Genomic DNA, 144,179 nt, shown 5'->3' with positions numbered 1-144,179 from the left:
CTTGCAATTCTCGACCTTTTATTCTTCCATATGAATTTTGTTGTTATTTTTTCGAGGTCATTAAAATAGTTTCTTGGCAGTCTGATTGGTATAGCACTAAATAAATAGATTAGTTTGGGGAGTATTGTCATCTTTATTATATTCACTCGGCCTATCCAAGAGCACTGAATGTCTTTCCAATTATTTAAATCTGACTTTATTTTTGTGGCAAGTGTTTTGTAATTTTTCTCATATAATTCCTGACTATTCTTTGGTAGATGGATTCCCAAATACTTTATACTCTCAACATTTGTTTGGAATGGAATTTCTCTTTGTAGCTCTTGCTGTTGCATTTTGTTGGTGATATATAAGAATGCTGAGGATTTATGTGGATTTATTTTGTATCCTGCCACTTTGCTAAAATTCTGAATTATTTCTAATAGCTTTTTAGCAGAGTCTTTGGGGTTCTCTAAGTATACCATCATGTCATCTGCAAAGAGTGATAGTTTGATTTCCTCATTTCCTACTCTAATTCCTTGAATCTCTTTCTCGGCTCTTATTGCCGAGGCTAGCATTTCTAGTACTATATTGAATAGTAATGGTGATAGTGGGCAACCTTGTTTCACTCCTGATCTTACTGGGAAAGGTTGCAGTTTATTTCTATTGCATATTATGCTTACAGAACAAAGATTCTTAAACTGACAAGAATTAACCTTTCTTCTCTCTCTACCTTTCCACCAAAAATGTCACAGGATAGATATTACAGGATATGAGAATGGTTGATGTTTTACCAAGACCAGTTTCTGACAAACATTCCCTTTACCACTGGAAAGTTCTTCTGAAATTACACATCCTCATTTGCAATCATTATTTGAGAACTCATCTCAATGTAGAAGCCAGATTAATATATGCAGTTACTAAATATTCATTCCAGTTTTCATCATCTGGGATATGCTTTTATTTGATTGAAGGATAGCCAGATAGAAGTAGTAGTGGCCACTAGGTGGCCCTATGCATAGTGTTTTTAAAGTTCAAGTATGTCCTCACATTTACTATCTGTTTGATTGTAGGTGGGTCATTTAGCTTCTGTCTGCCATGGTCTCATCACCTGTAGAATGGGAGAAGAAACACCTACCTAACAGGGTTGTTTTGAATATCAAATGGGGTATGCTTCATAAATAGGTAAAAATTTCTAAACCTTAAAGTACTTCATAAATGTTAGCTATTTTAGCTATTATTAGTAATCACTTCAGACCAGCATTTTCACTTAGCTAACTGGGAATAAAACAACAACTTTAGTCAGCTTTGTATTGCAAATGGAAACCTGAATATGAAGGTTTGAATTCAATTTCCATTGCTCAAACTGAGTAGATCTGTGCAATCTGGGTTAAATCCCCAGCCCTGATTTTCTGTTTTTATCCTTCTATGAAAACAGAAATTTTAATCTCTGCTCTCTGCACTACCTTGTGAATAGTAAATAATAGATTTGAGTTGAACTAAACCCTAGATTTAAAAGAGAATAAAAGGAGAAAAAGAATAGAAAAATGGGAGGAAATACAGTTAACAATAGTAATTAATTACTCATCCAAATATTTTTCCCCTGAGGCAATTGGGGTTAAATGACTTGAAGTGTTAAGTGTCTAAGGTCAAATTTGAACTCAGGTTTTCCTGACTTCAGGGGTGATGTACTACCCACTGGACTACCTAGCTGCCCCCTGTCAAAATAATTTTGAAGCAAGTTTTTCTGATAAGGCCCATTTTTAAAACATATAGAGAGCTGAGTAAAATTTATACGAAAAAATTATTCATGTTCCAATCGATAAATGACCAAAAGATATATGAAAGGCATCTTCAGGATTGAGAGGATTATGAGTCTTCATAAAATGTCTTACACCTTTTTCATATTGAGCTTTCCATAACATTGCTTGTCTAGTAGCCAAGCATACATTTGCAAGCGCTTTCCAATCAGTTGGAGTAAAAGCTGTACAATTGGCAAAAGTAACGCAAAAGATGAATTGGGACCATAATCATTACAAGCTTGCTTAATATCCTTCAATAATTTATACGGATAGGTGTGTATGCCTGTCCTTGATCATTCAAATCCACTGGGAAGAGCTCTTTTTCCCACTCTAGGATATCTTCCCATTGTGATGAGGCTCTAAGAATAGCCTCTGCCATTTTCGTATTTCCTCCACTAGATGACACTGCAACATAGGAAGACACGCTTGGTTGACAAAGTTTCTGCAATTCATCTGAAATGTCTTTTAATTGTGTTTGGAGGTATTCAGAATCAATACCAAAACCACAGAACCCCTCCCACTTGGATTTAACTCTGGGTTGGCAAGTATGTTGTTTTTCTTCTATACCTACTGAAGTATTTTGTTTTTCTTCTATACCTGGTGACATAGCTGTGTTTTTCCTCAAGCTCACTTGGAAGAGCTTGGGCCCCCTCCTCCTTTCTTTCCCTTCCCCCTTCTGTGCTGTTTTTTTTTCTTGCCTGTTATTTTCCATTCCCTCCTTGCAGTCACCGCCTTTGTCCCTCCATTTACTTAAAGACAGATACAAAGGCTGTATTAAGGAGAACATTCTTTTTTCTAAAGGATCTGAAAACTTTTCTTCCTCACTAGAATCTTCTACTATTGAATCATCTGTCTGTGTAATTTCTGTAATTAATTTTTTGGGATGCCCTGAACCACCACAGATGGCTGCTTTTACAATCCCATATAATTGTGAAATCTAAGTCAATTAACACCCCAGGAGACTCCTCTGCATATGCAGTCATTTGATACCCCACTATGGCCCATTGAGCACCATCCAATCCTGTATATTCTAGCCAGGGGGAAGTCTTCCAAATCCTATCCACAAAGGTTCTGCAGTCTTTTAAATGCATACGAACCCCTTGCCTTTTAACTAATTTATACACCTGCCTAGCATAGTTTTCATTTTCAGCCGGCTTGACAATGGGAAGTGAAATGGACTGTCCCATGCCTATTCCACTCTGGCATTTCACTTCTATGTGAGGCTGTGGAGCTTCCTAACAAGGCTTTCAGCCCCTGTTTTGATGCTAGTCATTAACTCGTGATCCTAACCTCAGCAGGGGTCAACTGAATCTTACCTTCACCAGGTCTTCGACTTTGAAGATTAGCTGAATTGGAGATCAACTTCAAGGGGCCCCCCACAGAACACTGGACTCACAATGAATATGCAGCAACAAGTCTTTATTCTATTACTTCACTACATAGAGTTCTCTCAATCCTAATGCTCCCCTCCCCTTTCTGCAACCCCTTTTTCTATTGTCCCCAGGTCCCTTGTCAGAGAATGCCAGAGCAAGGTGCATAATCAATCAAGAATGAGGAGGGCTTCCACCTCATAACTCGTTACATAATCAATGCCATCAACACCCTATTTTGGATTCAGACAGAATAAGCATCCCAGTGCCTCATAGTCTGCTCTTGAGATTTGCCCTTTACTCTAACAGACATCTACCTTGGATATCCTCTGGGGCCTATAAGCATGTGAAATCCAGCATGTGAATGTCTTAAACTAGAGCAGCACACAACACCAAAGTGAGTAGGGGCTGGGGCTTAAGTTTTCCCCACTCACTTCCCCACCCTCATAATCTGTATGTACTGGGATACAGCAATTGTAAAATATGAGGGACTTTGTTCCCACCCCTCCAAAACAAACAAACAAACAAAAAACTTTTGTAATAATTTGTTATCCTGTTATTTCCCATTTCCCTTAGGCAGACATTCAATCTGTGTTTACTTATTAATCAATTACTTATTCAATGATTATTAAGCTTTAAGTTTTTTCAAAGTCTTGAGTGATTCAGAACAATACAAAATCATGATCCCACTCTTCAAAGAGTTCACTACTAGGAAAGAGAACAAACACACTTTACCAAATACTTGAGGGATAGCCATAATTGTGAAAATGGGTTGAAGGAGCAACTGCTAATGATATCAGGCAGAGGTTCATTTGAGCTGAAAGTTTTATTTTCAGGGAAAAAAAGAAGAAATTGACTGACCTGGAAAATTATCCCCTTAGCACCCAAGAGTAATTTTTAAATTAAAGAGAATTATTTTCTTTTAGTCAAGAGTTATTGCATGTGCACCAGTCATGACAGAGATCCTACTATCTGTATAAGTCAACTAAACTACACATTTTGGAAAATCAATGCATTGTGTGAATGAGAGATCAGGAAATAGCAGTCCATGGTGGCTCCAGTGGGCCCCAACAAAAGAATCTAAAGTTTTGGACTTGCCAAGTTACTCTCTCATCCAGATGAATGGGATTCTTTGTTGTTCAATCATTTTTAATGATATCTAACTCTTTTTTGACCCCATTTGGAGTTTCCTTGGCAAAAGTACTGGAGTGGTTCAGCCATTTCCTTCTCCAGCTTATTTTATAGGAGATGAAATAACAGGTTTTAGTGACTTGCCCGGGATTATAAAGCTAGTAAGATTCTAGGGCCACATTTGAACTCAAGATGAGAACTTTTCTGGACTCCAAACCAGGCAGTCTATCCACTGTACCACCTCCCTCACATTCCCCTTCATCACTTCCTCAGCAATAGTCCCTCTGATCCACTCCAGTACTCAGCTTCTTCAGGTAGTTGGTTCCACATCTCCATCTATCCAAAAATATATAGTATTTGGAGATTTTTGAGGCCTCTTGAAGTCTGTGAATCCTCTCAAGGATTCTTATAGCAATCACAGAATTATAGTACCAAGGTCTTTCTAATTCTGCACTACAAAGAAAAAATAATATGATGACTATTTGACTGAATTTGATGATACCCTGTCTTTGTACCCTTTCATCTATGACTAAGAATAACATTTCTTCATCTATGTCTATGGATTCTTGATACTTTAGATCCATTTGGGGGCATAATTATAAATGTCTACTTGGGTAACCTAACTAACATCTTCACCAGTAAGTAGTGTCTCAGTTCATCTGTCTTCTCCCAGATGTTTCAGCATTGTCTATTTTTTCTATCTCTTCTGATCTTTGCCAATTAATTGGGAATAAGGTTCTACCTTTGAGTTCATTTGAATATCATTGGATTGGAGAATACTTTATTTAAGGAATGGTTATTTCTTTCTTTTTCTTTTTTTTTTTTTTTAATTTTTTATTATATATATATTTTTATAATATTATCCCTTGTATTCATTTTTCCAAATTATCCCCCCCTCCCTCCATTCCCTCCCCCCGATGACAGGCAATCCCATACATTTTACATGTGTTACAATATAGTCTAGGTACAATACATGTGTGTGAATATCATTTTCTTGTTGCACAATAAACATTAGAATCCGAAGGTACATGTAACCTGGGCAGACAGATATTAGTGCTAACAATTTACATTCACTTCCCAGTGTTCCTTCTCTGGGTGTAGCTACCTCTGTCCATCATTGATCAACTGGAAGTGAGTTGGATCTTCTTTATGTTGAAGATTTCCACCTCCATCAGAATACATCCTCATACAGTATTGTTGTTGAAGTGTACAGTGATCTTCTGTTCTGCTCATTTCACTCAGCATCAGTTGATTTAAGTCTCTCCAAGCCTCTCTGTATTCCTCCTGCTGGTCATTTCTTACAGAGCAATAATATTCCATAACCTTCATATACCACAATTTACCCAACCATTCTCCAACTGATGGACATCCATTCATCTTCCAGTTTCTAGCTACAACAAAAAGAGCTGCCACAAACATTTTGGCACATATATGTCTCTTTCCGCTCTTTAGTAAGGAATGGTTATTTCTAAGGTATATTTGCCAAAATGATAATGGGAGAAATTAAGATAACTAAGTGGACAAGGGAAGATACTAATCCTTCCAGATTCCTATAACTCTTTTTATTTTAGCAAGCTGACTTTCTCCATTTGTTCTGACCTGTTGTTTCCTAACCCAGGAATATGATATCTTTCTCTCTTCTCCCTTTGCTGGGTTCAGAAGACTCATTCCCCAAATTTTATATTGTGGTGAATTACAACTCTCACCCTCAATGACTGCCATTTGTGATGGACATTTTTGCTTTCCTGTCTCAGAAATGAAGTTTTTAATGAAAAAACTTACCTTTCTTTTTTCTTCTGGGATCTTTTCTTCAACTTCCACTGCTCTGCCTTTCCTCTCTGTGTTCAGGAAAAGGAAACTCTTGAGTCTGTCTCCTCTAGGCCTTTCATATACTGCTAAGTACATTTCCAGAAGCCCCTCCTTCTTTCAAGGTGTGAATTCTCCTGACCTCCAAAGCCAAGAATAAACTCATATGTGACAGCCATTTTCCCAGAGGTATGAACTCCATGGTGCTCACTGTTAATGCAATCACAAGAATGTGAATTTCAGGAAGTAGCAGAACCATGCTTTTGGCAGAGAGGTAATCCGGGATAATCTAATAATGAATTGAATTCTCATCTTATGCTGGACCAGGTGAATTTCCACCTTGTGTTGGGAGGGGCTGAAATTCAAAGGAAGTATCCTGAGTGAATCATAAAAAAAGGTTTTTTATTTAGAAATCTTAATTTCCTTTTCTGAATTTCAGAGTTGGTTCTATTTGTGAGGAACCATGTGGGAAATGTTTCAGTGAGAATGAAATGCTGCAGCATGGTTTAATTCAACAGTAATGATGAAGTACATAGACAACTGGCCCCCTTTGGTTCTTTGAGGGCTATTAAGGAGGTGTTCCAACTTCAGCCTTAGGTTTCTTCAGAAATTTAGATATTCAGTGTGAATTTGAGATCTACTCAGTTAGAATGTAGTTTGAGTTACTGATCTAATTTTGCACATTGCAATTTTAAAAAATTTTTTATTCTGAACATAAGGGGAGAGAGGGAAGAAAGGATTTACATAAGAATCCTTTAAAATGTATAATACAATTATCTGGTAATTGTATTTTTTTCCACTTTTTCTTCTTTTCACTTTCCCACCATGGAGATGGCTACCAATTAGCACAAATATGTTTATGGTGTGTGTGTGTGTGTGTGTGTGTGTGTGTGTGTGTGTGTGTGTGTGTGTGTTTCCATGAATGTGTATACATACACCATTCTTATAATTCTATTTATCAGTTCTTTATCTGTATGCAGATGACATATTCCTTTGCAGGGAATTTATCGTAGTATAGAAGTCACTAACAGTTTTTCTTAAAACAATATTTTGTTACTGTATACAGTGTCCTTTTGGTTCTCATTTCATGAATCTTTATTTCTTTCTATGTTTTGCTAAGATCATTGAGCTTATCATTTGTTATATCATAGTAATATTGCATCACAAATCACACACTTCAACTTGTTCAGCTATTCCCCAAATGATGGACTTTTCTGCAATTTCCAGTCCTGCTCTGACAAAAAGAACTGCTAAAAGTACTTTAGAACATATAGATTATTTTCCTTTTTCTCTTACCATCTTTTCATTTAATCAACAGAAGCATTAGTGCAATTGCTGAGTGAAAGGGTATATATGGTTTTATAACTTTGAGCAAAATTTCAGGTTGTTCTTCACAATTGTTAGATTATTTCACAGTTCTACCAATAGTGAATTCTTGTCCCACATGCTCTCCAACATTTATTGCTTTCTCCTTCATTCATTTCATAAAATCTTATTAATGAAAAAAACAAAACAAAACAAAGAAGGGTTAGCAATAATAGACTTTAAATTTTATGATTAGGATGTAATTATCAGATTTGTTTACAAAAAAGTAGATCAGTGCAAGAGAGCAGACATACCCTTTACAGCAGCAGTTAAAGTCATCTTGTGTATTAAATCTGAAAACTTAAGATTTGGGAACTCACTCTTTGCCACATTGCAAATCATTATAAGTTATAAAATGATTGACTGGAGAAAGTGAGTTTTAAGCTACATTAAAAAGAGTTTGCTTTCAAACTCAGAAACTACTTGCTTGGGCCTTGTAGAAAAGTGAGGAGGATCAGCTGACAGAACTAAAGATGATAGTGGAGTCTTCTCAAATATAAGGGAGAGGACATTCTAAAAATGTAGCATTATCAACTGCTCCTATTGGAAGATGAAATTCAGAGAGGAGGGGACTCTGGAAAAGGAAAACACTTAGTATTCTGCTGATGAGCATTCATGGAGAGTTCAAGGAGAGATAAAGTGTGATGGCACATATGGAGAGATGGCTTTTGCATCAAGAACACCTAGATTCATGTCACATCTCAAACATTTCCTGATTGTGCTAGAGTCTTTTAACTTTCCTTTCATCTTATAATTATTTATTCCACCAAACATAACAAATGGTAAAAGAAGAAAGAACTTTCCCCTCTTGTACTTCAAGTGTCTAAGCTTCTTCTTGCATGAAGCCAGAAATGCCTATTTCAAAGGTTAAGTCTGTGCAAAGGTGGAAAATGTGTTTTTGTTTATGGGAAAGAAGAAGCAGGACAGAATCACTGGAGTGTAAGTTCATGGAAGGGAGTAATGTAAAATAAGTAAAAACACAAAAACTAAAAAGACAGAAAGAGACCAGGTTGTGAAGAACTTAAATACTAAGCAGAATACTTTGTATTTAAATATGAGCTTAATTTACAATAACCTAAAATTGGATACAAGAAAGAGTTGTAAAAAGATACTTCTTCCACCCTCTTTTCCAGAGTAGAGTAATAGAATGTAGAGCAATGTTTATAATATCTTGAAGACAATTAATACTGAGTTCTATCATTTGATAATTAATATTACTTTTTAATCCACCTTTCCCCCCCTATTTTGCCAAAACCCCATCTCTTAGCCAAGCTCAAAAGGATACTTCTCCTGTCTAGTTCCCCAGAGTATCTACTTATTAATCAGTTTAAAGTGGGTACCCTTGCTTTTGTTTCCTTGTTAATTAAAAAGACAAAAACTATCTTTTTCTGGTTTCTCACCAGGGGACAACTCTACTATCCTTGCTTCTCCCTTTGAAATTTGGTTGTGGCTTGATCTCCAAGGGAAAGACCAAACAGGGGTTTGGAGTGGTTATATTTTCCAGGGAAGATTTATTAGATGCAGTTGAAGCCCAGCTAGCAATGAGTATTCCATTACTGGCAGAGGGTGACTTGATCATCTGTACTTTAATGTCACACTACCTGCCAATCTATCAATCAGCATTGTCTTATCTTTGCTAAAATAGGTCCTAATACTGTACTGGCAGATCAATGAGAAGGGAAAACATACCAAAGTTTAGAAAGACCTGTTGGCCCTGAATGTTTCTATTCATTAAGAGAGAGAAGTCAAAGTCCCAGTGTTTTGGTTACTGACAGTCTAAGTAATAAACTGGTCATGCTCAGGGTTTTGCCTACCAGTTGTCACCCATCTTACAAATAGTTTACACATGGCTGTTATAAAATTGTAAAAATGTCTTGTCCTGCAGAAAAAAAATTGCCTTTGTTGTAATTTTATTCACCAAAAGATGACATCAGTATATTGCTTAACTTTATTGAAGAGACCACTCCCCTATTCCCACCTCTACCTATACTTCCCCTTTTAATTTTGCCTTATAAAGATGTGATTTCTAGGAGTCAGAGAAGCAAAGAAAGTACAGAAGATTCCAAAACAAAGTGATGTATATTTCTTATCTTATGCAGAAACCCAAATGGGAAGACTTCCCATTATTTGCTGAAACTCTTCTTTTCATAATTTTTTTTTTATGTTTCAAGTGTATTCTATTGCATCTTGAGACCATAATGTGCATAGTCATTATCTAAATGATATATATCCCCTTTGATTTCCGACTTCTTACCCCAAATAAAAAAATTACTCCCAACATTTTTTTGTGATTTCCTTATTCTTTGATGTTTTTTTTTGTTTGTTTCAGTCTTTATTTTGATCTATAATACCTATTCACCAACTGCCTGTCATTTTAGTTGGAATAAAATTTTAAATTCTAATTTTCAGATTCATAAGATATCCAGTCAAATGGACCAAGGTAGAAAACATTACTTTCCAGCATGACACCAGAACTTATGAATTGAAAAATGCTTCAACAATTTGTAATTTGTGAGCAAGATTTACTCGGATTGCTGACAGAAAAGAAGGAATTTTTTTTTTTTCTGGAATTACTGAAGTAATCCATATTAACACTGATTTCCTTCTCACATCAGTTTTCTGGAATCCATCAGACCCCAAAGTTCTTTAGGGTGGCAACAATAATATGACTTGAATTTTTATAATGTATGAGGCCAATTAAAAAGCAATTAGTGGAAGGGGCAGAGCCAAGAAGGGGCAGAGAGAAACCAGGATGCTGTTTCTTAGATTCCTTAAAATTCTTTAGATTCCTTGAAGAGATGAAGATAATTTTAGACAAGTTAAATTCATTGTAACAAATAGCTTTGCTAAGAGAAGCTCAAATGAGGAAACAAAGAGCTTGACACAGAGGAAAGAAATGAACAAGAAAGATACAAATAAGCACATCAAAAGCTAGAATTCATTTCACATTTTTAATAAATGGGGCAAAAGCAAAGTTAACAGTAATTCACATGGCATAGGAGTGTAATAGCTTGAAATCTATGGCTTTTGAAGAACTTTGACAAATTCTAGGAAGACTATAAAAGCCACAGTCCTCATGTGTTGTTAATTTTTTTTTAATTACTGAAAAAGAATTGATATATTGCGAAATTTCATAGACAGAATCCCCTGAAAATAAGAAGGCACAACAAACTTGTCAGCTAGGTTGCTTAGCAGTGTTTGAGAATTCTTCCTTGGAAAAATACTCAGAGATGAATAGCAGCAAGAACAAAGATGAGAATCCACTGCACAGAGAGTCATGGCACCAAGCTTTGTTCCTGGAAGTGGGGGGCCTGGAGAAAACATGGGTCTAACAGGTGCTACGAATGAAATGTCAGGTAACTGATAAATAAGAGAACTCTGAAGAACATTGTAAAAGGCCAGAATGCCAGGATAGTGTTCTAGGAAGAGGCCTACCCTGGGAATAGGGCTTTTCAGTTTGTGGTCCAGTGATCCAGGGTAGGATTGCAAAAAGTAATCCTCTTCCTTCCTGACACATCTCAGGAAGAACACAGAAGGACAATGGGTCTTGCTACCACCACTTCGTCTCTTCAAGCAGGGGGTGTGGATCCCCAGCATCCACTGAGGTAATCCTGTCACATATACCTCCCAGTATTGTCTGCCTGAGCTGAAGGCCTGCTCAGCAAGGACCATGTGAAGATGAGAGTCATCACCAGAGGGGGTGTCCACCTGCCAGCCTTTTCCAGCTCTTACACTCCTCAGATCCTCAGCCATAATCAAGCAAGGACTGGCTGATGCAGGATCCAACCTGTGGCAGCTCTCTTTGTAGGGACAAAAAACTGGAAACTGGGTGGATGCCCATCAGTTGGAGAATGGCTGAATAACATATGGTATATAAATGTTTATGGAATACTATCGTTCTATAAGAAATGATCTGCAGTATGATTTTAGAGAGGCCTGGAGATTGATGGTAAGTGAACTGAAGCTAAATAAAATGAGGAGAACCAGGAGATCATGGTATATGGCAACATCAGTATTATACCACAATCAATTCTGATTAACTCTTTCCAACAATGAGATGATTGATGCCGGTTCCAATGATCTTGGGATGAACAAAGCTATCTACACCTAGAGAGAGGATTGTGGGAACTGAGTGTGGATCACAACATAACATTTTTTGGGGTATTATTTTATGGTTGTTTAGAGGTGAACATGGAAGGGTTACAGCAACTCACTGTTTACTACACAGCCGTAGATTCCTGAACAGATAATTTTCAAGAAAGAATACAATTCAATCCAAATCCAAGCCATGTACAATCATATGAAATAAAGAAATTCTGTGTTACTGATAATTGGAGAAATTCTATATTAAAACAAAATTAGGTTCCTCCTCATACATATCAGAGGAAAAAATAGGTTAAGCTAGAATGTAATAAATGTGGAACAATTTTAGAGGGAAACAAGAAAACTAACACTTTTTTAAAAAAAATTATTTATTTATTTATTTGCCTTTATTTTATTTTATTATTATTATTTTTTATAATATTATCCCTTTTATTCATTTTTCCAAATTATCCCTTCCCTCCCTCCACTCCCTCCCCCCAATGACAGGTAATCCCATACATTTTACATGTGTTACAATATAACCTAGATACAACATATGTGTGTAAATACCATTTTCTTGTTGCACATTAAGTATTAGCTTCCGAAGGTATAAGTAACCTGGGTAGATAGACAGTAGTGCTAACAATTTACATTCACTTCCCAGTGTTCCATCTCTGGGTGTTAAACTAACACTTTTTTATTAGAGCTATGAAGATACTTAAACATCTTGTAAAACAATTTTGAACTATCCTGCCTTTAAAGATAACTAAATTGCTCAGAACCTAAGATCTAGCTCTTAATAAACATATATCACAGCCATATAAAGATAAAATTAATAGCCTCATCAAAATTTCAGTTTTCAAAATAGATCCTCCAAAGTCAATAACATTTCTACCTAGCAATAATAATAATAATAAAACATAAGCATTAATAGAAGTGGAAACCTCCTTCCATACAAATATAATACACAAAAAGATTTATATAAATTCAAAGTTCTTAAAGAAATAAAGAATAAATTAAAAGCTGGAGGAATAATAGCACTTCCTTCACATTGTTATTTTGAAGATCAAATAAACTATCCCAGAAAAATAACTTTGCAAATGTCAAAACATCAGATAAATACTATTTATTACTGAAAGACTTACATTCATAACATTTTGTATTAGAAGGTAATTATATCATCCCATACGAAGTTGATGAGCTCCTTACCAATTCTGTAAATATATAAAGTAAATATCAGAGCTTTTTCCAAGTACTAAGTATACACATTAGTAGGCAAAACAAATGACATGAATTCAGCCTTTAAGAAACTTATAATCTATCTGGAAAGATAAATTTTACAAAAATTAAACAACCAATAGCTTGAGACACAGTTTGCGACAGTATTCATAGATCAACTATTTAGAAATGAAAAGAAGCTTAGAGACTTGTATCATCTTACTAATTTCATAAATAAAGAAACTGAAGCCCAAGGAAGTTGTCTCTTAGACAAGATTACACAAATTTAGTGGCATCTGCTGGACTTAAACTCAGATTTTCTGATTCCAAGACCAGTGGCCTTTTTTATTGTAACAATTAATCTGAAAATAATATGGTCTGAGTTGTATGTCTTATTGAAATCAAAAGGGGATGACTCATTAACTAACACTAACACTAACACTATTCCAATATATTTCATATACAATCCAAGTTAAGTGGAAACTTTTCTACTTGCCTCTTCTTCTCATCCCCGGACCATCAGATCCAAAATGATGGAAAACCCTTTATTCCATGGAGTAGTTCTCCAAGAAAAGATAGAAATTCCTGCAGAGCTGCAATTCTGCTGGTTTTGTTCTGGATTACTAAAGTCCCAGATAAATCAGCTCTCTTTCTGAGGTTGTCTCTACCAATAGTATTAAACTGAAGTAGAAACAGCAGCCACTGTTTCTGTTTCACTATACAAAAAGATTCCTGTAAAAATGTTTTCCAGAGACTTTTCTTTCTCCTTTACGGTGTCTTATTTTTCTAATTCAGCAGTCTACTCCTTCTCCCTCAGAGTTCTTTTATAAATCCTACTTAATAATTGTTCCTGACGAGTTTCTCTGTATAGAACATTATACTACATTCCCCTGTGGATATCTTTCACACTCCCAGACCACCCTGATATTTATTTAATCCTAGATCTTTTAGGATGTCCACCATCACTGACAAAACAAATACTTAAGTCTAATTTTCTTTGCCTTACCTTATTTATAAATTAGTGGTCATTTTTTTTGTGCCATTTCCACTTTTCTGTTCACCCCTTCTTTTCAATCAGTCTCAAGTTCCTGAAATCAGACAGTGGGAGTACTCTCTCTCCCAATCGATGAGGCCATTGAAATTAATTGAGTTTATCTTCATGCCCTTTGGTGGTGACCACCTCTCTGTCTAGATGCTTGGATCCCAGACAAGCCTCCAAAATTTTTAGAAATAACCTCTTGCACTCAGAAAGGGGTAAAGTTAAAAGTTTATTTTATTACACATCTTCAGAAGCTCATGTGTATTATTATTGAAAAGGCATACACTAGGAGAAAAGAGGATCAAGCATTATATCCCTACTTCTAAGGCAACGTTCCTTCCCAGTTTCTACATTTACAGGATACTCCAGAAGATGATATAACTTCCTTATTTACCTCCTATATGCTTACTCTTAGATATGTTTCCCCTTCTACCACATACACCATATAAATATTAAAATGAGTCTAAGCTCCTCCTGAGAAGAAGCTAATATTCATAAAGCAATTAAGCATGCTTACTACAGCTAAGTACAAACTTTAACTTACTTTCCTGTTTTTGCAACTCTTGACTAATTTATTCTAATTTTAACTAGAAATTTAAGATATTATATCTACTATAGTATGCTCTTTTCCCAGGACATTTCTCTTATTTGCATATTTCTGTGGAAAGACAATGTCTTATACTTCACATATTCAAGTTTATATATTATTTGCATCACATGTTCTATACAAGTCAGGGAAAATTACTTTTCTTGTTCTGTTTCCTCTCTCTTTTTTTTTTTTCTTTTTGCCTATGTAGTATAAGAATTTGTATCACTCTCTTCATACATTTTTGGGACAATTTCATTGAATCAAATATGTACACTTATTAAGTACCTACTGTTCAAAGTACTGTGTTAGAAGGCAATGAAATACAAGGGTTGACTAAGACATTGTTCCTAATTTTAGGAAATTTATAGTCTGAGGGCAAGGGTATAAAGTTCAGAATATGACATGCATAGAAATTAAAACACACACACACACACACACACACACACACACACAATGTTAAATTGGGACTGAGTTGTCTGAATAGCAAAGACATTGTCATTTCCAGAATCACATAGTCAATAAGTATCTGTCAGTGAATCAGTCAAAAACATTTACTAATAGCTGTCTTTGTTTCAGATAGGGCAATCAGTGGCCAAGTGGATAGAGATCCAAACCTGGATTCAGAAAGACCTGAGTTTAAATCATAGTTCACACACTTATTAGTGACCCTTGGCAAGTAACTTAGCCTTTTTTTTTTTTTTTTTTGCCACACTTTCATCCATAAAATGAACTAGAGAAGGAAATAATAGCAAAACACTCCAGTATTTTTCTCAATAAAACTCCAAAGTGGTCTTTAAAAAGTGGACATGACTAAAAGGACAGAACAATAATGTCAGGCATTATGGTAAACATTATGGTTGCAAATAAAGGCAAAATACAACTTCTGGTCCTAAGAACTCACATAAAGAAGTAAATATTTTAAAAATGTTTTATATAAAAGATACATTGGAGATTATCAACAGAGGGTAAATATTAGCATTGAAGAGGATCAGAAAGGCTTCATTAAAAAAAATGTACTTTAGCTGGGACTGAAAAGAAACCAGAGGAGACTTAACTTTTAATCTTCCTAGCTTTGGGGCCAAATTCTATCCATTATATCACATTGTCTCCAGTCACAAAAATACAATATCACAAAATTTCAGAGATGGAAAAGACTGGAAAGATCTTTTTTTTATTATTTTCTTATTTTTTTATTTAACTTCTCTATAGCATCCATAAGTGATCAACGTTAAGCTGCTCACTTTAAAATCCCAAGTCTTGGAGAGAAGTAGGTTTTTTTTTTTAGTTTCTTTTGCTTTTGGCTCCTCTGAAAAATTATTGAGTCATATTGAGCCAAAAACCCCAGAATTGTTCCCACAAAATGTCATGTCACTATTTCCCACATATGAAATACATGTACACCTGGTTTTTGCACTAATGCAATGGATAGAAAGATAAAGAGAATAAAGTATCCTACTATATTAATTCTTTGTTTCCTATTAAAAAAATACCATTTAATTCCATAAGTCAAAGTATCAGCTTAAATGACTCCATGAACATATGGCTCCTAACATGTCAAAAGTATATCAGATTCTTTAAAAGATCCAATAAAATATAAACTTCTTAAGAGAGGAAACAATTTTCCCTTCATTTTTGCATCACTCAATATTTTGCATAGTGTCTGACAAATAGTAATAATTTAATAAAATTTTTTAATGTATGCATTTCACAGCAGATATAATTGTGTTAAACATCAATCAAATATGATGCTGATTAAATGGAATTTTCAACATGAGGAATGTGACCTTCCTGAAGGAGTTTGCCTTAATCATGAAATGTCTCCCATCCATATTTCAATTGGGTATGAATTGTCTTTCAGACAGAGAGCTCTTCTTATAGTTTATTTTTGTGTATGTCATTGTGCTAAATATATTAATACCTGAAACATTTTATTGCCTGCATCAGATCCATAATCAATCAAATGAGTCTTACTAAGATAACCTTGAGGAGAAAACAATCATTGCATGAAAAATGTTTTTTTCTATGATAATTTGTAATTTGAGAGATGAATTATAGAGATAACCTGTAAATATATGTCTATCATTGGTGTTTCATTTGGAGAATAAAATAAGGCTTAAATATTATATGGCTATATTTTAAATGTTATAGGCTATATTTTGTTTAGGAAACTGTTCTGTGATTTAATAATTCCAAGCTATTTCCTCATAGAGAGTTCAATTATTTATGATATTAATATTGTTAGAAAATTATGAGAAAATCCTATTGACATAGACAATAGAGAGCTGGCCTTGGAGTTAGGTAGAACTGGTTTTAAAGACTTATTGGGTCATCATGACAACTCATTTACCTGTCAGAATTTACTCAACAGGACTTTCTTATACTTATGAAATTATGTTTCCAATGAGCATCATAAGAATTAAATCTTCAAGTTATGTAACTGGAGTAAGAACTTGGTACACATGAACAAGATAAAATACATTACCAATAAACCACTGTGGAAGAGAAATGGTATGAAGGATATTTAAAAAGAAGAGAACAAGAAATGGCTGCAAGCTAGTCATGCAGCAACACTCATACACATCAGATAAATCTTTTATGGAAGATTTCTTTGAAGACAGAGACAAGAGTTAAATAAGATGAAGACTCATAAATGGATACTTACCTATCATATCAGTAAAATGACAGAAAACTTGGGATGTTAAAGTAATGGACCTTCGAGGTTTCACATATAGGCATTTTGTACAATTTTGAGTTTGTGTTTTGATCTTCCCTGTCAGCACAATAGCTTTCTATGGCCAAGATTCTATTTTTTTCTTGATTATTTGGTCTTCTTTTTTCCTATTTCATGCCTTTTAAAGTTGCTCCTGGGCACAAGAGATGCTGTCCCAAGGTATTGGTGCAGCTTTGACCTTCTGTCTACTTTGAGCTTTGTCTCTCAATGAAGGAGGCTCTTGTTTTCGGTAACTTGCTCACACCCAACCTAGTGCCACCTGTTACATGACTTCCCTGACTTACCATTTGCCTTCTGTGATGGGACTGGAGGCTGCTTCACTGGTCTTCTGTGCTACACTTCTATTGAGTCAGAATTGAGGTTTATGGATTGCTGATCTATGATGTGGTTAAGACCTTCCCTTTGGGTTGCCTGGACCCTTTCAGAATTGGGCTCATTCCCCTTTCACCTAAGGGAAAGAGATCTTTCCCAAAGTATTTTCAAGTTATCTTGAGTTGGAAATCTGTTCCATGTTGTCTCTTTGTAGGTTCCCTCTTTCCAGAATCTGTTCAGAGACTTGGTTTCATGTTGTTTTCATGTTGTTTCTGAGGGAACCTGTGAAGAGCTAAAACAAATTCCTGGCTTCTCTCTATCATCCTGGCTCTGTACTTTCATCTAATTGTGTTTTAATCAATCTTGTACATTATAAAAACTCAAGACATATTATTTTTACTACTCTAAAGAACACTGGAAACTGCTGGGCCCCAGAAGATTGATGTGTGAAGGAAATCAGAGCTAATATGTATTAATTTAATAATCTTGAAGGGAAAAATCCCTTCTTTACTGGTAGCAGTCTCAGTAAATTCTACCCACAATGTCAAATTGTTGAAGAATTTCTCAATCCTAATAATGTCTTAATATCCTGCTGAACAGTAATGAATACTTCCATTTTTGGTCCATTTAACTGAGCGTCTTATAGACCAGGAGACAAGATTAGAATTTAAATTTTAATCAGCCTGAAAGGACAGGCTGTTACCAATTAGAAGAATTGGCCAGAATAAAGAGAAAGACAAAAAACAACAAAGAAACAGGAAAGTAAATCACTTATACAAATATGTTGGGAACATTTTTTAATTTGGAGTGAGAGGGTGTATCAGTTGGGGAATGGCTGTTCACATGATATCAAGATGAAATAGAATATTCTTAAAACATAAGAAATAATAAAAAGAATAATTACAAAGCATCATGGGAAATTTTCACATTTGGGTATATGTATAAGACATGAACTACAGATACAATTTAGTCTGCCTCCATAAACTAGGAATTTAAAGTTTTGCTAACATATATGTGTACTTGAAAATAAAAATATATATTGCTGTTATTAAAGACTTTTCTGATGTTTATGCTATCTATAATAATTAAATTTTAATGTTTTCAAATATTTCTCACTATATATGCTCATTATTGTTATATACTGTACTGTCTGTACTACTTCTCTGTAGGATCTCTGTACCAGCCTGAGTCCCTGGTCTTAAAAGAGGAGTGATGAGGGAGGAACCCACTTGGATAGTCAAACATGGAGTCCCTTTATTTCAAATTTTTTCAGTCTTAAAAACCTTAGCATGAAAGGTGTATCACTAAAGCACACTGAGCATGTGCTAACTATAGTACAATTATATCACTGTACCACATTGAACATGTGCTAACTATAGTATGATTATATCACTACAATACACTGAGCATGTGCTAACTATATTATACTATTATTATGTAAATGTATCTTTACTGCAAGTATTTCTGCTTCAAGTAGAACACAAGTTGTCATCCCTCCCTGACTTCTCAGAAAGGCTGAGATGCCCCTAAGGGGAGATGAGAGGTGAACCATTGTCAGCAGGTTTCCTCTGGGGTGAAGGGTTTTATACTTCACCCAGAGTTCCTTCACTGTGTGTGGCTCTCTATAATATTCTATGCTTATTTTGAAAATAAACTTTGTTGATCACTCTGATTTTGAAAATAATTAAATAATTCATCAGATGCAACTTTTCTCCCTACTCTCAAAAATGTGAAGAAAAACCCTGTGATACTAATAAATGCCTTTGGGAATTGTAATATGTGAATGGCTGAGAAAGACTTTGGAGGAAAAACATCTGGAGCCCTGAACATGTGAGGGGGCATTCTGGAATAGTAGACAAAATGCTGGAATTGAAGCAAGAATGATTTTGATTTGAACCTACCAAGAGATAGGCAAGGGGTGTGATCCTGGGAAAAATCACTTCCTTTTCCAGAGCTTAGTTCCTAGACTGCAAAATCAGCTGACAATGCCACCTACATTCAAGATCTTCTTGTGATCAAATAAAATACTTCATAAACCTTTTAAACCCCACAAAAACAAGAATTACAATTGTTACTTGGATATATGGATTGTTGCATCTTTTTTTTGTTATAATTCCTAGTGCCTAATACAATGCCTAACACTCAGTAGTTGCTTAATAAGTGCTTGTTGGTTAAAATAGAAAAATAGGACGACCAGAAAAGTACATTTATAAATGAAAGGAAAATGAAATGTCTTAGCACTTATTGAATCTTTGCTGTATTTTAGTAATTGAAAGCTCGTCAAGGGCATAACTTAAGCTCTGTGAAGCAGGTATTAGGCAAATAGCAACAATTGTGCCAGTGAATACTAAAATTATCATTGATCAGTTCCATTCTTATGTTGTATTAGCCCAAACTGCTCACAAATGTGGCCATGGACAGTTACCAGTCTTCTATTCTTAGGGTGTCCTGAGGAGGGCTTACAGTCAAGTCCAAAAACAGGGTCCTCTTTTCCCATCATCTTTCTATATACTCCTTTCATCTTTTGACCCCTGATTGATCCCAGCTATAGTGATTCAGGAATTTTTACTATAGGTTGAAGAAAAGCTTCATTATTTGCTCAAAAAAAATTCTATGCATACTCAAGAGACAACTTGCCATGAATAACTTCTCTGCCTTCAGTCTTGGAAGCACTTAAGAATGCTTTTCAATCACTTTATATATTTTTGTGAACAATGTGTTCCCCAAGGTGAGAATTAAGTATGATTGATTAACCCTTAATGAGAAACTCTGAATCTTTCCAAGTCATTTGTTATTAATAATCATGTCTTTCAATATACTGCTTCCATACTACTTCAACCTCCCCTTTGTGGTTTTCAAGTATAAATCTCTCTTGGGCTACAAGTATCTTTGTACTTTGTACTGAGGGTTTTGGCACTGGTGTCTGATTTTCCTCCTAACACAATGTTTCTGCCTTCAATCCTGCTTAGACTTTTCTGTATTTTGAGGGGTGGGCTTCACCTGGTTGACAGTGTCTGAGCAAAATAGTTTTATATGTTTACATGCTCCTACTATAAGTACTTTAAAATATTCTTATACATGGGGAAATATGTTTAGAAGAAATGCACATATTTAACATCTATTAGATTACTTGCTGCTCAGAGGCAGGTGGAAGTGAAGAGGGAGTGAGAAAAATTTGGAACACAAGTACTGTACTGGTGAATGTTGAAAACTAGTTGTATGTATTTTGAAAAGTAAAAAGTTATTATTTTAAAAGATATGTAATCTTATATGATCATCACAACAACCCTGTAAGGTACATGCTATGATACCTACTTTATATTTGAGGAAACTGAGACAATCAGAGCTTAAGTGACTTGCCCAGGTTCACAGAGCTAGTAAGCATCTGAGGTTGGATTTGAACTCAAGTTTTCCTGACTCTAGAACCAGCAATCTATACATTGTGATACCTACTTGCCACTAGATACAAGAAATTCAAAGAACCACAAGAAACTTAAATGAACTGATGTTGAATATACAAATAGAACCAGAAAAACAATACACAAAGATAACCATTTAATTTAAAAAAAAACTCATAGAAGATAAATTGAAGGCTTTAGAACAGAAATGATCTGCTTAGACTCCAAAGAAAAAATGAGGATATGCTCCTCTCCTTCCTTCTTTGTAGGCATCATAGACAATTGACCCCAAATATTGACTATATCTGTAGGAATTTGGCAAGTTTTTTCTGAACCCTAGTCCTCTTTCTGTTCCTTCCCCTCTTCTTCCTCCTCTCCCTTTCTACTTTTTCTCCAATTCTTTCTTATTTCTGATTTTTTTAACTTTCCCCTCTCCTTCTCCTTTTTTCTCCACCTCCTCTTCCCCTCCCCTTTTTGTATTTGCTATTTAGAATAACTCAATTGCGAGGTTGGTCAGTTAGAGGAAAATATGAAATAGACTGGCAAATGACAGTGATACAAAAATAAAAGATGTCAATAAACCATATTCTTCCTTCCTTTCTTGCTTAGGCAATTAGGGATAAGTGACTTGCCCAAGATCACACAGGTAGGAAGTGGTAAAGTGTCTGATCCAGATTTGAACTCAGGTCCTCCTGACTTCAGAGTTGGTGCTTTATCTACTACACCACATAGTTGCCCCTTAAATCATCTTCTTTTAAAATAATTTCTTATGTACTTATGCCAAAATGTATGCAAAAATTTTCCAATTAATAGACACCACCTTAATGTTCATTATTATGTCACAAAAAAAGCTATTCCAAATATTTTAATAGAAATACTCATTTTATTATTTTTTGACTTTTTGGAGTAGGTATATGGCCTAGTGGTAACACTGGGTCAACAGATATGCATAAATTAAGAACTTTGGGGGCTTTGACTGAAATTAGGGGAAAGAAAGGAGCAAATATTTATTAAGTACCTATTATGACCTTGACCCTGTGCTAAATTCTTTTTTTTTTTTTACTATAAATATTTTTTTATTAAAGCTATTTATTAACAAAACATATGCATTGGTAAATATTTAACATTGATCCTTGCCAAATCTTGTGTTCTAAATTTTCCCCTTCTTCCCCCTCTTCTAGATGACAGCTAGTCCAATACATGTTAAATATGTTAAAAGTACATGTTAAATACAACATAAGGATACATATTTATACAGTTATCTTGCTGCACATGAAAAATCAAAACAAAAAATGATAAAGAACTGAGAAAGAAACTGAAATGCAAGCAAGTTTCCCCCATTAGGTCATCCCCATCCAGGTAACTCTCCCATTATGTCATCGTTCTTGTTACCCTATAAAAGAATCTTATATCCAACATTCACTGCTGGATTTTTGGAGATGATGGTCTCAGCCCTGGGTCCAAACCATGGATCCATTTGGTCCCAGTAAATCTCTCCCTTTCAAATAAATTATTAAATTGTTCTCTAATCTCCATCCTGCCTCAGTTTCTCCAGCATTACATTTTGGAGGTCCCACCACGATATTAGAAAATGAGGGCAGGATTAGAGAATAGAGACATTCGTATCTCTGCCTTGGGTTTCTGGGCAGTTGGAGATATGACTTCTTGGCCTGGAGAGCCTGGCCCCCTGGATTTTTTTCCAGAGCCTCCAGGAAAGAGCAGTTTCCAGCCACAACTATGCCTGTTTATATAGTTCTTGACTATCCCTTGGCAGATAAATTCCCAAATATTTTATACTATTGACAGTCATTTTAAGTGGATTTTCTCTTTGTATCTCTTGCTATTGGATTTTGTTAGTGATGTAGAAAAATGCTGATGATTTATGTGGATTTATTTTGTATCTTGCAACCTTGCTAAACTTGTGGATTATTTCTAATAGCTTTTTAGTAGAATCTCTGGGGTTCTCTAAATATACCATCACATCTTCAAAAAGTGATAATTTGGTTTCCTGATTATCTACTCTAATTCCTTTAATTTCTTTTTCATTGCTTATTGCTGAAGCTAGCATTTCTAACATAATATTGAATAGTAATGGTAATAGAGGGCAACCTTGTTTCGATCCTGATTTTATTGAGAATGGCTCCAGTTTATCATCATTACAGATGATGCTCACTGATGGTTTTAAATAGATGCTATTGACTATTTTAAGGAAAATTCCATTTATTCCTATACTCTAGTGTTTTTTTTTTTTTTTTAACAAGAATGGATGTATTTTATCAAATGCTTTTTCTGCAGCTATTGAGATGATGATATGGTTTTTGTTAATTTGGTTATTGATATAGTCAATTATATTAATAAATTTTCTAATATTGAATCAGCCCTGCATTCCTGGTATAAATCCTACTTGGTCATAGTGGATTATTTTGGTGATGATCTTCTGTAATATTTTTGCTAATATTTTATTATAGATTTTAGCATCAATAGTCATTAGGGAGATTGGTCTATAATTTTCTTTCTCTGTTTTCAATTTACCTGGTTTAGATATTAGTACCACGTTTGTGTCATAAAGGAATTTGTTAGGGCTCCTTCATTCTCTATTTTTTCGAATAATTTATATAGCATCAGAGTTAATTGTTCTTTAAATGTTTGGTAGAATTCACATAAAAATCCATCTGGTCCTGAGGATTTTTTTTTCTTAGGGAGTTGATTAATAGCTTGTTCTATTTCTTTTTCTAAAATGAGACTAGCCAATTTATTTCTTCCTCTGTTAATCTGGGCAAACTACATTTTTAAATAATATGTTCATCTATTTCATTTAAGTTATCAAATTTATTGGCATAAAGTTGAGCAAAGTAACTCCTAATTATTGCTCTAATTTCCTCTTCATTAGTGGCAAATTCTCCCTTTTCATTTTTAAGATTAACAATTTCATTTTCCTCTTTCCTTTTTCTATTAGAAAAAGGATAAACCAAGTGCATATTTTGCCAGTTTTTTCATAGAACCAACTCTTAGTTTTATTTATTAATTCAATAGTTTTTTACTATAAATTTTATTAATCTCTCCTTTTATTTTTAGAATTTCAAGTTTAGTGTTTGGGTTTTTTTTAATTTGCTCTTTATCTAGCTTTTTTTGTTGCAAGCCTAATTAATTGATTTTCTCTGTCTCTATTTTATGCAAGTATGTCTATAGAAATATAAAATTCCCCCTTATTACTGCTTTGGCTGCACCCCACACATTTTGGTATGTCATCTTATTATTATCATTCTCTTGGGTGAAATTGTTAATTATGTTTATGATTTGCTGTTTCAGCCATCCATTCTTTATGATGAGATTATTTAGTTTCCAATTACTTTTTGGTCTGTTTTCCCCTGGCTTTTTATTGAATTAAATTTTTATTGCATTGCGATCTGAAAAGGATGCATTTACTATTTCTGCCTTTCTGCATTTGAATTTGAGGTCTTTATGTCCTAATATATGGTCAATTTTTGTATAGGTTCCATAAACTGCCAAGAAGTGCAATGTTCTCTTCTCTAAATTATCGTCGTTTTCTGTGAGCAGATTCCTTGGGAAGCTTTTGGAGGCAGCCTTAGTTTCAGTTCAGTTCAATAATCCCAAAGGCAGCCAGGAGTTAAAGTCCAAATCCTTTATTGTCTCTTCCAAAATCTTATCTCCTTCACTTGGGGCTAGCTAGTTTTCTGGAGGCCTTCTTCTCAACTTGGTTCTCGAGAGCTCTTGCTGCTAGTCCTTTGTCTCTGCCAGCTTCAGCCTCTCTTCCCAATGTCTCCAGCCAGCACAAAGGTGGAAGTGGGAATGAATCTTGACTCTGAATCTCCCAAAGTCCTCTACTGAAGTTCTCCTTGGCCTTGAGAGCTTCCTGCTTATATGTTGCCCACTGAGTACACACCAATCATTTCATCACTAGGAAACCATTATTTGTTGTAGGATTAAATCAATACTAAATTAGATTAAACCAGTTTCTCCTCAATTCCACTCAGTACCTTTTTCAAGTTCTGGTCCATAACATCTCCTTGTAGGGTCAGATCAATCATACTAAACCATGCTAAATTAGATAATTATTGTCTCTATTCATTCCAGTGGCTTAGCACCATGTAAGAATCCTAACAAAGAAGAATGTGTATTCCTTTCTGTCTCCATTTAGTTTTATCCAAAGATCTATCATACCTAACTTTTCTAATGTCCTATTTACTTCTTTCTTATTTATTTTGTGGTTTGATTTATCTAGTTCTGAGAGTGCAAGGTTGAGATCTCCCACTATTATAGTTTTGCTGTCTATTTCTTCTTGCCGCTCTCTTAACTTCTTCTTGGTGTGTATATGTTTAGTATTGATTTTGCTTCATTATCTATGCTGCCCTTTAGCAAGTTATTGTGCCCTTCCTTGTCTCTTTTAATTAGATCAATTTTTGCTTTTGCTTGATCTGAGATCAGGATGGCTATCCCTGCTTTTTTACTTCACCTGAAGCATAGTATATTCTGCTCCAGCCTTTTATCTTTACTCTGTATGTGTTGCCCTCCTTCAAGTGTGTTTCCTGTAAACAACGTATTTTAGGATTCTGGCTTTTTATCCTGTCTGCTAACCACTTCCTCTTTATGGGGGAGTTTACCTCATTCACATTTATGGTTAAAACTACTAATTCTGTATTTCCTGCCATCTTGTAACTCCCAGATTATGTTTTTCACTTTCCTTTTCACCTTACCCCCCTCCTTAATATTAAACTGATGAGTACTACTTACCTCGTGCATTCCTTCCTGTATAGAATTCCTCCCTCTCTCTTAGAGTCCCTCTCCTTTTCTTAAACCTTTCCCTTACAATTTCTGAATTCCCTTCTATTTAGCCTACCCTTTCCTTTTTCCCCTCCCACTTTTCAATGAGGTAGAAGAAGTTTCTCTGTAAACCAAACATGTCTAATATTTTCTCTTTGAGCCAATTCTGAGGAGATTATGATTCACACTATATTCATCCCCCTCCCTTCTTTCCCTCAGATATTTTTCTTTGCCTCTTTATGAGATGTAGTACCTCTACTTTTCCCTTTTTCTGGTACAATTTCCTTTCCACTTCTAGAAACTTTTTTTTATATTATAACAGTAAAACCAAATTTTACATGTAATCTTTATGTATACCCATGACAGAAATACAGTTCTTAAGAGTTCTTTTTATCTTTTTGTGCTTCTCTTGAATCTTATATTTGGAGGTGAAACTTTTTTGTTTAGCTCTGGTTTTTTTCATCAGAAATAAATGGAATTCACCTATTGTATTGAATGTCCATCTTCTTTCCTGGAATAAAATATTCAGTTTGCCTGGGCAAGTTATTCTTGGCTGCATACCAATTTTCTTTGCCTTTCAGAATATCAGAATCCAGACACTTTGATCCTTTAATGTGGACAGTGCTAGATCCTGAGTAATCCTTATTGTGGCTCCTCAGTATTTAAATTATTTTTTTCTGGCTGCTTGTAGTACTTTTTCCTTGGTCTGATAGTTCTGTAATTTAGCCACAGTATTTCTTGGATTTTTAATTTTGGGATCGCTTTCAGTAGGTGATGAATGAATTCTTTCAATGTCTATTTTCTCTTCTGATTCTATGACATCTGGGCAGTTCTCTTTGATGATTTCCTGAAAAATAGTGTCTAGGCTCTTTTTAAATCATGATTTTCAGGGAGTTCAATAATCTTTAGATTTTCTCTCCTAGATCTCTTTTTCAGGTCTGTTGTTTTCCCAAGTAGGTATTTAACTTTTTTTTTTCTATTTTTTTCTTTTTTTTTTGGTTTTGCTTGACTAATTCTTGGTGTCCCCTTTAGTCATTCATTTCCATTTTTTTTCAATTCTGATTTTTAATGAATTATTTTCTTCATTTACTTTTAAATTTTCTTTTTGTATTTGTCCAATTGAGTTTCTAAATGAATTGTTTTGCTCTATAGATTTTTTTTTTCCATTTTGCCAATTTTATTTTTTAAGGAGTTATTTTCTTTTTCCAATTCACAAATTCTGTTTTTCAGGGAGTTGTTTTCTTTTTCCACTTCATCTTTTAATGTGTTATATACCTTATCCAGATCCTCTTGAAAAGCTTCCCTTCCCTTTCCCCATTTTTCTTCTAGCTCTCTTTTAAGATCCTTTAAAAATTTCTTCTGTGAGAGCCTTATGTGGTGGGGACCAGATCCTTTGAGTTTTCATCTAGAAACAAACTATTTTTAGTCTCCTCAGGGTTTGAAATCTGTTCTCTTTCAGTATAGAAGCTATCTATAGTTAGAGCCAGATTTGTCTTTTTACTCATAAAACACACACATACACATATACACACAACACCACCATCACCACCACCACCACCACCAACAACAACAACAACAATGACACCAAAAATAAAACAAAACACTGCAGTCTGCTTATGGAGTAGTGAAGTATTTCCAAGCTGCCTCTACAGACAACAGGAAGTGGCAGTGAAGCAGCAGTGGAACAGCAATGACTTTGCTGGGATTAGTGGTTGCACGCTGAGATCATGCTGAGTGCCTCCTGGTGCTGGGTGGGTGTAGCTGGGTCCCAAGAGACTCTAGTGTTTTAGAGTTATAGTCTTTACCCTCTGTGCTTATAGCTTCTCTACTGATCTCCTGGCTTTCTGCCACTGTGACATTGTGGTAGAGTTCTCCCCACAGGTTTTCCACTGGTGGAGACCCCTCCCCTCGGGTCTGTTCAGTGTGAGCTGTTCCCAGTGCTTTCATAGCTTATCTGCCTGGGTCTGCACCTGGCCTAGCTCCATTCTGTCCCTGCATGCAAGCAAAAACAGACCTTTTCTGGTGAATTTCGAGATTATCTTCTGTTGGTAATGTGTTATATTCCTAATATTCGTGGGTTTTCACACTCAAGCATTAATGCAAAGGCTGAGTTTTGTAAAAATAATTTGAGGGTAGAGGAGAGATCAGAAAGATGCGTGTGTCCTGTCCTCCATCTTGGCTCTGTCCTAGAGCACAGTTTCTTAAACTGTGGTTCATGACTACATAAGGGCTCTAGTAACAATATGTTGGGATTCCAAAATTATGATTATCAATAAATGTTTGATTTATATACTTATTTTATTTTATTTATTTTGAAGAGTCACATTAAAATTTCTCAGACAATAAGAGGTTCTGAGTAGAAAAATTTCTAAAAGTCTTCTTGTTTTAGAGTGAAGTAAGTGATATCAATGAGTTTCCAAACTTGAATATCTGACAGAAATTCTTGAGATGTTAAATGGAAACGTCAATTGTTATAAAACCCAGTTTTCATTTGATTGAAATATGTCCTCAATTTAAATCATAATGTAGTCTTAAGGGTGCCTCCCCATTAGGAAATCTTCCTCTGATGATACCATTAATTTAATTTAGATCTATATATAATTGATTCAATTCTAATTTCATTTTAAGTGAGATAATTATATCTTTATATGACTATTTGATATTAAAAAAGTGTTAGGAAAATTTGTGGATCAGAAATTTGTTAATTGGGTGGCTTTAAACCAGGTTGTCTCAGTTTACCAATTTTTTAGCTGTATGAAAATGGTGCCTAACATAATTGTGCTAACTCACTGCATCATAAATACTATTAAAAATGGACTCTTCTTTGATTCTCTTGGGTTATATATTTAATTGCTTAAAGGCTTATCTATATACATATAAAACTCTTTAGATATGCTATCTTGAGAAGGTAGTAATAATAATTGTGAAGTTGATATATAGCAAAGAACCGTTAAAATATCCTCATCTTTGACAATCTGAATACTGAAATCTTACCGACTCCACTAAAAGTTTGAATTCAAATTAGGAATCGATGCATTAATTCTACTTTTATGAAAGTTTCTCAAAGATTGCTTCCTGAATAAAAGTACCCACACCTTCTAAGTGCTTAATCTAAGTCTTCAGAGTTTTTCTGCCTGGTCAAAATTTGGCCACCCAGAATCTTAGAGTAAGAAATTTGAGTGTTTATTAAGTATTTTATTTTTCTCTAAAACAAATTTTAACATTCATTTTTTAAAACTTTGAGTTTCACTTGAAATACTAAAGCATCATTCATGGATTTATGAACTCCAACTATTCTGGAGAGCAATTTGGTATTATGCCAGAGGACTATAAAACTGTGCTGAATCTTTTGATCCAGCAATTCTACTTCTAGGTCTGTCTCCCAAAGAAATCATAAAAAGGAGAAATAATTCATCTATACAAAATTGTTCATATCAGCTCTCACTGTGATGGCAAAGAATTGAAAACTGAAGGGTGCTCTTTAATAAAGGAATGGCTGAACAAATTGCAGTATATGAATGTAATGGAATATTATTTTTTCTCTAAGAAATAATGAGCATGCAGTTTAAAAAAAAACCCATTACATGTTACATGAACAGATGCTGAGGTGAAGTGAGTAGAATCAGGAGAACATTGAACACAGTAACTGCAATATTGTACAATGATCAACTATGAATGATTTAGTCCTTCTCAACAGTATACTCATCTAAGATAATTCCAAATGACTCATGATGGAAAATACTCTCCTCATGCAGAGAAAGAATTATGGAGTCTGAATGCACACTGAAGAATATTTTCATATTATTTTTTTATTTTTTTCCCTGTGGTTTTTCCCTTTTGTACTCATTCTTCTTTCACAACTTGACTAATGTAGAAATATATTGAAAAAAGTAAGAATTTGAGACCAAAGAAAGTGTCAATAAAATTATTATGAGAAGTGAAAGGAACAGGGTACAAGCTAGATCAAAGAATGTGTACAATGTATTACATCCAATGAAATAATTAAATTTAATTTAAAATTAAAAAAAAAAAACTTTTAATTTCAAATGTTCTCCTTTTCTCTTTTCCCACCACATTCATTGAGAAACAAGAAATTTGATATAGATTATACATGGTAGTCATACAAAATATTTCCATAATAGACATGTTGTAAAAGAAAATATAGATTCCCTCAAAAAAAATCCCTGAAGGGAAAAAAAAAAAAGTATGCTTCAATTCAGATACTATCACTTCTGTCTCCGAGAAATGGATAACATTTCTCACTATAAGTACTTTAGAGTTGTCTTGGAATGTTGCATTGCTGAGAATAACCAAGCCATTTATATCTGATCATTTTAAAACTTTTTACACATTCACTTTTTATCAGTTCATCAAAATCTTTCCAGGTTTTTCTGAAACCATCTTGCTCATCATTTTTTATACCAAAATATATTCCATCATAATTACATAACACATTTTTTTTGGTTCAGCTATTTCCCAATGATGAGCTTTCTCTCAATTTTTTATTCTTTGCCATCATAGAAGAACTTCTTTTAATATTTTCATACATATAGGTCCCTTTTTAAAAAACCTCTTTTGGGATACAAATCAGTAGTGAGTTGTAATTGCTAGGTCAAAGGGTATGCATGGTTTTACAACCCATTGGACATAGTTCCATATTATTCTACAGAATGGCTTAATCAATTCACAACTCCAATAATACATTAATGTCTCATTTTTCCTACATTCCCCCCACTATTTGTCATTTTTCTTCTGTTTTCTTAAATAACCAATAGGTATGAATTTGAAAATTGATTTATTTTGCATTTCTCCAATCAATAGGAACAGAATTTTTCTATATGCCTATATATAGCTTTGACTACTTCATCCGAAACCATTTTTTTTAAATCATTTGTCACTGGGAATGCCCCTTATTTATATAAAAGTGACCCAGTTCTCTCTCTGTCTGAAAAATATGACCACTATTAGAGAAACTTGCTTTAATTTTTTTTCAGTTGCTAACTATATTCCATCTATCCTGTATTCCCTCCTGTTTATTCTGTTCTCTCTTTTTTTTTAATATATTTTCCCTTCTCAGAAGTGTTTTGCTTCTGACTATCCTCTACTCCAGTCTACTCCTTCCATACTCCTTCTAACTGATTTAATAATTATAAAGTTCTTAGAAGTTACACCTATGTGTTTCCATGCTTTCCCTTTCCTGTTTATGTTTTTATGTTTCTCTTGAGTTTTGTATTTGAAAGTTAGATTTGCTATTCAGCTCAGGTTTTTTATCAATAATTTTTGAAAGTGCATTATTTCATTCAATATCCATTTTTTCCTCTAAAGGATTATGCTTAGTTTTGCTGGTAAATGATTCTTGGTTGTAAATGCTAGCTATTTTGCCCTCCGGAATATCATATTCCAAGCCCTCAAATCCTTTAATGTAGAAGCTGCTAAATCCTGTTATACCCTCCATGATACTTGAACATAGAATCTTTTTGGTTGTTTATAATATTTTCTGCTTGACCTGGGAGCTCTGAAATTTGACTATAACATAATGAGCCTATGCCCTCTCCACTGGAGTTTAAGGTAACCCAGCTCTGAAAGAGAAAAGCAACCAGAGTCATCTGAATGGAGATGAATTCCCTTGTCTAGATTGCTGGAGGTGGCTGAATCTCATTATTAAGCCACATTCTTATGGGAGGAGTTGAAAATCATTAACCCATATCTTCATTATCTTCTTATCTTCATTAATAAGTCCCCTTTCTCAATTGTTCACTAATGAAAGTTGATTGGCTGGCTGGCCATTCCATCATTGGAATTATCATAGACATCACAACTGTTGACTCTCTTCAGTGTTGCTCTCTGTGATATCTCAAAATAGAACAAAACATGACAGATTAAAAGACATGAACCCATCTAAACCTGATATGGCTCATTTGTAGGTTTCCTGTCCTCTGGATATGTCTTCATCTTCCTAACATTACTAAAAACTTTCATGCTTTATGTTTATCTTTCCCATTTGGTAAGGGTCAGGGCATTTTGAATTAGCCAATAGCAAGCATCTTCTGGCCTGTATTATCAAATATGGGAGACCAATCGGACTTACCTAAAGAAAAATTTGCTCTCTTCCAGCAAAAATTAAGCTCTTTTACTGTCTCCAGTGGGCTTTCCAGTAGAAAAGTGGAGGTGGTTAAAACCCAGGCATTTTTCAGTTTACTAATAGGAATGAGAGGAACATGGAATTGGGGGGAAGACTCTTCCTTCTCTTTTTTACCAATTAATTAAATATCATACTCTTCCATCTTCTGGCAATATATCTTATATACTTCATTCTTTTCTTTTTCTTTCCAAGGCTCCTGCTACTGGGCATTTCATTTTAGCTTTTGAGCCTATATTTATGTGTGTTGCAAGGTTAAAAAAAAAGTCATTATTTTATGCATTGCTAAATTCTGATTCTTTCTTGACCTGCTTTCCCAAAATTAATGCTAAAGACTGGATCATTCCTTATTTCCTTCCTATTTTCTGACATCAGCAGGATATCCCTTCCCACTGGTTTAGGAGATAAGGTACTTTAACTGTTTCATAATTCTCCCTTTCTTTACACATTTTGATGAAGTTGTGCTAAACCTGTGGATTCTATCCTCCATGCACCCACCCACATACACATATACTTTCTCACACATTGGGAGCCCCAAATTCAGTCAAGAATGAAGAGGATTACCCTTATGTTATCCTTGTTTTCTCTCTATGTGGGATTGTTGGAAAATTACTTTGGATACAGATTTTCTGATATTATTTTCTTGAAGTGGCTTAACCCTTATATAGAACAGTACTTTTTGAATAAATTTTGAACCAGATTTTAATCTGATTTTATTATACAACATAACAAAAAATACAGAAATAATGGATCACATTTATTAATACTTTAGAACATTTCACATGTATTATCTCACTTCATTCTGACAACAATTCTATGATGAAGATGCTATAATTATCTCTATTGTTCAGGTGAGGAAACTGAAACACTGACAGGATAAGTGACTTGATTAGTATTACACCATTAATAAACATTGTGTTTTGAACTCAGGTCTTCCTAATTCCAAGTCTAGCATTATATGCATATTATCTATAGAGTGGTGGGACTTAAAAAGCATAAGAAATGCAGCAAGAAATCTAACCCAAGGTCCTTTTAGCACAGCATTTCAATGATAATACCAAAGGACTATCCTGAGTAAGAACCTATCACTGCATCTCAGTAGTGATCTATAAGGCTCAGTTGCAGTTCAGCCAATAGTTTCACAATTTAACCAAAGATGTTTACAGGAATCTTGAACAGATGTTTCTTGGTCCCAGTGACAACTGTGTGGATTTGATACCCAATAAAAAGCTATACTTGGATTGCTTCAGAACATTAAGATGAGAAGGGCATTGGAGAAAGATTAATGTTATTAGATATGGAGGATGAATTTAAATTGGGATGAATGGACCATAGGGGATTAGTAAGAAAGAATGTTGGGTTAAAACAACAATATCATTAGCTGTGGATATAGGAAGTATCATGGAGGGTATGTGAGATATGAACTGAAGATAAAATTATCTTCTAGGCAACATAACAACAAAAATGATGCAGATGATGATGATGATTGATCTTTATATAAGCACTTTAAAGTATGTAAAATGTTTTACATACATTATTAAATTTTAGCCTCAAGACAACCCTGTGGGGTAGACACTTCAAGTATCATGTCCATTCAAAGTTGAGGAAACTTGAGACTTAGCTCTGATTAAGTGATTTGCCACTTGTCACATAGCTAATAAATGACAGGGTTAGGAACTTTTCATAACTTCAAGTCCAGAGTTCTTAAAAATGCGCTGAACTGCCTCACTAAAATCATCCTTTGATATAAGTGACTGGGTTAGTTAGTAGCTGAAGACTTGCTTGTCCTACCATGCAGAACAGGAGTTCTGGACAAGTTGATTGATGAGATTATATGTGTCCTATGAGGACTAGCCTAGCTAGATAAATAAAGATTACAATTACATTATGGATGAAACATGGCCAAAAAATTCCAAAATAACAGGAGGCTTTAGTGGACTATAAGCTTATAGGGACTTTAAAGATCATTTTGTAGAATAGAAAAGGAGGCCTAAAGAGAATAAATCAGTTGTCCAAAATCATAGAGTTAGTTTTTGGCAGAATTTAAGACTAAGGCTTAGGTATCCTTGCTCCCAAATCCTTCTATGTTCTACCATAACAGCATAGTATTTGTACTATGTATATTTTGGGTAAAGGGGAGAAGAAGGGAATGGAGTCTGGACTTGTGATTTTAACACTGTATAGACCTCCTGGTATTTGTGGACAATTCTTTCCACAGATACAGATGAGCAACTTTCTATAATTTATAATCTGAGAAAATTGCCAAGAACATTAAGCAGTTAAGTATTTCAGAAAGTTTTCTAATTCCAAGGCTAGCCCTTCAGCCATTATGCCAAGCTTTTTACATGTATCTTTGTATTTTAATTATTATTTATTAATCAGAAAATGTGATTTACCAAAATATTCTGTGCTAGGTTAATCTTCTCTTTCTGGATGTTCCTCAAATTATATTTTAAAATTGAGATTAATTTCTAAATGTTCTTAAACAATAATGGAATAAGCATGAATTCCATACATGTTTTGAGGCCCTTAAAATGGCAAACTATCAATAAAGGATTCCATTGAGTTCTCACAGAAATGAGTTCACTCTAACCATATTAGGATAAACTAAAGCACCTTTTTCTTTAAAAAAGATGTTAATTTTATTGATACATTATATTGATATTTTTGCATGACCCCTCTCTTCTGCCAAACATTATTGAACCCCCGTATTTTAAAAAAAAATGTTAATATCTTTTGTTTTTTTACATAAACATCATTGCTGATATTAGCTCTCCTGCTCATTATTGAACCTTCCTCTTAAAGGAAATAGGTAAAAACAGTCAGTTTACATTTGGTAGAAAATTCAGTATTCTGGTGCTATATTTTCCTTTTCTATTCCTACCTGTCAGAAGAAAACTAGGTTTCATTACCTATTCTTTGGAACCAAGAGTACTCCGAATTTGATTTCCATTTAATATTCTTTTCATTTAGATTATTACAAGCATTGTGGGTACTGTTCTTCTGGTTTTTCTTGCTCCACTCTGCATCATTTCATACAAATCTTCTCATGGTTCACTGGATTCTTCATAATCATCATTTCTTATATCACAATAATATTGCACTACATTCCAAAATCATTTTGTAGAGGTCTTCCCCAAGGATGGGCATCTATTTTGCTGTTGGGTGTTTTCTAAAAGATGTTCAGTTTTTACAAGTGATCCCTTGCTCTAGCTTTTATGCGACTTCCTTCAGAGAACCTGCGGCAGCTTGCACTGTGAAGGCTGCAACAGAAATCTGCTTCTTGACTTCTGCCCAGGCCTTTGAAGGATTTTTTTTGTTTTCAATATCAAAGAGAGCATCATAAATTCCTGGGAATGCCTCCCCAGCATACTTGTTATGACTACTTGGAGCAAAGATGATGTGCCTGTTGGTAAAATACAATTTTATGAATATCTGTTCAATAAAAAATTTAAGCTCTTGTTTGAAAATGAACACTGACTATAGTATTCACTATTCTTTGGTTGTGGGAAGAGGGAGAGGGAAATCCCAGTCCTTTTAGAAGATGACTGTGTCAAATTATCATGCTAGAAGACCATGGGCTTTGAGCTGTACATTTGAGAGGGTTGAACTCTAGGATATTTATAAATTCCTTTCAAACTTTATAGTCTATGAAGTAATATTTAAGCTGTGTGTTATAGTGGATACAGAAGAGGGGAGACAGAGCTAGAAAGGAGCTCAGAAAATTGGACTCAATTCTCTTGATGAATTGATGAGGAAGTGAGGCTGATGGGTACTAATTAACTTGCCCAAGTGTCTAAATCAAGATTTGAATTTGTATTGCTGATTCAGCATCTCTCAGAACATAGGTTTGATTTCTGGTTCTATTTCTTGTTCCTTTTGTTCCTCTAAGTAACTCATTATATCAGTCTGTTCTATCATTGGAAAAATTAAAAAGTTGTATTAATTGAGCCCTAATATTCACTAGAGCTCTAAATACTATGATGCAGTAGTGGAGAGTGATTTGGCTAAACTACATATTCATAGTTCCTCAATAAAACCTGTTTGTGACCAACAGCTTGAATAGATGAAAAAGTTATATAACCTAAGGATTATAGTTTTGTGGCCTAGAGACAATTTTTCTCTTCTGCCAATTTATCTTTTTTGTGATTTTATAGATATATAGTCAGTATCTGTCTGTCTCTGTCTCTCCCTTCCTCCCCCCCTTTCTCTCTCCCTCTACGTTTATATTTCTATACCTTGATATCTATATTTGCATTTTATCTCCCACATTAGATTCTGAGTTTCTTGAGGATGGTATCTCTTGATTTTGTTGTGTTTTTTCTTTCTTTGTATTACACTTAAGAGCAACATGAGCAACAAGAGCAACATAAATACTTAGTAAATGTTAATTCACAGACTCATTAAATTTGCAACTTTGGCTTGGATTGATATGATAGTCTAATCAAATGAGTTTGGTAGATCCCCAAATTACTAGAAAGCAAATGATACATTAAAGAATCTTTCTATCTCAGAACTGAGAAGGGATCTAAGAGGCTATCTACTCCATTTTTCTTCCCCTCAACTCTACAATATACCTCTCAGTGGTTATCAGCTTCTGTTTAAAGGCCAAGTGATAGGAAACAATTTTTTTTATTCTTCTTTTGAATATTTCAACTCATTGTGCACAGTTCTGCCTCCAGTTAAAAAAGAAGCTTCATTTCTTTTTGGCACAGCAGATTTTACATTAGTTGAAGTCAGAATCATAGCAAATCCTCAATGAAGTCTTCCCTGATTTCTCCCACTTTGTAATAATCTTCCCCCTCAGACTTTATATGAGACTATGTTTGCCATTTCTTGAATTCCCTCATTGTGCATTAGATATTATATATATCTGTTTCTGTAATTTTGCCTTATCCAACTATTTAAAGTTTATGCTTCCTATGAAGCCTAGCACAAGGGTCTATATATATATAATAAACAGTTAATGTGTATTTATGTCATTTTATTTTGTTATTGTCATCTTAAGCTAAAAATCCCCAGTTCCTTTAGCCTATTCTTTCATGAGCATTAAAATAATGCTCCCAAACAAAAACAAAGAAAACAAATTTCCCACACTCCAAAATCAAAAGTTGTTATTCTTTTGTTCATTGATGAGTTTCTTAACAATTATGCATGTGGTATTCTATGTATTCCTCAGAAGGCACAAACATCTGAGTTCGAACAAAGAAATGAGAATTTCCTGATTGAATTCTAGAACTTCGACATTGGGAAAGCCACGTCTAACCCTTATTATAACTGTCTCTACGTTTACACTATTTTCAAAGCATTAAAAATGAAGCTGTAAATTCATATTACCTCTAAGGAATATTTTTTGCGAAAGAGTAATCACCAGAAAAAAATGTGTGAGTAATAATTTTAAAAAATACTTATTTCATTTCATTCTCAGATATTATCCTCTGAAACTTTTCCCAAAGGTTGACATTTGAAAAAAAAAAAAAAAAAATATATATATATATATATAAGAAGCTGTAGTAGACTTTTTTCCCCTTCTTACCTATAGAATGGGCTTCCAGGCAATCCAAGAGGATCAATAAAGGATCTTTCTAAAAACATTAGCTGATCATTGATAATTCTCACGGAAATTGGGCTAAAAAAGGTAAGGAAATATATTTCAACATATTTCAAAATAAACATTTTAAGCCAGGTAGCTTCATGCACAATAAAAGTAAAGCAAATGTGGCTTCTAAAATCTAGCTCTTCTTCCCTTGCCTTGTCATAGTACAAGGTAACTCTTAGTTCTAAAGGCCAAGGTCATCAGAACTTAGGTTCTAGAATATCTTAAAAAGGCAAAAGGAATCTAAGGACAAACAGAAAATCAGATATCTTGTCTCTCATCTGATGCTGTAGTTGTCTGAAAAGGTTTATTGATTAGGCCAATAGACTTTATATAAAGTCCCAAGAAATGGATATATCACAGACTAATGAATTTAAAGAACAGAATAATAGTGTTTAGAACATTCTGGATGTCATCAAGTCAAATCTCTTCATTTTATAGCGGATGAAATTGGGGCTGAGACTGGTTTAATGATTTAGATAAGGTTAGAGCTAGATTTTGAAGGAATATGTTTCACTCAAAGAGTGGGCCCAAATTTTCCCAGGGATGAAGGATATTAATGGGGAAAAACATGGCAGAGTGAGCAGGAACAGCAGCAGTGAAAGAGCATATTTGAAAATAGACAAATAGCCAGTCAAAGAACAGGCATATTAGAACCTGGAAAAGGAATAGCCTATTCCTCCAAGGAATGCCTATAGTTTCCAGTGGTTATAATTAAGAAAGTGTATTCCCAGAAAAGGGCTCTTTTATAAGGGGATGCTGGCATTGAGAAGATGTAAGAGAAGGCAGTGGAAGATGACAAAGTTCCAGGACAGCTATCTCTAACAAGTGCAAAGACAGTAGTGCCTCTATGTTACCATGGGGAGGAACTGTATTCCCTTGGGTATCAATAATATGGGCAAAGCCCAGTGGACCTGTTCTGGATTTTGTTCTTCCAAAAGTGGAATTCAAAGAGAGATCTTCTGACTCTAAATCCTATGTCCTTCAGCCATACACTTTGAAGTAAAGTCACCCCAAGCATCATGAAATTCTCATGAAATAGAGAAGTGTAAATATTTGGCTAATTTAAGTGAAAATTACATCTAAGCCATGTAAATGTACATGTTTAAATTCCACATCAGAAATTAAAACCTTATCTATAAATCTCTCTTGAAGGCTGAAAGTAGGAGATAGAGCATTAGGAAGAGTATTATGGTGTGAGTAACATAGCTGACAATTAATATATGAACCAAATATAGTGTAAAGTCTCAAAGAGGACCTATTAATGTCATAACTTTGGTATTTGAAAGGAATTTTCTTTGGACAAATTATTTTCACTATGAGCAAATGAAATGTCTTCAACACCAAGGTTTCTTAAACTTTTTCTATTCGTGATCCCATTTCACCTGGGAAATTTTTCATGACCCCTTCTAGAATCTGAGCTGTTGTTTCTATTCATACATGCATAGTGCAAAATGTGTGTTCAGAACCAAGGCTGCAGTGAAGTACTGTGATGCAACATAGTTATCACATGCTTCTGGAAACACTTCAGATTCATTGTGCATCTGATTTTGAATCAATATTTTGCCTTTGCATTCAGAAACCTTTTACCATTACCACATTTTTTATGATCCCTACATTCAGTTATATGACTCCATATGGGATCCATACTTCAGTAAGTTTTACTCTATGGTAGAGCAAAAAGTGCTGCATTTAGAGTCAAGGGGCCTAAATTCAAATTCTAGTTCTGTAATCCTTGCTCATATCATACAATTTCCACTGATGTCAGTTTCTGCATTTATAAAATAATGCAAACAGAAAGCAATGAGGAGGCAGTTGGCTGGGGGAGCAGGTAGTAAGCTTGGTGGTCATGGGCCAAGGAGAGCATAAAATTAGATCCATAAAGTCAGAATGAAGATACAAGAAGGGGCCTTAAAGGTCATGCAGGCCAAATATTCTCATTTCTCAAATGATAAAATTGAGGCCCAGAAAAGTCATACAAATATGTACCATGAGGAAAGACTAGGAAGTCAAACTTTTTTGTTAAGTGAGCTCTTTCAGGGCAGCATCTACTTTGCTTTGCTTTTTGTATTCTCACTATAGAGACTGGCACACAATAAATACTTAGTAAGTCTTATTATTTATTTGATAAATAGGCACTGATACCAAAAGACTATTTTAACATTGATAATACAAGTGGGTTAAATAGCTAATAGGGAAGGATGACAGGTAAACAGCCAGAGTACTCATCTGGCATCTTTTTGATGTTGGGAGAAAAGCAAGAAGTCATTAGCATGTCCGAGGGATCCACTGTTGAAAATTTTTGGAAGAACTAGGGCAAGAATCAGAAGGGATGGGATGGCAAAGGATTCAGGGATATGTTAGAACAAATTTGGATCAGCTTCTTAAATTTTCAGTGTGGGCATTTATGCCTTGGAAACTGGCAAATGCTTTAAAAAATACAGATTGAATTATTATTTTGTTGATTGTCTAGGCTTTAAGAAAGTGTTGTGGAAAATATTAACAATTCAGATTGTTTTAAATGTGATGCTTGGACTTCTTTTTCTATATATGTTAAACAAATTAACAGCACTACCCTTACATTATTAAAGGACTATCCTGAATTGATGAGGTCATGGAACTATTTGAATATCTGAATAATATGAGATTATTCCTACTTATTTCCTTTGTAATTTACTTAATGTTGAAAATTCCCAGCATTTCAACTCCCCCTAATATTCATTATATAATATAGAATCACAGTTTTCATTAACCTATACTTTTAATTGTTTGGAACAATGAGAGGCTAAATGATTTGTAACCCATGGCCTCCTTTACTTTACTAAGACAAGTGCATATTCAGTGTGTCAGACTGGATCTCTACTGTTTAACTATGCTTAGGATATGTTCATATGTCACTCATACAATTACCTATGCTTAGAATATTTTCATGTTCTACTCACTTGTTTGTGTCTAAATCTTGCACTCTCTTGCTGAAATTAGTACTTGTTTCTGTAAAATTCTTCACTGCTGAGAAAAGTGGGTCTGGAATAAAGAGCATCTAATCATTAAAAGTTTAATTATCCATGACATTTTGGCAAGAGCTGTACAGAAAGAATCATAAAAATCTAGTCTCTATCTTCTTGGAGTTTATAGGCTACAGTAAAAAAGTCGTGAATGAAGAGGATGATACATTTCTATTGATAAGTAAAAGGAATAAAAAGTAACTACTGTATACGAAATGCTACAATTATATACTATATGATTAGTACTTCCTGCTAAGTTTTTGCACAATAACCATGGTCATTAATGGTCTCCCTCTAGCTTTAGTTCTAAGATCCTAGGATAAGAAATTCCAGGAAAAAAGTGTTTTGATCATATCACATACCAAAAGATACGTTGTATTCTTGCAGTTCTTCTGGATATTTCTGAGCCAGTTCATAAATGCTGCTAACATATTTTTGTAAAACTTTGGCATAGTCTTGACAATCCAGAGGGAGAACGATGGAGTCGGCCAATTCAAAAAGGATGCCTCCTCGGACCTGAGCCACTACAAGGTGATTCTTAAAAGTGGGGTCATAAAAATTTTCCACTATTTCATAAGTTTCATAGACACTGTGATATACTGGATAGCTGCTGTATCTGTCTGTTTTCTATAAATGTAAGAAAAAAAAATTATCAGTTTTTGAAACACAACACCTAATAAAATAATATGGGGCTGAACAGCAAAAAGTATCTAATTAAATTTCTTGGCCAGTCGCCGAAAAAAAACTCTTCTCTGTCTTTCAATCCTTGATTTTCTTTATTTTTTTTATTTTTATTTTTTTCCGAGGCTGGGGTTAAGTGACTTGCCCAGGGTCACACAGCTAGGAAGTGTTAAGTGTCTAAGACCAGATTTGAACTCGGGTCCTCCTGAATTCAGGACTGGTACTCTATCCACTGCACCACCTAGCTGCCCCAATCTTTGGTTTTCTTAAGTTTCATCTCAAATCCTCCTCAAACATGTTATCTTTGTTTATCCCTTTTTCCCTCCACCCCCACCTCTTCTCAGTGTTTTCTCAACAAGCATCTAAAATTACTCTTAGCTTTTTGCAAGCTTGAAATGTTTCATTTTTCTCCTTGTATGTTCTTAAAAAATTCTTGTTGAATTGAAATTGAATTGAAAATAATAACATACTGAAAAAAAATGTGATAATGCTTACCTAATGCAACTTTTTCATTGATGTAAATATTAATAATATTAGACTGATTACAAACTAAAAGATCACAACACAAAATGGGATGTTGTTTCTGCAGAGATCAAACAGATCTAAAGTTTTAAGTACAAAAAATAATTTTTTAAATTTCATTAAGTTTTTATTAATGGAAAACAGGGCAAGCAGTTGGCAGAATTGGGTTTCAGAAGTTGTTTTTCCTTTGACTACCTGTGTAATTTTGAAGAAATGACAATATCTTCGGGCCTTAATTTCCCTGGTTTAAGTTAAATTGTCCCAGATACCTTCCTCCTTTAAGATTCTTATAGCTAGGGAAATTATTATATTGTTGCTAATGAATCACATTTGACATAACTATTAGTAATAATAATTATAGACAGTTTATATGGCATTTTAAATTTTATTTACTTCATTTGAATCTTATAACAAAGTTTATATTAGGAATTATTATTATCATTTACAGCCCAGACCAACTATAAATTCAATATATATATATAAAGAATCTATTCTATGGAAAATACTTTTCTAGGCTAAGGGGATATAAAGAAAAAATTGAAACAGTTTTTTTCCCTCAAAAAGCTTGTTACATATCACTATTTTCATTATGAGCTCTGATCTCAAGTGGAAGATAAGAAAATCTTCCAAGATGGGATATGGGAATTTTATTCTAAAATTAAAAAACATATATTCTAAATTAATATTTTGTGAGGTGTCAGATTAACAGAACAAATTTTAGCTAGGTTGTTTGGAATGATCATGCATGGTAGAAAATGCAGAGAGGGAATCAAAAGTCATTGTGGTGTTCAAGCTTACCCAATTTTTAGTATAACGAGCTCTGCCTGAAGGAATGCCAAGTCTATGGAAAAAGACTTCAAAGTCATTGCCAGATCCCAGTTTGTTAATCCTTGAAATGATAAAAAGAAAAGCATTTTAAAAATTGTTTTAACAGTTTGAAGAAGTATGAATGTGCTATTAGAACAATATCACTTTTTTTGGGATTCTGTGATGTCTGGGCTACCCTGGAGGCCTCAGGATCAGCTAGAGTCAGGATAAGCAAAACTTCTTGGACTTGAGGGGGAGAAGTGAAAGATACAGACTTCAGTTTTGCAAAGGATCTAGAGTTCAGAATCTCCACACTTTTTTTCTCTCTGTCCTGCGGCCAAGTGAAGTTCTCTAGCTTCTCTCACTCCAGGCCCTAATCCTTACCTACAATTCTCTTAACCTCAAGCATTGAGTCAGCATTAACTGAGAGAAGAGAAATTCCAAACATATGCTAATAGTTATTGTCCAATTGGTAACTAGCCTTAAGTGCTCGGTTGTCTGATTCAAGCACATCTTTTAATAGTTTCAGCCCTTTACAGGATTCTGATTAAAAATTGCTTTTCAGGCCTGGAGAGACTTACATGAACTGATACTAATTTGTTGTCAGTAGAACCAATATTGTACACAGCAACAATAAGATTATGTTATTATTACCTGTGATGACTTGACTCTTTTCAACAATGAGAGGATTTCTAGAGAACTATCAGGAAGCTAGAGACTTCAAGTAACTGGGATTTTCCCCTCTTCTCTCCCTTAAATGCACCCATTTAAGCTTGAAATTATGAGAAAACATAAGGTCCTGCCACATTTACTAGGGTATTATGAACTTTACATAAGATTAAGTCTCCAGAAAATAAGAATATTCTTCAGAAAATTAGATCATAGAAAATAGGAACTAGGGTTGGTCAAAGAACAATGCTTTTCATAATAACATATGGTTTTAAGATATATAAGTAGAATGATTATTATTAAATGGTTCTGTTGAATTATCAGCAACTCTGTCTCCTTAGTTTCAACCACCACTAACCCATTTTGTGTGGTGCTAGTCACAACAGGGATTCAGGTCAATTTCAATAGACTGGTGATGGAGAAAGCCAGCTGCATCCAGAAAGAAGACTCTAAGGACTGAATGTGGATCACAACATAGTATTTTCACCCTTTTTGTGGTTGTGATGGAGTATAACTTCTGGGGAAACAATAGTAAGGAGGTTCCCCTGTCCTTAGAGTGTTTCTGTTTTAACAATCTATCAATGATTCTAAAGTCTTGTGACTTTAGAATCAGTGATACTGACCTTAGAGAGTTATTATTCTAACAATCTGTTCATCAATAATTGTAAAAGTCTTCTGGCCTAGGAATATAATATTTCTTCCCTTAGACTTTGTGGAAGATATATTAATGATACTGAGACCTTCTGACCTTAGAATACTATTGTTCTGATAATCTGTCAATGATTCTAAAGCCTTTTGGCTGTAGAATAGTTTTATAAACATTGATAACTATCAGATATGTAATCTGATGTCAGTGATAACCAAATACCTGAGACCACTCCTCAGTTGGAGCATATCAATGACATGAAGAACTAGATAAATTTGTCTTCTATCTTTTGGTTCTTTACTAAATTATTTTGGAACTTAGCCCACTTCAACTAATGTTACAATTACAATAAACTTTGCCTCTTGAATTGGAGATGAGTTCAAGCCTGCAAATTCTTCTGAGACATTTTGTGAAAACAATCTGTAACCCCAACCTTTTGGGGTCTCCTTCTGAACCTCAATACTTGGTGGCCCAGTATAGGGAAAATCTGGCTTCCCCTGGCTTAATTTCTTCCTTGTCAAGGTAAGCCCCTCATTTTTTTTCTCCTTCAATCCTATGGCTGAGAGAGCCCAAACAAGGTTTATTTGAATCATTGTGAGCTCCATGCTCTGTTTCCTTGACTAGGGATGCCCAGAATTTGAAATTCTTGCAATTTTCAGCAAGGTTCTTATGGAATTTTTGCTACCTTTCCACCTTCTCTGGGATGTTAGAGGAGACAAGGCGCTAGAGCATTACTTTTGCCAAAGATGGGACAGTCTTCTTTCAAGTCATTTTTGTTTGTGTCTGTGTCTCTGTGCAGAATATGTTGTGTGTGTTCTGTGAGAGATTCTGTTACTTGAAAATATTTAAAACAGTCAGCAAGAAAAAAAATTATGCTGTAGTTAGAATACTGAGAAAGATTTAATAACATCCTTGTCTCCTACTTCAAAAAGGGAAAAGGCTGAAGAAGGCCAGTATTGAATAAGTCCATGAATGGCAAGAGTCAGGTCCAGGCATTACATGAGACCTGCTCTCTATTAAGGCAAGCAATTCAAAACATTGGCTCATCATCTCCCTAACAATGAATTATAAGATATATTTGAGATAAATTTAGGATAATTTTTTTATACAAGATATATACATGGGTAATAATTTAAGATAATCTTGATGGAGAATGCATGTGACAAGAACAAGGCAGTTTCAACAAGTACTTTGGTATCAATAAACATCACAATTATTTATAATTCTGTTAGTATTGATGAGCATCACAACTATGCTATTTCTAGTTCATTGTTTATAAATACTTTGGTATTGATAGTTAAGGTGGATACTGAAATGTCAAAGTATAGTTTATGCATTAATCCTGGAATATATATGGCATCATCTGGACTTAGGTAGTGTTAATCTAACACTAGTTTAAAAAGTATATAAACCTGGCTCTCAGATTAAAAAAACAGGGATTGCAAAGTATCTACCTGGCTTTCGATATTCATTTCAGATTCACACTCTGTTTTCACTGGAACTAGACTCTGCCAAAAAACCTAACTTTTTCCTGTGGACCTCAGCTCTGTCCAAGCTGGAGGGCTACAGAAATAAATTTAGCAAATTAACAGCAAAATAATGTCTTAGCAGATTCTCAAAAATTTGAGAACAATGGTTAAGAAGTTTGGCAATTAGCCATTTTAAGATGGCAAGAAAAATTCCTGAAACATTATGGATAATTCCAGGAATTTACTCCAGTCTTAAAGAAAAAAGAAAAAACAAACTAGGTAAATAGCAACTTTTTGCTAACCCTTCCTTGACTCCTATTTTGTCCAGAATACCTTTTTGGGAAAGCACCCCAGAAGGTATTAAGAGACCTTCTCCTTGCCACTCCCCAAAGTCCAGAATGTATCCCAGTTGCAAGGATTCCTAACAAGAGGAATATAGGCTAAATTCATCTGTTTCATCCCAGATTGGATTAAGAAAAGAGAATGCTAAGGAACTATAGGGAAACTCAAATTCTGCCTCATCTGTAGAAATACAGGAAGTATCAATAATTTGGCCCAAATATCTCCCCAAGTCAGTAGAATGGGGGTTAGGCTCTATGGTCAGCATTTCCTGAGCATTGGCACCTGAAACTGCCATGAACAGGAGATCCTCATACCAGTCATCCCAGCCTTTAGCAGGTTTTGTCTAGCAACTGCTTGGGAAGAATCTGGGTACCCCTGGCAGCATCCAGCCTGGCAGTGTGAGGTGAGAAAGCCAATCAGCCTCTGCATTTGATAAGCCCATAATTCTCTGTTTCAATTGTAGATATATATTAGCTATGTAATTTATGGAAAATTATTTTATTTCTGCCCAGTTTTCTGATTTGTAAAGAGAAGTAATAATTGCTATTGTGAAGATCACAAGATTGCAAAAGTGCTTAGCATAAAACAAATGCTAAATGAAACTGCTATATTGTATATAATTGCTTCATATTTGATAAACTTTGTATGAGTTTTTAGATGTGATCAACATACAATGCCAATAAAGGATTTATATGCGTGTGTAAAATAATTTGAAAGCAAATTCAACTAAATTAAGGCCTCTCCAGGAGCACAGGGCATAGAGGACTGTCTCTTTCTCTTTTGTAATGCCAGTGAAACTGAGGCAGGAGAGAGATTAGAGAACAATTTAATAATTTATTTGAAAGGGAGAGATTTACTGGGACCAAACGGATCCATGGTTTGGTCCCAGGGCTGAATGAGTCTATCTTTCAAAGAATCCAGCCATGAATGTCAGATACAAGATTCTTTTATAGGGTAACTAGAACAATGACATAATGGGAGAGGTATCTGGATGGGGATGACCTAATGGGGGGAGGCACCTAGGATGACATAATAGAGGGAGGTACCAGAGTGGCTCCTGATATTCTAATGTTGTCCAAAATGGATAAATACCTTTATCCCATCAAAACATTAAGAGGGAATGATTATAGCCTAAGGTCTAAGATATAAGACCTTTATCCCATCAAACATTAAGAGGGAATGGTTATGAGGCAGAGTAACTGAATAGGACAATTAGGGAAACTGGGTCAGGACATTAAAAGGGAACTGTGGCACAACACTTCCTTCTTCCTTCCTTCCTTTACTACAGCAGGGATACATGGATGAAGGGGTGAGAGGAAGAGAAAGAAAATATATTCAGTTCAGTGAAATGTGTTATTTGAGATATGATAGTAAAAGCACTTTTAAAGGAGCTTTATCAAAGCGTATTAAAGGGGATATGTAAATTGTAATCTAATTGCACTGATAATATTAACAGAAGATTTAAAAGTTTGGGAGATTTAGGAAAACAGAAAAGAAGTTTGCTAAAACTTTTAAAACTATGGCAACAAATATCCTTCTTTTGAGCTATCTAGAGTTAGACTTCTGAGGGCCCTGTCAGTAAAATTTGGCTCTTTAACCCTTTTCTTGACTCACCAAATAGAAATGATTTGTGTAGAACATTTAATTAGCACTTAGGAATTTTGTAAACTAAAGTAAATTTTAAAATCTGTTCTATCTTAATTTTGAGAATTGTTTTGTTTTCTCCCTAAAACAACAAAAGGGAAACTTATTTAAGAGAACAGGAATTACAGCTAAAACTATCTGACTATTAGGAAAATTCTAAAATTGTTAACTAAGTTATTTGGAGTTATTGACATCATGTTGAACCTAAAATGTGCAATTACTATGTGGAAACAAGAGGGTTGAGGTGAAAGCTTTAACAGTTAACCTCCATGTATAAGGTGTGCAACATCTTTTCCTCCTTCACAAAGTGGAGAGAGGAATTGAATAGCACAGGCCATGAAAACACTAAGAATAGTTGATGTGGGCAACAGTAAGCTCAGTCCCTTCTCTTCAGTCTAAGCCAACTTCTCTTAATTTGTAAGCTTGCCAATTTTCTTGAAACCATCAGGATAAGCAAGGTCATCAGCCCTGAGAAATGAGCCTATTTAGGATGTATAGTCCCTAAACAAGAAATATGTTTACTAAGAATCTATAAGCTTATTTAATGACTAATGCTTTGCACCAGGATAAGTTTAAACATATAAAAAACATATTAAACCAAATCTCCTATGAATAAGTTCTGGTAAGCTTTTAAAGTAATGTATCCAGCCCTAAGTTGCAATTAGTAGAATTTCTTCAGACTTTAACTAATATTCTCTTGATTTTGAATCCAATTGCCTGATCATTAAGTCAGTAACTCACAATTGGAGAGAAATGCCATAAGTTATTCATAGAGATGGCTTCTTGAACTGTCACAGGTGAATGTCTTATCTGGGCAAGAGTTGGGAGGACAACCTTAGCCTCTGTTTAAAGTGGGATCCTTCTGACTCAGTTTCCCAGTTCTATTTCTTTGTTTTCCACCTGATTATTCCTGAGCCTGGCTTTGAGGGGGAATTGTTGCTACAAGATTGGTTGTCAGAACTTAGCATGCTTTATCCTGTCATGTATGTGCTTTAAGGCTGAGGCCCTGAAGGACCTGTTTTGATGCTATTATAATCATGTCCCTGCTTTTTCCTCTTATAGAAAATTTCTATAGTTAGAGAAAATGGTCAATAGAAGCCATGAGCCCAATACAAGTATGGGCCCAAGGGACACAATGTTTTTCTACCTTAGATCTTAAAAGATATTTTCTTATGAATACTATTACATAGACTCACAATTTCTCTTTGCCTTTGAAGGGGCAAATCCAGGGAAATGTAACCCCCCCACACCACCACCAATTAACATGGACAGTAACATCCATAACATAGAGGGAGTTCAGGGGATCTGTGACAGCCCCCAGATATTTGTTCAGGCGCTGGCTATCTAGTATATAGATGGTATCTTGATCTGCAGCCCAACCCAAGAGACTTCTCTGGTTGCAGCCATAAAAACCCTTAACTTCTAGGCCCCTCAATGCTATAAAGCTTCTTTGTCTAAAGGCCCATGTTGCCTATCAGTCTGTTGAGTATTTGGGCCAAGAAATAAATCCCATATCCCTTTTGCTCACAGCAGAGGGGAGGCAAGTTTATCACTTTCTGAACCTTCCTCAAAGAAACAGCTGTGTACTTTCCTGGGCATGGCTGGATTTTATACCTAACTTTAGTTGTTGCCAAGCCCTCTGTGTTTCTATTTAATGCCTGAAACAATTCTCCTCTAGTGGGGCCCTGGGCAGGCCAAGGCTTTTAAGACCCTGAAAGCTAAAGCAATCTCTGTCCCAGTCTTAGCCCTACCTAAAGTCTTTTTTGCTGTATGTTGTAGGAGGAGAAGTCAAGTCCTCATTCCTCCACTGGGAACCTCTTCCAGACCCCTTGCCTACTTCTCAAAGAACCTTGCTATCTTTGGGATGACCCTCCTGCCTTAGAACAGTGGACGCCACGGTCCATCTAATTGAGGAAGCTTCTAAGCTCATTCTAGACCAGCACTGAAGGTTCTAATCCCTGCCAGGTACCGAGAATTTTTGCTTTCACCAGAGCTTTAGAATTGGAGAAAGAAATGAGAGTGATCATCTCTATTGATTACAAATATGCCTTTCATGTTTTGTATGCTTATGGGGATATTTGGAAAGGGGCTTTTTTACAGCAAAAATAAATAAATGTTTTGTAAAGGACAACAGAAGGGGGGGCACTTAAGGCCAAGGGAAACAGGCTTGCAGATTCTGCTGCCTGGGCTGCTGCCTGTCTCTGACCATGGTACCTTTAATTCCTCAACTCCTATACTCTTCTTATGTAGCTTCCAGGAACAAGCCCTTGCTAAAGAAAAGGGGTACATCCTTTTCCCTTTTTGGGGTTTCAAATACCTTCAGGCCAACCTTTAATCCTAGAAGCCAGTCAGTGGAAACTTCTCTTTGGCCTATATCAAGTAGCTTGACAAAAGATAGGAAAAAAATGCTCTCTAATCCCTTGGGAAACCTATTGTCACTAGTCAAGCTAGGAGAAACAATTAAATGAATCCATCAGGCCTGCCCAGTTTGTGCCCAAGTAAATCTTGAAAGGGCTGTTAACCCTCCCCCCTCCAATCCTAAAGCCATATGGAGGAGGGGTACATACCCAAGGAAGGACTGGCACATGGATTTTACACATATACCTCCTCTCAGGGGCTTCAAGCTGCTTTTGGTTTTTGTTGATACCTATACTTATTGAGTAAAAGATTTCCCTTGAAAGACTGAAAAGGCTCAGAGGTTTTTGCTAAAGAAGATCAAACCCTTTAAGATTAATTATTATCTCTACTATCCATGTCATCCTATCTGCCCAATGTTTAATGCCTTTTAAATAGCATGGTGCTTGCACCTGAACATTCCTTTTATTGAGTATGTCACATTATTCTACCCATTACCCCTACTCTTTTGAGGAGACAAAAGCAGGGATTTGGGGAAAATGTTCTTTGATAATTGCCCTTAAAAAAGCTGTCTGGATGAGACATTCAAGATAGCCTCATCTACCCCCCACAGTGTTCTGATGGGTGGGGTTTCTTGTTACTGTCTCTAGTAATCCCCATACTAACTCGAATTTTTATTTATCCTTTTTTTGTTCATATTTGACCTCTACATTTTTAGTCCACTTGTGGGATGCCTCCCCTACTCAGTCTGGATTCCACTAGGCAGGGAAAGCTCTACATCCCTTATCAGCATGAAGCTGCTCCAAAAGATGAGAACTCCATCCCTTTGTCCCAAATGAATTTGGGGGAATCAAACTGCTTGAGAGGGGAAAAATGATAGAGTATACCTTCTAGAGGAAATGGCAGTAAGGAAGTCCCCTCTGATTTAAGACTGCTTCTGTTCTAACAATGTCAATAATTCTAAAGTCTTCTGGCTTTAGAATCCGTGATCCGGAAATCCCCCCACCTTAGAGTGCTATTGTTCTAACAATCTGTCCATCAATGATTGTAAAAGTCTTCTGGCCTAAGAATATAATATTTCTTTCTTTATACTTTAGGGAAGATATACTAATGATCCTGAGTCCCTCTAATCTTACAGTGCTATTGTTCTGATAATCTGTCTATAAGTCTAAAGGGTTTTGGCTTTAGAGTATTCCTACAAACATTGTTGATTGGAGAATACATAATCTACAGGTCATTGATAACCAAATTCCTTAGATCACTCTCAGTTCTACCTGTAGGCCCTAAAATTAACATATCAATGTCATGGATAAATTTATCTCCTCTCTTTTGGTTCTTTGCTAAATTCTTTTGGGACTTAGCCCACTTCAATTGGTGTTAAAATTACAAGTAACTTTGCCCCTTAACTTGGATATGGGTTCAAGCCTGAAAATTCTTTTGAAACATCTCACAACACCAGTCTGTAGTCACAATCTTTGGGGTCTTCTTCTGAATCTCAATAATTGTTTGTTTGCTTTTTTTCCTCTCTCTTTTTTTTTTTTCCTTTTTGATCTGATTTTTTCTTGTGGAGTATGATAAATGTGGAAATATGTATAGAAGAATTGTACATGTTTAACATATTTTGGATACTTGCTGTTGGGGGGAAATAAAAGGAGAATAATTTGGAACACAAGGTTTTGTAAGGGTGAATGCTGAAACTATTTTTGCATACATTTTGAAAATAAAAAGCTATTATTTAACAAATAAAATTAAAATTGCTTTTATAGTATTTTAAAATCTTAAAAATATAACATACAACAAAAAATGGGTTGAATAGGAATAAGCAAAAGGATATCAGTTTTCATTCAGATGCTGCAAAATGTTTTGGTGTGACAAAAGACAAGATTCTTCATATAGACTTTTACATAGAGAGATTGTGTTTGGCAGTGGAAAGAATAGGGAACTTGAACTCAAGGAGTTGAACTTGAATACAGGCCTACGAAGCTGTGTGATTCTGGTTTAGTAAATTCAGCTTTCCAGTAAAATTATATCACTTATCCCCAAAAGAAAAATGAGAGGTTAAAATAGATGACTTAGATGGCCTCTTCCAGTTGAACTATATGATTTGGAATGGACTTTTAGACTTCCAGAATTAATACTTCTGTTTCTTCTATTTGTAGCAAATAAGATTCTATTAATATTGACAAAGTGTATATGATAAAAGAAAAGAGAGAATTCTCTACATAATTTAGGATGAAAATCTTTCTTTAAATTGTTTTGAATGTCCATGGTTAAAGACCTATGAAGTGTAAAATCTTGGATAGAATGCAATGCCATTTCTATGTCCTCTACAACAGGTCTTCTTAACTTTTTTCCCCCCCATTCATGACACCTTTTTTATCTGAGAAACTTTTCTGGGACCCTAGGTATGTAGGTATGTAAAACAGATACACAAATCAAACATTTACATATAATTTGTCTAAAGACAAAAGCAAATCTTCATATTAATGAGATTGATGCATTTATTTTTATATTGTACCACAGTTCTCTTTTATTGTCTTCACTCAGTTTCCCTAATTGTCCTTACTAAATTTCCCTGAATTGTTCTGCCTCAGTTTCCCTAAATTGTTCTTCCTGTTTCCCTGAATTGTTCTGCCTCAATTTCCCTAAATTTTTCTGCCTCAGTTTCCCTAATTGGTTCTGCCTCAATCCCCCTAGTTACAAACCCCGCCTTCATTCATTATGATATAACTCAAGCTACTTGCTCTAAGGTTATAAATTATCAATGTGTAAACTCAAAAAGGGGGAGTCTAGACTGTGTCTCTAGTCAGACACTTTCTTACTTCCCATTTTGTTAGAATTTATGGTCCTACCTCCCAAATTGTCAGAACCAGATTGATGGTTCCTGCCTGAAAATTCCCACTCACTAGAGTTTGGACTCCATCCCCCTGCCTTTGCTTAGCTACTGTGTATAAATATGTCATGAGAACTCACATTGGCTGCTGGATGCTAGATGCTGGATTCTTGGAGACGATAGTCTCATTCAGCCCTGGGACCAAACCATTTGGTCCCAGTAAATCTCTCCCTTTCAAATAAAATATTAAAAACTCTCTAATCTCTATCTTGCCTCAGTTTCTCCGGAATTACAATATAAAGAATTAAATGTTGGCAGACTATTTAATATCTTTTATTGTTGCCAAATTTTCTGTGACCCCTACCTACAGTAACTCAATCCCATTATAACCCATAGTTTTAAAAAGTTTTGTACTATTATATACAGTTACATAGAAACAGAGAAGCAGTAGGTATTTAGGAAACAGGAAATACTTTCTATTATCAATTAGAGTACTAAATTAGAAATTGGGAATTTCTGGATTTCAGCACTAGCTATGTCACTGAACACAATTAATAAGAATGGGATCTTGGGCAAGATACCTCATTTTTTTGTTCTCAATTTTCTCATGTATAAAATGGAACATTTGAACTAGAAAACTTCTGGCTCTAATACCCTATGATATTTCTGTGAAAACTATTCACTTTTAATTCAAGGTTAGCATATATTATCTTTTTGTTTTCCTTCCATGAAGAAAAATAAAGAAGTCCTTTACTGACAGAGTGAGCATTTAATGAAGGCTTATTGGTTAATTTCTAAAGCTTAGACCTATACCATATCCAGTATTAGCCCTGATACCATATTTTTGAAGAGTGGGTGTAAGAATTCAGAAAAAGAAAATATCCTATGGTCAAATAATGTTAAACATTAAGTCAATTTAAGAACTAAAAACTCTCAAGAATAAAATTTTGAGAAGAGTTAAATACAGTGAAGTGAAGGGACTAAACACAATGTCTTAGAATGAGAGGTGGAAGGGATTCTGGAGGCCATTTTTCTTTAAGACTCAAAGTGCCACCTTCTACAAAAAGAACTTTCCTAAGAGGCCCAGATGTTTGTATTCTCTACCTTTCTAATATATTTGACATTTATTTTGCATTTTATCTTTGGGATTTATTCATTTTTGTATGTATTTCTTTTTCAGGAAAAGGTAAACTCCTCAATTGAAACATTTCATTTTTTTTTCTATATCCTTGAGACCTAGCACCACCTCTGGCAGATAGGAAATACCTTTAAAAAATGTCTCTTTAATTGAAATAAATGAGTACTAATTAGCTTAGAATCATTACCCAATTTCTCATCCAATTCTTTCCTTTTGTTAATATTTAGGTTCAACTTATCATATACTGTCCATAGTATGTGTATTAAAACTAATACTGACGTGCTAATTTAATGGGCTGTTGACTAATTTGAAAGTCTACAGTCAGTTAGTCAATAAACACTTATTAAGCCCCTACTTTATTCTAAGCATTATGCTAAGCCCTAGGCCGGATACAAAAAGAGACAAAAAATAGTCCCTTCCCTAAAGGAGCTCACAATCTAATGGAGAGAGACTATATGGAAACAAATATATACAGGATAAATAGGAAGGAATCATGAGAAGGAAGTTACCAGAATTAAGAGGAATTGGGCAACATTTCCTATAAAAGAGGGTTTTATGTGACTTAAAAGAAGCTAAGGCACTAGATAGAGATAAAGAGGGAAAGCATTCCAGGCATGGGGGACAACCAGAGAAAATGAACAGAGTTGAGAAAGAAAATGTTCTATTCCTGGAATAAAAAGGCTAGCATCATTAGATTGAAAAGTATGTGATGGAAATAAAATATAAAAGGACTGGAACTGTAGGAGTTTATGGAGGGTTTTGAATACCAAAGGATTTTGTATTTGATGCTGGATTTGGTGAGGAGCAACTGAAGTTTATTGAGAAGGAATGGGAAGGGTGACTTGGTCACATCTGCATGTTAGGAAAATTATTTTGGTGGCTAAATGAAGGATGGAGTATAATAGGGAGAGACTTAAAGCAGGCTGACCCACCAGCAGGCTATCCTAATAATTAAAGACAGGAGGAGAGAAAAGCCTTCTTCAGAATAGTGGCAGTGACAGAGCAAAGAAGGAAGTAAATGGGAGAGATGTTTAAAAGGTGAAATTGACAAGTTTTGACCACAGAATATATGGGGTTGGAAGTGGCTGAGAGTGAAAAGTCAAGGATAACACCTAGGTTGTGATCTAGGAAATTAAGAGTAGTGTTGTCCTATACAGTCACCAGGAAATTAGGAGGAAGGTTTAGGGGCTAAATTAAAGTTTGATTTTGGACATGTTGAATTTAAGATGTCTGGTGGAATCAGGTTTGAAATGTCTGAAAGGAAACTGGAGACCAAAAGAAAGTTTGGGGTAGGACAGATAGATATGAGAGTCTTCAGCATAAATATGGTACTTAAGTCCATAAGAGAAGATGAGAGCAGTAAGTGAAGTAATATAGACGGAGAGAAGAAAAGAGGGCCGAGAATAGAACTCTGTTAGCTCTATACTTAGAGGGCTTCAATGAAATATCATGTAAAATTAGACTAGGAGTCAGCAAATCAAGGTCCTGATCCTCTCTTGACCATTAACAAACTGTATAACTTTCAAACAACTCATTTAACCACACTATAGCTTTGCCACATCTCCACAAGAAAAAGTATTTTTTTCCATATTTTTTTAAGAGTACCTTGTGTCCACCTCTCTGTCATATATTCTCTTATATACTATTTATATCAAATTCATGTAACCCTCAGCATATTATACGAACATTGAGAGCATAGACTATATTGTTTTGTATTTTAGGATTTCTAGAACAGTGTCATACACATAGTAAGAACTTCATAAATAAATATTTGTTATTTTTTTAAAGTAATGCAATATATATTTTTAATTTCTTTGCTTTTCTAGACTGGACTGTCAGACTAACTTCTTACACATTCTAGTGGTTTTCTTGTTTTTTTTTTTTTTATTTAGAATTTTTTTTTCACAGTATATATGCATGAGCAATTTTTCTCCACCACATTATCCCTTGTATTCATCCCTCCAAATTATCCCCCCCCCTCCCTACCCTCCCTCCCCCCCCGTGACAGGCAATCCCATACATTTTACATGTGTTACAATAAAACCTAGATACAATATATGTGTGCAAATACTATTTTCTTGTTGCATATCAAGTACTAGATTCCGAAGGTACAAGTAACCTGGGTAGACAGACAGTAGTGCTAACAATTTACATTCACTTCCCAGTGTTCCCTCTCTGGGCGCAGTTATTTCTGTCCATCATTAATCAACTGGAAGTGAGCTGGATCCTCTCTATGTTGAAGATATCCACCTCCATCAGAACACATCCTCATACAGCACTGAGGTGTACAGCGATCTTCTGGTTCTATTCATTTCACTCAGCATCAGTTGATGTAAATCTCTCCAAGCCTCTCTGTATTCCTCCAGCTGGTCATTTCTTACAGAGTAATAGTATTCCATAATCTTCATATACCATAATTTACCCAACCATTCTCCAATTGATGGGCATCCATTCAACTTCCAGTTTGTAGCCACTACAAAAAGAGCTGCCACAAACATTTTGGCACATACAGGTCCCTTTCCCTTCTTTAGTAATTCTTTGGGATATAATCCCAATAGCAACAATGCTGGGTCAAAGGGACATTCTTGTGGTTTTCATCGATGAGGGTCTCTTAATACTCCAGCACTTGATGCAATCAGTTTTGTGCTATTAAGGATATTTGGAGAATACACCAATAATAATTTTTTTGTTTGGTTGCTTTGCTTTGGTTTGGACAGGGCATCTTCTAGGAGACAGCTGAATACATTTTATCATCTTCCTACTTTGTACTTTCTTTACTGTCAACACAGTGAATCACAGAACTGTTACCACTATAGTCACATCTTTGATAACATTGTTTAATTTTAATGTACAAATGAGGAGATTTCATTGGTCTCTTTCCTTTTTATCCATTTGCTGGTTCCTTATTTTATCCATAAATGCTTTTAAGATCTCTATTCAAATGCCAGGGTCCCTGAAGGCTTGTTTTCTCCTTGTGTGTACTTTTTGATGCTTTGGGAAATTGTATAGCACATAGTCTGTCACTTTCCTCTGTTAAAAAACAAACAAATAAACAAACAAAAAAACTCAAATTTTAAACCTGCTACTGCTGACATAGCTATTCATTTGGCAAGGGGATTGTTTGTTATATGAATTGATGCTTTGGCTATTTAGGCTATTTAGCTCATAAGGAACAGTGATAGGTAATGTTTTTATTTTTGCCCATTTCTGATTTTGCAGAATTATGAATTCATTTAAACAGTCAGGTAAAAGCTGCTAAAATTTTAAACAATGTCTTTTTATTTTTTTCTCTTCTTTTAAAAATTTGATTAATTTTTAATACACATTGCTTTATGAATCATGGTGAGAGAGAAAAATCAGAACAAAAGGGAAAAAAAAAACAAAAAAGAAGTGAATACTAGTGTTGCTTCATATTCAATTACCATAGTTCTTTTCTTGGATGCAGATGGAATTTTCTGTCCTATTAAAAATGCTCACTGGATCACTGAGAAGAATCAAGTCTTTTATAGTTGATCCTTAAACATTCTTGCTATTATTGTGTACAATGTATTCCTGGTTCTGTTTGTTTTGTTCAATATTGGTTCATGTAAATCTTTCCAGGTTGTTCTAAAATCAGCTTATTCATCATTTTTTAATAGAACAATAATATTCCATTATCTTCATAAACCACAGGTTATTCACCTATTCCCCAATTAATGGGCATCTACTCATTTTCCAATTCTTTGTTACCACAAAAAGAGCTGCTACAAACATTTTTACACATGTCCATCTTTTTCCCTCCATGATTTCTTTCAGATACAGACCCAGTAGTGGCACAGCTGGGTCAAAGGGTATGCACAGTTTAACAGCTCTTTGGGCATAGTTTCAGATTGCTCTCCTGAATGGCTGGATTATTTCAAACTACAACAATGCATTAGTGTCCCAGTTTTCCCAAATACCTTCCAATATTTATCATTATCTTTTCCTGTCATCTTAACCAACCTGAGAGGTGTGAAGTAGTACCTCAGAGTTGTTTTAATTTTTATTTCTCTAATAAATAATGATTTAGAACATTTTATATGATTATAGATGGCTTTAATTTCATCATCTGAAAATTGCCTTATATCTCTTGACCATTTATCCATTGGGGAATGACTTGTATTCTTATAAATTTGATACAATTCTTTATTTTAACTATAATAATTCTTTGTTTTAAAGATGAGATCTTTATCAGAAACATTGACTATAAAGATTTTTTTTCCAACCTTGTACTTCCCCTTTAATCTTGTTTTGATTGTACAAAACATTTTTTAATTCATTGCAATCAAGGTTGCCCATTTTGCCTTTCATAATGTTCTCTAGTTCTTCTTTGGTCACAAATTCCTCACTTCTCTACAGATATAATAGGTAATTATCTCTTGCTCTCCTAATTTGCTTATGTTATCAATCTTTATGCCCAAATCACATACTCAGTTTGACCTTATTTTGGTATGGGGTATGAAACATAGGTCTATACTGAATTTTTGACATTTTATTTTCCAGTTTTCAGCAATTTTTGTTAAATAATAAATTTTTATTCCAGAAGCTAGAGTTTGGGGGCTTATCAAATACTAGACAATTATTGGCCTTAATTATTGTGTTGTGTCGGTGACGGGAACTATAGTCATGGAAAATTACCAGACCATAAACTTTGCATCTAGCAATAGATGGTGACCAGGTGGCTAGAGAAGCGGAATGACCCCCAGACTTGTAAACACATAGCCATGGTATTGTATTAACCACAGAGATGTCTCAGGGCTTAACGACCCTAGAGACTCAGATAAGAATTGTAACCGCAGGATGCTCTTTCCCCTCCTCCTCCTGGAATGTCTGCTCCTTCCTGCAGTCCCCCCCCATACCCTTTCTCGCAGGTAGCACATACCTTTACTGTCCCCTGCCCCCTTTTCCCCTCCCAACTTTGTCCTCATGTATTGCACCTAGCTCTACCCTATATAACTTGAGCTGTTTCCAACAATAAATAAGACCTTGACAAGATCTGCTTGGTCTCCCTCTTCTTTCCCACCCTTTCTCCTTCAGGATGGGTTCTCCTCAATTCCCCACGAATGACTGAGTCTCGCGGGACGGGACAGTGTCGTATGTATGTAATCTATTCCACTGATGCACCAGTCTATTTCTTAGCCAGTACCAAATAGTTTTGATGACTGCTACTTTATAATAAGAGTTTCAGGTATGGTACTGCTAAGTCACCATCCTTTGTATTGTTTTCATTAATTCTTGTGAGATTTTTGATCTCCTTTTTTTCCAGATTTAGTACAGATCCAGAAATCTGGATATTTCCAGTTAACAAATATTTTTGTTATTATCTTTTCCAATTCTATAAAATATTTTTTTGGGCAATTTGAATGGTATGGCATTACTGAGAACACCCATCAGCAAGATGAAAAAGAAATTCCATTTAAAATAACTATAGACAAAAATAAATATTTGGGTGTCTACTCAAGACAAACTCAAGAACTATATGAATACAATTATACTCACACAAATAAAGTCATATCTAAACAATTGGAAAAATATCAACTGCTCATGACTAAGCTGAGCTAATATAATAAAAATGACATATTTGTGACCAAAGAAGAGCTAGAGAACATTATGAAAGGCAACTTTGATTACACTGAACTAAATACTAAAAAAGTTTTGTACAAACAAAACAAGATTAAAGGGGAAGTACAAGGTTGGGAAAAATTTTTTACAGTCAGTGTTTCTGATAAAGTTCTCATCTCTAAAATAAAGAATTGTATCAAATTTATAAGAATACAATTTAGGCAGAAGTGTCATTTGGAATTAATTGTTCTTTAAATGTTTGGTAGAATTCACTTATGAATCCATCTGGCCCTGGAGATCTTTTCTTGGGGAGTTCACTAATGGCTTGTTCAATTTCTTTTTCTAAAATGGAACTATTTAATTTATTTCCTCTTCTGTTATTCTGGGCAATTTATATTTTTGTAAGTAGTCATCTATTTTGGTTAGATTATTGAATTTGCTACCTTACAAATGGGCAAAATAGCTCCTAATTATTGCTTTAATTTCTTTTTCATTGGTGGTAAGTTCACCCTTTTCATTTTTGAGGCTGGTCATTTGGTTTTTTCCTTTTCTTTTTCTAACCAAATTAACCAAAAGTTTGTCTATTTTTTTTTTCATAATACCAACTCTTACTTTTATTAATTAGCTCAATAGTTTTCTTAGTTTCAATTTTACTAATCTCTCCTTTGAGTTTCAGAATTTCTAATTTGGTATTTAATTGGGAAGTTTTAATTTGTTCTTTTTGTAGCTTTTTTTGTTGCATACCCCAATTCATTCTTTTCTTCTTTCTCTTTTTATTCAGGTAGCTATTTAGGTGTAGTGTTCTGGTTAGTTTTCTGGAGTCTTAGAGCAGCCTTTGTTTCAGCAGATTAATCACCATAAGAATAGCCAGATGTTAAAGCACAAATTCTTTATTGTCTCCTTGCCTGGGGCCCGGGCTAGCTTGGTCTCAGTAGAAGAAATACAGGAAGATATGCCAGCCACCACAGTGGTGTAAGATGGAATGAATCTCTCTGGCTGAGTTTGTCCCAATTTATATGTTCTATTCTAATTACATTATCATAGGTGTGAATCTTGTAGAATAGGTGTCAATCTTGTAGAACTATATTAAGTACTAAGTACATGTACTGAACTAGAGAACTATTAATCATCATGTTAAACCAGATAACCATTGTATTATGAATTCCACTGACTTAACACCTTGTAAGAATCTTTGTTTCAAGAACAGAGTTTTGGCCCATAACATTTAGGGATATAAAATTTCCTCTAGAAGGTGGTCTAAGTGTACCTGATCTAAAGCTATATTATATAGCAGCAGTCACCAAAACCATTTGGTATTGGCTAAGAAATAGACCGGTAGATCAGTGGAACAGATTAGATACAAAGGACAAAAAAGGGTACATCTATAGCAATCTAATCTTTGACAAACCCAAAGATTCCAACATTAGGGATAAAAATTCATTATTCGGAAAAAACTGTTGGGAAAACTGGAAATTAGTATGGCAGAAATTAGATATGGATCCACACTTAACACCATATACCAAGATAAGATCAAAATGGGTCCATGATTTAGGCATAAAGAGGGAGATAATAAATAGATTAGAGGAACAGAGGATAATCTACCTCTCAGACTTGTGGAGGAGGAAGGAATTTATGACCAGAGGAGAACTAGAGATCATTATTGATCACAAAATAGAAGATTTTGATTACATCAAACTAAAAAGTTTCTGTACAAATAATACTAATGCAAACAAGATTAGAAGGGAAGTAACAAATTGGGAAAATATTTTTAAAAACAAAGGTTCTGACAAAGGTCTCATTTCCAAAATATATAGAGAACTGACCATAATTTATAAGAAACCAAACCATTCTCCAATTGATAAATGGTCAAAGGATATGAACAGACAATTCTCAGAGGAAGAAATTGAAACTATATCCACTCACATGAAAGAGTGTTCCAAATCACTACTGATCAGAGAAATGCAAATTAAGACCACTCTGAGATACCACTACACACCTGTCAGATTGGCTAAGATGACAGGAACAAATAATGACAAATGTTGGAGGGGATGTGGGAAAATTGGGACACTAATACATTGCTGGTGGAGTTGTGAAAGAATCCAGCCATTCTGGAGAGCAATCTGGAATTATGCCCAAAAAGTTATCAAACTGTGCATACCCTTTGACCCAGCAGCGCTACTACTGGGATTATATCCCAAAGAAATACTAAAGAGCGGAAAGAGACATATATGTGCCAAAATGTTTGTGGCAGCTCTTTTTGTTGTAGCTAGAAACTGGAAGATGAATGGATGTCCATCAGTTGGAGAATGGTTGGGTAAATTGTGGTATATGAAAGTTATGGAATATTATTGCTCAGTAAGAAATGACCAGCAGGAGGAATACAGAGAGGGTTGGAGAGACTTAAATCAACTGATGCTGAGTGAAATGAGCAGAACCAGAAGATCACTGTACACTTCAACAACGATACTGTATGAGGATGTATTCTGATGGAAGTGGAAATCTTCAACATAAAGAAGATCCAACTCACTTCCAGTTGATCAATGATGGACAGAGGTAGATACACCCAGAGAAGAAACACTGGGAGGGGAATGTAAATTGTTAGCACTAATATCTGTCTGCCCAGGTTGCATGTACCTTCGGATTCTAATGTTTATTGTGCAACAAGAAAATGATATTCACACACATGTATTGTACTTAGACTATATTGTAACACATGTAAAATGTATGGTATTGCCTGTCGTCGGGGGGAGGGAATAAGGGAGGGGGGGTAATTTGGAAAAATGAATACAAGGGATAATATTATAAAATATATATATATATAATAAAAAAAATTAAAAAAAAAAATTTCCTCTAAGTACTACTTTGACTGCATCCCATAAATTTTGGTATACTGTCTCAATAATGAGACAGTAATAATGTCATTCTCTTGGATGAAATTATGGATTGTGTCTGTGATTTGTTGTTTGACCCACTCATTTTTTAGGATTAGATTATTTAATTTATAATTGGCTTTTAGTTTATTTTTTTTTATGGTCCTTTACTGAATATAATTTTTAACAGCATTTACTAATTCTGCCTTTCTGCATTTGATTGTGACATTTTTATGCCTTAATACATAGTCAGTTGTTGTGTAGGTGCCATATACTGCTGAGAAAAAGGTGTATTCCTTTCTGTCTCTATTCATTTTTTCCCAGAGCTGCCTCATGTCTATGTTTTTTAAGATCCTATTAACCTCCATAGTTTCTTTCTTATTTATTTTGTGGTTAGATTTGTCTGATTCTGAGAAGGGAAGGTTGAGCTCCCCCACTAATGTAGTTTTGTTGTCTAGTAATGAAGGGGGTTGTGGTCTCTTTTAAGAAACTGATTTGTGATCCTTTCAATTGTGATCCTTTCAATCCTTTGATTGACTTATGACTCAGATTACTCCCAACCCCTCCTGGCTGATGCATTATCAATTCTAGAAGTTAGGGCCTTTGATTCACAAACCCTGGTCAAAAGCACTCCTTTGAATTCCAATAGGAGATCTGGGCTTGTCCCAGCCCCCACTGGATCTGAGCCAACTTGGGACTCCACCACAGGTCCCTTTAGCTAAATCCTTCATTATAAAAAGAGCCAACTAAAATCCTCTCTTTTCAGAGGTTTCAAACATGCAAGCTACATGCTTGGCACCTCAAGGAGCTTCTGCCCATTGGAATATTGTTTCCAGTGCCCTCTTCTTCCTACCTTCACCTATTTCTTTAACTAGACTTTACACACCTCCGTCTTTAAAAATTTTTCCTTAAGCAGATACTTGGCTTGAGGAAACTCCCTCTGTTCAAACCCCTCCAGAGACAAAGGACCTTCTTTTGCATCTCAAGGCATTTCTAAATGTTTTTTCTCTCACCAGAAAGCCCTGTACTTAGGCAGGTATTCTGAGACACAAGAGGAAGTGTCTCTTTAACACCCCACCCCCCCCAGCCCAGACCGAGGAGACACTAGGCTGTTCTAGGAACCCTATCCCTCTGGGGCTGGGGGGGGGGGGGAGTAGTCCCAGGCCGGCACTCTTTGATCTGTTCTGGGGAGATAACGGAGAAATTTAAGAGGATCTGTGTTTGGGCCCTTCTCCCAATCCACTGTTAAAAACAATGGAGTCTTTAATGGTCAGGCTGTAGCCATAAGGAGAAAGGTCACTTAATTGGGGTGAGCTTGGAGACAGGTCCCTACCCATGGCTGCTATTCCCTGGACAGGGGTGGGGCCATCTCCTTCAGGTCTTGCTTCTCAGCAAGATTTGGGGGCTTAGATGAGCTACCCTGCCCTTAAGTTCCAGTGTGGAATTGACAGAGGAGCCCTCGCTATTCGGGACGCATCGCACAGGGTAACATGCATCTCTTTCTCCCCCATCCTCGCTCTGGCTTTTCCTCCCTCTCCCCCATGGAGTAGGGATCACAGAGGAACTCAAGGCCTTTTTCAGACCTCTCCCATATGGCTTGGCAACCTGCCATTTAAATGCTCCTATCCTGGCCCCTTTGTTGAGGTACTATACAGCCCTTCCCAGACCTTTTTATCTGACCCTCTCAGGAAGCATGCTTGTCACAACATTTTAAAATGGGACTCAGTTTCCCTGATTTGATCATCTTACGGTAGAGCAGTGCCTCCAGTCATAGCCTTTTAACTGTAGAAGCCGCAAAAGTATGCTTTTGCATGCTCACAGGCTGTATACAAAGATAGGGAATTTAAAACTGCTCTCGGTTTTTTTTCCCTGGCCTCAGGGCACTTGCTTAAACTTTACTCACCTGCTGGTGGGAGAGAAGAATAACCTAGCTAAACCAGGCTATGTCTCTCTCTTTCAACTACCAAAAAGTCCATTCTTAAAAGTGGTTCTTTTTCTTTCAAATCCTGGGGCTGATCTCCTAATTTTCTTAGTCCCAAGACCTTTTCCTCTTAGCACACTTTGCCCTATTATTTTCTGGACTAGAAGTCTATGCTCCTGGCTGGTTGCAGCTTCAAGAAAGACCTTTGGAATGATGGCTGGGGAATAAAATTCCAAATCAAGGCAAATTAAATTGTTAATAGAGTAAAGATAGCTTCTTTCTTTCTTTTCTCTTTTCATTTCCTGACTGCAGCAGGAAATGAGTTAGAGGGAGAAACTAAAGCTGTTTGAAAACTCCTTAACTTCGATTTGGTGAACACTTTTAAGGAAAGAGGTCAGTCTTTCCTGGTGTCCTTTTCTCAAGCTCTCTCTAGACTTGTCCCTGGTCCCAGACAAATTCTCCCTTGCTCTGTTGTGTCACAGTTCTATCTCAGTTTCTCTGGCATTAGAGCTTAGGGAGCCCAGGGGCTATAGAATATGAATAAGGTCTAGTAGAGTTTGGCTAGGAGCTATAGAATGGAGAACAATGAAATGTCACACCCATTCCTACCATACCTCTCCTTCACTACCCTGCCCTCATAATTGGTGGCCCTCCCATGAGGTTTATTTATTTATTTTTTTTCATTTGGGTACTCCAAATCCAAACCTCAACAGTTATTCCTGTAACTGGCTTAATATATTATCTAGGAAGTTGTACCCTCTACCATTTGATGCTTATACATTTAATATCATTATTACTTCATTGTTTATGGTACACTTTAACAAGATGTATTTTCCTTCCTTATCTTTTTAAATTAGATCTATTTTTTATTTTTCCTTTTTATGAGATCAGAATTTCTACTTCTGCTTTTTTACTTCAGCTGAAGCATAATATGTTCTGTTCCAGCTTTTTACCTTTACTCCATATGTGTTCTTCTGTGCTGGATGTGTTTCTTATAAACAACATATCGTAATCTGTTTTTAATCCACTCTGCTCTTTGCTTCCATTTTATTGGAGAGTTCATCCTATTAACATTCACAGTTATGATTACCAGATCTGTATTTCCCTTCATCTTATTTTCTCCCCATACATACTTTTGTTCTCCCTTTCCACTCTTTCCTTAACAGTGTGTTTTATCCACCCCACTCACTACTTTATCTCCTATCACCTCTCCCCATCTCTTAGTAGTTTTTTTTTAAATCTACTACCTTATCTTCTATCTTCCCTCCCCCCTTTCTACTTTTTTTTTCCCTAATGTTTCTACCTTCCCTTTTATTCAGCCCCTTCCTTTTCTTTCCTCTCTATCCTCCTACTTCTTTATAGAGTTAGATAAATTTCTATATTCAACTGAATGATTAAGTTATTCTCTCTTAGAGGCCAAACTGGTAAGAACAAGCTTTAGGTAATGCTCATCCACCTTCTCTTTTTTCCCTCAATTGTAACAGGTTTTTTGTGTCTCTTTTTGTCAATTAATTTGTCCCATTACACCTCTCATTTTCTCTTTTCCTGTACCGACCTTTTCCCACCCCTTAATGTCTTTTTCTTTGATATCATCACATCAGACTTCATTTACAATCATACCCTCTGTCCATGTGATTATTCTCTCTGCCCCAATAACAGATACAATTCTGTTGTTTACAGATATTGTTACAGATATTGTTTTCCCATCTAAGGATGTAACAGTTTAATCTTTAAATTTATATATATATATGTGTGTGTGTGTGTGTGTGTGTGTGTGTGTGTGTGTGTGTGTGTTTGTATATAAATGTATATATTCTTGTTTGCAACTCTAGGAATTTTGTCTTCCAGAATATGGTATTCCAGCCCTTTCAATTTTTTATTGTGGAAGCTGCCAGATGTTGTGTAATCCCGATTGTATCTTCTTGACATTTGAATTGTTTTTGTCTGGCAGCTTGCAGTATGTTTTTCTTGAGATTGTAGTTCTGTAACAATGTTCCTTGCAGTTTTCCTTGTTAGATCTCTTTCTGAGGACGACTGATAGCTTCTTTCAATTAGTATTTCCCTTTGTTTCTAGATTATCAGGACAGTTTTCCTTAATGACCTCTTGAGAATGTTATTCAGGCTCTTTTTTTGGGAGGTCATGGCCTTCAGGAAGACCACTAATTTTTAAATTGTCTCTTCTAGATCTATTTTTCCAAGTCAAGTGTTTTCTTAATGAGATATTTCTCATTTTCTTCCATTTTTTCATTCATTTTAGTTTGATTCTTGATGTCTCATAGTCATTAGCTTCTACATGCCCATTCTAGTTTTTAATTTGTGATTTTCTTCAGTTAGCTTTTGTATCTCTTTTTACCATTTTGTGAATTCTACTTTTGAAGGTGTTTTCTTCAGTGGATTTTTTTTTTTTTTTTTTGCATTTAGCCAATTGTACTTTTTAAAGAGTTGCCTTCCTTTTCTAAGCTGTTGATTCTCTCTTATACACTATTCATTTCTTTTCTCATTTTTTTTTTTCTTCTGTCCTCTTTTATTTTTCTTTTAAAGTCTTTTATGAGCATTTCCAAGAAGCTTCTTTGGGCTTAAAGCCAATTCATATCATTCTTTGAGATTTCCTATGTGGACATTCTGTCTTCATCAGAATTGGTGTTTTGATCTTCCCTGTCACCATAACAGCTTTCTATGGTCAATGTTCTTAAAGTTCTTTTCTGTGTCTTGCTCATTTTCTTTTCTTTTCTTTTGTAATTTCCTCTTTTTTATTTTTAAAGTCAAGCTCTACTCCTAGGCTAAAGGGGGTACTGTCCCAAAATTCTTGTGCAGCTCTGAGCTTTGGCTTTGAGCTCAGGAACCCCTTGTATTTGCTTGCTCTTTTTAGGAACCAACCTGGTTTCCCTGAGTTTGCCTTCTAAGGTGGGACTGGAAGCTGCCCCACTGATATGCTTCTCTCCTGAGCTAGGACCAAAGGTCTCAGTTGTTGACTTGCTGTGATTAAAACCCTTTTACCAGTTTTCCCAGAGTCTGTCTGAATTGGGCTAAACTTCCTTTTCATATCAGTGAGACTGACTTTTCTTGAAGTTTTTCCAATTAATCTTGAACTGGAAAGTGGTTTCATCCTAACAGACTATTCAGAGGCTTCATTTCATGTGGTTTTTGAGGGAAATTGTGATAACTTGAGCAGATTCCTTGCTTCATTCCATCATCTTGGATCTATCTCTGAAAGTGTTCTCTTTATTTTTGTTTTTTGCTTTGACATTTATTTTGACCTTTGCCCTAGCTAGTAAATATTCTTAGTAGGCAAAATTTATTCCGAACTGCCTTCTATCGTCATAATTACCCAGTCCATATATGTTAAAATTTATTCAATCCAAAATTTTTATGGTGTCACAGTGTCACTAAATCCAGAGTTCTAAATCTCTTCTATTTATTGTGATCATCATTAATTCAACCATTCTGGAAAGCAACTTTGAACTATGTACCAAACGGTTATAAATCCATGCATACCCTTTGATCCAGCAATATCTCTAATGGGTCTCTATCCCAAAAAGATCATAAAAGAGAAAAGAACTCATATGTGCAAAAAACATTTGTAGCAGGCCTTTTTGTAGTGTCAAGGAACTGGAAATTGAACAGATGCCCATCAACTGGGGAAATAGCTGAATAAGTTATGATACATATATGTAATATAATATTGTTATTTTATGAGAAATGATGAGCAGGCTGGTTTCAGAAAAGCCTGGAAAGACTTAAATGAACTTATGCTAAGTTATGTGAGCAGAACCAAAAGAACATTGTTCCCAGCAACAATAAAATTATGTGATGATAACTTGTGATGAACTTTATTCCTTTCAACAATGGGGTGATTCAAGGCAATTCCAATAGACTTGTGATGGAAAATACCAATCACATACAGAGAGAGAACTGTGGAGAATGAGTGTGGACAAAACATAGTATTTCCACATTATGTTGTTCTTGTTTGTTTGATTTTTTTTTTTTTCTTCCTTGCCTTTTAATTTTTCCCTTTTGATCTGATTTTTCTTGTACTGCATGACAAATGAGAAAATATGTTTAGAAGAATTGCATATGTTTAATCCAATTTTGAATTACTTGCTGTCTGAGAGTAAGGGAGAAAATTCTGCAACACAATGTTTTGCAAAGTTGAATGTTGAGAATTAACTTTGTTGTATTTGGAAAAATAAATAGCTATTTTAAAAAAGTCACCAAAAATAAAGCGGTCATTATATAGAGATATAGGACTTCTGAGTCTATCATCTGACTATTTAGATAAAACTAAACTGGAGTTTTTATATATGACAATCTGTTCTAGTTTCCATTCTTAATTTGTTCTCTACTATTGCCCTTGGTTCATTGCTATTGAGGTTGCTTGACTCCTCAATAGGAGAAGTAGCTTTCTAGTACTCACATTCATAGCCTCATATTCTCAACCATGCTACTACACTGAAAGTTGTTATTTAATTTTATTTTTAATTATAAAAATAGTTATATACTTGAAATCTTAGGGGTTGTCCCAGGAAAGGGGAGAGAAAAAATGGTACCCAAAGTACAAGCATGAATCAGGTATGTAGCCTGATTCAGAGTAAGACACACCAAAAAATAGTAATCAATAAAGAATTGCAAAACAACTAGAAAAGAAACCAGGAACTTATGCTGAATAGAACCAGTGGATCATAGTTAAATATCACTGAGATACAGTTTCTTTGTAACTCATTATTCAGTATGCATTTTCCTTCTCCCAAGCATAGACCAACCAACACCAACACACTTTTTATTTTTATTGGTCTCTTTTTCTATTTTTAAAAAATGGTAGTCTGTTGCTGCTGCCAACATAATTATTATTCTGTTATCTTGCTATTTGAGCACGATACAGAAAAGATATTAGCTGCCTTTTAAGACCTCACAAAGTCTTCTGGAAAGGAAAAAGATGATACAAAAGATGATGCAACTGATGTAGAAGAGAGACATCAGTTCTCCAAATCAGGAGACATGGTCATCATGTTTCAAAGCTGTCAAGAAGAAGTTCAGTAAACTAAAAGACTTTTAAAAACCATCCATTTGAAACCCCATGAATCATCATGGTCAAAAGAAGAAAATCAGAAGACATCTATGCATTCTTTGAAATAGGGGTTGGGCAGAGGAACCCTTTTATCATTCACACCTGGCAGACCCACAGTAAACTTCCAAGTGTTTACTTGGCATGCCAGTTGAATATGTTGTTACTATCTATATTTGGCTTCTCTCATTTTTGCTCCTCATATTTTTCAACATAGTTTTTGCTGTTCTCTTTTGTGTTCATTGATGGAAAGTGAAGTCATCAGATAGCACAGATATACAGTTAAATTAACTTGAATACTTTTTGATATTTGTTACATTATATATATAAAAACAATAAATAACTACATTAAAATACACAGACATTGCAGTTTGGAGTGTGGTCTAGTAAACCCCTTTATATTTTTTTCCAGATATCAAGATTACAAGAGAAAACAATTGAAACAATGTGACCCACAAAAAGAAAAAAAAAAACAACTCTATAAATCGCAACAAATTATAATAATGATAATACCTAGCATTTATATAATCCTTACTATGTGCCAAGTGCTGAGTGATTTACATAAAGGATCTCATTTGATCTTTACAACTACTCTGGGATGCAAATGTTATTATCACCCCCCATTTTGCATATGAAGAAACTAGGCAAACAGCTTCTGTGGCTTGCTCAGGGTTACCCAGTAATTAAATGTTTTAAGTCAAATTTCAAATCAAATATTCTTGACTTCAATCCCAATGCTCTAATACCCTGTGCCATCTTGCTTCCCAGTCAGCATATGAATTTATTATAGGAGGCTGAAGTTTATATGTACTTTGTATTTTCTCCTTTGTGTTAGGTGTTAAATATTTCAAAGTGAATATAACCTGTCAATAATTTCTATGTCTTGTTTGTTTTTTTGTTTTGCACTTCAACACCTAGAACATTCCTTTTAATAGACACATGATAAATCTTTGTTAAATTAAAGTGAATTATTTGTTCACTTACTTGGGCAGGCCATTGAATTCTGTTGAAGGATTTTTCTCCTTCCAGCTCTCATATAGAGATTTGTCTTCAAAACCCTCATCAGGGCTTCGAAGCTACCAAAAAAAAAAAAAAAAAAAAAAAAAAAAAGAATTAGAAACATGCCCATGTTTCTAATAATATTATAATTTCTAACAAAATGTTATAATGCTTAGATTCTGTAATGCTTTGGCATTTCCGGAACATTTTTATGCAGATTATCTTCCTTTCTTCACATCCACTATGAAAAGTATCATTATTTCATAGATGAAATTTACAAAGTAGCAGAACCAAGGCTTGAATTTAGGATTTGAATTGTTAACTCATCAGAATAATTTGCATATTAATGAGGAACTTGCAAAGATTGAAAATCCTTCTGAGGCCAAAGAATCAAATCTATAATGGTACAATTTTGAGCATGGTGACATGTGATAAACCTAATATTTTGGGGCAGAAAAACTTTGACTAAAGTTCCAGAAATAATGCCATCTATTTGGTGATTTTATCTGCTTACATTGAATGGTCATTCATTTCACCTACTTTTAATATTAACCTTTCTTTTGTGAATAGTTGGGAGCTTTGTAAATGGTTAACTACTGGAATGGTAGACTGAATCTTCAGAAGGCCATTTAACAACTCATTTTAGAGTTTAGGTTACTCCTTAAGCATGTTGCTTAAAGGAACTTCTGTTCCTCCTTAGATAACAGAATGTGTTAGGTGGAAGAGACTTTAGGAATCAACTATGCCAACTAAGTTAAAGTGTTCCACCAAATGTGGTGATGAAAGTCACAAATCAGAAGCTCAATTCCTTTGTTTCCCCAGGGGAAATGATAAATTCTGTCAATCAGTAAGCAAGTAAATATTAATTAATATTTATCACTACATATCAGACACTGTGTAATCTGGGCATTAAAAAAATAAGCCACTTCTCCCCTCCCATCCCTAACCAGTCTCTGCCCTTATGGAACTTGAAGTTCAATGGGGAGATATGCAAATATGCACAGACAACCTATATACTGGATACATAAGAAATAATTAATAGAACAAATCACTAGAATTAAGAGGGATTGGGGAAAGCTTTTTGTAGAAGGTGGAATTTTAGTTGCAGCTTGCAACTTGAATCCATGAAGCCATGGGCAGAGATGAAGAAGAAAAATATTCTATGCAGGAGATGAGAGGGTGCTGTCAGTTTAAAAAAAAAAAAAAGCCAGACTGGAAATAAGGAGTATCTAACTGGTGGAACAGCAAGGAGGTCATTTTCACTTGATTGAAGAGCATATAGGCAAGGTTTAACCTTCTTTAGCAAGAAGGTTATAAAGATGAGGGTGGTTGGGCTATGAATTATGACTTTGAATAATAAATAGGGAATTTTGTATTTGAACCTGTAGGTGATAGGAAGTTATTAGAGTTCATCAAATAGGTTATATATGACAGCTAGACTTATGGGAAACTCACTTTGGTGGCTAAATTGAAGATGGTATGGAATGAGAAGAAACTTTTGGCAGGAAAACCAATTAGCAGGCTTTGGAATTTTCAAAAAATAAGGTGATAAGGGTTTGTACCCCAAGATGATATAAGTAGCAATATTTAAGGAGAAAAGGAAGATTTTTCAAGAAATATTATAAAGATAAAATCAATAGGCCTGGCAACTAAACAAATATGGAGGATAAGCAATAGTGAGTCTGTGTTGACATGCATAGTGCCAAACCTAGGAGGATATATTATCTTCAATAATAATAGGGAAGTTTGGGAAAGAGGACACATCAAGGAGACAGATATAAAATCAATTTTGAACATGTTGAATTTAAGATATCTGCTGGACATTCAGGTTGAGATTTAAAGAGAGTTGGAGATATGATGCTGGAGATCAACAGAGAGGTTAGGAATGGAAAGTTAGATTTGAGAATTATCAATATAAAGATAATTCAATCCATAGGAAGTGATAAGATTACCTAGTAAATTAATTACCTAGTAAAGAAAAAGAGAAGAAGATGAAGGAAAGAGTTCTGTGGGACACCCACTATTATTGAGCTTGACTTAGATGGGAATCTAGCAAAAGAAACTCAAGTAGCAATCAGATAGAAGGAGAAGCAGGAGAGAATGACATCCTAGAAACATGGTAGCAAGAGAATATGGAAAAGACAGTGATTGATAATGAAAACACTCCAGAGACATCAGAAAGAATAAAACTAAGAAAAGGTCATTTAATTTGTAAATTAAGAAATGGTAGTTTTGTAGAAAGCAGTTTCTATATAATAATGATACTGAAATCAAACATAGTGAGTTCTCTAAGAGGTACCTAGTTCTAGCCCCAGATACTGTCCCTACATCCCCTTTGGTATTTGGTCCATATTATTAATCTGTCCTGTGGTCAGTAAGAATTTAATCAATTAGACTTCTGGTTCAGCCTTCACCCACTAAAAAAAACTCTACCTTCTTCCATTTTGCTATACTGAATTGAAATTTAGTCACATAAGCATAACCTAATGGAGGTGAGAAAAATATAGCTTAACTGCCAACTGTTCTTTACTTATGACCAGTGGTTGTTGTCCTTCATTCTCAAAGATGGCCCAAATGGCATTACTATGTCAAGTTACCACTACAAGCTCAGGATGCTCTGCACAGACTGAACACAAATTGTCTCTATGAATATTTGAGGTATATTCTTTAACTTTATGCATCTTATGTTTCTTCTGAGCCAATTCAATTCTGCTTTGCTCATAGAGCCTGAAAATACTTATATGAACTGATGCTGAATGAAACAAGCAGAATCAAGAAAACATTGTACACAAAAATAGGAAGATTGTATGACAATCAACTATAATAGACTTTGTTCTTCTTGGCAATACAGTGATCCAAGACAATTACAACAGATGTGCTATGGAAAATGCCATTCACATTCAAAAAGAAAATATGGAAACTGAATATGGATTGAAACATACTATTTCACCTTTTTGTTTGCTTTTTTTTGTTGGTTTTTTTCTTTCTATTCTGATTTTTCTTTTATAACATGACAATTATAGAAATATGTTTTAAATAATTATACATGTATAACCTATATTAGATTTCTTGCTGTTTTGGGGAGGGGGAAATAAGGGAGGAAGAGAGAAAAAATTGGAATTCAAAATATTATAAAAATGAATGTTAAAAACTATGCTTAATAGGAAAAATAAAATATTATCCAGGCAGGGTGTAAACTTTAAGTTTAATAATAATTTTATTTCATGTAATTGCTCATTAGAGGGGGAAATGCTTAAATTTTAGTTCAAATCAAATCTACCTGATGAAATATCAATTAAAAATTTTAAATCAATTTGTATAATGTGCTAAAAAAAATCCACATTAATTAGCTTTGGCATTAATCATAAAAATTACTTGGGAACTTAAAAAAAAAAGGCTTATGGAAGTTTCTATTTGAAACTGAGGAATTTTGTATTTTTTTGCCACTAGAAAGAAGCTCCTCATATGACTTATTCTGAAATGAATAAATAGTCTTCTGAGAGGACTTTGTCAACATTTTGATTTCTGTACCAGGTAATTTTTATCTTTTAGTTATTTTTTATTTGTGTTTTCCACCCTAATTGATTGTAAGATCCATGTGGGTTTTTTTCTTATCTAGACTATCTCAATTTTATATCTCCCTGAGCATCTAGGACAACAAATACTTAATAAAATTATATTGGATGAATTTCCTGAACAAGAGTCTATACATTTAAATCATAATCATTTCACAGTGATGTAATTTCAATTTGATATAGCTGATCTAGATTTCATGATCTCTAGAAACTCATTATTCTTCAAGATATAATTAACTATAAAACTCATTCCTCCTCCCCTCACCCCAGTCTCAGGGTCATTCACTCTCTTTGACTGGAGAGAGAAAGAAGTTCCTCCCATACTTTGTTTGAGGAGGGTGTCCTTATTCACCTTATTATTTTTTACTCAGATGAAGTACTGGATTTCAAAATTCCAAATAATTTACTATTTTAAAAATTGAATTAAACTCAAATAATTTCTCACCCTAGTTAAAGGACTGCATTATGATCTGACTCCAATTCTCTGCATCTCTCCTATTTTTTAGCTTCCTTTTATGTGTTGTCTTTCTCCATTACATTATGAGTTCTTTAAGGACAAGAACTGTCTTACACTTCTGTTTGCATATCCAGCACTTAGTATAGGGCTTGACATATAGTAGGCCTTTCATATTTACTGACTCTTTGACTCTAGTGACCAATCAGGTTAGAATCTTGTCTTGGTATTTCTTGGCAATTAATATAATGAAAAGTATAAATAAAATGAAAGGACAAGCTAGACTCTAATTTTGGGAGAGATACAAGTTCAAATCATATCAAAAAATTACTAGCTCTATTGACCATCAAAAAAAAAGTTACCTTCCCTGAAACTCAATTTCTTGATTTGTAAAATGGGTATAATATTACAGTACTTATTCTTATAAGGCTATATGATGTTTTGTGAGATAATACTCTGTAAACTTTAAAAAGTACTATATAAAATTGGTATAGTTTAATACAGCCTAAAATAAAGGGAGTGGAAGATTGCTTGACGGGGAGTTCTCAGCATTAATCGAAACTATATTTACCCTGAACCCTCAGATTCAGGAGATAACACTCATGCATAAAATGTTGTTTCTGTTCAAGAGACCCATTTAAAGATGAGAGTTCTGTGAGGGAATCTGAAACTGGAGATGCTAACCACACATTTTATGCTATCCTTTTGTTCCTTAAGCAGAACCTGGGGTAACCAGACTTAATTTTCTTACACTGAAATTATTATTTATGATTTTTCTCTCTAGGCTTATATTAGCTTGTATCTCTTTTGATAAACCTGGTAACATAATAAATGACATGTTCTGAAACAATGGATAAAACTGGCTGCATATAGTAATGTGATATGTTAAGAAAACAAACATTTTGTAACTAAAAATTCATTTCAAAATATCTAGGAACAAGTAGGAGAGGGATTTTAAAATTACCTCTTTTGTCAGGCTGTATACCAGTCTGTACATTAGTGGTGTACAATCGATTCTCAAAGTGTAGTTTCCTGAAATGTGAGGATAGAAGTATATAACATCTTAAAACAAAACATAAATAAGAAAGTGTATCTTTCCTTTTCTAGTATCTAAGCACTAAAGACTTTTAGAGTAGATTTACAAGATTTACATATTTTGAAGTAATTCTTTCTGACAACTTCTGATCCTGTCCAGTTTCTCCAACTGTAAAATGAGGATAATAATAATACCTACCTTACAAAATTGTTATGAGCTTCAAATAAATTCATATTTGTAAAGCAGTTAGCATAGTACCTGGCACAGAGAAAGTGCTACATATCTATTCCCTTCCTACTTTCCCTTATATATGTCTGTCTATATGTCATATCTAAAAGTTATCTGAGTGTCTATCAATCTACCTCTCTACTTGAATGTCTTTCTCCCCATCTATTAATGTTTATGAATGTCCACCTATCCAATAATCTTCGTCTTTAAGTTTGCAAAGTACTTTCCTCAAACAATCTTATCAGGGTGGGAGTCCATGCATGATTTCTCCCAATTTATAGGTAACACAGCTGAGTGATAAGGTAAGTTGCCTGTCATTATAAAGTTACTAGTGATGGAACTGAGATAGAACTAACTTTGAATAGATTTTTCAGTTCTTGTGTAAAAACAAGAAAAAATATACAAAGAAACTAAGAGAAAAGAGTTAGAATAAAGAGAAATCATCAGTAGCAACCTATGAGGACAAAACTAGAAATCAGATCAGGATTCTAAATGTAGTTGTGAATTTGGAGGGAAAAAAAGTCACCATCCATAACCATCACATTTCTTATCCACAAAATAAGAATAATAACTTTAGTCCCTCCGTCATAGGGTTATAATGAGGATCAGTTGACAAGGTTTGACCTTGACCTTGCAATGCTTTGCAATTTTAAAGACCAATGTTGTTTCTCACTGAAACAACATAAATATTAAGCTAAGTATGAAAGCATTAGAAACAACTCTAATATTTGCTTCCATACCTATAAGACACAAAACTTGTTTTTCCTAGTTTTGTAATACTTTTCTTGAATATTTCTTCAATGGAGCTACAATTTCATTGACATGTGTATTCTCCTCATTGCAACCCAGCCACTCCTTTTCATATGATACAATTCTTATCCCTCAGATCTTTAAACAAAGAATCTATCTGCCTAATGGACTAGATGCTTTTCTTTAGGTTTTATCATATTTTGTGATTATCAGTACAGGCATCTATTATGCCTCACTCTTTGTAAATGATTTTGCTCAGAGATATTCATTGCATGCAGATCATTTTTGGAACTAGGCTACTACCTACTTGAATCCACTATGCTCCTCTCCATTGCTCTTTGAATCATTTACAACTTTGATTCTTTGAAATTTTCTGAGATTTTCAAAAATTAACAGTCATAAAACATTAATGAGAGAACATTTGTACTCCTACTCATATTTCAAAAGAAAATTTATATAGCACTATAAAAGTGTTGAGTTTTTAAAATGTGATAAATAATTTACAATAGGTAGAAATATATCATTTTCTATATTCTTCTGAACTTCCATAAAATTCTCCTTTACAAATCAGACTTGGCTTCAAAGTTAGGTCTTCTATCATTTCAGATATTTGGGCTAGAGAGTCAAGTCTTCTCTATTTAGGTTTAACTTCATGATTGATACCTCCATTACATGTGTATAATATATCATAAACATCAACTCAAAATATCCTGAATGAATAGCTTTTAACATTCCTATCTCAGAAACAATACATATATTCTTAATGAATTACAACCTGTCTCTTTTGAATTGCTTCTACACATAATTATCTGAATTGCTATTGAGCAGAATTGTTTTAAAATTTTAAAAATTATAAATAATTTAATCCTTTACTCAATGCAGACAATATCCACCTTCTACAGAAGAATCTGCATTAATATAAGCCACTCCACGTTCTAGAAGTATTTTGGAATTTTCCTAGAAAAAAAAGAAATTCACATAAACATATTATCTTTACTCTCTTTCTCTATCTCCCCTCCAAAAAAATTAATACAGTTTTAGGTTTAAATTAAATAACTATATGTTCCCTTGCTTAAGAATGAGACCAATTCTATTTCTAGAAAGCAATAAAAATCATGGAGTTACCATAAAAGAGTCAAATATATATTGAAACGAACATCATATACTTGTGTTTAAGAGAGTAATGGGTTACAATGATCCAACTGAATCAATCTGAGTACCTATCTTTTAGACAAACAGCCCTATTTTGCATACCCACTTTCTTGGAAAATTGTCTGACACATGACCATTCATGTCTATTGGGTCCTCTTTGGATCCCAAACCTCTTCTTTCTAGATTTTCAATTCATATCTTTGACAGACTTCATGGCTTCTATCTCTTTGCCTCCCATATTACATTCTAACCTATTCTCTCCCTGATGATCATCTTTACTCTCACTTCCCTGGAGGATATTATCTAATCACTATTTCGGTGAGTCTTGCAACAGAGTTCACCTCATTGAGGATTGGATGGTTAGCAACCTTAAACATGTTTAACTACTCAATAATCAGCAAAAAGACAAACTCTTTTGATCCCTTCTTAAATGACAAACAAGACCATAAACTCTTAATCATCCCTGTCATTAAACATGCCTATACCATATCACCTGAACAGTTTTCTTCAGTGATCAAATCAGCATTATGATTTCTACTATGAAGTGTGTAAAAATAGAATGTCCTATAGTTCCATTGAAATCAATATGATTCTGAATCTAGAGTTGCCTAAAGAAAAATACTCTTCCCTGGTCAATATTCCCTCTACTAATTAATCATTGTGATTTCTCTCTCTCCTGGGTCTCTATTTCACCGCCCAACTTTTGCCTCTATTTTTTGGAATCCTGTCATACTGTTATCACAACTCTTGTAATATTTAAAGTATACTTTCTCCCAAAATTTATTTCAATTTTCTGTCTATATGTTGTTCCTTTCCACTCTCAGTGGGATGTAAGTTCCTTAAGATAAGGCGTGCTGCTTCTTCTTCTTTCTTCTTCTTCTTCTTCTTCTTTCTTCTTCTTTCTTCTTCTTTCTTCTTCTTCTTCTTCTTCTTCTTCTTCTTCTTCTTCTTCTTCTTCTTCTTCTTCTTCTTCTTCTTCTTCTTCTTCTTCTTCTTCTTCTTCTTCTTCTTCTTCTTCTTCTTCTTCTTCTTCTTCTTCTTCTTCTTCTTCTTCTTCTTCTTCTTCTTCTTCTTCTTCTTCTTCTTCTTCTTCTTCTTCTTCTTCTTCTTCTTCCTTCTTCTTCTTCTTTTTTTTTTTTTTTTGCTTTGGTATGCTTGGCAAAGAATTAACTTGGTATATACTAAGTTGATAATTATAACAAAGAAAAAGTCTACCTACACTGTAAGAATGATGATTTCATTTTAACACAGTGTTGACTAACCTCAGCCCACTCAGTAGATCCCAAGAGACCAAATTCTTCAGCATCCCAACTAGCAAATATCATTGTTCTTCTTGGCCTCCATCCTGAAAATCATAATAAAATTAGAGAGGGTCTTAGAAAATATTCCATAGAAAGTGAGAGTCAGGATCATAATATTATCTTTATTAACAGCTCTCACAAACAAAATCAATTTGATATTGATATATTGATATTTACATTCCTGTTTTTTTATTTAGTTTAACTTTTTTGATACAATTGTACTAAACATATATTTATGACACCGCACAGAAGTAAGGATACAAAGACAAATAACAATCTTGTCCTTGACCTCAAGGATATTACAGTCTATTTCATGGCATGTGCAGAAATTTAATTAACAGATATTTTTAAGCACCTAATATCCACAAGGGATTGTCATGTGTCCTGAAGATTGTCTTGAGACTTCATGTAGGATTCCTATAACAACAGAGCAATGAGATCCTTCTTTCCAGGAGAAGGTCAGCACAATAGAGACAGGAAGGATTGAATACAATTTGATGTATACTTTTAAGAAACATATCTAGTGTTTGAAATCTCCTTGGAATCAACAGCAGAATTATAGGGTTTGTACCCTAAGACATTAAATTTGTACCCATGTAAACCTGTTCATGGGCAGGAAGACACTCAAGTCAAGTGTGGTTAAGTTAGTATAAAATATGGGGAAGCATGAACCCATATTTTGACCATGACTCCATCCCCTTTCTCTACAAGCAAGAAGGAACACTTCTGATCCTATGGAAAGAAATTTAAATAATCCTTTTCCTGTTCTTACTGAGGAAAATTTTGTAACATCCTCTCACAGCTGAGTTTTCCTATTTAAAGTGTGTATAATACTACAAACTTATAGAGGAACAGTGCAAACAGTCCCAAATGTGGATGCAAGGAGAGTTCGATTCAGTCCCACTTTTGGCATTTATTATTTTGGTGAATCTAGACAAGTCACTTAACTTTGATTTTTTTTTTTGTTTGTTTGTTTATTTATGTCAGATGGCTATTGTGAGGAAAGAGAAATTGTGTAATCTAAATAAAAATACCACTAAAAAAACAGTTTGATTCTAATTGAAAGAAATAAATCTGCTTAAGAGAATGGAAGAACCATTACTCGCTCACTATAGCCTTTCTTACAAGTATATCTTTTTAAAGCGGCATATTCAAGAAGAAATTTTAAAAATAAAATCTTAGTAGGGGACAAAAATGAATGTTATTTTTCTCATTATTCACTCTTAAAGTAATTAAGTTCTTTCAAAGAATATAGGTGCAAGAGAGAGCAAAGAGATCTTATAATCTTCTTGAACTGATCATTTTGCTAACCACATGGATATTAGATTAGGATTCCTTTACATTTCCAAGTGGCTCCTGAGACAGATAAGAGGGTTGTTCAATATCAGTCTTTATTCTAGTGCATGCCAAAATCCATCTGCAGTCTTAGCAGTGCCATAGAATTATATTGTTGGATCTGTATCTTGGGTCCCAATTCCAGAAGACTGTAATGCACATCACAATTTTATAGCAGATCCTTTAAATTTAGAGCATTCTATGAGTTTTATGAGTTGTCGATACTGATGAAAATTCATGAAAGAAAGTGTTGCATAAATGTCTTTTAATTTTTCCTTTTGATCAAGAAAATATTAGACTTTGGCAGAATATTTTCCTCTTAGTATTTGAGTTTGTTATTGAGTTATACTTAAAATTGAAATATCAACCTCCAATTCAAAAGTGATACATTTTTATCTTCCAATAAACATCCTACACTCATTTCTCACACTCTCCTTAGGAAACCAAAAATATAAAGTCTTTATAGTTTTAGTATTAAAAACAGAAAAACATAAGAAACTGCAAAATGTGTGCTTAAAACATTAAAATCCAAACCCTATATGATTTAGTTATCAATCTTGACACCAGAGAAAAGAGAAGGAAATGAATTACCCTCTTTTCACTAAAAACAGTAGGGAAGATGGATATACAGTGTTGCATTGTTAAATCTCTGTAGTTTGTTCTATTTAGAGACCCTACCTTAATGGATTTAAAATACTGATGAATGGCAGGAAAAAAAAGCAAAGAAATGTAACTTTAAAACAATGTTATAAGAATATCAAATAATTTGTGGGACTATAGGTCAGGCTAAATGAATACAATATTGGAACAAAAATATTTGACTTTGCATACCATTGTCATTTGCAAGAGTCAAATGAACTAATCTAGAAATATATATTTGCTTTATAAGTTCTATATGAGCTGATAAATGTAAAACACCAGCAGACAGATACCAGGTATATATTGCTAAGCTGATTTGACAGGATAGCTGGATAAGATTAATATCAAGCAATAATTTGAAATACCAAAATCTAATCCAAATTCAATTAAAATGAGTAGTTATTCTGGGCCTCAACAATCACCTTTAATACAATTTAGTAATAATTACATTCAGAAAGCTTTTATTTGTCTGTTTTGTGCAAGGTGAAATTTAGTAGTGCAAGGTAAGAGCAGAAAAAGGGCCAGTCTTTGAATTGTGAAATCTTACTTCTGTTCAAGTCTTCTGACTTGATACTAACTTGATACTTCTGACACATGTAGTCCTTATGACTACAAACAATTCCTTAAATTTCTCAATGCCTGAATGAACTCTAGTTCTCTACCCGTATCAGCATAGTGGAAAGAGTGCTAGACTTAAAGTAAGGACATTAAGTTGGTCCAAATCTAGGCCTTTCTACTTGCTACTTGTGTGAGCATGAAAAAATTATTTAGCCTCCCTGGAATTTATTATTTCTCATGTATAAAATGAGTCTGAACTAAATGATCATTAACATCCTTTCCAACTGTAAATCTATGATATAACTTACAGACCAGATCTTTATTGGTATTGGTTATAAGTATCGGTGTAGATAGAGATGGGTAGATTATCTGAATTTCTTTAGGTCCCAACATACTGTCATATTATCACAATCCTCTTATTGCGTAAGTTTGTAAAATACTTTCTTAATAATGGCCACATAAGAAATATAGGGCAAATGTTATATTAATTTTACAAATGACAAAATTGAGCCTATGAAATATTTTGAGATTTGGGCAACACCACATATTTGTTAAATTTCAAAGTAAAAATTCTAAAACTAATTAACATATGACAAAAATAATTCTTTTTAGTCACAGGAAGATGAAAAAGAGATAAGAATCTCAGTGGGACTGGGGGAGTTATTTCATAAATTTTAATTAATTTAATACATATTTCAGAAATTAATAAATTTCAATAATTTTAATTATTTGAATATTTATACTCTTAGCTGAAATTGAGGAATTGAAAGGAAAAAAGGACCCATAGGAATAAACTCAAATGGCCTAAGTAGGGATTTAGAGTATATAGCTACCTAAGTTTGTTGGCATATCAGTGTTTGGGCTCCATCTGGTGCTTTACACTGATATAGCACTCTAAAGATCTATTCTAGTCCTTTCTACTCTAAATATAGAGCAATTGATCAGTTGTGTGGAGGGAGGCACTTTCTGTTGATACTTATACTACCTCTCCAAGAATTTTGCACAGTTACCTTTGACTTTAGGGATAGCCCACATAAAACTGCAAAAAAAAAAAAAAATAATTGGGGCCTCTTCATTACCTTTAAAATAAATTACATATTTTCCATCCTACCTCTACTTTTAGCTTCCAGTCTACCTTTCCATTTTTATCTTATATTGTTTCACTTTCACAATAACCTACAGCAGTGGTGTCAAATTCAAATAGAAACAGAGACAAAGAAACCATATATATGGATCATTATAGGCTGCCTATTGACTTATACAACCTAATATTCACATGTGCTCCATCATCAGACTTCTTGTACAGACACTCACTTGTTGGGGATATTATTTAGTGAATCATGCATGTATTTCAGTAGATAGCCTTTTGGTCCCTTTCAGCTCTCAGAGTCTATGATTAAATGGTCAAGAATATGCAACCTAAACATTATTTAAGCATTTATGGTAACTCCTATGGCAACATTAAAAGTATCTTACCCATGATTTTAATTTTAATAAATATGGTAATTGATTTGAATTTAATTAATCTTTACCTTTTCAGTTCTTGAATTACATTACCTTCCCTTTTCAGTTTTCCATAACTTCTCACAATCTCATGTACTACAGCAGCTCCACTTTGAGGATCAATGCCACCAAACACCCATGAGTCACGATGACCTCCCAGAATTACATACCTGTCTACAAAAATCATCATAAAAATTATGAGGTTTTAAAAATGATCATGTGACTCTATAATCAACCAATTTTTCCCCAACATTGTTAATATGCAGCAATAGCAAAATTACTCTCCAATAATCAGAAAATCTGAGGGTAAGATAATAGCAAAAGTGAAGTAATAAAGTCTTAATCAAAATAGAAGTTAGTATTTACTGTTAGTCCTTTATAAGATATGTCAGTCAAAATTGATAGAATTGATGTGTCTAGGCTTTGAGATCTTCTAAAAACAGGCCTCATTCTTATGTTGTACCTTTGTGACATGAAGTACCTTTGTGATATATCACACATTTTATGTGTCCTTCTAGTGAATTCTTATGTGTATGTCCACTTTTTCCACTGATGTGTTTTGCAGTTGTCAAAGAATGCCCCAATTTATGAGAGAAAGGTTTTATAGTTACTATTCTAACTATGCTATTACAATGAATGGCTTATCTTTAAGTGTGTCCACTGACTCTCCAGACTCCCTAGAAAAAATAAGTACATTTCAGGGGACTTGAGTTATAATTTTAGGATTATAAATGCACAAATACCTTAAACCTGAGGTAGCTATCCCAAGGAAAATCTAATCAAGGAAGAGAAGATGGAAGGGCTGCTGTATTTCAAAAGTATGCAAAGCTTAAAAAGTTAAATTACATTTAAAAACAGAGATGACCAATACCCTTAGATTATAAGCTAGATGAGGGCAAGGCAATTAGGTATTTAACCTTTGTATCTCCTTAGGACAAAGTATACCGTTTCATTAAACAAACACATAGTACGTATATGATAATTGAAAAGTTGAATTTAACTTAATCATAACACAAGATAGTTTTCAACTTCAACTTCAGCAGTTTGAAAATCAGAAAGCTCTTTCTCATATAGACAATATTATAAAGGATATAAAGGATAGTATTTGCCAGATCATTGCTCAAAAGTCTGCTGAAGGGAATAGTACCTCTAAAGCATTTCTAACTATTCCTTATAATTATTTATAACTATTTTTTTTCCTATGGGATGTAAGTGTCTTAAGGCTAAAGAAAATTGTTTTGTTTTGAAAACCAGATATTTTTACCCCCAATACAATATGAGTTTATGAGAAGTAGTTCGACAGAAAGCTGGCCTTGACATGTGAAAGCATACTGTGCTATTCATGCTTCTGCTATATGCTGGTGACATGAACTTGTCACCTCTTAACTCCTGCCTCTTGGGCATCAGCAAGGAAGAAGCTTCTTAAATTTACTCATTAGGTTTTAGTAATTCTCTCTATCTGATCAAATTTTGAGGGTTCATTCTGTCATGACTTATTGCATGGTATGACTTACTGCATATAGCATTGTTATGGTTATGGTCCTATAATCATTTCCTAAAGGAAATATTCTCATACATGGCAGTCAATCACTATTGACAGATCATAATGATAATTATTCATTAATTATCTCTCTTTTATTGGAAGCTGTATTAAATTTTTGGTGGACAAAATTCACATTCTTTTAAAATGTGAACATTTGAAGGAAAAATTCCTTATCTAGGGAATGCCTACTAGTAAGAGAGAAATATAATTTAATCATATAGTTTATGTGAAAGAATAAACCAAATATTTTCCACTGAGTAACCTTTTAAACCTTGAACCTGTAACTGAGGCACAATCTAAAGGAAATGAGATGAGGGCAGCTTCAATGGGGGCAATGTGTTGCATAGGCAAAAACACAAACTTGGAAATCTGAACACCAAGCATGAAGTCTTGCTCTAGTTCTTACTACATGGAAAGCCTCTTTACCTCATCTATTTCAGTATCCTCAGCTGTCAAATGAGGGTATTGGACAAGGTATCCTCTAAACTCCTTTTCTTCTCTAAATCCTATGCCCAACATGGAAAACCTATGAAATAGTGAAGAAATCCCTCTGTAAAATGTTTCTCATATCATGGATGTCTTAGAATAACTTGAAGAATGTTTGTATACACAGAGATACTTAAAGGGGCATAACTAAATAATCAAAAAAATATAAAAAAATCATAGACTAATTTTAATATTCTATGAACTCAAACCAGACAGATTCCATGTATACAATTTTCTAAACAATGATTTAATTAACAAAAAAAAAATTTGCAGGAAAGGTATATATAATCTTAAAATCAATTTTGAAAGTGTTCTGCATATCAGGGTAAACTTAAAATCAAATTACAAGTAAAGACTAGTAAAACATTAAACTTCTTTGCCCTGGCATAATGGAAAAGTAGTATCAATGGAGTCAAAGGACCCAAATCCTTATTCATGTGACTTGACATCTATGTGATTTTGTCACCTCTTCCTCATCTATAAATAAAGATGCTGGACTAAATGATTTCCAACATCTCTTTTCAATGTCTCTAAATCTTATAATTTTAAAAGCAGTAGTTTTAGAGTCAGACATTGGATTTATCTGTTACAAAGTAGGATTCAGATACAAGAGTTATGAGGAAAGGATTAAAAAATATTTTTTTCAAAAAAGTTCAGTTTGTTTTTTTTAATCTGGATTTTAATCCATTTCTGGATGTCCTTAAGTTAATTTAATGTACCTTACCTCAGTTTCCACATATGTAAAATAAAAGGAGTTGAAATATATGAATGCAAAGTCTCTTTCATGTATAAAATTTTATGGTCCTACTATGCTGAAAGATGTGTAAAAGTTCTTAAACTTCTTTCTGTACTCATGCTGTTCCCTACTCACATTAGTAATTTAGAAAAGAGATTCTTTACCTGGTTCCACTGCTCCTCTTAGAGTTCCAATCACATTGTAAATCCTTGTTATTTTACTGTTGCTGTGAATATTCATTTTGACTTTTCTAAAGCAATTAAAAACAACATTAGCACTGTGAATCCATAGCCACCAAAACATTACCTTTTTGTTATGTATAGTGTTTCTTCTTCCTCTTTGCTTCTCTATTCCCTTCTCTTCCTTACATATACATACACACACACACACACACACACACACACACACACACACATTCTTGTATGCGTGTATAGATGATGTATCTTTGTCTATATATGTATATTCATGGATATATATGTATCTACACACACACATTACACATATGAATATGTGACAGTCAGCAAGACTTAGTAGTCATTTGGAAAACCCTGGTTTAAGTAAGATATGAATTCAAATCCTATCTCTCAAGAAGCAGAATACTAAATACATATGGAGTAACAGAGAGAGGAAAATGTAAATTACTAAGGAGGACCAGGAAAAGTGTCATGAGAAATTGGTCCTAGAGTTGACTCTTAAAGGGAGTAAGAGATTCTCAGAGACACAGGTGAAAAGGAAGAACATTCTAATCATAGAGGATAGCTAATATATAAAAATATTGAGATGGAAAGGAAGGATGCTGAGTAACAGAAACAGTAAATAGGCTAGTTTGTGTGAAACCTAGTATGTTAGGGTCAGGATTGAGAAATTATTCTAAAACAAAAGATTGTCACTAGAAGAGTATAGTTTTTTAAATTCCAAAAAGAGAAAATTAAATTTTGTTATAAAGGCAATAAGGAGCCACTGAAGAAGCTTTTTGAGAAGGAAAAAATTATGTTCAGTTCCATATTTCAGAAATATTAATTGGTGATTGAGAAAATGACAGATTTAAGAGGGGAGATATTGGAAGTAGAGAGCCCAGTTGGGAGGCTACTGTAGTAGTCTAAAGTCAAGCTATGCTACTCATATATAGATGAGGACATGAAAAATTTGACATGATTAATTAACAGAACATCAAGTTACAATCATATACCTGTTTTCCCTTTCACAATTTGAAAATGTCTAGAAGTTCCTAAACATACTACCTAGACTAGAATTCTGTCTACTTGCTCCTCAACCTTTGAAGTATACTTTACTACCTTAGATGGTACTGAAATTGTTTTCTCTGAAACTATAAAATGATCTTTTAATTTCTAAATTTATAACCTGTAATCATTTTTCATTATTCTTATCTATCTGCAGTACTTGACATTATTTAACCTTCTCCAGGTAACTCTCTCCTCCTTGAGTTGTTGGGTTCTTTTTTGGGGAGAGGGTAGCATTGTCTCTCCTCACTCTTACCCTATCAAACTTTATCATTCCTTTGAAGATTCCTATGCTATATGTTTTTGCATTTATTTCTACCCCCAACTATTAGTGAAATACCTGGAAGTATTAAGCATAGATGTTTAATAAATGCTTTCTGACTTAATTTAAACCTATAATTACTAATTTTTTATTTATAATTTTTCATGAGATGACATTTTTGTTCTATAATTTGTATATATTCATGGATATACCATACACCATATTTCAATACTTCAGGCACCTGTGATTTCATTGGGAAAGGTATTTCATGCAATAAGCCAAATCACAATTCCCCTATAATTTAGTTAGTACTTTTCAAGTACTCCTTTAGCTACTCTGGTGAGCCAGCTATACTAGCCCCTCAGTAGCACCTAATGTTAGAAAGATGAATTCAAAGCAAAAATTTCAAGTCCATAGATTCATCTTTTTAAGATGTCTTGGAGGAGGAAATAAGTTTACTTATTGATATACTATTTCAGAAGCAGAAAAATCTCTTTCTTAGTTGCTTTGCTCTCTAGAAAACCACTTCCTTGGTAGTTCTTCAAGGATCTAATAAGTGTTTACTATATGTGGCAGGCAAAGTGCTAACAATCCTTGCTCTCAAGAAATAAAAATTCTAAATTAAGCAGAAAAAAGCAACCATATTTTAAGTTAACTAAAATCAGCTAAAATGGAAAACTTAACATTTAGGAACATATGAACCATATTCTATTCACTTCTAAAAAAGATATGCACCATTATTGACAAGACACTAGAGGTTCAGAAACAAAACAAACAATAATGACAAAAGATTCCTTGGCTGGAGTATCTTACATTTATGTTACATGTAAATTAAAGTTTGACTACTTGATTTCTACTATGAAAATTTACTGAAGATGGGAAACAATAAGTAAAATATAGCAAGATAACCGTGTAGAATAATTTTCAGTAAATCCAGGTCCAATGCTGTAAGGCACATTAAGCTTTCCCTTCCAACTGTTGTCTGGTGGTGCTGGTCCTCCCATATTTCTGTAACACACACATTATATTAGTATTATATTAGCATTAAATGATGAAAACATATGATCAAAAATAACAATTAATCAACAAACCTTTATTTATATCTACTACATGTTGACACTAGATATTAGGGATAAATAAACACTTAAAAAAGAATATAGTCCCTACTTTTAATTAGTAACATTTATGAAGCAGCTACTATATGCCAGGAACTGCAAAAGCCGGCGTTTTCCTTCAAAGAACTTACAATAGAACGGAGGAGCAAAAATCTTGCAATCTACTATACATACACACACAAAGAGAATGGAGGAATACTGAGGGAATCAAGAGGCTTTATTGAAGCATGTGGCCTTTAAGCTGAGCCTTGAAGGAAGCTAAGGATACCAAGAATCCAAGATAAGAATGGAGGGTATTCTGGATCTGGAGTCAATCTACACAAAAGCCTAAAGAAAAGGCATGAAACATCTTATGTAGAAAAAACTAAATAGGCTAGTTTGTGTGTGTGTGTGTGTGTGTGTGTGTGTGTGTGTGTGTGTGTGTTTGTGTGTGTGTGTGTGTGTTTGTGTGTGTATGTATGTGTATTTATATGTGCATTAATGATGTGTAATTTGTTTGAAAATATAGACTAGAGTCAGATTATAAATGATTTGAAGTACTAAACAGAAGTTTATATTTTATCTAAAATCAAAAGGACAACTCTCTGAAGCTTCTTAAGGAAGGAAGTTCCATGGTTAGACTTATGCTTTAGAAGATATTCATCTGGTAGTAGTAGGGGAAAGGATGTTCTGCAGAGAGATGTGATTGAAAGTCAGGAGATCAATTGGGGGCTGAGAAGTGAAGAGGACCTGATATAATAGTAGCTATGTGAGTTTTGGAAAAGAAGATTCAAGAGACAGGGAGGCAGAAATAATGATTTGTCAAATTATTGAATATGACAACAAATAAGATCATTAAATTGACTTCTAGGTTGAAAACCTGGATCACTAGAAGAATTTAAGATGAGAGGTGGGTTTAAGGTGAAATATAATGATTTTGAACATGTTAACTTAGATCAATGCAGCTAACAATTATGACTTCATAGAACTATGCTGACTATTCTCTACTCACCAGAGTAATAGTAGATTACTAGATCAGATTTAGGCTAATCTTGTCATACAAGGCCAGCATATTGATTTATTTTGCTTAATTATACTTCTTTACTAAAAAGGGAGAGTAGATGAAGTGGTGTTATCATTGAGAAGTCATCAACACATTAAAAAACTATAACATTTTAAAAACTGATCATAGGGATCAGGTGAAAAGAGAGACTGAGAAGGAAAATAGTGAGTAAAAATAACAGGGCATAGAAAAATATCTTCCATCATTTACCAAAATTATATGACCTAGATATAAAGAGAGATTTTACAAGTAAATTAGAAGAACATGGAACACATTATTTATCAACTTATGGATATAAATAATTTATAAATAAATAAGAGAAAGACAGAAAAATTAATATAAATGAATAATTTAGATTATATTAAATTAAGTGGTTTGTACAAATAAAACACATGTAGCTAAGATCAGAAGGAAAGTAGAAAATGGGGGCGGAATGTTTTATACAAAACTTATCAGATGAAGGTCTTATATCTAAAATATATAAAGAACTTTGTCCAAAATATAACCATAAAAGTCATTTCCCAATTGATAAATTATCAGTAGATACAAATGGGCATTTTTTTTTATTATATATATATATATATTTTATAATATTATCCCTTGTATTCATTTTTCCAAATTACCCCCCCTCCCTCTATTCCCTCCCCCCGACGACAGGCAATACCATACATTTTACATGTGTTACAATATAGTCTAGGTACAATACATGTGTGTGAATATCATTTTCTTGTTGCACAATAAACATTAGAATCCGAAGGTACATGCAACCTGGGCAGACAGATATTAGTACTAACAATTTTCATTCCCCTCCCAGTGTTTCTTCTCTGGGTGTAGCTACCTCTGTCCATCATTGATCAACTGGAAGTGAGTTGGATCTTCTTTATGTTGAAGATTTCCACTTCCATCAGAATACATCCTCATACAGTATTGTTGTTGAAGTGTACAGTGATCTTCTGGTTCTGCTCATTTCACTCAGCATCAGTTGATTTAAGTCTCTCCAGGCCTCTCTATATTCCTCCTGCTGGTCATTTCTTACAGAGCAATAATATTCCATAACCTTCATATACCACAATTTACCCAACCATTCTCCAACTGATGGACATCCATTCATCTTCCAGTTTCTAGCTACAACAAAAAGAGCTGCCACAAACATTTTGGCACATATATGTCTCTTTCCGCTCTTTAGTATTTCTTTGGGATATAATCCCAGTAGTAGCGCTGCTGGGTCAAAGGGTATGCACAGTTTGATAACTTTTTGGGCATAATTCCAGATTGCTCTCCAGAATGGCTGGATTCTTTCACAACTCCACCAGCAATGTATTAGTGTCCCAATTTTCCCACATCCCCTCCAACATTTGTCATTATTTGTTCCTGTCATCTTAGCCAATCTGACAGGTGTGTAGTGGTATCTCAGAGTGGTCTTAATTTGCATTTCTCTGATCAGTAGTGATTTGGAACACTCTTTCATGTGAGTGGATATAGTTTCAATTTCTTCCTCTGAGAATTGTCTGTTCATATCCTTTGACCATTTATCAATTGGAGAATGGTTCGGTTTCTTATAAATTATGGTCAGTTCTCTATATATTTTGGAAATGAGACCTTTGTCAGAACCTTTGTTTTTAAAAATATTTTCCCAATTTGTTACTTCCCTTCTATTCTTGTTTGCATTAGTATTATTTGTACAGAAACTTTTTAGTTTGATGTAATCAAAATCTTCTATTTTGTGATCAATAATGATCTCTAGTTCTCCTCTGGTCATAAATTCCTTCCTCCTCCACAAGTCTGAGAGGTAGATTATCCTCTGTTCCTCTAATCTATTTATTATCTCCCTCTTTATGTCTAAATCATGGACCCATTTTGATCTTATCTTGGTATATGGTGTTAAGTGTGGATCCATATCTAATTTCTGCCATACTAATTTCCAGTTTTCCCAACAGTTTTTTCCGAATAATGAATTTTTATCCCTAATGTTGGAATCTTTGGGTTTGTCAAAGATTAGATTGCTATAGATGTACCCTTTTTTGTCCTTTGTATCTAATCTGTTCCACTGATCTACCGGTCTATTTCTTAGCCAATACCAAATGGTTTTGGTGACTGCTGCTATATAATATAGCTTTAGATCAGGTACACTTAGACCACCTTCCTCTGAGTTTTTTTTTCATTAGTTCCCTTGCAATTCTTGACCTTTTATTCTTCCATATGAATTTTGTTGTTATTTTTTCTAGGTCATTAAAATAGTTTCTTGGGAGTCTGATTGGTATAGCACTAAATAAATAGATTAGTTTGGGGAGTATTGTCATCTTTATTATATTCGCTCGGCCTATCCAAGAGCACTGAATGTCTTTCCAATTATTTAAATCTGATTTTATTTTTGTGGCAAGTGTTTTGTAATTTTTCTCATATAATTCCTGACTTTTCTTTGGTAGATGGATTCCCAAATATTTTATACTCTCAACATTTGTTTGGAATGGAATTTCTCTTTGTATCTCTTGCTGTTGCATTTTGTTAGTGATATATAAAAATGCCGAGGATTTATGTGGATTTATTTTGTATCCTGCTACTTTGCTGAAATTTTGAATTATTTCTAGTAGCTTTTTAGCAGAGTCTTTGGGGTTCTCTAAGTATACCATCATGTCATCTGCAAAAAGTGATAGTTTAATTTCCTCATTTCCTACTCTAATTCCTTGAATCTCTTTCTCGGCTCTTATTGCCGAGGCTAGCGTTTCTAGTACTATATTGAATAGTAATGGTGATAGTGGGCAACCTTGTTTCACTCCTGATCTTACTGGGAAAGGTTGCAGTTTATTTCTATTGCATATTATGCTTACTGACGGTCTTAAATATATACTCCTGATTATTCTAAGGAATAATCCATTTATTCCTATACTCTCAAGAGTTTTTAGTAGGAATGGATGTTGGATTTTGTCAAATGCTTTTTCTGCATCTATTGAGATGATCATATGGTTCTTATTAATTTGATTATTAATATGGTCAATTATATTAATAGTTTTCCTAATATTAAACCAGCCCTGCATTCCTGGAATAAATCCTACTTGATCATAGTGTATTATCTTGGAGATGATTTTCTGAAGTCTTTTTGCTAATATCTTATTTAAGATTTTAGCATCAATATTCATTAAGGAGATTGGTCTATAATTTTCTTTCTCAGTTTTCGATCTACCAGGTTTAGGTATCAGTACCATGTCTGTGTCATAAAAGGAGTTTGGTAGGACTCCTTCATCCCCTATTTTTTCAAATAATTTATATAACATTGGGGCTAATTGTTCTTTAAATGTTTGGTAGAATTCACATGTGAATCCATCTGGCCCTGGGGATTTTTTCCTGGGGAGTTGATTAATAGCTTGTTCTATTTCTTTTTCTGAAATGGGACTATTTAAGCAATTTATCTCCTCCTCTGTTAATCTAGGGAGCCTATATTTTTGGAGGAAGTCATCCATTTCACTTAAGTTATCAAATTTATTGGCATAAAGTTGGGCAAAGTAACTCCTTATTATTTCTCTAATTTCCTCTTCATTGGTGGAAAGATCCCCCTTTTCATTTGTAAGACTATCAATTTGATTTTCCTCTTTCTTTTTTTTGATCAAATTTACCAAAGGTTTATCTATTTTATTGGCTTTTTCATAAAACCAACTCTTGGTTTTATTTATTAATTCAATAGTTTTTTTACTTTCAATTTTATTGATTTCTCCTTTTAATTTTTGTGTTTCGAGTTTAATTTTTGGTTGGGGGTTTATAATTTGGTCTTTTTCTAGCCTTTTAAGTTGTAAGCCCAATTCGTTAATCTTCTCTTTCTCAATTTTCTTCAAATAAGCCTCTAAAGATATAAAATTTCCCCTTATTACTGCTTTAGCTGCAGATGAGATTATTCAGTTTCCAATTACTTTTTGGTCTATTTACCCCTAACTTTTTACTGAATGTAGCTTTTATTGCATTGTGATCTGAGAAGAAGGCATTTATTATTTCTGCCTTCCTACATTTAATTTTGAGATCTTTATGTCCTAATATATGGTCAATTTTTGTATAGGATCCATGAACTGCTGAGAAGAAAGTATATTCCTTTCTATTGCCATTCAGTTTTCTCCAAAGGTCTATCATACCTAGTTTTTCTAATGTTCTATTTACTTTTTTAATTTCTTTCTTGTTTGTTTTGTGGTTTGATTTGTCTAAATCTGAGAGTGCAAGGTTGAGATCTCCCACTATTATAGTTTTACTGTCTATTTCTTCTTGCAGTTCTCTTAACTTTTCCTTTAGAAAGTTAGATGCTATACCACTTGGTGCATATATGTTTAGTATTGATATGGCTTCATTATTTATGCTACCTTTCAGCAGGATATAGTTTCCTTCCTTATCTTTTTTAAGGAGATCAACTTCTGCTTTTGCTTGATCTGAGATAAGGATAGCTACCCCTGCTTTTTTGGCTTTACCTGAAGCATAATAGGCTCTGTTCCAACCTTTTACCTTTACTCTGTATGTATCTCCCTGCTTTAAGTGTGTTTCCTGTAGGCAACATATTGTAGGGTTCTGCTTTTTGATCCAATCTGCTATCCGTCTCCGTTTGATGGGATCGTTCATCCCAACAAATGGGCATTTTTAATGAAGAAATTAAAAAAAATTATATTTACATAAAATGTTCTAAATCATTACTTATTAGAGAAATGTAAATTAAAACAACCTTGAAATATCATTTTATACCTATCATTTTGGCTAAAATTATTGAAAAGGAAAGTGTTATGGGCCAGAATTTGAAACAAGTACTAAGTGGAATTACTAAGTGGAATTGAGAAGACAGTGGTTGAGTCTAGTTTAGCATTGATTTAATCCTATAACAAAAAGTGGTTTCTTAGTGATATAATGATTGGTGTATACTTAGTGTGGAACATATAAGGAGGAGCTCTCAGAACTAAAAAGGACAAGCACACTAGAAGCTCTCGGAGGCTGAGACAGTTTCATTCCATCTTCCACCTTTGTTGTGGCTGGAGGCTGAAGCACAAACCGTTGGAAGTTGAGGAGATTCAGAAGCCAGAGAAGGCAGTCGGGCAGAATGAAGGAAGACAGAGAAGTGGTGACAGGCTGTCCTGTGGAGAACACTGAAACCAAGATCCAAAAGGCCTCCAGAAAACTAGCCAAGCCGCAAGTGAAGGAGATTAGACTTTGAAGGAGACAATAAAGGACTTTAATACTGGCTGCATTTGGGGTGATTACTCTGAACTAAAATGAAGGCTGCTTCCAGAAGCCCCCCAAGAAACCTGCTCTCAGAGAACATTATATTTTAGAGAACAGTATTACAGGAAAGCAACAAATGTTGGTGGGGATGTAAAAAATTAGGGCACTAATATGGGATACATAATCTTTGGAATTGTGAACTGATCTAACCATTCTGGAGAACAATGCTCAAAGAGTTATTAAGGTGCCTATATCGCTTGACCCAGCAATATTCCTCCCAGATCTATTTTCAAAGATGATTATGGAAAAGAAAATAACCTATATGTTATAAAACATTTATAGCAGTTCTCTTTGTGGTGACAAAGAACTAGAAATTGCAAAGATGCTTATAAAATAGGGGATGGCTAAACAAGTTGTAGTATATGATTGTGATGGAATATTATTGTGCTATAAGAAATGATAAGTTCAATGATTTTAGGAAAAACATGGAAAGACTTACATGAAATAATGAAGAGTGAAATGAGCAGAACAAATGAAACACTATTTTAAGGCTTTGAGTGAATAAGTTATTTTGAATATTACAAATATTCAAATCAACTATAAGGGGTATATGAAGAAAGATACTATCTGCATTGAGAGGAAAAACTGATGAATAGAATTATGTTTAGAATAAATTTATACATACTTATTTAGATCTAACTATAGCCACCTCTAAGGTGGGGGGAGAAAAAAAAAGAAATTTACATGATAATTTTGTTGTATAGTTGAAAGGAATTGCATGATGTGCATAGTAGATTTTTAGTTTCATGTGTAACCGATTTTTATTGTAGTATGTTATGGAAATACTTGTTTCATTCTATAAATTAAAAATAATATTTAGAAAATGTTTAAGGTTGACTACAAATATATTCAAGTATACTTCAGCATGTAAACCTGAGAAGTCTCACCTATAGTACTTCTATTGTATTTCTCTCTACTTTTTCAAAACAACTTCCTAAAACCCAGCTCTGATTTTATCACTTCTCATCAGAGAAAAATTTTTTTTATAATTCCACATGTACTATAATAGCTATTCTCAGCCTCCCTGGGACCAAGGAGTTGTATTATAAAGATTCTATGTAAATTTATATTTACATCAAACATTGTTTTAACTCCAACACTAACTATAATAAATAATTAAATGCATTTTCAGCAGACTTAATCAACAATGTTTCACATGTGCATTACTATTAAATATGTAGATGCTGTTACAATTAATATATTAGTGTTCTGATATTTTATGCATTTGTAGTATTTTTAATGAAATTTTCCTTTCTGTGATTTCCCTGGTATATACATTATTGATATATAAAAGGCATCTTACTTTATTCTTATGTTTATTACGAATGGTTCTGGCATTTCCCCACTACAAATAATGCTAGCTTTTAGTATTAGATCTGTAATCTTGAATCTAATTAACATTAACTCTTTTGGATTAATGATTTATAATTGTTTTTAGAATTATTGAGTGATATATTTTGACAAAGGAGTTATTGTAAAATAAATGTTTTTCCATCCATTCATTCTTGTTCTGCTTATTTCATTCTTTATCAGTTCATAACAATTATTGTTTGTTTCCTTTAAGATCTCAAAATTATGGCTTATGATAAAAGATTTATAAATGAATTATTACTATACTTTTGGTAGCTTTATAAAGTCTTGATTTCCATAGTCTACCTTTTGGACAGCTTTTATTATGCAGAATGTTTTACTTTATTTAGAAACTTTATATTATAGGTTAAATAGCTATTTATGTTTTGCTCTTTTAAGATAGAGGATTACAAATTAAGAGATGGATGAGACCTTAGAAATCATGTAATACAATGCTCTGTTCAAAATATGAATATGAATTTGCTGACTTCATGTTTATTCTCCTATATGATATGGCCTTTTTCTTTTGTTAGTACCAAAGTATCCAATTAATCTTTTGCTTTTATATATATTTTTCATATATACTTACTCTAGTAAGATCTGGGCATCATTATATCCAATTGGATGAACAGGAATCTTTGGAAGACCAATAGCTTCAGTTATATCATATCTATAGGCATATTCTGGGGGGGAAAAATTCACCTTTTATGATCAAGATAATGAAGCCTTTTCAAATGATTGTATTGTATATTACCATACCTTGGATAAAAAAGAAATTTCCTGAAATTTCATAAAAATGCAATATTCTAAGTAAGAAAAAATATATTTAATGCAAAATCTTTTTTATGGGCAAGGGTTTTTTTATTTTTTATTTTTGAGAGATAATTTGATTGATTTTGGAAAGAACAAAAATCAGTGTATTTCAAACATAAAAAAAGCACAAAGCCATAATTTGAAATTAAATCTATGCATAAAAAAGATAGTTTGGGATAGTTGGTTCATTTTTGACCAAAAAGCTAAAAAAACTGAGGCAGATAATTTCTCCTAGACTATCTGGTGAATTCAGAAAAATTTTTTTTTTAAATCTCAGGAAAAGGAAATAGGAATTCATAGTGAAAATAGTGGTTGGTCCTGGACAAAATAAAGTACAGAATCAGCATTTATCAGGTGCCTACTATGTGCCAGGCACTGGACATAAAAATACAAAAGTTAAATAGATTATTAATTAACTTTTCTTTTCCTTTCTTTTTTTTTTTTTTTGCCAAGGAGTTAAAAAATTGGGGTTAAGTGACTTTCCCAGGGTCACACAGCCAGGAAATGTTAAGTGTCTGAGACCAGATTTGAACTCAGGTCCTCCTAACTTCAGGGCTGGTGCTCTATCTATTACACCAACTACTTGTCCCTTAAATGAACATTTATTAAGAGTCTATTCTAAGTCACTGTTCTGGGTGCTGGGGTCCAATATTTTTGCAACATTTTTAAAAAACTGAATTTACACCATACAAACTGAGTTTATATCATACCTCCAAACTATACTATTAAAATGTTTCTGTCATTCAGAAAATAGAGAATAAAATTTATGTATGTTTTTCTCTTCTCTTCTCTCTTCTTTTTTTTGTTACCTCTTTTGTTTGTGTTCTTTTCCCTGAACATAGATGAGTGATCATGAGTTGAATAATCCTAATCTTGGTGGTTGCCTTGTGAATTCAAGATGTGAAAAGAGCCTTGGTCTCTCAAAGCTATGGATAAAACAAAAACTTCTTGGCCTGGTATGTAAAACACTACAACCAACATCAGTTTAGTTTCTTATCTATTTGTGAAGCCTAAGTTCCAACAAAATTGATGTATAAACTATTTTTTGAACTTGACAGATTAGTTTCCACCTCTTTATAGACACACAGGCTTAGCAAACACTTTCTTCTTTATACTTTCTAAATCCTTGGTTTTCACAATCCATCCAAAATGACTCTGCTTGTTCCTCAGACAAGAAAATTCTTCTACCATATCCTTTCCAAATTTTTGTATTCATTGATTCCCATGCCTAGAATCCACTCCTTCCTTACTCACGAATTCTTCTCTTCCTTTAGGATTTTGCTCAGGCATCATCTTTTGCCTAATTTCTTCAACTACTAAAACCCTCCTTCCCAATCTATACTATATTAAATACCTTGAATATATTTGTATTTGTTCACATTTTTATGCATACTTGTCTCCTCCTCCAGAGTGGAAGCTCAATGTAAGTAGGGATAATTTCATTCATTGTATTTATATCTCCAGGACCTGGCTCAGTGCTTGGCACACAGTAGAATCTTAATAAATACTGAGTCCGAGTTTCAGCTTAGGTGCTAACAGCTCATTACTTTTTCCTTATCCTCCAGTAAAATGTTTCTCTCCTTTCTCAAAAATAACTAGAATACTTTGTCTGATCTCTACTTTGCACCCCCATTCATTTTCTACATAGTATTATACTTATTTTAGTACTTTATTCATCTCTTACTCCCACTCAGTTGAAGTATGATATACTAAACTTGAAGGCTTGAAATGTTTCCTTCTTGTTTTTGTATGTCCAGGAACTAACATGGTTAATACATGTGAATACATATATGTGCACACATACATATACCTATATTGGAGGTCAAATGGGGATTCATATAGACAGGAACTATCAGCATGAAAATTTCTTGTAATAATACCAGTTGTTAACTTGGTCAGTCAATAAATATTTATTAAGAGCCAACTAGGTGGAAGACACTATGCTAAGCGCTAGGGATACAAAGAATGCCAAAAGACAATTTCCTTATTTCAAGGCGTTCACCATCTCATGTGGAGCAATATGTAAATAACAACATGCCAACCAGTTATAAATAAGATATACTAGATATAATAAAGAAAGGTACCATATTTAAGGGAAATCCCATATTATTGAGTCTTAGAGAGATACTTGGGACACTGAAAATGTAATGGCCAAATAGCATATGTCAGGGGCAGGAGCTAATCTCATATCCTTTGACTTCCAGGCTGGCCTTTTACTTACCATACCACACAGGACATAAAAGGAAGTTAGTAAATATTTGCTAAATTGATTTATAAATAACCATACTATATTTTGGCTCTTCACAGAATCACAGTACTTGAGAGCTGGAAAGTATTTAAGCAGGCATCTAGTCCAATTATCTGAGTTCACAGATGTTTAAAAGTTATTATAAGTAAATTGTATTGTACTATTAGTAAAATATAATTGCCTACAAACAAGGCATTTTAAAAGATGGCCTTGTTATAAGGAATGGAGTTTAGGATCACTTTTTCTAAATCAATATTAACTTATATCCAATGAGGATTATCTGAATTCTTGGTATTAAATCTGCCAACATAGGACTTAACATAGCAGATAAATTGATTATAAACTGATCACTTCAATTCTTCTGAATTTTGAGGTCTCTATTCTATTTTTCAGGGGAAGAAAAACATACTGCAGATGACTTGACTTTGCAGTTCCCTAAATGTGCCTGCCCAAGAATGTCCAGAGACCATAATCTCTTCCTTTACTAAATAAAGCACTTCCTTTTGTCACCACTGTTCACTCTAACTTACCATTAGCTGGATAACCTGGAGTGAGAGGGTCACCTGCACCATTAAGGTTTAACACATTTCCACGCTGGGCTCCACCTCCTGGAAGGTTCCAACCCTTTGGATAAGGTTCTACCCCAGGGGAAGAATAATCAGCAGGATCAGAGTAGAGGATAATTCCTTTGGCTCCTGCCAGTTGAGCATTTTTAACCTGTAAAATGAGTTGCCCATTAAAAAAATATTCCAAGTTAGTTGTGCCAGTTTTCAAAGCTATGACATCAGCATTTTACATGGAAACCTAGCCACATATCATAATCAAACTGATTTTGGCCCTTATTCCATTGAGAATATATTGAACTATCTACTTTGTCTACCAAAAATGTACATTTTAAAAGAGGCATCAAGTTGAATTGTGGATGAAGAGAGGCACTTACACCCAGACTGTGGGAACTGAATATGGATTTTTACTCTTTTTGTTGTTGTTTGCTTGCATTTTATTTTCTTCCTCATTTTTTTTCTTTTTGGATTTGATTATAAAAGATAACTATGAAAATATGTATGCATATATTGGATTTAACATATTTTAGCATGTTTAACATATATTGGATTACTTTGCCATCTAGGGGATGGAATAGAGGGAAGGGGAAGGAAATTGGAACATGAGGTTTTGCAAGGGTGAATGTTGAAAAATTATTCATACATATGTTTTGAAAATAAAAACCTTTAATTAAAAAAAAGAGTTGAATTGTGCTCAAATACACACACCCATAGAGACCCTCACTCATAGGTCAGGGAAATCCTTATAATACTGCATCCCCAGATAGTAACACTGCACATTTACTACCATAAAAACCAATAATTTCTAGCTCCCTAATATTCCAACTTTGCTCTGGGATTTTCTAATCTTGCTATAATTTGAAATATGATTCCTCTAAAAAGTCATGAGTCAATCAGAATAAGTTAACAGAACAGAACTCAAAAGGCTACTAAACATGCATCTGTTTTCCTACATCTTCTTTTCTTTACAAAATGTTAACTGGTTTTTAAATTATATCTTATAGTAACAATATACTAGTATTTTACATTTGAAAATTTTACATTTTATATTTTACAAAGCATTTTCACATACATTATTTTATCTTTATAATGATCTTTTGAGGAAGACAGGATAGATAACATTTTCTTCATTTTGTAGATATAGAAACTGAAGCTGAAAGAAAGAGGTTAGGTGATTGTCCAAGATCATATAGTCAGTTAGTATTAGACCAGGACTACACCCAAGTCTTTAGATTCCAGTTAATGATTTCATTTCCCTTCTCCCCCACTATATCATACTGCCTCTCAATTTAATTTTCTGAACAATAAAATATTTACAAGAAAGCAAACTAGCAATGCAACCTCTTGAAATTACAGAATTGATATGTAGAATGAAATATATGCTATATCCATCTTTCCTTTCCACAGTCGTCTATTCTCAATTACTCTATCACCTTTAGATACTAATTTAGGAGCTCCATATTTGACTCTAGAAGCTATTTCCTACAGAAAAATAATGCAGTGATGCCAGAAATTAGAAAAGATTGTAATTTCTTTCTTTCTTCCTTTCTTCCTTCCCTTCCCCTCCCTTCCTTTCTCCTCCCTCCCGTTCCCCTTCCCCTTCCCTTCTCTTCCTTCCCCTCTCTTCCTTCCCTTTCCTTTTTTTCAGTGAGGCAACTGGGGTTAAGTAACTTGCCCAGAGTCCTATAGGAAGTGTTTTGTCTGAGGTCAGATTTGAGCTCAGCTCCTCCTAACTTCAGAACCCATGCTCTATCTACGGCACCATCTGGCTGCCTCAATAAGTACTTTCTTTTTTTTTTTTTTCCCCCTGAGGCTGGGGTTAAGTGACTTGCCCAGGGTCACACAGCTAGGAAGTGTTAAGTGTCTGAGACCAGATTTGAACTTGGGTCCTCCTGAATTCAAGGCTGGTACTCTATCCACTATGCCACCTAGCTGCCCCTCAATATGTAATTTCAATAAAATGAAGTACAGAAAAGTGGCAGGAGAATTAGGAGGTAGGGGTGGATGAAGAAAGATGAGCTTACCTTATTTCCTCTGAAAATTTTCCCATATCTAGCAATGACAATTTTCCCAGAACAATTGATTCCTAAATCCCGCTGCAATTTAAAGAAATCTTGGGTTCTTGCATAATTCACATATACTAGTTCACCCTTGGGGAAAAAATTAAAATTACTAAAGTATCTCTAGAGAAATTACAAATAAGGTTTAATCATTTACAGCAGGCTTTTTCAACACTCCTTCATATTTATTTTATTCATATTTTATTTTATTTTCATTTTATCATATTTTAGTATTATTAATTATCATATTTTATTCATATTACTAACAGAAGAGGTAGACAAGAAAGAAACTATCAATGCACTTGATCAAATAGGTCTAGAAAAGTTAAGGACCTTGACCAAGGTCACATACATTAGGAATTTATGAAGCCAGGGTTAGAAATCACTTTCTGACAATTTGGCAAGCTTTCCTTTGGTAAAAGGCAAGTGTAGATCAGGTCAACATTGTAGCTAAAGTTCAAAATTAGAATAAAATGAGACATAATTAGAACATCTAACAAGTAACAATAAGGTTACATAGCTATAGCAGGGGGGAAATATCCAGGTCAAGGAAATGATATTCATGGAAAATAAACCAGCAATTAATAAAGAGTTTCTCTGGGTTGGTCATGCTGCTGGCCTATCAGCCATAAACCTCACCAACCAAAGTTGTATTTTAAGCTTTGCTTTTCTATGCTGAGATTGAGTTTTTCTCTCCTTTGCTAAAGCCTTGTTCTCCCTGCAATGAAGGGGGATTGACTAATGATTCCCTGGTACCCTTCCTTTCATAATGGGGCCTGAGTTTTGTATCATGGCAATACCTGTTAACCCTCATGTATTAGAAGATGGGAGGTACTGATATGCAACAGCCCATCCCCTTTTATTTACAATGGCCTATTCAATTAGTATTTGTCACATTACAAAAATTATGAATATATCACCTTCTATACAAAAAAAGGGATTAAACTAGATGACCTCTAGTCCTTTCTGCACTGCTTTTATCACTGGTTCATGGTAGATACCAAAAATAAATAATTAAATAATTTTAGAGGAAAAAAAAAATTATGAATAAAAGCTGGCTCCATCTTGAAACCCTTATGATCTTATCAGCCTATCAAACATGTTCTTTGACATTTTTTATAAACTCTTTTAATTCTCCTTTTCCTTTAATCATTAATCAGTTTGAAAGCCTGAAAACATTTTCTTTTTTATCGCCTAACATTTTAACATTATATAAATGTTAGCTATTATTTATGAATATATTAATAAAAAACATTTGTTAAGTACTTCAATACACAATAGTACCTTCTCAAGTACTAAGCATACAAACAAAAATGTCAGACCCTACTCTCAAAGAGATCACATTCAAATATGGGGAAGCAGTACACATAAAAGTTAAAACAGTCAGTCAGATGGAAGGATCCAATAATCCTGTAAGTGCAGAGACAAAGTAGATAGTGATACATCTTCTTTAGGGTAAATTACATTCAGAAGACTGCATCCTTCTAAACATATAATGATGCTAAGGACTTTGCTAGTGAAGACTTTGTTATCCTTTTCTTCAGTAACATAGAATAGAGAATTCTGCCAGTTTATATCTCTTAAAAGGATTAAGCTTATAGGGAACAGGCTAGAGAACTAGTGTTTATGTTCTAGGGGATATTTCCTATGTTCCAGATTCTTCAGCTTCCCTGCCCGTAGGTGGCATATGGTCAACAACTAGTATTTGGGATAGCTGAAATGATAGAGCTCTTCTTCACAGGCATTTTCCCTTAAATCAGAGGTGTCAAACTTGCTACCTTCAAAACTCCCAAAATCAAGACAGAGTAAAACTTAATTGGAAAATATTGAACAAAATAAAAATATAACACCTCATAGATAATGTTAATTTGTGGCTTGCTAATTCAATATGCTGCTCATATGGATCAGTAAGACAAAAGAAAAGATTTCATGTAGAAGGGACCATTGAACTGAATTTTCAAGGAAATTTCCTCAAAGGAAATCAAGAATTCCAAGAGGCAGAGGTGAGATGGAAGTCCATTACAGGTATAGGAAGCAGCTGATGCATCTAGATGGAGATTGGAGATGTAATTTTACATATTAAGAGTAGTGAAAAATCAGTATGCTAAATTCAAAGTGGGAAGAGAAAAATACTATACAAGAAAACTGAAAATGTAAGAAGGATCCAGGTTGTAAAGAGATTTCGATGTCAAACAAAGGACTTTATATTTGATTCCAGTGGAAACTGGAGTTTCTTGAACAAAGGGTAAAAAGTATACAATTTAGGAAAATCACTTTAGCACCTATGTGAAGAGAAGAAAATAAAAGATGCAGAATTAAGTCAAGTGTATAAAGAAGAAATGTATCCTGGAGGTCACACAAATTTAAGGGTTCAGTGATCAGTTCTAAAGATATCTGAAAAGGTATAACATTAAATTATTATAAAAAGTTACATTTTCATCCCTACAAAGTACTTAAGAAATTAATTTAATTTGCAGATTTACTGAGGATGTCCTTTGTTAAAATATGAGAAGTAAAAGTAAGGGTTTTACAAATATGCTACTGCATTTTTACAGTTAATTTACTGAAAGCTGTAGGAAAACAAAAGCCTACTTTACTTATTTGTTTCCTTATGGAAAAGGATTTCATTTGATATAGCAAAATTCTTCTTGAAAGGCTCTCCTTTAATATGGTGTATCTCATGTATGCATAATTCCTTCCCTATACTTTTTCAATTCATTCGCAGTAGAAGACTGGATCAACCCCTAAAAATCAATACTGATTATTCCTTTTATGGCTCTCAGAGTAAGCCTGAGAGGGTAGATTTTCCTAATACTATAAAGACCCACCAGTGTGTTCCCCAAACTAACTACTTATTAGAAATAATAATTAATAAATATCTAAAGCAAAGATATTTGTCATAGAAATATTTTCTCAAAAAGTAGTATAGTCTCCTCTTGTCTCCATAGTTTCTCTGGAAAGAATGGGTTCAAATTGGCCAAAGCATACATTTATGGTACCTGATTACTAGAAGTTATTTTTTTTTTCCTTTTCTCAGAGGGCACATAAAGATCTGCTTAACACCAAAGAAGGGGCCCTTGTAGAGTTTTGAAGCTATTTTATTTTTACCATTATTTTGTTTATCCTTAATAAGTCTTTCCATTGCAGATGAAGACACTGCTATCAGCCATTAATACTTTGGCAGATTCTACTATCAATGCCAATTGAAATGCCAGCCTTTCCAATCTTCCAATCTTTTGAAGTTCATGAAGCTATCATTTAGTTAATGATGGGATGTATATAAAGATAAACTCAATCCTCCTACCATCCCAGGATGTTCCCTTTTCAGGAGTTCCATAATCACTGGATTTGACTATCACTTGACTGGCCTGCTGATAGAAGACAGGATTTCAAGCTAATTGACTGTTTTATACATATATATGTATGTATGTGTGTGTAAGTATGTATATATATATGTGTGTGTGTTGTGTATATATATGTACATATATATATATATATATATATATATATATATATATATATATATATATATAGAGAGAGAGAGAGAGAGAGAGAGAGAGAGAGAGAGAGAGAGAGAGAGAGAGAGAGAAAGGGAGAGGGCAAGCTAATTCTCTTCAAATAATCATTAAATGTTTCCCATATGGTATCATCTGCCTTAATCTATTGACTTAAATCCATTATGATCTTTTTTTAAATTGACTGATTGATCAATCTGTAACTTAATTGGAGTACAGGTGGATATCCTCAAGCTTCATACTTACATTAAGATTAGAAAAAATTCTTTGATCATCCAACAATAGATACAACTTTTACAATCCTCTTATCATTGGCATTAAACAAGGTATTATACAAAAATGCCAATATATTTGCCAAAAGGTGTTTTCCACTATTTCAGAGGACTTCCAAGTGCAGAGTGTAAACCTGATTAATTCTTGCAAATATACACCAGCTGTGTGAATTTCTGTGAATTGTTTTAATGCTGGAAGATAAAAGTAGTTTATTTCAAATTTTATTACCTTCTGAAATGTTAACAATTTCACTTAAATCATTGGTAAAGTGGGACTATGAAAAAAGAATTAGTTGAAACAAACTAACGATGAAAACCTATAATGAGCCTTCTCTCACTGTTCTTTAGTTTTCTGACTTCTCAATGACCCTTTTGTATGATTTACAGTGAACTATTGTTCTCTTCCTAGGAATCAACACACTCTTACATTGTGGTTTATGGGAAAATTTGTTCTTTTCCTGTCAATCTTCTATTGTCCTTTGCCTTCATCTTTTTTTCCTCTATGAATAAACCAATGACTAGATATTAGTATAGATGAAAAAAGCCATTAGATAAAAACTGTTTAAAAGTCAGAGTATCTAATGTCTATGATATGATATTACAAAGATTGGTAAAATATTGCTTTCCTGATTCCCAATATAGAATTTAATCATTTTGACATTGTACCTCGCAGTGGTCCTCAAACTTTTAAAATAGGGGTCAGATCACTGTCCCTCAGACTGTTGGAGGGCTGGACTATAGTAAAAACAAAAACTCACACTCTATCTCTGCCCCTCATCCCATTTCCCATAACCCTGCGGGCCTGCATAACCTTCCTCAGTGGGCTACATCTGGCCCCCGGGCTGTAGTTTGAGAACCCCTGCAAAGAGTGGTCTCAAAGAAACACTACAATGGCTAACTTCCACATCCTACAGAGTTATCCTACAGAGAGATAAAGGAATCAACATTTTAAAAACAGAGAACAAGACCACAAAAGAGCTCTATTTATAAAGTTTAGTATGGTTAGTTCATCACAAATGCTTGTTGTTTTATCTTAATTATCTCCATTAACTTTTTCCCTACATCAATATGATATTTCCTAAAAGGGAAAAAAGCATGCAAGTATTGCATGTAGTAATTTTACTACTGTATAGGCAAAAACAAAAAACAAAAACAAAAACAAACTCACAAATTCTGCAGTTTTTCTGGTGGAAGCTAAGTACCATATATTTTTGTATGCTTCACTATTGGTTTACTTGCTTGTTTACTGAAACTAATGTTACTGGTCAAGGAATTTGAATAAATAATTTTTAAAAGAATTGCAAAAAACCTTATGAAGATAGAAAATTTAATCATAAGTCACTAATAATAAGAAAATACAAAATAAACCAAATCTAAAGTTGAAAATTTACCTCACTCCCTGGAAATTTGTAAAAATAACAAAAAAAAAAATAGAAATAACTGATACTAAATAAATTGTTGGCATAGTGATGTGGGTTGAGGTCCCTTTAAGATTGCTTTCTGATTCCCAACTCATGGCTGAAGAAGCTAGGATCTTTGATTCACAAATCCTGGTCAAAAGAACTCTTTTGAATTCCAATGAACTTGCGCTTTCCCAGCCCCCACCAGATCTGAGCCAACTTGGGCTTTCCCAGTCCCCCACTATCCTTTTATTTTATTTTTAAAAATTTATTTATTTATTTAATTTTTTTTCTGAGGCTGGGGTTAAGTGACTTGCCTAGGGTCACACAGCTAGGAAATGTTAAGTGTCTGAGATCAGATTTGAACTCGGGTCCTCCTGAATTCAGGGCTGGTACTCTATCCACTGTACCACCTAGCTGCCTAGTCCCCCACTATCTGCAAAGGTTTCCCCAACCCCCACAAACAGCTTCTTCCTTATCTAAAAACCCATTGAATTCTATTCAATGCTAACCCTGGTAGAAACCAGCAGGAGCCTGGGACTCCACCCACCTTCAACATGATAAAAAGGGGAACCCTGGAGTCCACTCTTTGCAGGAGCCTAAACATGGCATTCTTACGTCAGCCATGCCAAGGGTTCCTATCCGCCCAGTGACCAGCTCTGGCCCTGGAATCTTTCTACCCTTACTTCTAAACCCCTACAATGAACCTTTTTTTTTAAAAACCAATCTAAGTTTTCGGGCCTGTAAATTCCTTTACCGGGGATTCTGAGCCGTCACTAGACTGCATTTAACTATGTATTCTTGCGCCAAACCAAAAGGGGATACCCCTTACCTAATTCTCATCAACAGAATTGGTATAATTCTCAAAACAATTGGAAGCATTTGTAAAAAAAAAAAAAAAATCAAACTGTTGATATCTTTTGGCCTAGTGATTCTACTACCCTGCAAACAACCCTGAGAGATCAAAACATAAATGTCCAATGGATACCACATAAGATGAACTTCATAAATGCTTTTTGATTGATAATATTTCTTGTAGTAGCAAAGAAATAGAAATAAAGTGACTATCTACTGGGGAAAAGTCCTCAATTTTGATATGTGAATATAATGGAATATTATTTTGCAAAAAGAAATAACAAATACGAGAAAGAAACAAATACGAGAGAAAGATTAGAAAATTAATATAACTTGATACTAAAGGGAAAAAACAAAGGAACTGAAGTTCAGAAAAATTAATTTGCTTGTCCAATGTTACATGATTACTTTATGGCAAAAGCAGGCCTAGAATTCTGTTCACTCAAGCTCAGATGCAGTGCTCTTTCTACTGTACCAAATAGCCTCCCAAAACTCTATTTTTATAAAAGTTTTACTATTCTTTCCTATTTATATATTAATATGTGGAAATTATAGTTACTTCACTGAGATATTCTGTGGGTATTATTCAAATGGCCCTGCTTAGGTCTATCAAATTCCATTAGAAAAAAATGTGACTTTAACCTTATTGTCTCTTCAATGATATGAGAAAAGTTCTATGTGATAGGATACAACTTTAGGCTCCTTAGTAACATTACTAAGTGACTACAATGATGATATCATCCCTCTTTCTAGCATCATTTGATACTCTTTATAATTCAACATTTTCCTAAATGACATTCTTATGAATTGACATGTCTTTTCTTATTATGTTTCAACATTCTCCCTAAAATCCTTACTTAAAAAAAATTATATTTTAAGGAGATACAACAAAAACTAAATATATATATATGTATATATATAGACAAAGAAGTCATCAAAGTTTGAGATTTCTCTTTATATTGTTTTCTTTTGAAAAATAGCAAATTCCTATTTCCCAATCCAGAATTCAAACTGTTTGTATTTCTGTTGATTGTTTTAATGCTAGAAGATAAAAACAGATAAGGAATGGAGAACATCCAGTTCACCATCTGTACAATGCCCATAAAATCATTTATCAAGGCATCACTGTAGGTGATGATGAACTGAAAGCTAGATACATACCTCCCATTGCTTGAGTTCTATAAGTTGATAATTTTGTATAGCCTGTCAATGATGCTATAAATATTCATATGGCCCTTTGCAAAAAACAAAAAAACAAAAACAAAAACAAAACAGGTTCCTCATCTCTGAAAAAGATAAATGCTCAAGGTCTCATGAATCTATGATCAAAACCCTCTATTATTTAATATTTATTGTATTCTTTACCTCTGGCATACCCTGTGGTGAAAAAGCACTAAAAGGTGGTACCACATCTGGAACATGTTCATATCCTGGAGGAGGAGGTTCAAATAATGATGTGTTGAAAATCTAAAAAGAAATTACAGTTATTAAAACCCATATTCAAAACCAGATCTTTTCGTTTGGTAGAAGTCTTAGTTTGGTTTAATCTAATGACCCTTCCATAAAAACTATAACACAAGCTCTTGGTGGCACTTTCAAAGAAGTGGGAGTAGTCAAGCAACAAATATCTATTAACCCCTCCTTACCTGTTTACTATGTATTCAGCACTGTGCTATATATTGTGGGAGAGTACAAAAAAAGCATAAAGCATCATCTCTATCTTTTAGGATCATTCAGATGTTGTCAAGTAGACAATAATAATGAAAAAAAAAAACACTATGCTTCCTAAAAAATTCAAAGAAAGTTGAGAAAAATAGGAGATAATAATTAGGTTTTTTTGCTAAACATATTTGAATCAATATTCCAGTGAAAAGACTGAAATAAAAGTGATTTTTTGAAATATTGACAGAAAGTTTTGAAAAACTTGAAATAATATATCTTACCATAGGAATTTACAAAGATGAGTAATTTCCAGCTCAGAATGACTTACTGTACAATATAATGTAAAATGCAAAACTGAACCAATTTTGAAATCTACTAGTATATACCACCACACGACTTAATATAACTTAATACTGATTTTCACTTACTGTCAGTTTTTAATATAGGGAGAAGTATTTTGTAATGATGTCAGAGGTTGGAGAATTTCTTCCAGCACTTTTTGAGACACATATAACTTCTGGTTTTAGATTCTCGATTGAAACAAACAGTGTTATCAAGGGAAACAATGAAAACAAGTAGTAATGTAAGTGGAATAACATTTAAATTCAAACTGTATTATAAGACAGTAATTATCACACAAACTTGGTACTCTTTTAAAAAGAGAAAAGTAGATCAATAGAATGTACTAGACAAGGAATAATGATAACAATTGCAACAATAATGATAATCTATAGTTGATATCAATATTTTACTTTAATCCACACAACTATGAGGTAAAAGCTGTTATCTCTATTTTACAGGGAAAACTCAGGCTGAGAAAAGTTGAGGTGATCATGATCACATACACACAGTAGTAAGACTCTAAGACAGGATAGCTTAAAACTCAATTTTTCCTGATTATTGCATTCTATATTGATAACTATTATTATATCCATATTGATACAGTCTCCATCTTCTTAAGTACCCAAACAAGCACTATTTTTAGTAGGAATAACAATTCATTTTTCTTACTATTTCTGTAGTTCAAGTCAAAGAAATCTATATAAAAGAGGTGGAGCTCTGGTTGAGCCCTAGATGGCCATATTTTTTATCTAATTATTAAGAATACTGTGAAATAAACAAAACTAATGCAAACAAGATTAGAAGGGAAGTAATAAACTGATGAAATATTTTTACAGTTAAGGTTCTGATAAAGGCCTCATTTCCAAAATTAATAGAGAACTGACTCTAATTTGTAAGAAATCAAGCTATTCTCCAATTGATAAATGGTTAAAGGATATGAATAGACAATTTTCAGATGATGAAATTGAACCTATTTCCACTCATATGAAAGTGTTCCAAATCACTACTGATCAGAGAAATGCAAATTAAGACAACTCTGAAATACCACTACACACCTGTTACATTGGCTAAGATGACAGGAAAAAATAATGGTGAATGTTGGAGGGGATGTGGGAAAACTGGGACTCTGATGCATTATTGGTGGAGTTGTGAAAGAATCCAACCATTCTGGAGAGCAATCTGGAATTATGCCCAAAAAGTTATCAAACTGTGCATATCCTTTGATCCAGCAATGGTATTACTGGGCTTATATCCCAAAGAAATATTAAAGAAGGGAAAGGGACCTGTATGTGCCAAAATGTTTGTGGCAGCGCTTTTTGTAGTGGCTAGAAACTGGAAAATGAATGGATGCCCATCAATTGGAGAATGGTTGGATAAATTATGGTATATGAATGCTATGGAATATTATTGTTCTGTAAGAAATGACCAGCAGGATGAATACAGAGAGGCTTGGAGAGAATTACATGAACTGATGCTGAATGAAATGAGCAGAACCAGGAGATCATTATACACTTCAACAATGATACTGTATGAAGATGTATTCTGATGGAAATGGATATCTTTAACAAAGAGAAGATCTAATTCAGTCCCAATTGATGGACAGACTCAGCTACACCCAAAGAAGGAATACTGGGAAATGAGTGTAAACTGTTTGCACTTTTGTTTTTCTTCCCAGGTTATTTTTACCTTCTGAATCCAATTCTTCCTGTGCAACAAGAAATTTGGTTTTGCACACATGTATTGTATCTACGATATACTATAACACATTTAACATGTATGAGACTGCCTGCCATGTAGGGGAGGGAAGGAGGGAAAATTCGGATGTGAGTGCAAGGGATAATGTTGTAAAAAATTATCTCTGCATATGTACTGTCAAAAAAAGTTATAATTATAAAATTAATTTTAAAAAAGGAAAAAAAAGAATAGTATGAAATAGATAGTAAATGTGTTACTATCCTTAAACTGAGAATTAAGAATCTTGGAAATTAAGGCCAATGAGTAAGTGGCAAAACAAGTCAGAAAATTATGTCTTCTGAGTCTTAAACCAAGACCAACCATTGAGCTAAGAGAGGGAAGAAAAGGGTAGGGATGAGTAGATCACTTTCAATGTACATATCAAAGTGAGAAAATTGTTTTTCAATCCTTTTCAGCTTCTTAGATATAATAAAGTCAAACTATATATATTTCACACTTATTTAGAATAGCTTGTTTTTTTATCAACATTTATAATTGTCAGCAGCCCTTCTATGTTGATAGTTTTTAATGGAAATCTTTCTTAAATGTACAAAATATGTCCCCATTTTCTCAAACAATAGGTGGCACAGTTGGACTGCTATGTAGCACAGTAGATAGAGTGTTGGCTGGACTTGGAGTAAGGAAAACTTGGCTCATTAAGTTCAAATCTGACTTCAGACATTATTAGCTATATGATCCTAAAAAAAGTTATTTAACCTCTATTTGCCTCTGCTCCTAATCTATACAATGGGGATATAGTGAAGAAGAAAAGAACAAACTATTCCAATATCTTTGCCAAGAAAACCCTATGGATATAGAGTGAGGCATGACATAATAGCAGTAATAACATTTTATAGAGCTACAATATAATCACAAAATTCATTCAGAGGATGAAAAACTTCTAGGATCTTCAGGGAAATAATTTTTTAAAAAGTAACAAATAAATAATAAAATTTCAGACAACAAAATTATATTATAAAACAGTAATCCTCAAAATTACTTGTCATGAGGTTAAAAAATATAGAAAATCAGATCAGTAGAATACACTATATTAGAAGAATTCTAACCAACTGAAATCAATAACCCAACACTCTATAAAACCACAACAAAGCTATTTGAAGATATTCCTATTTGGGAAAAATATATAGCAAATTTGGAGAGCAATTTGAAAGAAATTAGATTCAGGAAGGGAAGGAGCTTGGTATAATAGATTAAGAGCTGGGCCAAGAATGCAGAAGACCTAAATTCGCACTTCAACTACATTGTTAAACACAGAGCCTGCTTTCTTAGCTTAAGGTACCTAGATGGTACTTCAAAAGGCAGGCTTTTAGTGAGGAATTTGACTTTGGACATTTATTAGCTGTGTGACCCTGGGCAAGTCAGTTACCCTCTGTTTGTCTGTTTGCTCAAATGTAAAATGAGGAAACAGGTTTACATAGCAGGTATTATATAAATGCTTATTCCCTTTCCTTTTTTTCCCTTTCCTATTATAGGAAAGAGATAATAACCATACCTATGTTACAGAATTGTTGCAAAGTACAAATGAGATATGTCCCCAAAACAATATATAAATGTTATTAACTATTTTTAGCTTAACAAATATTATTTCTTTATGATTTAACAATGAATGGCATTCAAATTAATAAATTTTATAAATGTTTGGTCTTCATTCTGAATGTTGTACTTTATTTGCAAATTATTCATAGCACAAAAAAACTACATAATTTTTTTTTTAATTTTATTTTATAATTATAACATTTTTTGACAGTACATATGCATGGGTAATTTTTTACAACATTATCCCTTGCACTTACTTCTATTCAGATTTTTTCCCTTCCTCCCCCAACCCCCTCCCCCAGATGGCAAGCAGTCTTATATATGTTAAATATATTACAGTATAATTTAGATACAATATATGTGTGTAGAACCGAATTTTTTGTTGCACAGGAAGAATTGGATTCAGAAGGTAAAAATAACAGTTTACATTCATTTCCCAGTGTTCCTTTTCTGGATGTAGCTGGTTCTGTCCATCATTAATCAATTGGAATTGGATTAGCTCTTCTCTATGTTGAAGAAATCCACTTCCATCAGCATACATCCTCGTACAGTATCATTGTTGAAGTGTATAATGATCTTCTGGTTCTGCTCGTTTCACTCAGCATCAGTTGATGTAAGTCTCTCCAAGCCTCTCTGTATTTCTCCTGTTGGTCATTTCTTATAGAACAATAATATTCCATAACATTCATATACCATAGTTTACCCAACCATTCTCCAATTGATGGACATCCATTCATCTTCCAGCTTCTAGCCACTATGAAAAGGGCTGCCACAAACATTTTGGCACATACAGGACCCTTTCCCTTCTCTAGTAGTTCCTTGGGGTATAAGCCCAGTAGTAGTATGGCTGGGTCAAAGGGTATGCACATTTTGATAACTTTTTGGGCATAATTCCAGATTGCTCTCCAGAATGGTTGGATTCTTTCACAACTCCACCAACAATGCATCAGTGTCCCAGTTTTCCCACAGCCCCTCCAACATTCATCGTTATTTGTTCCTGTCATCTTAGCCATTCTAACAAGTGTGTAATGATACCTCAGAGTTGTCTTAATTTGCATTTCTCTGATCAATAGTGATTTGGAACACTCTTTCATATGAGTGGAAATAGTTTTAATTTCATCATCTGAAAATTGTCTGTTCATATCCTTTGACCATTTATCAATTGGAGAATGGCTTGATTTCTTATAAATTAAAGTCAATTCTCTGTATATTTTGGAAATGAGGCCTTTATCAGAACCTTTAACTGTAAAAATTTTTTCCCAATTTGTTACTTCCCTTCTAATCTTGTTTGCATTAGTTTTGTTTGTGCAGAAACTTTTTAATTTGGTGTAATCAAAATGTTCTATTTTGTGATCAATAATGGTCTCTAGTTCTCCCTTGGACACAAACTCCTTCCTCCTCCACAAGTCTGAGAGGTAAACCATCCCATGTTCCTCCAATTTATTTATGATTTCATTCTTTATGCCTAAATCTTGGACCCATTTTGATCTAATCTTAGTATGTGGTGTTAAATGTGGGTCCATGCCTAGTTTCTGCCATACTAATTTCCAGTTTTCCCAGCAGTTTTTGTCAAATAATGAATTCTTATCCCAAAATTTGGGATCTTTGGGTTTGTCAAAGATTAGATTGCTATTTTTATTCACTATCTTGTCCTGTGAACCTAACCTATGCCACTGATCAACTAGTCTATTTCTTAGCCAATACCAAATGGTTTTGGTGACTGTTGCTTTATAATATAGCTTTAAATCAGGTACACTTAGACCACCTTCCTCTGACTTTTTTTTCATTAGTTCCCTTGCAATTCTCGACCTTTTATTCTTCCATATGAATTTTGTTGTTATTTTTTCTAGGTCATTAAAATAGTTTCTTGGGAGTCTGATTGGTATAGCACTAAATAAATAGATTAGTTTGGGGAGTATTGTCATCTTTATTATATTCGCTCGGCCTATCCAAGAACATTGAATGTCTTTCCAATTTTTAAAATCTGACTTTATTTTTGTGGCAAGTGTTTTGTAATTTTGCTCATATAATTCCTGACTCTCCTTTGGTAGATATATTCCCAAATATTTGATACTATCGACCGTTATTCTGAATGGAATTTCTCTTTGTATCTCTTGCTGTTGGATTGTGTTGGTAATGTATAAAAATCCTGAGGATTTATGTGGATTTGTTTTGTATCCTGCGACTTTGCTAAAATTCTGAATTATTTCTAATAGCTTTTTAGCAGAGTCTTTGGGGTTCTCTAAGTATACCATCATGTCATCTGCGAAAAGTGACAATTTGATTTCTTCATTTCCTACTCTAATTCCTTGGATCTCTTTCTCGGCTCTTATTGCCAAGGCTAGAGTTTCTAGTACTATATTGAATAGTAATGGTGATAGTGGGCAACCTTGTTTCACTCCTGATCTTACAGGGAAAGGTTCTAGTTTATCACCATTACATATGATGTTTACTGAAGGTTTTAAATATATGCTCCTTATTATTTTAAGGAATAGTCCATTTATTCCTATACTCTCAAGCGTTTTTAGTAGGAATGGATGTTGGATTTTATCAAATGCCTTTTCTGCATCTATTGAGATGATCATATGGTTTTTATTAATTTGATTATTAATATGGTCAATTATACTAATAGTTTTCCTAATATTAAACCAGCCCTGCATTCCTGGTATAAATCCCACTTGGTCATAGTGTATTATCCTGGGGATGATTTTCTGAAGTCTATTTGCTAATATCTTATTTAAGATTTTAGCATCAATATTCATTAAGGAAATTGGTCTATAGTTTTCTTTCTCAGTTTTCGATCTACCTGGTTTAGGTATCAGTACCATGTCTGTGTCATAGAAGGAATTTGGTAGGACTCCTTCAATCCCTATTTTTTCAAATAGTTTACATAGCATTGGAGTTAGTTGTTCTTTAATTGTTTGGTAGAATTCACCTGTAAATCCATCTGGTCCTGGGGACTTTTTCTTAGGAAGTTGGTTAATAGCTTGGTCTATTTCTTTTTCTGAGATGGGACTATTTAGACTACTTACTTCTTCCTCTGTTAATCTGGGCAAGCTATATTTTTGAAGGTATTCTTCCATTTCATTTAAGTTATCGAATTTATCGGCATAAAGTTGAGCAAAGTAGCTCCTAACTATTGTTCTAATTTCCTCTTCATTAGTGGTGAGTTCACCCTTTTCATTTTCAAGACTATCAATTTGCTTTTTCTCTTTCCTTTTTTTAATCAGGTTTACTAAGGGTTTGTCTATTTTGTTGGTTTTTTCATAAAACCAACTCTTAGTTTTATTAATTAATTCAATAGTTTTTTTACTTTCAATTTTATTAATCTCACCTTTTATTTTTTGAATTTCAAGTTTTGTGTTTGTCTGGGGGTTTTTAATTTGTTCCTTTTCTAGCAATTTTAGTTGTAAACCCAATTCATTGGCCCTCTCTTTCTCTATTTTATGCAAGTAGGCCTGTAGAGATATAAAACTTCCCCTAATTACTGCTTTGGCTGTATCCCACACATTTTGGTATGATGTCTCATTATTGTCATTTTCTTGGGTGAAGTTATTAATTATGTCTATGATTTGCTGTTTTACCCAATCATTCTTTAGTATAAGATTATTTAGTTTCCAATTATTTTTTGGTCTATTTTCCCCTGGCTTTTTATTAAATGTTATTTTGATTGCATTATGGTCTGAAAAGGATGCATTTACTATTTCTGCCTTACTGCATTTGATTTTGAGGTTTTTATGCCCTAGTATATGATCAATTTTTGTATAGGTTCCATGAACTGCTGAGAAGAAAGTATATTCCTTTCTGTCTCCATTTAGCTTTCGCCAAAGATCTATCATATCAAACTTTTCTAGTATTCTATTTACCTCTTTGACTTCTTTCTTATTTATTTTGTGGTTTGATTTATCTAATTCTGATAGTGCAAGGTTGAGATCTCCCGCTATTATAGTTTTGCTATCTATTTCCTCTTGCAGCTCTCTTAATTTCTCTTTTAAGAATTTAGATGCTGCACCACTTGGTGCATACAAGTTTAATATTGATACTGCTTCACTATTGATGCTTCCCTTTAGCAGGATATAATGCCCTTCCTTATCTCTTTTAATTAGATCAATTTTTGTTTTTGCTTGATTTGAGATGAGGATGGCTACTCCTGCTTTTTTGGTTTTGCCTGAAGCATAATAGATTCTGCTCCACCCTTTTACTTTTAGTTTGAATGTCTCATCCTGTTTCAGGTGTGTTTCCTGTAAACAACATATAGTAGGATTCTGACTTTTAATCCAGTCTGCTAACTGCTTCCTCTTTATGAGGCAGTTTGCCCCATTCACATTTATAGTTAGAAGGACTAATTCTATTTTGCTTGCCATCCTATTAACCCCTGCTTATGCTTTTCCCCTTTCCTTCCCTTTTACCCTCCTATCCAGTATTAAACTGGTAAACACCACTTGCTTTTCACAGCCCTCCCTTTTTAGGATCCCTCCCCCACCTTAAAGATCCTCCCCTTATTTTACCCCTTTTCCTCGAAATGACTGTATTCCCTTCCCCTTAGCTTACTCCTTCCCTTTCACTTTTCAATGAAGTGGAAGAAGTTTCACCATAAATCGAATATGTCTATTGATACACGCTATGTTCATCTCCCTCCTTTCTTTCTCTCAGATATAATAGGTTACCTTTGCCTCTTCATGAGATGTACCGTGTTTCCCCGATAATAAGACACTGTCTTATTATTTTTTTGGGACTAAAAAACACCAGAGGGCTTATTTTCAGGGGAGGGCTTATTTTATCCTCCATCATGCCCCTTTTATCCTCCATCATGCCCATTTTAGCCTCCATCATGCCCCTTTTATCCTCCATCATGCCCATTTTAGCCTCCATCATGCCCCTTTTAGCCTCCATCATGCCCCCTGAGTGCTTATTTTATTCTCCATCGCTTACTGAACTTACCGAGTTTTTAGATGGTCCTGTCTCAGCTCTACTCCGCGGCGCTGCTCTCAGTAGCGCCAGCAAGCAAATCACCAGGGAAGAAGAGGATGACGCGCTCACTGCTGCAGCTCTGATTGGATGCAGCTCGGAGCGCGATGTGCGTTTCACCCGGGAGGGGAGGGCGGCGCTGCTTACTGAAGGTACCGCTACGCAGCATATAGCGCAGGGGATCACCATGATGACCGTTTTCATAGTAAGTTCGATAGGGCTTATTTTCGGGGGAGGGCTTATTTTAGTGGAATATTAAAGAGTATGTGGGTGTCTTATTTTCAGGATAGGTCTTATTATCGGGGAAACACGGTAGTACCACCACTTTATACTTTTTTATGATATAATATCTTTTCCACCTCTAGTTTCTAAGACAAATTGTACATATGTTCTTTACATATTTTTATGGCAGAAGTATAGTTCTCAAGATTTCTTTTTACCTTTTTAGAAATCTCTTGAGTTCTGTATTTGAAGATCAAACCTTTTATGTAGGTCTGGTTTTTTCATCAAAAATAGATGGAATTCATTTATTTCGTTAAATGTCCATCTTCTTCCCTGGAAAATGATGCTCATTCTTGCTGGGTAAGTTATTCTTGGCTGCATACCAAGTTCCTTAGCCTTTCGGAATATCATGTTCCAGGCCCTGTGTTCTTTTAATGTGGACGCTGCTAGATCCTGTGTTATCCTTATTGTGGATCCTGCATATCTGAATTGTTTTTTTCTAGCAGCTTCCAATATCTTTTCCTTTGTCTGATGGTTCTTGAACTTGGCCACTATATTTCTTGGCGTTTTGATTTTAGGGTCCCTTTCAGTAGGTGATCGATGAATTTTCTCAATTTCTATTTTACCCTCTATTTCCAAAACGTCTGGGCAGTTCTCTTTGATAATTTCCTCGAAAATGGTGTCCAAGCTCTTTTTTTCCTCCCATTTTTCAGGGAGTCCAATTATTCTCAAATTGTCTCTCCTGGATCTGTTTTCCAGGTCTGTTGTCTTTCTGGTAAGATACTTGACAGTTTTTTCAATTGTTTCATTTCTCTAGTTTTGCTTGACTCCCTCTTGGTTTCTCCTTGAGTCATTCATTTCTACTTGTTCCAGTCTAATTTTCAATGATGTATTTTCTTCACTCACTTTTTTTATATCTCTTTGTAATTGTCCAATTGAGTTTTTATCTTCTATGGAATTTTTTTTCCATTTTATCCATTTTATTTTTTAGAGAGCTGATTTCTTTTTCCAGCTCTCTAATCCTGTTTTCCTTGGAGTTGTTTACCTTTTCCAGCTCACTAATCCTGTTTTCCTTGGAGTTGTTTACCTTTTCCAGCTCACTAATCTTGTTTCTCAATGATTTGATTTCTTTATCCATTCTGTCTTTGAATGCATGGGATGACTTCTCCAGGCTCTCTTGCCAAGCTTCCCTTTCCTTTTCCCATTTGTCTTCCAGCTCTCTTGTGAGAGCCTTTTTGATTTCCTCTATGAGGTTCTTTTGTATTGAGGAGCAGCTTATATCCCTCCCAGGGGATACATCTGGGGACATTCTGTTCCTAGTCTCCTCAGCATTTGAAGTCTGCTCCCTCTCCACACAGAAGCTGTCAATGGTTAGAGCCCTTTTGAATTTTTTGTTCATTTTGTCAGAGTAGGAATCAAAGAAAACAAACTGACAAGAGAAACAATTGGTCTGTTTTGTGGGGGATAGGGCTGGATGTTATTAATGGGCTTCCTCTACAGACTGGGGGTAGGGCAGCAGAGAGCCACTAACAGAACAGCAATGACTATACTGAGTCTGTGCTCTGAGGCTCTGAGAATGCACCGAGTCAGTCCAGGTGGGGGTTGGGGGTGGCCGGGCTCTGAGAGACACTGGTTTTCTGGGGTTTTAATCTTCACCTTCGGTGTTTACACCCTCTCCACCGCTCCTGGCTTGCTGCCAAGACGGAGCATCCACACTGGGGCAAAAGCCCTTTCACAGAAACAGCAGAGATCACTCCCCTCCCCCTCCGGTATGAGCTGTGTGAGCTGCCTGTCTTGCTCTGGCTGTCTGCCCTCAGTCTGCGCCCAGTCTGATTGACCCTCCCCCGAACAAACACAGACCTTTTCTGGCGACTTTCAAGGATGTCTTCTCTTGGTGATAATTTGTGGATTTCTTTCTGGGTCAAGCATTAAGTCAGAGGCTTGTCATGAAGTAAGTTCTGAGAGAAAACGAGGAGCTCAAGCAGCTGTCTGCCTCCACGCCGCCATCTTGGCCGGAAGTCCAAAACTACATAATTTTACTGTTACCTTCACAACATTATAAATTTCAAATGGAAAATTAATCCAAATTATTTTAAAAGTTATAGTATGACATACTTAGAGAAGGATGGGAAGTTATATCTTTTGTAACTCTTAAGAAATGAAAATATAAATAAATAGAAAATAAAGAGATTATAATATCAAAAAACAATCTCATTTATATAGAATTTTAAAAACATTTGCATAACTAAAATCAGTGAAGTTAGAATGAGAATATATATAAATTAAAATAAATATTATATCTTATATCTATTAAAAGTCTTTTATACAAAATTTATAAGGAATTGATACAATTACACTTTTGTGGATACACTTTTTCTGGGCTGAGAGATCTAGGACAACACTTTTTTTAAAGGATGAATAAGGAATAAGTCTGTAGGCAGCAGAGAAGCATGCAATAGATATGAAGAAATTGAAGATTAGTGATTGAGAGAAGAGAGATGATAGAGGAGTTAATCTGCTGGAGTAATTCACCAAGATAAAAACCAAAAGGATATGTGCAAACTTTTCAATAAAAGAGATATAAACTATAAATATCAATGTAAAATTATCTAATTAATATTAATCAGAGAAAGGTAAATTAAAACTTTCAACTACCATCCTCATACTCTTCAAATTACCAAATGTAGTAGAAGATAAATTCAATTATGGTTGAAGCCAAATAATTGCTCTTGGATTTAGGAACTGGACAAATAATTCTAGAAAACAGTTTGTTATTATGCAAGAAAAAGTTATGAAATTGGTCAGATATCTTACGATAGGCATTATATCCCTAGGAAGTCAATGATAGGAAAGAATCAGATGAACAAAAACATTCAAAGTCATCATTATTTATGATGATAAAATATGACAAATGATTGGGGGAAATAGTTCAGTGTTGTAGTATATAACTGTAATGGAAAATTACTTTATCATAAAAAAATAACCCAGATACTGGTGTCTTTTATCTACCAACTCCCAAAACAATCTTCTTCTTTCCTAAATTATTTCAGTGCCTGGATCAATCTTTTTCTTCTTATCCTCATGTTACATATTGATGTTTCCTTAAATGCCTCAATCTAGTAGGTCCTATGACCCATTTCTCCATCTACATAAGCCACATAGACATGATCATAGATCCCTGATCTTTCCATCACCCACAATAGTTCTACTTCCATATGAATGAACTTTGAACTTTCTTTATCAGATTATAATTTTTTATCATTCTATACTTCCCTATGAAAATCAATCTAACCCTGATTTTCATTTTTATTAGGCCACCATTTTCACATTCCTCTGTCTTTTGTGGACCCACAAAATATTACAAGGACCAACACCCTTCTTTGTATTTGCTACAGCCTCCTCCCTTTCCTATCTTAATCCTTTGATGAACCCAATCTACAGTATTTTATAGTCTCTAATCCTTTTGATTACTTGTCCTATAGTTATAGATTAGTCCTTGACAAAACCCAATCATGGATTATTTACATCTATTTTCCCTCCCTGCATTTCTATAACATCAAACAGATATTAACAATGTTGAATAGGTCCTTTACCAACTTATTTTACCAACTAATCTTAGGTGAGTCCTTACTATAACAAGGCAAACATTTTAATATTTGCCTTTTAATTAATTAGCTATCCCACACTCTATGGCAGCTATTCCAAACTTTCTCATTTCTCTTTAAATCTCTTAAGGTATCCTTCTTCCATCACCTCAGTCTAAGACCTCATCTTGGATTTAATGAAAAATTGAAACCATTTGTTGAAAAATTTCTCTTCTCCCCATCTCTTTGTCTATACCATTTAGACAACTGGATTACTTTACTCCAATGTCAGATGAAGAGGTGCCCTTTTCTATGACACTCCAAATGTCAAAACATTAATCTTGTTCCCATCCTCTCCCATCTTCTCCAGCAGATTAACTCCTCTGTCATCTCTCTTCTCTCAATCACTAATCTTCAATTTCTTTATATCTATTGCATGCTTCTCTGCTGCCTATAGACTTAATCCTTACTCATCCTTTAAAAAAAATGTGTTGTCCTAGATCTCTCAGCCCAGAAAAAGTATTGTCTTGATCTAGTTAACCTCACTGCCTATCATATGATCTCTTCTTTTCTTGGCCAAATTTAGTCAACACTAATTATCTCCACTTACTCTTTTTTCATTCACTTTTATACACTGGGATCTGGCTTCCATTTATTTTATCCAAGTTAGTTCATTCTCTGGATCTCTATTTCCTTACCTTGTACTTTACTTTCTATTCTTAACATTCCATGAATCCATAAAGAACATTTCTTAAGTGAATTGTTTATTTCTGTTCTCTTTCTGTATATCTATCTTTGTCTCTCTGTGTGTGCATATATTCTCCTAGTTGTGTTTATGTTTGCCTGTATATATGTGGGCTCCTTATTATCACAGGCAACATTTTTTTCATAGGTTCCAAAAGAAATTATTTCACTAAGACTGGTCTTCAGAATGTTATGACATGAACTGCTCAAATAGCTTTTTCTCAATTCTTTTCCTTCTTTACCTCTGTAGTACTTAATATTGCCAATAATGTTCTTCTAGATATGTTATCCTTCCTATCTCTTCATAATTCTGCTCTCTCTTCAAACTTTGCTTTCTCTTTATTTATTTCTTCCTTTTAGCTATTCCTTTTCATTCCTAAGCTGCTCATGTTACACTCATTAACTAGGCACATTTCTCAGTACTCTATCTCTACCCTTTTTTCCCTTTGCTCTATATTATCTTATTTCATGATTACAATAGCACTCATGAGTTCACATCTCTGTGAAGATGATCCACAGATCCCTATATCCAACCCTAGTATTTCTCCTGATCAATAATCATTCTTAATTTACTGCTTTTTGAAAATTTTAATTCCTGATTTAAGGTGCTCTATCTACTACACCAACTAGCTGCTCCCCTAATGTGATTTTTCTAAAGCATAAGTCTGACCGTATTACCCCCTTCCATTCAGCCAATGCCAGTGTTCCTCTATTATTTCTAAGATTAAATACAAAGTTCTCTGAAATTTAAAGCCATTAAAAATCTGGCCCCTCAAACCTTTCTTGTCTTCTTACACTTCACTCTACTTCCAAATCCCATGCCCTTCAATCCATTTGCACTAACCTCCTCAATCTTCCTTCCTAGAAGATAATCTATCTTTGCATTTTCACCGACTATCCCAGAAACTGGACTATAAAGAACTGAAAATAGAGGAGGAAAGATAATAGAAGCACCAATTCCAGATTTTTTTTTTCCCCAAGAGATTTAGCCCAAAAAGATAGATGATAGTTACTAGGGATGATGAGGATATGAAATGATAATGGCAAATGGAAGGATCGAGTGAAGGTTTTATGAAGATGGAAGAAAAATTATCAGTTTATGAGTACTAAGTAAGGAGAGAGAGAGAAAGTGTAGAGTTAAACTGGTTCACCAAGAAGTTGAGAAGAGGAAAAGAGGGGAAAGTGGCAACTGCATGGGTAATGGTCTGGGGGCAGAGTTAGGATTTGATATGGGGAGACAGGAAGAGAGGCATAACACCAATTTATTGTGATCAAAGGAATTTCAGAGTTCTTAAACATAGAAGTAGTATATTTCTGGGTCATGGCAAGATAAAGGTAAAGCTAAAATTACTAAACAATAAGCTCACTAATAAAGTTGTTATACACAAAGGTCAATATGGATAGGCTTTGTCAATCTTCATTTAGGATTTCTTCTACTGTATCCCAAAACACCCAGTTTCCCTTACCTCATTTCCATCTTCATCAATGATGGAGATATAGTTGGGATTACTCTCATTGGGATAAGACAAGAGGACATCATAGTGAGTAAGTTCAACTGAGTCAAGGCCAAATTCCTTCCATTGGGATTGGATTTGTTTTGCAAGGTCCGAGTTTTGTTCCGTTCCTGCCAGATGTGGGATGCGTGTAAAATTACTAGTTGAGAAAAATAGACAATGGTTAAAAATGTTTGATTTCAAATTATCTTTATTTTTAATTCAGTATAATACAAAAAAATGTAAAAATACTTTGCAATACTTAATTTGTCCCATATGGCTGAGGTATTATAATTACTGTCAAATGGAATCTTTCATCATATATAGAGTAGTGAATTTTTCCCATTAGATTCCTCATTTTCTGGAAACATTTCTTGATTTCTATAGCAAGTTAGGGGAAAAGTGAGGAAGAGAGAAAATCTGGGATAGGCAGAATCTGAATTGGATTAAGGAGTTAGAAGATTTAGGTTTCCTAATTCTAATTTTACTATGTGAATGACACAAATTCTCTGGCAATCAATTTCCTCATTTGTGCAATGGAGCTCATAACCTTGCAGAGTTGTGGGGAAGTGATATATGTATGTTTATACAAACTTTTTTGCCTTCAATAGCTCCCTGCAATAATCCCATAAATTGATCCCAGATTAATCTTTTTAAAATTTGTTTTATTTTTAATTTGTGGAAGAAAAACATTTCCACAAAAATAATTTAAAAAGATGATTACACATAAAACTATAAATCTGTCATTTCTTTTACATATATTACAAATTTATCATGTAAATTTCTTCTTTTTCTCTTTTTTTTCTTTCCTTAGATTAATCTTCTTAATGTTCAAGACTAATCATGCTCTTTCACTCTTCAAATAAACTTTCAATGACCTATATAAAGAATATATTCAGAAGGTACCTAATGGTTGCTAAACCCAGACAACAAATTTGAAGAAAACAAAACAAAATACAACTTCAAATCCTTTTCCTTTCTCAAATATGATACAGTGGTGGCCTTAATTGCTTTAAACATTCAGATCCAGCCTTCAGTTTTGGGTTGGATTCTAGAAACTATCATATTTACTATTTCATTTTTAATAAAATACTTTCTTATGATATGCATAATAAAGTCTCAGACACCTGAGACTTTGGGTACCAAATGTAGAAGAATGGAATAAACAGCAATTCTAGCTTTGTCATATGTATGTACTATAGATCATGAGTACACCAAACATTAGTACGCAATGGTGTTTCTGCTTCTTGGGTTCCAAAATCAGATAACATATTAAGCAAAAACACAAAAGTTTTACTTATAGAAATGTAGGCATAGATAGATTTCAATATCATATATATGAGGGAAAATAAAATTGTAAGAGCCCTTTAAATAGGCGCCACAGTGCATCGGGAGATTGAGTGGTCCGGAAGTAATTTTTATGGATATTAGGACTGCCTTGTAGGTGGGATCCTGTCCATTTTGAGATAGCTTCATAATGGGTGACTCTCTCGCTGATTGGCTGTGTGTGTGACCTCATAGGCGCTATGTAAGCCCACTGCAGGCAGCAGTCGCTCTCTTTAACCTGGCGCTCTTCACCCTGGCTTCCTACCCTGGGTGGCCAAGACAAGATGGATAGCCAAAAGAGGTAAGGATTTTGGTAATGAACCCGTGGGTCTTCTGACCAGGTGTTCACTAGGGAACCAACAAGTCAGGGCATCAGTTAGGGCATTATGTGAGTAGGTATAATAAAGGCTTTTAAGATTACACGTGGCTGTTCTTGAGTGCGCTACCGGTTATTAAGCTACAGATTCAAGAAATTGTGGCCAGAGACCTTTGAAGGCCTCAGAAGAGGCGAGCCGGGTAGAGTTCACACTGCAAAGGACAGTGGTCAAAGGTACTCTGGGGGGGTCTAGGACAGACTAGTAATTGTAACTGCCAAGAGAGCACATTACATAAAATAATCCAGTTTGGATGGAGCACAAAAAATGGAGGGTAACAGTTTGATATTTAAAATATGCCAATTTACATGTTAATAATGCACATGCTAATTCTAGTGCAGAACTTTGAATGACAGTCTAAGGAAACTGCACTTTAATTCATTTGAAGCAGAATGTCATACATGGGCTTTGATTAGAGAAGTGATTATTGGATCCATATATCACGAAGAAAATGTAACAGTGATATGAAGAATAAATTGGAATAGGGAAAAAAGTAAGTGTAAAGACCAGTCAGGAGGCTGTGTAAAGACCAGTTAGGAGGCTATGTAAATGGTAAATGGAAATAAGTACATCTATTTAAATAGTCATAGTAGGTTAGAAAACAGGGGACAGATGGAAGAGTATATTACAGAAGTAAAATCAGTAGAACTTCATATATATAAGAGAGCAAGTAAAGGAAGGAATCAAATATAACCCTGTTTCCCTGGGTGATTGCTTGGTGGGATCAACAATAGAATTAGAGCAGAAAAAGCATTTTATTAATATATTTGGGGAAAAAAGTCAATTACTCATAACCCAGTCCAGAAGAGGTTTTTTGTTTTTTTTTTTTTTTTTTGTTTTTTTTTTTGGTGGGGTGAAGAAGCAATTGGAGTTAAGTGACTTATTGAGAGGTACATAGCTAGAAAATGTCTGAAGTTGCATTTGAATTCAGTTCCTTTTGACTCCAGTACTACTGTTGAATACACTGCATCACCTAGTTGAATCTAGATATTATTATTATTATTTTTAAGCCTAGATCTATGGTTTCAGTCCTTTAAGGAATTGCCAATGAGAAAATTTATTCCACCAATGCAGATATGCAACTATTCTGCAATTTTCAATACTAGAGTGTTGCTTGGGAGAGTGAGAAGTAAATTGCCCAGAGTCACAAAACCCAGGAAACACGTCTTCAACTTTTGCTTTTAACTCTGAGGCTAGTTTACTATCTACTATGACATACTGCCTTTGTAAATTAATCCTTATGATCGTTAGTAGCTTTCTACAAACTTTTAATTGTCACTAGCAGCATCTGTAGTATAATGTTTCCCCTATGTCTCACCTTGAGACCTGAAAGGTTTTTCTAGCTATTAATTGTATTTTAGTTGGAAAGCTTAGACTATGTACTCTTCCCTTTTCTTGAGAATAGTATTACAGAAATCACATACTACAAACCTAAATTTTTGGCCATGTGAAGCAAAAAAGAAATGAAGGGGCCCTTCTCCTAATAAGTTTCAGCCACAAAATTGCAAGAATTGCTGTAAAGCAGTGAACCTGAAACTTTTAAATTTAGATCATGTCCAGAAAATGGGAAGAATAATCAATAGTGCATTGTTCCCTAATAATCTCGACTAAGGGGCAATCTCAACATTGGAATTGTAGTTCATATGTGTTTTTTCTTCTCTTACCAAGTGTGGGATTTCTTTTTCAGATACACATTAATATTAATATTAATATCAATAAGTAAAAACTAATTACAAGGTATAATTAAGTAGCAATTGTTCTGCACTCCATTCTCCTAGTGTAACAAAGATTACTTCCCTTATTAGGGTTCCAGGAATGCCCCTAAGTAATTAGAGCAATTTTCTTTAATATTTTCAGCTCAAACTCCCACTCCAGTGTATTCTTCCTACTATTAAATATCTGTAAATAGTACCCCAGTTCTTTTTACAAGGGGATAAATAATTCAAAGATATAGTTAGAGAAGTGCCAACTATATATATTTCATTTTTGGAAGAACACTACCTTTCTTCTCAAGGACAATAGACTAAGTTACTGCAATTTCTACATAGTATTCATTCCATTAAGCTTATAGCCAAATGAAATGAATCATTTGCTGATTAATGCCTTCTGATGCAGCCCAGTTATAACTCCATGAGCTTATGGGACTGTTCTGTACCACAGGGTTAGCAGAGAAGGGTCAGTTATAGAATGTCTGGGCATGCCTAAAAATCCTTTTAGTAATTCTATCATTCAAGTACACAATAAGTGTGCAAAAACCTATCCTTACTAGCCAAATCCCTCTCTGCCCCAGTTTTTGTAATATCCTATCCATCCTTGGAAAACTGGCCTGTATGCACTTTGAACACTTTATCTATGTCCCCAGTTCAAAATAGTTCTCCAGTTGACTGGGAGGTATATATATATATATATATATATATATATATATATATATATATTGTTTTGTTTTGTTTTGTTTTGTTTTTCACTTGCATCATCAGTAACATATAGGAAATGGTCTCAAACTAACCAAGAGGGGATGAACTAACACAGTCCCAAATATAGGAGAGAATCACAATTGTTTTCAAACACATTTATACAGATTCAGCTGAGAATGATTTATAATACAAAGTTTATCAAAGATTACTATTTGACTAATGCTTTATAAAGGCCAGTCTTGGTGTTCTACATGTCTTCCCCAATCCAAAGGCAAATGAAAATGTTCAAGAAAAACAGTTTTCCCCCTCTTTAATTGAGATCAGGGCATGCCTCAGTCTTTCTCTTCACCCTAATTCTTGTCCTTATATTAGATTTAATATTCCCTCAAATATTCTAATGTCCAGTTTCTCAATTTATTATATTCCAAATAGTTCCTTTTCTACCCCATCATCTGCCAAGTACAGAAATGATCATACCTAAATCTTGCCATCACTCTCAAGCTTCCCACTTTCAAGATCATGAATTTTGAAATTCTTTTATCTGATTATAATATTTTATCATTGTATTTTTTTCCTCCACTTTTCAACCCTCAGGCTTATTTGACATTCACACTAAGCTCTCTAATCTACCAGTCAATTATTCCCCAAATCATCTGTATGGTCTACACTATCTTCCCTTACCTTTTTTGTTTTCTTAGTTCAAACCATTTCCCCCCTTATCCTCTCATTTCTTGCCAATACCAAATCTTCTATTAATCTCACCAATTACTATCTTCAGTCTTATTCACATAGTTACTAAATGGAGTTGGAGCAAATTAATTATTTTATCATTTTAATTATTACTTAAAATGAACAATTTTATTTAATTTCAATTGGGTTTTCATTTAGGCAAGGCAATGCTTTTATGCCTCCCTAATTCATTTACTATGCCATTTCACCACAGAAGGTATTTCAAACTTTTTAATTCCTCCTTAAATCTCTCATGTTTTTCCTCTCCCTAGATATCTGTCCAGAACTTCACCTTAAATTTCTTTCTTTATTTCTTTCTTTTTTTTTTTCTCTGAAGCTGGGGTTAAGTGACTTGCCCAGGTTCACACAGCTAGGAAATGTTAAGTGTCTGAGAACACATTTGAACTCAGGTCCTCCTGAATTCAGGGCTGGTACTCTATCCACTGCGCCACCTAGCTGCCCCACTTCACCTTAAATTTCAATGGAAATAACTGAAGTCAAAAGGGTTTCATCTTCCTTTTTCCTTAAATCACATCCTTCAGATATTTTCTACCATTATCTTACTCAACTTTGTCTATCTTGACTCTGTATCAATTTATAACTCTCAATTATAATAGTAATAATTTTAAACCTATACTTATAATAAAAAAAAAACTCTTTTTCTTTTGCTTTTTCTTCTCAAATCAGAGAGTATAGCAGGGAAAAGCCAGAGACTTATTAATAATCCATAATAATAATAAATAATAATTAATAATCTTCTTTCAAAATGTAGCTGACATTAAAGAGCAATACTTGGAATTCAGCTATCTTCCAATAAATTTTAGCCTTTCTCCAATCAATCAGCAAGAAGTTGCCTTTTAAAAAATCAGCCATCTCAGCCCAGTAGCTAAAGTTTTTTCTGACGATTGAGTCTCTGGCTAAATTATATCATCTAGATTCTTTACTGTGTCTCCCCTTCTCTTATTCTAGAGATCTATTTCTGAAAACAAAATAAAAAATTGTAAGAGAAGAACATTCAACAAAACCAATTAACACATCAACAAAATCTAGTATTATAGGCAATAAGACACACCTGTTATTCTCAATTTCTGAAAGCAGTGAAGTTTCTTCTTGCATTTCTTCTTTTAGACCAAACTTATTTCTCATATTTTCCAGTTTTAATTGTTTTATTACTATTTTTCTTTCCATTTACACAAGTGTAGTTCTATATATTGTTTTCCTGGATCTGCTTTACATTGTAGAGTATTTTGCAAACTTTTATACAACATACAGATGGTATTATTTGTATTATTATTTTAAAATGTATTATTTACCCTATTTAATACTTTGTTTCAAATTTTAAAATTATTATTATTATAATTGAGAGTTAAAAACTGATAGAGTCAAGAATCTTTCAGATTAGATACCTAGTCTGCAAGTGATTTTAAGCATTTGGATTTATCATTAAAACAAACACAAACAAAAAACCTTTTAACTTGCTAATCTATAAAAGGAAGGTAATATTTACAATAAGAATGTTATATGTACTAATTTTCAAAATACCAAAATTATCAGAGATTTTAAAACAGAATTTTGAGGGTAAGTAACACGTTACAGAAAAGGAATCTGAAGGCGAGAAAAGCTAAACAAATTGTTCAAAATGAAGTACATAATAAATCAAAGAACAGGAATTCAAATCCAGATCCTGTAGAGGGCTGAAACTCTGAATCAGACAAGAGAGTACTTAAGGCTACCTATTCTATGTGAGGCAATGGTTCTATTAGCATATATTTGGATGGTGGCTCTCCTCACCATTGGTGCTTGCTGAATCTTTGATAGTAAGATAATCATAGGCAAGGATTGGAGGGAGAGAAGTGAGAGGCACTTGATGACAAGATGAGGAGAGAGGCTAGAGACTCCAGACTCCAGAATCCAGGATACATCTTTGGCAAATCGAGTGGCAGCTTGTCTGCCTCCTTCACTCTCCCTCTAAAGACCAAGGACTTTGATTTATCCTGACTGGCTGACCTTGAGTCCCTCCAGGGAGTTAGCCTGTACTCTACAAGATCCTCCAACTCCAAATCCAGAATTCTTTACATTTCATCATACTGAACAAGTTTCTATTTTTTTGTGACTAAGTATCTCCACCTCCCTTCCTTCTCTCCCATTCTTATTGCCACTTTGTTTTAGCCCATTATCACATTTTGCCCCATTGGTCTTAACAAGAAGCACAGAAAGGTAAAAATTGTGAAGTACAGCTAATAGTTTAGATAATTCAACATGAATGCAGTCCTTTAAATGTCAAACTTCTTCCTGAATAGGTAATTCCAGATAGGAACATTTCTAGAAAGAACAGCTATTCCAACCAATAACAAGCTAAATCTTAATTTTCAAAAACATGCTTACTATAAAAATGCTTTGATGTTTTCAGCTTTCAGTTCATCGAGAAATGCCTTCTTCATACTTCGCCGGGGAATTATGCTACTAATTTCATTGGTGGGTTTTGCAATCCATCCTGTAACACAGACCCAAATTTGATAATGAGTTGTTGAGACATATGTAAATGCTTCTTTACATTATAAGTTCTATAAAAATCAAAAAATTCATGAATTTTTAAGGATTAATTATTATTATTGTTTTGACATAATTTTGCTTCTGAAAGAAATACTAATCATATTATAATGTCCATATTTGCCAACTCAGTGCCAAGTTATTCTGGAAACCTATACTGAACAAAAGACCTCTCCAAAGACCCTATGTGACAATTGTTCATTTAGTCTTTGCTCAAAGAGTGAGCCAAAACCTACAATCTTCCAAGACAACTTACTATCCTTTCACATAACTAGTAATGCATAAGTAAGCTTCTTGTTACATCAAGCCTGAACCTGCTTTAATATAATGGACAACTATTGGTCCTTGTTGTCTACTCTATAGCCAGGTAAAACAAATCAAATCCATTTTTTTGCATATGTTAGTTTTTCAAATACTTGAAAACAATTATCATGGTCCTCTAAGATGTCATTTCTACAGGTGAAATATTCTATTTCTAAAAATATCATTCCTATAGCATGATCTTCAGGGTTTTTTTCCACTCTCTAGCTGTTCTCTAGCTTACCAATATTTTTTCACTCAGCTTAGGGTACAAGAGTTTCCAAGTCCATCATGATGTTTGTTGCTTTTGATACAGTCTAAGGTCCAATTATTTTTGTTTGCAATGATATACAAAAATTTAAATATATTAAGGTCATTCTAACAAAACTCCCAGGACCACACCATATACTATAATTCACCTCACTCATATTTATGAAATTGATTTTCTAAACCCAAATGAAAAATGTCACTTTACTTAATTCTTCTAATTGGGTTCTGTCCAAAATAAGAACCTGTTGAGATATTTTAAAATTTCAATTATATATCCAACATATGATATCTCAAATCTTATAATCATATGATTTAATGCCTTTATTCAAGTCACTGATAAATTTTTTAAAACAATACAGTACCAAGTAAAGATCTTTATAGCCCAGAAAAGAGGTAGGAACCTCCTTCCAAGCTGACATCCTTGATGGTCATTGATTTATTAATAAGTTCTTTTATAGGTCCTGCCAAAAAAAAGTTTGAGCCTATATTATTTGAATTTCTGAATAATCATTCTATCAAAAGAGCCCTTCTATAGTTGACTCTTTCCTTTTATATTTCTTTTTCAATTCTTTAAAAATAGATTTCAAACTTTTTTAATTTGCATATTTTAAAATGACATTCCAATAATTAAAAATATTTGAACAAGAAAAGTTATTGTGATTAATTGCAATTCCAGCTTGCTATGATCTTGGTACAGTTTTGCATTTTACCTACAGCTAGACTGTAATTCTATTCAGGTTCTTTTTTCCCCATCATGCAAGCTCTTTTGATGCTCCAGAACCAAACTAGCCAGAAAGGAAGATGGGGAGATAGTACAACAGGACTTTCATTTGTTGTCTGTTCTTAGGTTTTCTTTTGAGTTTGAAAGGGGCAGCACAGTCATTTAAATTTTATTTAACCTCTTTGATACAACTTGAGTGAAACAGCTAAAAGGAATAAAGATAATATTTGTGGAATGTGCATATTAACAGGACAGATTTTTTATATCCAAATGTTTCTTTTGAAGACAATGATTTTTTTCTCTTGTGTTTCGATCTTCTTCAATTTAGAATTAGTAGATTTCTGAATTTCAGCCATAACTGCTCTGACAGAAAGTTTTACAGAGTACAATGTGATGGGCAGGGTGCTGCAATAAGATAGAAATCCAAGATGGCAGTGCTAAACTGCTCTCTAATCAATCTTCTTGGTGTTACAAAGCTGTAATAAATGAAAAATTAGAGAATTCCCTCATCATTCAATTGTTATACCTTGTTATTTAATAATTCACAGTATATTCACAATATAACTTTATTCATATATTGTTGCATCATTTTAAAGGGCATTTGTTTTTATTTTTTAAAAGTAGAATCCATATGTCTGACAAGCAATAACTAATTTTAAATTATAATGAGCTTTCCATACATAAAACTGTTTTAGTATAATCCATAGTATAAATACTATCATATTATCTTAAAATATGACAAGAATAAAACAAAATTTAATTTAAAAAGCTTCAGAGAGGACAGAAGGATAACGAGCAATATTGCTTCACAAGCTAAATATCAGAAGTGAAAGGAAAAAATGAGCCCATAGAGAACCTGACATGAGGCCCAACCAAGTTAGGTCATCCCAACAGTATTTACAGATGATACTGGAAGAACAAACTGACTTAAAATTCAACAGATCTTCTGGTGCTTTGGGGGCAAACTGCCAGTGAAAATGAAATTCTCAGTCAGCGCATATGTATCCACTGCTTTGATATTTCTTTTACCACCAAGTCAGAGATGGAAGGAATGTCAAAGAATATATAGTATCTCTTTTCTTGAAGATCTGTCAGTGCCTCAGTGTTTTCCATTTTACCCAGGGTCCCACTTTTCCAAATGAAGTCCCTACTGAATTCCAAGGGAGTTTTTTTGCATATAAGAAATTCGGAATTTTGAAAATTGAAACTAATGGTAAAAGACACCAATCCACAATGTGACTGCTTTTGGAATATTTGCAAGAATCTGGTTTTGTTTCAACATTTTTTTTTTTTTTTTCATCATTGACCTGTATGAGAACATACATACTTAATCAAAATTTCAGATGATGTAAAGGGATATAGAAATCACTAGAGGTGTGATGTTTAAAAAGGTTTGAGAGACATGGTTTCCTGATGATTTAATCATGTTGTTAACATGACCAGCAGGTTATTAATAAAAGAATAGTCATTTGGGTATTTCTCCTAAAGACAATTATAGTGGTGGACTCACAGTTTATATACCCTTCAAAACCCTTAAGTGGCCCATCAAATAGCAATAAAGTATAATGGGTTAACATGATTAGAGATAGGCAATATTAAAATGAAGGGCAAAATATCTCTTGCATAGGGAAAGTATCTCTGTACCAGACCACTTTTAGCTTTACTTTATCAGTTCAAAGAATGTATATCTTTTTCAATGCTGGGGGGGAAGGGGGAGGGGGAAGGCTGAGACTGATCCCAGGACAGAGAAATTATCAATACTCAGACCATCCCCAATCTTGGCTAACTAGACAAAAGGATCTGTCTCCACCTAAATCTGAGTAAAGCACAATGGATTTCCCCATCCTAGATTAAATTTCTTGCAGGATTGGGTGGAGTCTGACCAAGATGAGCAGAATCAATGCAATCTCATTAGTAGTCATATCCTTTAAGGAAAAGGAACTTTTCAAAAAGGAAAAATTTAGGAAAAAACCAGGAAATCTGAATATCTCCAAGATGTTAGTTACTAACAATAATTTCTTACAGAGGTTTGATATTACCTCAGCATAAGGAGAATTTCCTAACAACAAATTTGTCTAAAAATGTTATAGTATGTAGTGAGTATGCCAGAATATTCCTTCAAGATTGGATGATCTCTAATTGAGAGGGTTTGTTAGATGGGATTTGTGCAATAAATGGTGGTTTGTCTATGAGGTTTAAGCCAACACCTTGTATCACATATCACAATAATCTACAGATAGATGTATAACATGTATATTACAAATTATGGGAGGTACCTTTTGATACTGATAGGGAAAGACCAAACATGACCAAACAAGAGACAGAAAAGATAACAGAAGGAATGGACAATTTTTATTATATACATTTTGGAGGGGAAAGACCAATCCAGCTAAAATTAGAAAGTAAACTGGAAAAAAAAAGTCTGCAACAAGTTTCTCTGATAAAGGTCTGATATCCAAGACATTAAAGAATTGATCTGAAAATATAATAAAAGCCATTTCCCAAGAAAACAATCAAACCTCACTTTTGTGGAGTTAACATTCCTAAAAAATGACATGAAAGTAAAAAACTGTGAATGTTGATATACTAAACCCATGGAAAATAAGGGATTAGGTTTCCATGACCATGAAAAACTTTAACCTTTCACTAGAGATTGCTGAAAATAGACTTTTCTGCATGCAATTGTTTATAACAAAATATTATGATAATATGCACTATTTCTAAAATCATAAATATGGAAAAATTAATGGAAAAATTTGGAAAAAATTAATACAGTACATGAAATAGAACTAGTAACATGCAAAACACTTTTTCTTGCTAATAATTCCCTAGAATTCTGTGACTTTTGTGCTTACTATCTCAATTAAAAAAAAACAACAACAACACTGATTTCAGAAAATATTCACTTTTTATAACACAAGAAATGTATAATGTCATAACTAGTATTTTCTCTTTTTTAGATATAATTGATAGCCAAGAGAAGTTACAGACATTCTGGCACAAAATTTATCTAACATCTTTATTTTTATACAAAGGTACATCATTGACTTTGTTTAGAGGTCAAAGATTAGCCTATCACAATGGGCCTAATTGCAATACCAAAAAATTGAGTTTTAAAGGCATAAAACAAAAATATGCAAGAAATGCATGGAGAATACTTTACTTAACAATAGTAGGATAAACAAGACCAAAGAAATGTCTAGTAGTAGTAGGATACCAGCCATTCCACAAACTTAAGCACATTATTTCTTTTATTTTTTTTCTCTACTGACCATACCTTAAATATGTGCAGCTACCTACATGAGAATAAAAATGAGTGAATGCTTTAAGACACAAAAGCCAAAATGCAAATATTGAAAGCTGACTCTATATGAACAAGCAGTTTTTAAAGGAAGAAATCCAAGAGATAAGCAGCCTTATGACAAAATGTTTTAAATCAACAATAAATACAATTTAAAACAATTCAATGGTCTATATCACACATATTAGAAAAATTATTTTACAAAAAAGTAAAATTATTATTCCTAGGGTTAACACATTAATGTACTGTTAATGGAGCTATGAAATGGTTCAACAATCTTGGAAGGAAATTTGGAATTATACATCAAACATCAATCACCTATATATGACCTTTCATCTTACAATTCTACTCCTAGGATTATATGTTAAAGAAATCAGAGAAAGAAGAAAAAAGATCAATACGTGCAAATCATTTCTAGCAGAATTTTTTAAACAAGAAATTAAGCACAAAATGGCTAATGGATAAAAAATGATGATGTATAAAAGTAATGGAATATTACTGATCCATAAGAAATGAAGAAAGGGAAAGATTCACAAGAGTATTTGTATACATTTATGAGCTGACAGTAAACTGAATCAGTTCAGGAGAATAATTTTATAATAACTACAACATTATAAAGAAAAACAAATTTTAAAGACATAAGAATTCTGATCACTGCTATGTCTAACCATAGCTTCAGAGAAATAAATATAAGCATGCTACCTACCACCTGACACAGAGATGGGGGTCTCAAGGCAGAGATTGAAATATATACTTTTTTTTTTTGCTTGAATGTTCTTATTTGATCTGTTTCCCCAATTGGCGAAGGGGATAAAGTAAATAATAGAGGAATATTGGTACCAAAAAATAGTCATTTTAGTATTTAAAGGGCAGCTAAAGAGCAATATAGGTAAAGTGTCATGCCTGGAGTCAGGAGTTCAAACTGGGCATTAGACATGTTCTAACTGTGTGACCTTGGACAACTCACTTAATCCTGTTTGCTTCACTTTATTCAAGTGTAAAATGAGCTGGAGAAGAAAATGGCAAACCATTTTAGTATCCTTGCCAAGGAAACTACAAATGGAGTCACAAAGAGTCAGATATAACTGAAATGGCTGAACAACAGCATAGAATTTAAAGTGCACATAAGAAAGATAAAAGAGAGTCAGAAATAGACAAACAAGGGGCAGGACAGATTTTAAATAAATGTGCTCAAATCATCTACATTTGAAAAGAAATCCAATCTATGGATAAGGGGGATTCATGGTTTCACAGGCAAGTATATGGAAATGCTCATGTATATCAATTTTTGCCAAGTTCGAAATAACACCAATAACAAAGGTAATTTAAAAAATAATCCAAGCATATCAGTGCAGTCAAAATACATTCTGAAATGTGATCTACTCAACAATTTTACACCATGTACTATGTATTATTGTGCTGGTTAAGTACAATAACATATGATGCTCCTCACTCCAAAGATCTGAGAAAAAACCCAAAGATCATTATGGGGACTGAACATGAAAACATTTCATTCACTACCAAATAAGTATAGCAAAACACATTGAAGATCTCTTACATTTATGGCAACTACACATGATGCTGGATTCATCTCAATAGCTTAAGTAAACCTCTCTAAAAACTCATGTCACCTCCTATGTGCCATATGAATTCCATTAGTCTCTCCCATATTCTCAAGTTTATCGCATTTACAATGTCAACCCATGGCTTAGACCTTTTCATATTAATTCAACAACTGATTCCTAAAATATGCATTATACTGAGATAGAATTTTAAGAGGAGAGAGGAGGTAATATTATCAATTCAATTCAATGTTGCTTATAAAGTTCTTGAATTGCTTCTTTTTGCCTTTTTTCCAGGATGGTAAATTGCTCAAAAACAGAGCTCAAGTCTTAAGTTTTTCTATCCTCCCTAGTCCTTCACTTTGCACTTAAAATAGTAATAATATAAATAATAAATACTTTTAAGGTTTTTGAAGCACTACATGTTATCTTATTTGATTCTCAACTACCCGGAGAGGTAAATATTATTATTATTATCCTATTTTATAAATAAGAAAATTAAGCCTAAGAGAAGTTAAGTGACTTACTCAATGTTACACAGCTAGCAAGTTTAACTGAGGTGGGCTAAGAACTCAGGTTTTCCTTATTCAAGTACAGCATGCTTGTCAGTGAGGTCACCTAGCTTTACACTTACAAACAATTCCAATAACACAAGAATACATACTCAATAAATATTCTAGTTAACTGACTTTTTTGAATTATCATTTTCAGAAATATTTGACAAAAGTAAGATTACAGAATATATATATATATATATATATATGGCATTTCAGGAATGAACTAGTTAAATCCCATTTACAGATGAAGAAACTGAGACCCAAAAAGGACAAATGATTTGACCTGGTTATACAAGAGATAAGTAGTAGAGACAGAATTAACATTAGATTAAATTTTTTCTTCAAAACTATTAACCTTCCGCCGTACCATGCTCCATTCCACCCAAAATGGTGAAGTGAAAAAACCGTTACTAGATATATGATCCTTGGAAAATCGCATTAACTTTATGAGATTCATTTCCTCAATTCTAAAATTCTGAAGGTGGTAGATTACATGATCTGTTCTTTGACATTTAATGGTCAATCCATTTATTCATTATGACACATAACCTTCAAAGATGAATTTCATCTAAATTCAATAATCAAGTAACTGATAATATATATACATAATCAATTATATTTAATATAAATAATCATATATATAATATATAGATAACCACTTTTGTAGATAGTTTATATATATATGTATACATACATACATATATATATAAAATTAGTTTTATGTATACATAATCAGTTACTTGGTAGAGGGGAAAATGTATTTTGGGGTTCAAAGAACAACTGAGACTCTAGTTTGGTGGGGAATAGAATGTATAAAGGAGAATATTAAATGAGTCTAAACATTTTTATTTCAACTTGCTTTCACTTGGGATTGAATACTAGGGCCTCTGAAGTAATTTCTATCTTTGGTCCCCCATAGTCCAAGAAAAATAAAAGTAATGTGCATTAAAACTAGAGAATAATTGGGTCTTTTTCAATCATTAATAGGAAAATAAATCATGAAGGTGAATCAATATTTTTTTAATAGGAAAGACAGCTGAATAGGAAGCAGCATAAGGGGAGAAGAGAAGGAAGACATAAAGAATTATGGATTTAGTCCACAAAGAATGGTAAAATATTCCTATAATCGACCTCAGTATTTGGAGCACCTGGCACATATCAGACCATTAAATTTTTTTTATGAACTGACTTTTTGGAATAGAGGGAAAAAGCTTTGAAAGAATAGGAATTAGGAAACAGAAAAAAGGATCTAGGACTGTAGTACTAGAATTTGGGGTAGTATACCCCCATACTGGGAGAAAGGATGCTCCTGAAATAAATTTACATGGAGGAACATGTTTTTTTCAATGGGCCATGGGACATTCGGGGTTGGTTTAGTTTCATAAAAGTTTTCTCAATGAAATAAACCTTTTTTTTTTTTTTTTTTTTTTTGAAAATGTACATCTATGGGCATCACTTCACACTATAGTGAAAGAAAATTTTAGTATCTAGGTACCTCAGGACAGGTTGGGTAGGACTAATAGAGAAAATATGATAATGTCCTTGGAAGGGATATTTGTCTTGGTGAAGAAAGAAAGTGATACTGTTATATATTTACTTTCTAATCTAAAAATTTTTGTCCAATAAGTTCAAAAGCATATGCTTCTTTAGTAAATGAGAAGTTAACTAGATATTTGTCCTCTTAGCAACTATCCATTCTTCTAAGTTGTAAAGACATTGTCCTACATTGGAAGAATGTAGGTTCCTCAATCAGCTTTATACTAATGAAATTTTAACTGTATAGAATATAAAAGGATGAAGAAGTGTGTTTGAGAATTCTGTGGGGAGAGAGAGAGAGAGAGAGAGAGAGAGAGAGAGAGAGAGACAGGGAGGGAAGGAAGGAGAGAGGGAGAGAGAGAGGGAGGGAGGGGAAGAAGGACAGGGACAGGGAGAAGGAGAGGGAATTCTGACAGGAAGAATTTAATATATTAAAGGAAGGGGGTAGAAGACAAAGTGTGTCTATAAAAATGGATCAAGATGGCTCAAAACAATAATAGAAAGACAAAGAAATTGTAGGTTCTTTGTTCTACCAAAATAGAGTACATTTCAATTGCCTTATGGTATTAGAACAAATGTATTTGTAAAAAGATTACTAAATTCCCAAAGAAAATAATGTAATTATAGCTAAGTTTCAATACATCCATTGAATAAAAGAATGCTGCATATCACCAGGCTACAAGCTTCCTTTAAAACACATTTGACAAAAAGTGATAGTCTACTTCTTCTTTTATAGTCAACACTGAAACAAGAAGAATTAGTTACCTAGTTCTAAAGTCTCATTTAAATGCTAAAATTAGACACATCAAACTGAAATGCAATTAGACTCTCTCCTATTTCAAATGCCAGAAAGATTCTCATTCTTCCTTGTTATAATTTGTCACTTGGACTTAGGGACTTGCCATGACATCATCTGCCCTCTGATTAATATAACAATGATACACTGAAATAATTGTTTTGAGAATTATAATTATTATTTATAAAGCTAAATATAAGTATTATCATGACATGACCTCAAATAACCTGCCCCTAATAATGCATTAAAAAAAATAAAGCCTAATCTGAAGGAAACAAAAGAAAACTCTCAAAGGTAAGTAGAGGGAGCTAAGAACAATGAAAGATTTAAAAACAACTTTTAAAATAATGATCATTAACAATTTAGAGATGAAGAAACAAACTCAGATGTTGACTGACTTGCCAATTATCAGTGCAACAATAAGTGAATGAATGGGACTGGAACCTAGGTCTTTAGGCTCCAAATTCAATATTATACAAAGCAGGCAAAAATGGTATTATAAAACAATATTATTGTTACTCTATCTTAGTTCTATTCATTTCATTATTCATTATTTCATGAATGTCTATCAATGTTTTTCTAAGATCACTGAGTTCATCATTTCTTGTAGCATACTTTAATCCATCACAACTTCTTCAGTCTTTCTCTAATTGATGAGCATCTCTACAATTTTCAATCCCTTGTCACCATGAAAAGAGATGCTATAAATATTTTAGAACATATAGGTTCATAGAGCACCAGTCCTGAAATCTGGTCTCATACACTTGCCATTTTTAAGCTACATGACTCTGAGCAAGTCTTCTTGCCTTTCAAAACACAAAAACATGTAGGTTCTTTTTTATTCCCTCCCCTCAATCATCTTAGTAAACAGACCCAGTATTTCAGAATCAAAAAGTTTTATTTTAAAATTGTTTTAAGAACTTTGAGTGACTAAGACATTTTGATTTATATATGTGTGTGTGTGTGTGTGTGTGTGTGTGTGTGTGTGTGTGTGTGTGTGTGTGTGTATATACCCAAATTATCTGCAAAGGATAAATGAAGATGCTATCTGCTTCCAGAGAAAGAGCTAATAGATAGAACTATGTATAAAATGATTTTGCATATACATGTGTATGTCTGTGTATACATATATACATATACATACTTGTGTCTAATTATAATCATCTTTAGGGTGAGGGAAGAAAGAAAAAAGGGGGAAAAGTTACATGGTAATTTTATAATATATTTTAAAGAATAGCAAGTTTTATGTAATTAAGATTTTCCGTTTCATGTACAACTATCTTTTTATCTATGCTTCCTTTTCTTAAAAATAAACAAAAAAGAAATATAGGCTACTACTGAAGATACTCTCAGAAGCTTACACTGCAAGCATTTTGCTTCTCTTCCTTTTCTCTTATTTTTTTAAAGTGTAGATATATAGTTATTTGGATATTTGAAAAGGAAGGATCAGAAGAAGCAGATTTTGAATACCTAGTCCCCAGAAAGTTATGTTATCTGATAAAAAAAAAAAAAAACTCTCCACACAGATCTAATATGAGCACAGTGTTCTACCCAATAAAGCCCGTAGGAAAGACAGGAGAATAGAAAGGAGGGATGAGAAGAGGAAAAAAAAAAAAGAAGTAGATGGTTCTTTTTGAATCCTCTTTTCTCTGTATATCCTCATCTAATATTTTTCCATGGAGTTTATTTTCTCTATGTAAATTTTTCTCAGATATATATATATATAGCTCCACTCTCCTGATTTCCATTTCCATACTACTAGCTACTGGCCTGTGTCCTGTGGACAGTTCTGACCTAGCAGGTCCAAAATTTAATTGATTATCTTATTACCTTTTAGAAGGGAAGCCTTCTGGGTAGGAAAATTAAGGGATAGGTATATATCTACACTTTTATTAATATATGGAATTCCTAGGCATGAAAATGCCCTGATTTGGTTAGGATTATTGAGATCTAATATAAAAGGCTGGACCAGATCCTAAGCTTTCTAGACACTTCTGAAATTCACTATTTATTCACTAGGTCACTATGCTTCTCAGGCAAAATAGAACTAATAGGATTTCATTTCATTTTCTGAACTGTGTCTCCATCCTAAAACAACTTAGTTAAATCTGCTTTCAAATAATGATCTGATACCATTGGGGAAGGGATATTTCATATAGGGGAGGGATATCTTTCAGATTCTATCAAGAATTTGCATCTGTAATCTTGGCAAGAATTTGTAATTAAAACCTCATCTGTAATTGGGTAACCAAAAGATTATAACTTTAGAAAATAACTGCAAATGTGATTGCTGCAATAAAGTAGGTGGAAGGCTGAAGGAAAGGAGTTCATGCTTCAGACTTAGATTGTATTCTCTTAAATCTAGCCTGGTTCACTCTAAATCAAAATAATGTACAAGTCTATTCAGCAATCATTAATTAGACATCTGTTGTGTGCAAGTCACTGCAGTGGTTGTAATCAAACCATCACACTGATCGATCTCAGATTTAAGAGGCATATGAAAGTATTGAACTAGATAGTGATAACGTGACATTTATATAGCACTTCTCTCTGCATATACCATTTTACCTAAGCTTCATACAGTCTTGTGGAATGAGTATTACAGGTAGTATTATTTTTATTTTACAACTAAAGTAGCTAAGATTTAGAGATTCACAAAGCTACTAACTGTGGACAGTGGAATATGAACTTAGATCTTTCTGAGACTAAAGTCCACCCCTCTATTCAGTTATCTCAAGGGTTCTTCCAGAATTAACATTCTCTGGCTCTCAAAAAGACGGCATTTTGAATCACAACCTGTAAGATATTCCAGGAGGAAAAAAAAAAACAAAACAAAAAACAAACAAACAAACAAAAACAAGTCCTTCAGAATTTCAGTATTTTTACTTAATGATAAATACCTTCAATAAAGAAGGAGAAAAGCACTAAAGACTTTTAATGATCACGAAAAATTCCTACAGTTTCATACGAGCTCCCTTTACTCCTAAGGAAGAAACTTGATTTAAAGAGATTTGACAAGAGTATCTAAAAACCTGAAGAAGTGGCTACAAGTAAGCCAGTTGCCAAGCACACATTTTTATAAACCCAGATTATTGTGGCTAACAAGCGTATCAGTGAATGCAAAAAGGGCCACTCTGTGTGTATGTTCCATAGGTATAGCATCTGTTCTAGTGATTCCTGAAAAGCAGGCTGGGCCTCGAATGCACAAGTACTACAATCGAGGGAGCTCCCGATCAGTTGCTGGGTAAGAGACATCACTGTCGGAGACAATGATCCTTAGCCAAGGCTGAGAATGGTAAATGGCACGCCCAAATAACACAGGTATCGTTTGGAATTATGGCTTTCTGACTCTCTAACAGTACACGACCCCGCCTCACAAAAGTGCTCTACAGCCGTGTGTAATTGTTAATTTTGTTGTCTCTAATAGCTCGAGAGAGTTTAAGGATGCAAAAATTCACTTTGGGAGGGGTAGAGAGGATGCAAGTCTGTAATTACCACTGTATAAACCTAGGGCTGATTCTCTAACATCTCTACCCCTTTCCCCTACTCCACTTCCCAAGGATCGAGAAAGAGGTTGAGCTAACTGATTAAACCCCATGAGATGATGGGGGAAATTGGACCTGCAACCCAGCTCGAGGGGCGTTCTGCCTGCGGGCGCCTACCGAAAAGAAAGCCGAGCAGGAATAGGCTGACCGCCACCCCCAGGGTCCCTGTACACAGGCGGTAAGGGTTCCTACGCAACGCCACCTCCACGACATTCTGAAGCGGAGTCCACATTGTCCTCCTCCTCCTCCTCCTCCTTCTCCTCCTCCTCCAATCTTCCTCCAGGTTCTCCGGGGGGTGGGGCAGCCGCAGCCGCTGCTGCTGCTGATGCTGAGGGCCTGTCCGCGAGTTTCTCCCTCTCCCCTGTACTCTGATCCTCCCCTCGACTACCCGGCCCACTTCTTAGTGGGGCCAAATTCCTTGGAGAAGAGCCTGGGCTCTAGAGCCAGCTGGCCTGAGTGCGCGCCTGCCCTTTTGCTATTCGTGGGTCAGTTTGGGCCGAGTCTCTGTGCCTTAAAAAAAAAAAAAAAAAAGGCACAACCTTTCCTGCTCTTTCCATCCTTTAGCCCAACACTGATTGACTTGCGGACTGGAAGTAACCCGCCTCGGAAAAAGGCGGAGTGATCCTACTGTTGCTTCTTAAGGAGGAATTCAAGCATTCTAACAAGTGGTAGCAAAAATAAAGCAACCAATCCGTGAAATCGGCCAGAGCTCCCTTTAAACATCCATCCATCTGCC

The 144,179-nt window shown here is 34.2% G+C and overlaps 1 protein-coding gene across 2 annotated transcripts; it reads right to left on the bottom strand.

Moving 5' to 3' along the window:
- Positions 1-32,477: 32,477 nt before the first annotated feature.
- LOC141563496 (glutamate carboxypeptidase 2-like) lies at positions 32,478-143,840 on the bottom strand. Of its 2 annotated transcripts, XM_074304695.1 has the most exons (19): positions 143,561-143,840; positions 130,691-130,799; positions 123,436-123,622; positions 108,522-108,623; positions 101,079-101,204; positions 99,022-99,208; positions 96,020-96,113; positions 87,589-87,687; positions 85,341-85,426; positions 82,466-82,585; positions 78,338-78,420; positions 76,817-76,880; positions 74,874-74,941; positions 69,866-69,957; positions 42,344-42,434; positions 40,705-40,969; positions 40,280-40,361; positions 37,278-37,370; positions 32,478-35,147 (listed from the first exon to the last, which is right to left on the bottom strand). In XM_074304695.1, exons 1-19 carry the CDS (start codon positions 143,673-143,675, stop codon positions 34,958-34,960), a joined length of 2,253 nt encoding a protein of 750 aa, XP_074160796.1. In that variant the 5' UTR covers positions 143,676-143,840; the 3' UTR covers positions 32,478-34,957. The 2 variants fall into 2 exon arrangements, with proteins under 2 accessions (XP_074160796.1, XP_074160797.1); XM_074304696.1 differs by lacking the exons at positions 96,020-96,113; positions 101,079-101,204; positions 108,522-108,623; ... (1 more) ...; positions 130,691-130,799; positions 143,561-143,840 and having other exon boundaries at positions 99,022-99,127.
- Positions 143,841-144,179: the final 339 nt, after the last annotated feature.

This window comes from Sminthopsis crassicaudata, chromosome 3 (genome assembly GCF_048593235.1).
Source record: "Sminthopsis crassicaudata isolate SCR6 chromosome 3, ASM4859323v1, whole genome shotgun sequence".
Taxonomy (NCBI): Eukaryota; Metazoa; Chordata; class Mammalia; order Dasyuromorphia; family Dasyuridae; genus Sminthopsis; species Sminthopsis crassicaudata.
Note: the sequence above shows the minus strand (reverse complement) of the source record. Positions and strands in the feature narration are given on the sequence as shown.

What these genes read in the sequence shown, in the direction of transcription:
- LOC141563496 (XM_074304695.1), bottom strand. Translation starts at nt 143,675, where the DNA reads ATGTGGACTCCGCTTCAGAATGTCGTGGAGGTGGCGTTGCGTAGGAAC. An exon ending in AGAATACAACGTATCTTTTG is followed by an intron (nt 40,362 to 40,704) that starts GTATGTGATATG and finishes TCTTTATTCCAG; the next exon opens with ACCCACTTTTCTCAGCAGTG. An exon ending in CAAGATTTAGACACAAACAA is followed by an intron (nt 37,371 to 40,279) that starts GTGAGTAGAACA and finishes TACCTTTTTTAG; the next exon opens with CCCAATTTCCGTGAGAATTA.